Source organism: Callithrix jacchus, chromosome 2 (assembly GCF_049354715.1).
Source record: "Callithrix jacchus isolate 240 chromosome 2, calJac240_pri, whole genome shotgun sequence".
In the NCBI taxonomy this organism is placed as follows: domain Eukaryota; kingdom Metazoa; phylum Chordata; class Mammalia; order Primates; family Cebidae; genus Callithrix; species Callithrix jacchus.
Genome location: NC_133503.1, coordinates 47,667,399 through 47,811,577, shown reverse-complemented (window position 1 = coordinate 47,811,577; position 144,179 = coordinate 47,667,399). Strand labels below are relative to the sequence as shown.

The 144,179-nt window shown below is 41.4% G+C and overlaps 1 protein-coding gene, 1 non-coding gene and 1 pseudogene across 3 annotated transcripts; 2 read left to right on the top strand and 1 right to left on the bottom strand.

The window, feature by feature from the left end:
• Positions 1 to 39,732: 39,732 nt before the first annotated feature.
• On the bottom strand, positions 39,733 to 40,253 carry LOC100414832 (translationally-controlled tumor protein-like; annotated as a pseudogene).
• Positions 40,254 to 63,558: 23,305 nt separating this feature from the next.
• SH3TC2 (SH3 domain and tetratricopeptide repeats 2) lies at positions 63,559 to 134,977 on the top strand. 2 transcript variants are annotated; one of them, XM_002744351.6, is made up of 17 exons: positions 63,559 to 63,651; positions 73,768 to 73,866; positions 77,939 to 78,066; positions 87,300 to 87,405; positions 89,126 to 89,269; positions 90,287 to 90,488; positions 91,224 to 91,297; positions 93,712 to 93,907; positions 100,830 to 100,963; positions 103,778 to 103,819; positions 103,933 to 105,627; positions 105,735 to 105,915; positions 119,760 to 119,910; positions 123,020 to 123,142; positions 124,736 to 124,886; positions 126,339 to 126,535; positions 128,022 to 134,977. In XM_002744351.6, the coding sequence occupies exons 1-17, from the start codon at positions 63,600 to 63,602 to the stop codon at positions 128,211 to 128,213; spliced, it is 3,867 nt and encodes a 1,288-aa protein (XP_002744397.3). In that variant the 5' UTR covers positions 63,559 to 63,599; the 3' UTR covers positions 128,214 to 134,977. The 2 variants fall into 2 exon arrangements, with proteins under 2 accessions (XP_002744397.3, XP_035144056.3); XM_035288165.3 differs by lacking the exon at positions 128,022 to 134,977 and having other exon boundaries at positions 126,228 to 126,356.
• Positions 68,853 to 68,959, top strand: LOC118151817 (U6 spliceosomal RNA). The gene has a single exon (XR_004740224.3). It is a non-coding gene; the product is annotated as a U6 spliceosomal RNA (small nuclear RNA).
• Positions 134,978 to 144,179: the final 9,202 nt, after the last annotated feature.

Here is a 144,179-nt window from a genome sequence, read left to right as displayed (position 1 = left end):
ATGTATGACTCCTTACTTATCTTCTTGCTGTTAGCTTGAGAGTCACTTCCATAGGAAGCTTTTGCACCAAGGTGAAACTCCCATTTTATAAGCTCTAATGACACTGCCTTCCTCTTTGTCAGAGCCTGAATGACACAATCATTTATATGACCATTTGATTAACCTCTAAGTCTCCCATGAATGTAGATTTTGTGGGGGCAGAGGCTCTGTTTCCACTCCAGAGTCATTAGTGCCCAGTACAGAGGCGGCGACACTCATTCAATAACATTTAAAAGAGTGCATTTGTGCCTTCTTCCAAGATTTATGATGTTTTGTCTTGTAATGGAATGAGAACTGAAACTTAAGAACTTGCTCAAAAAATAGCATCCACGGAAGCATTAAGTAATTTATTAGTGATCTTTAAATCAGTCATCAATCTGTCTTACCTTATGTGCATGAGGCCCATGGTTCTTTCCATCTCATTTGCAAGATCTCATGGGAGGTTTTTCTAAGGTTCAGCTCACTCAGTTAACTGCTTTTCCCTGCTCTGCTGCCTACCCAAAAAGTAAATGAGGTTAGTTTTGTGTGAGTAAATTTTGTACATTCTTGTAGCCTTAATATTTTGGTCCTCTGACCCCTCACCTTTAAAATGCTGGGCTATATCAGGTGATGTCTTGGATTCCTTCCCATCAGTGTGGGATTTCACTTGTTCACCAGTGAGAGGCTAGCTCATTGATGCTGCTGGGATGAGGTGAGATGCTGCACCCACAGCTCCAGCTTTATCAGGGGGCCAAGGGAGGTGTTTTCAGAGAGAGGCTGGGTAGAGATCACTTTCCAAGGGGTGGCAGGCCAGTCAGTGTGGGCCAAGCCAGTCAGGGAGGGAGCAAGAACAGCAGTCTTGATCTCTGGGATGTTCTCTGCCCCTCCTTCCCCATCCTAGGAAACCAAACTGTGTATCTCAGTCCTAGAACATGAGGAATGTGCTGCGGTCTCATAGTCATGAAGTGATCTGCTGAGAGGCAGAGAGGAGTCCTGCTCCCCAGGCCTGACAGTGCAAGAGCTATGGGTCTGCAGTCTGCGTTGTCCCTCCTACCTTCCCTGGGCCTCCTGCTGTAGCCAGGATATCAAAGGCTGCATCGTGCATTGAGTGGGCCTTGGGTCCCTCATATCTAGCAGGAAGTGGGAGGAGGGACACTGTTAGAAAGGTGCCCCCACCCAGCACTATGCTGGCCTATGTTCCTTTCTTTCTAGGCCTGGAAAGAAGATGCTGATATAGGTGGTTTCTGCATCCTGGGGGGCAGAGTCTACTCTGGGTCCAGATGAGTTTTACTGGGCCAAAAAGACAGCTCTTTGGTTTCACTGATGTTCTGTATTTTTTTTTTTCAGTTTCTATTTGTTTTTGCTCTTATTACGATTTTTTTTTTCTTTCTTTTCCTTACTTTGGGTTTAATTTGCTTTTCTTAAATCATTGATTTGAGACTTTCTTCTTTTCTGATATAAGTATTTAATGCTAGTTACCTTTAACCACCACGTTTGTTGCATCCCTCAAATTTCAATGTTACTTTTTGATTTCATTGCATTTTAACTATTTTCTTATTTCCCTTGGGATTTCTCCCTTGTTCCCTGAGTTATTTAGAAATGTTATATTTAATTTGCACATATTTGGTGATTTTCCAGATATATCTTTTATTAAATTAAATTTTTAATTTAGTTCTTTTGTAGTCAGAGAGCATACTTTGTATGGTTTCAGTCCTTATACATTTCTTTACATTTCCTTTTTGTCCCAGAATATGTTGTATCTTGGTTAATGTTCCATATGCACTTGAAAAGCATGCATAGTCTGCTGTGCTTCAGTGAAGTATTATGTAAATATTAATTAGGTTAAAGTGACTAAAAGAGTTGTTCCTGTCTTCCAAACTTTTACTGTTTTTTTCTTCCATATGTTCTCCCAATTACTGAGAGAGAAGTGTTGAAATATTCAACTTAAAAGGTAGATTTTTTTTTCAGTTCTATTACTTATTGTTTCATTTATTTTAAGCTTTTTTTAGATGCATACACTTTTAAGATTTGTTGGCTTTTAAATGAATTAACTCTGTTACTATTAATGTCCCTATTTATCCCTCATCATATTCCTTGTTCTAAAGTTTATTGATTTTTATCTTTATAGATTTATGGGGTACAAGTACAGTTTTGTTACATGGATATATTGTGTAGTGGTGAAGTCTGGGCTTCTAGCGTAATCATCACCTGAGTAGTGTACATTGTACCCAATAGGTAATTTCTCATTCCTCGCCCCCTTCCCACCTTTCTGAGTCTTCAGTGACTATTACTCTACTCTTTATGTCTATGTGGACACGTTGTTTAGCTCCCTATAATAAGCAAGAACAAGTGGTATATGACTTAGTTTCTGTATTACTTCACTTAAGATAATGGCTTCCAGTTCCACCTATGTTGTTGTGAAAGATATGATTTAATTCTAATTTTTGGCTAATTCTCCACACATCTGCACCAACTTCCCAAGAGAGCAGTCACGGCTGTTCCCACCGCAGTGGGAGTTAGCGGGAGGAGAAGTTCTCCTCTTCACATCCATGCCAGAGGGCTGCAACCACCTGGCTGCTAGAACAGAACCACACTCCTCCTTTGCAAAACTTCTTTCTGTGGAGAACTGGTATCCAATATCTCTAGTGAGCCCCTTTCCTGCCTCTCTGCTGGAGGTAGTGCAGTCGCTCTCAGCCTAAGGGAGCTCTTGGGCACAGAAAAGTGCATGCTCTGGTTTTCTGGACTCCCTAGCGGTGCCCTCTTGGTGTGCCACACTTACACCAAGGAGCAGCATTTCTCAAGGGCTAGACCACTGGGGACCCTGAAGCTCCCCTGGCCCAGGCAGCCCTGTGTGGCTGCCACAATCCAAGTAGGTGCCAAGGAATGTCTGTAGGGGCTCCAGTGATGTGGAAAAACAGGGGCTGATGTTCTCTCAGAAGGACACAGTCTTCCAGTGGGTGGTACTCAAGTATGGCACCTGCTGTTGCTGCTCAGGTCCACGGGAAGGGCTGGCAACTCAGTATGAGCTGGTAGTCTAGTGTGATGCCCTTTAGAAGTCCCCAAATCACTGCCCATACCAGTGTTTGGGTCATGAGGGCAGAAGAGCTCTCCAACAGTTCAGATACCAGAGGTCTCCTGCAGGGGTAAGGGGAGCCAAAACCACTTCCACCTACCCTTTATGTATTTAATACCAAATCCCTTGGGATTCCTAGCTGATCTCGGCCTGCTTCTTGATTTCTTCTTTTTCTGTCCCCTAGCTTCTTCCCATGAGTTATCTGCTAGGCTCCAGCACTTTCCACTTGATACTTCATTCAAGTTACGATTATTCACCTTTAACTTTGGTTTTTCTTTCTGCAGAGAACTGGTGTCTAAGATCTCTAGTCATTTATCTTGAAAAAAAAGAAAATAAGAACCCCCAAACACCCTGAAGTTTACTCTAATTGATGGTAATATAGCCATGCCACCTTTCCTTTTATTGGCATTTGAATGGCATTCCTTTTTTCATTCTTTTAATTTTAACCTAGTTATATTTATCTTTATATTTATATATTTGGGCTGGGGACGGTGGCTCATGCCTGTAATCCCAGCACTTTGGGAGGCTGAGGCAGATGGATCATGAGCTTAGGAGTTTAAGACCAACCTGGCTAAGTTGGTGAAACCCCATCTCTACTAAAAATATGAAAATTAGTGGGGTGTGGCGTCACATGCCTGTAACCCCAGCTACTCAGGAGGCTGAGGCAGGAGAATCGCTTGAACCTAGGAGGTGGAGGTTGCAGTGAGCCAAGATCACACTGCTGCACTCCAGTCTGGGCGACAGAGCAAGACCTCGTTTCAAAAAAATAATTAAATATTTGGATTATTTTATTCAATTTGGAAATCCCCACATTTTAAACGGAGCATTTAGGCCTACTTATTTAAACTTTTATTTTAAGTTGATGGTACAAATGCCAGTTTGTTACGTAGGAAAATGTGTCATGTGGGTTTGTTGTTCAGATTATTTCATCACCCAGGTATTAAGCCTAGTATCCATTAGTTATATTTCCTAATCATCTCCCTCCTCCCACCCTCCAACTTCTGATATGACCCAATATGTGTTGTTCTCCTCTATGTGTTCATGTGTTCTCATCATTTAGCTCCCACTTACAAGAGAAAATGTGTGATATTTGGTTTTCTGTTACTGCATTAGTTTGCAGGAGAATGTGGGCCATTTTTGTTTAATGTAATTTATAATTGGTTGGGTTTAAATCTGCCATCTTGTCACTATTTCCTTGTTCTATTTGTTCTTTGTTTTTTTCCCCTGTTTTCCTGTCTTCTTTTCCTTTGAGTGTTTTTTGATGATTGTATTTAATTTTAGATGTACTTTTCAGTTTATGGTATTTTCAGTTGTTGCCATAGAGTTTAAAATTTAACTTATCAGAGGCTACCTTTACATATAGTACAGGCACCTTGTAAGAGCAATTTCCATTTTGTCTCTTCGTCTTTTATGCTGTTGTTGTAATACATTTTAGTGGTAAGTCTGTATTAAACCCACTTTGTTTTTGGCCTTAGAAAGACAATTTGTAAAAGTAGCTTTCTTGCATTATAATTCTTATACCATACAATTCACCCTTTTAAAGTGTATAATTAAATGAATTTTAGTATATTCACAGAGTTGGGTATCCATTACCACAATCAATGTTAGAGTATTTTCATTACTACAGAAGGAAACCTTTCACTTATTAGCTGTCACTCCCCAAATCCCTCATCCCCTCCAGCCCTAGGCAATACTAATGTACTTTCTGTCTCTATGGATTTGACTATGTTGGACATTTCCTATAAATAGAATCACACAATATGTGTTGTTTGTGTCTGGCTTCTCTTATTTTGCACAATGTTTTCCAGGTTCATCCATGTTGCAGCAGGTGCCAGTACTTTATTTTTATTGGTGAATAATATTCCATTCCCATGCTGTATCACATTTTGTTTATCCGTTTGTTGGTTGATGAACATTTAGGGCTTATCGGTTTTGGGTTATTATGAATAATGCTGCTATGAACATTTATGTACAGGTTTTTATGTGGCCATAGTGCTTTTATTTCTCTTGGATACACACACCTAGGAGTATAAACACACCTAGGTCAATACCTACGTTTGGAGCTAGAGATGGTATTAGCCCTACATGAATCACATACACTGAGAAGGGTTAAGGATTGGTTTCTACAGGGAAGCTGAGATATTGTTTTTATAGGAAAAAGAATACTGAAAAAAGGAAAAGATCCAATAGATGTTGACTATGAATAACTAACATTTATTCAACATTTCATATGGGCTGCAAACAGTGCTGCTTTACCTATAATAGCTCACTTCGTTCTCAGAACAACCCTGTAGTATGTTCTCTCATGATTTTTACCTTTTCTGCTCATGGAATCCTATGGTAGGATCCTAAACTCGAAGTCTGCAGGGGGCATATGCAAATAAGTGCTATGAACAGGGTGGGGACTTGGAAACATAGAGAGTAATCATCCTGTGTGAAGTGTAGCAAACACTTAGTGCCATCTGCTATTGCCACATGGGAATGAAGGTTCAGAGCTACAGATACTCAGGAAATCACTGTGTGGGAAAAAAGTCATCGTTTTGGAAAGATATGGTTTACCGTTTACCTATTTTCAACCATTGTTCTAGGATATAAGAGTTCAGTAGTGTCTTGCTACTCAGAATGTGTCCTTCAGGCAAGAAGCTGTCCATTTCTAACTAGGTCCCAAGTGATAATAATGTCACTTGCCTGAGGACACATTCTGAGCAGCAAGATGCTACTGAACTCTTATATCCTGGAGCAATGGTTGAAAATAGGTAAACAGTGGCACAGTGGCTCCCACCTGTAATCCCAGCACTTTGAGAGGCTGAGGTGGGCAGACCACGAGGTCAAGAGATCGAGATCATCCTGGCCAACATGGTGAAACCCCGTCTCTACTAAAAATACAAAAATTAGCTGCGTGTGGTGGCACGTGCCTGTAGTCCTAGCTACTTGGGAGGCTGAGGCAGGAGAATCGCTTGAACCCAGGAGGCGGAGGTTGCAGTGAGCTGAGATCGTGACACAGGACTCCAGCCTGGTGACAGAGCGAGACTCCATCTAAAAAAAAAAAAAAAAAAAATGGACAGCTTCAGGCCTCCTCAGGACTGTGAGTCACAGAATCAGTGTATAACAAAATCCCCAGGTGATTTTTGTGCCCAACAAAGTTTGTGTGCCCACAAAAAAGTGCCTGTCATCAAGAGTGGGTATGGAGTCAGATTGCATATTAAAATAATTAGAAAAAAAATCAAACTCCTGCCCAAACCCCATTCTGGAAACTTAAATCAGAACTTCAGGGTTGGGGTATATGTAGCATTCATAAAAGGTACTAGGTCATTGAACTATAAAGCCAGGGTCAAGAATTGGTCTTTTAGAGCAATCCTTCATTTAAGGAAGAAAAAATAAAAACCTCAACAGGTGAAAAGGCGAGGATTTCTGGTTTTGGTAATGCCCAAGTAAGTTCCTATTGGTTAAAAGAAAACCAAACTAAAACAAAACAATGATCTGTAGGTGTTAGATAAATAACAGAAGCAGACAGATTGCAGAGGGGAGTTGAAACTTGAAAGAAGGGGAGGTGAGAGGTATGTTTCATTTTTTTGGAAGTTTGACTATCAAACTCATTGCCTCACGTCGGGTGACCAAAATTCTGACAGAACAGCTGCAGTGATTATGACCTAGAATATCAGAGGAGAGAGTTTGGAGTAATCAGGTATTAGAAAGTGAGGAGTAAACTGTAAGAAGGAGAGACCCAGAGAAGGACAGCTCCAAATTCTGTGTATAAATTCTTCTTGTCTCTGGTTGACCCCCCTCTGCACATATGGAGGGATACTCCTAGTGCCTTACCCATGGTAAAAGAACCCTGAAGTTAAACTTGAATGAACACTCATGAGCAGTGCTTACAGTTTGAGTCTAAAGAAGTTAATTCGCTAGCAAAAGAAAAACACAATTTTTCAGAGGCATATAACAGAATCATCAGTCTTTACAACCTAATATCCACAGTATCCAGAAAACAGTCCAAAATTATTTGACATATGAAGGTCAGGAAAATCTCAAGAGAAGAAGAAATCAACTGAGACAAATCCTGATGTGATCCATAAGCTACAATTAGAAGACAGGAATTTGAAAAACAGCTATTATAATTATTCTGGTTGAAGTGAAGAAAAGTATACTTTCAACAAATAAAAAATATATTCAAAATAATAGTGAGCAAAAGTAAACTAAAAAGCTATAAAAATAAACCAAGTGGAGGCTTTAGAATGCGAAATACAATCTCTAAAATAAAAATTAGCCAGATAATTTATGAGCAGAATAGAAATAATAGGGGATTCAGTGAAATTGAAGATGGATTAATAGAAATTATCCAATCTGAAGAGGAAAAGAAAAATTTTTAAACAATGAATAGAGCCTCAGGGATATGTGAGAAAATAATGAAAGATCTAACATTGTGTAATTGGAACCCCAAGATGAGAGGAGAGACAGAATTGAGTAGAGATTTTTTTTTTTTTTTTGAGATGGATTTTCACTCTTGTTGCCTAGGTTGGAGTGCAATGGCATGATGTTGGCTCACTGCAAACTCTGACTGTGGGCGTCAGGCGATTCTCTTGCCTCAGCCTCCCAAGTAGCTGGGATAACAGGCACTCATCTTGACGCCAAGCTAATTTTTGTATTTTTGGTAGAGACAGGGTTTCAACAAATCCTAAAGTGCTGAGATTACAGGTGTGAGCTACTGTGCCCAGCAGATATTTTTTTCAAAGGTACAAATTCAAGAAACTCAGTAAACCCTAGCTTAGGATAAATAAGAATGAAAGTGACCCTAGTCACATCATAGTCAAAGTGTTGAAAACTAAAGGTAAAGAGAAAATATTGAAAGAGCCAGAGAAAAAGACACATTACATAAACTAGAATATCAATTCCAAGCATCTCTGACTTCTAATCAGAAATCATGGAGTTCAGAAGAGTGTGAGACAGCACTCTAATTAAAATGGACAGGCTAGCAGAATTTAGTTTTTAAAAGTAAGATTTAATGATAGGCTATTTAGAAGAGTTATAATTTAAGTATAAAGACAGATTAAAAGCAAATGGATTGAAAAAGATATATCATGTAAACTGTAGAGCACAAGAAGGTTAAAGTGGCTATATTAATACCCCAAAAGACATATAATTATGAAGGTATGTGCTGAATAATAGATGTTCAAAATATACCAAGAGGATGTGGGGGCAATCTGGCTGTGACATCTGTCACCCCACTGATCGCCACGGTTAATTTGGCTGATCTGGCTGGCTAGGCGGGTGTCCCTTTCCTCCCTCACTGCTCCATGCATGTGCCTCCCAGAGCTGTGTGCTTGGTAGAAGAGGACCTTCTTTGATAGAGGAGGACCAGCCTCGGGTCAAGGGTATATGAGTAGCAGTGCTGATAGAACCTCCAAATAAGCTCTTAAAATATACAAAGAAGAAATGGAGAAAATTAAAGGAAGAAATAAAATTTTCACAATCAGAGGCTCTCATCTAACTGGTCTGTGAGGTCAGGACAGCAATAATGATAAAAGCTCCCTAGTGGGGCTGGTGGGCAGCCAGGGTGAGAGCATTGCTCTGAACCCCCACTCATATTACTGCAGGAGAAGTGAAGACCCCAGGGGTGAAGGAGCTGAACCCAAGGCCTTCCCTCTGGAACCTCAGAATCCTGACATCAAATCCAGTGAGCTCTGGTTAAATGCCCTGGTAATTTTAAATCCTGACATTAAATCCAATGAGTTATAGTGTGAGGTCCCAGTGAAAGGGAGAGAGAATAAAGAGAATGAAAAACAGGAATGGGAGTGGGGGAAGAACCCTGGAGGATGCCTTCATTTACAGAGCAGTGGAAGAGAGAATGCAGAGGGAGACAGAGGAGCCATGGAGAGGAAGACACAAGCTGCAGGGGAGGTGGGGCTGACACCTGTGCTGTCCTGAGATGCACAGCAGAGCCAACAGAGGAAAGGCCTTTGGGCCCACCATTGGAAGCTCATCCAGAGACACGGTAGCTAAATGGCTTACAGAGTTCCAGAGTCAGGCTGTCTAAAAGGCATTCGTGACCATGTGAGTGCAGCTTGTGCCTCCATTGGCTTACCAGCTCTGCGACTGGACACATTCATCTATTTCTCCATGCCTCAGTTTTCTCATCTGTACAACGTGTAGAATGTTAGCACTTGCCTAGGATTGCCATGACTTTAAATGAGTTAATAATATACACAAAGCCTTTAGAATGGTGCCTGACACAGTGTGTGTGTGTGTGTGTGTGTGTGTGTGTATGATCCACAGGCACTAGCACTTATTTTTGTTGTTTGTGTTGTTGCTATTGTTGTGGGTGATGATCTTGAGAGGCAGTTTTAATAGGATACTGGGGACAGGTGTCATTTTCATAACTTATATTTGGACTTATGCACCTCACACTAATTTACCTCAAATGAGAGTAAACCAGCACTACTGAATGAATTCAGTCATCACATTTTCTCTGACTTAGTTATAAGGGGTCCTCTCACACTGAAGAGCAGCATCCCCCATGCTGTGTGAGGTGGACTACTATGTTTCCTGTGCCTGGTCAGCTGTGGGACCCAATTCACCAGAGATTGCACAGTTGGTACAGAAGGGGAAAATGAGCCAGAAAGCAGGGAGGGGTGGTGCAAGAAGAGAGGAACTGGCTCCTTGTATATCCCCCAAAGCAATCTCCAGATATCAGAGTTCCTTGAATCACAGCAATCAAGGGATGGATTTTGAACTCAGAGGAATGACCCAACTCCACACGAGCAAGCAACCAGGGAACTGAAGTCTCTGAACTCTGTCTTTGGTCTGGCCACTGGGTGTCACTCTTCGTCTTCTATATTTCTTTGGGGGGGTCAAGGTTCTGAGAAATTCAGCCTTGCTGAAGTCTCCATCCTCTCCCATGTAGGTTCTTTCCTTGTGCTGGTATATTACCGCTAGAACCTTCTGCTGGCCACAGAGGCGGTATATTGAGAGTGAAATTGCCTTTAGGAAGCTGACTCCTGATCCACACATGGGAAACCAGGCTGCTTGTCATGAAAATAAGGAGATTCCAGCTTCAGTAACGAATTCTATGGCAATAGCAGTTGAAAACTAGCGCTTAAAAGCATTGAGCAGACATTCCAATGAAGTAGATATATTATTGAGCTTGGCCAAGGTGGCTATGGGGATCTTACATCTTTGAAGATGACAGGACTTGCTTTTTCATATTGACATTTAAGAATATTTTGCATTCAAATGTGTTTGTGTATCCTTGTGTATGTGCGTGTGAATGTGTGTACTTATATAAAGGAAATAGCAGGTTTCAGATATAGTTGAGGTCTTCTTTTACTGGTCACATCCTCCTTCTTGGTCATATTCCCCATCCTTCCGCCCTAGAGGCATTCTCTCATCTGATGTAAGTGGTCTCTCTCCTGTTGATATTCTGATGCTTTTATTAAATCTATATAAATTTGGCTTATTGTAACTTCTTAACTTTATAATCTTTCATTGTTTTAACTTCTTGATTCTTTCATAATAACACCTAGCTTAACATACAAACACATTGTAAGCCATACAAAAATATTTTCTTTCCTTATATCCTTATTGATACGGTTTGGCTCTGTGTCCCAAATCTCATGTTGAATTGTAATCCCCAGTGTTGGGGGAGGCACCTGGTGGGAAGTAATTAGATCATGGGGGTGGATTTCCCCTTAACGTTCTAACGATAATAGTGAGTTCTCACAAGATCTGATGGTTTAAAACTGCAGCATTTCTCCCTCTTGCTCTTTCTCTTCTGCTCTGCCATGTGAAGAAGGTGTTTTCTTGCCCCTTGCCTTCTGCCATGATTGTAAGTTTCCTGAGGCCTCCCAGTCATGCTTCCTGTTAAGCCTGTGGAACTATGAGTCAAAACTTTTTTCTTCATAAATTACCCAGTCTTAGGTAGTTCTTTACAGCAATGTGGAAACAGACTAATGTATTTATTCTATAAGACTTTTTTTTCCTATTTTTAAAATTATTTACTATTTTTTAACTTTTGAAAATTTTGTTAAAAATGAAGATACAAACACACACATTAGCCTAGGCCTACACAGGGTCAGGATCATCAAGATGTCACTCGGTGATAGGAATTTTTCAGGTCCATTGTAACCTTGTGGGATCACTGTCATACTGTGGCCTGTCATTGGCAAAAATGTCATCATGAAGTGCATGGCTGTACTCTTCAATGTTTTAAGAAAATGGGCTTCCTGTGAATCCTACACTGTGAAAATATCCTTAAAAAGTTGTTTTTGCCACCTAGCAGAAGACAAGAGATAACTAAGATCAGAGCAGAACTGAAGGAGATAGAGACACAAAAAACCCTTCAAAAATCAATAAATCCAAGAGCTGGTTTTTTTGAAAAGATCAACAAAATAGACAAACCACTAGCCAGATTGATAAAAAAGAAAAGAGAGAACAACCAAATAGATGCAATAAAAATGATAAAGGGGAAATCACCAAAGATTCCACAGAAATTCAAACCATCATCAGAGAATATTACAAACAACTCTATGCACATAAACTAGTAAACCTGGAAGAAATGGATAAATTCCTGGACTCCTGTGTCCTCCAAAGCCTAAACCAGGAGGAAGCTGAAACTATGAATAGACCAATAACAAGGTCAGAAGTCGAGGTAGCAATTAAGAGCCTACCACACAAAAAAAGCCCAGGTCCAGATGGGTTCACAGCCGAATTCTACCAGACACACAAAGAGGAGCTGGTACTATTCCTTCTGAAACTATTCCAAATAATCCAAAAAGAGGGAATCCTTCCCAAATCATTTTATGAGACCAACATCATCCTGATACCAAAACCCAGCAGAGACCCAACAAGAAAAGAAAACTTCAGGCCAATATCCATGATGAACATAGATGCAAAAATCTTCAATAAAATATTGGCAAGCCGATTGCAACAGCAAATCAAAAAACTTATCCATCATGATCAAGTAGGATTCATCCCGGGGATGCAAGGCTGGTTCAACATACGCAAGTCTATAAACGTAATTCACCACATAAACAGAACCAAAAACAAAAACCACATGATTATCTCAATTGACGCAGAGAAGGCATTCAACAAAATTCAACAGCCCTTTATGCTAAAAACCCTCAATAAACTCGGTATTGATGGAACGTATCTCAAAGTAATAAAAGCTATTTACAACAAACCAACAGCCAATATCATACTGAAGTCACAAGCACTCCTCTACACCAATAACAGACTTAAAGAAAACCAAATCAAGAATGAACTGCCATTCACAATTGCTACAAAAAGAATAAAATACCTAGGAATACAACTCACAAGGAATGTAAAGGACCTCTTCAAGGAAAACTACAAACCACTGCCCAACGAAATAAGAGAGGACACAAACAGATGGAGAAACATTCCATGTTCATGGTTAGGAAGAATCAATATAGTGAAAATGGCTATACTGCCCAAAGTAATTTACAGAATCAATGCTATCCCCATCAAACTACCATTGACTTTCTTCACAGAACTAGAAAAAACCACCATGAACTTCATATGGAACCAAAAGAGAGCCTGCATAGCCAAGTGAATTCTAAGCAAAAAGAACACAGTGGGGAGCATCACACTACCGGATTTCAAACTATACTACAAGGCTACAGTAATCAAAACAGTATGGTACTGGTACCAAAACAGAGATAAAGACCAATGGAACAGAACAGAGGCATCGGAGGCAACACAACATATCTACAACTATACAATCTTTGATAAACCTGACAAAAACAAGCAATGGGGAAAGGATTCCTTGTTTAATAAATGGTGTTGGGAAAACTGGCTAGCCATGTGCAGAAAGCAGAAACTGGACCCCTTCTTGACACCTTACACTAAAATTAACTCCAGATAGATTAAAGACTTAAACATAAGACCTGGCACCATAAAAACCCTAGAAGGAAATCTAGACAAAGCCATCCAGGACATAGGAGTAGGCAAAAACTTCATGACCAAAACACCAAAAGCATTGGCAACAAAAGCCAAAATAGACAAATGGGACCTAATGAAACTCCACAGCTTCTGCATGGCAAAAGAAACAGTCACTAGAGTGAATCGGCAACCAACAGAATGGGAAAAAATTTTTGCAGTTTACCCATCTGACAAAGGGATGATATCCAGAATTTACAAAGAACTAAAACAGATTTACGGGAAAAAAACAAACAAGCTCATTCAAAAATGGGCAAAGGATATGAACAGACACTTTACAAAAGAAGACATATATGAGGCCAACAAACATGAAAAAATGCTCATCATCACTGGTCATCAGAGAGATGCAAATCAAAACCACATTGAGATACCATCTCATGCCAGTTAGAATGGCTATCATTAAAAAATCTGGAAACAACAGATGCTGGAGAGGATGTGGAGAAATAGGAACACTTTTACACTGTTGGTGGGAGTGTAAATTAGTTCAACCATTGTGGAAGACAGTGTGGTGAGTCCTCAAGGCCTTAGAAATAGAAATTCCATTTGACCCAGCAATCCCATTACTGGGTATATATCCAAAGGACTATAAATCGTTCTCTTATAGGACACATGCACACAAATGTTCATTGCAGCACTGTTTACAATAGCAAAGACCTGAAACCAAACCAAATGCCCATCGATGATAGACTGGATTGGGAAAATATGGCACATATACACCATGGAATATTATGCAGCAATCAAAAATGATGAGTTCGTGTTGTTTGTAGGGACATGGATGAATCTGGAGAACATCATTCTCAGCAAACTGACACAAGAACAGAAAATGAAATATCGCATATTCTCACTCATAGGTGGGTGATGAAAAATGAGAACACATGGATACAGGGAGGGGAGTACTGGAGTCTACTGGGGGGAAAAGGGGAGGGTCAGTGTGGGGGGGGAGCTGGGGAGGGATAGCCTGGGGAGAAATGCCAAATGTGGGTGAAGGGGAGAAAGGAAGCAAAACACACTGCCATGTGTGTACCTATGCAACTATCTTGCATGTTCTGCACATGTACCCCAAAACCTAAAATGTAATAAAAAATTTAAAAAAAAAAGAAAAAAAAAGTTGTTTTTGCCATTGTTTTGATTGTATTCTTAGAGAATTTACATCCAGAAACCTGTTTTTGTCACTAATACCTCTGAATGGGGTTTCTGCACAGTGCATGGTAAATTCAGGTTCTATACTTTTTCAAGATACAGGCCTGGATCTTTGATTTTTCCTTATAAAGCCTCTATAAGTTTTCCTTATAATGCAAAACTTCTTCAGCGTGTTCTCAGACTGTCAAAGGAAATTTCCCAATTCCTTTTCGGTGGAACATCAATCCTTCCAGCCTGCAGGCTTTCTGCAGGGAGCAAAAATCCCACTTCCTGGCTTCAGACAGGTCATTGTTTACAGGTGCGGGCCACAGAAGGCCAGCCTCCAGCTTTGTGGACCAATGTAGGCTGAGAAACTCCAGGATCTCCATGGCATCTACTTTCGCCTCCTGACCTACCAAGATCTGATTTCTGCTTTTGTTTCTGGCTCCTAGGGTTTTTCTTTTCTCTCTCCCCTCCGTCCCCCCATCCCTCTGTCCACCCCGCCCATCCCTCCGTCCCTCTCTTCCTTCCTTCCTTCCTTCCTTCCTTCCTTCCTTCCTTCCTTCCTTCCTTCCTTCCTTCCTTCCTTCCCTCCCTCCCTCCCTCGCTTCCCTTCCTTCCTTCCCTCCCTCCCTCCCTCCCTCCGTCCCTCCTTCCTCCTTCCTTCCTTCCTTCCTTCCTTCCTTCCTTCCTTCCTTCCTTCCTTCCTTCCTTCCTTCCTTCCTTCCTTCCTTCCTTCCCTCTTTCTTCTCAGAATCTTGCAATGGCATGATTACGGCTCATTACAGCCTTCACTTCCTGGGCTTAAGCAATTTTTCCACCTCAGCCTCTTGAGAACCTGGGACTACAGGTGCACATTGTCATGCCCAGCTAAGTTTTTGATTTTATGTAGAGGTGGGGTCTCCCTATGTTGCCTAGGCTGGTCTCAAACTCCTGGGCTCAAGCAATTCTCTCTGCCTCAGCCTCCTAAAGTGCTGGGATTACAGCGATGAGCCATTGTGCCCAACGAATCTTTTTTTCTTTAAAGATAAATGTGAATTAAAATACTTATGTTTGTCACACTTTATTGTGCTTTGACCTTAAGCTATTCTATTTATTTTCTTTTTTTCTTATCAGTGGTTTTCAAGAAGGGTCATCTGTGCCATGGGAAGGATCAGTGGTAGGACTGCAGACTCCTGACCTCTCCTCTGCTTTAAACAGGGCAGCTCTTCCTGTATTCTGCGCCATGACAGACCAGCTGTGTTACCCTGACAAGTACTTCATCTCTTTATGCCTGTTTCTCCACCTGTAAAAAGGGGACAATGGTAGTGCCTGCTTTGTAGGAATGTTATGAGGATTACCTGAGTTAACACATACTCAGATTAGTGCCTGGTTCAAAGTAATCACTCATTAGGTGATCCTTGTGGTTAGTTACTGAGCTCCAAGTTTTAGTATTTTTAAATTATTGTTCTGAATGAAAAAATGTGTTTTTAGATCTAGAAATGGCTTTAAGGCACTACACTTTCTAGACTGGCTATTATATTTCCTAAAGGACCTTCTGGATTGAACATTCTTTATTTCTATGTCAACTCTATAGTAGCAAAGTAGTTTTAGCCAAGTTTGAAGCCTACTAGAGTGGGTATAAAGATCTCTATTGTGTATAATTATTTTTTCCAGCCCCCTAACATTCTTTCAACCCCACTTTCCAACCTTTAGCAATTATACTTTTTCTTAAGGATTCACAATGAGTTTGTTGTAAGTCATGGAATCAAGGCTTAATGGTTATGTAAGCTTCTACCTGACTGAAGTCAGACTTGCTTCCTGGTTCTCCAGCTTTGTCTCACCTGTCTTTAGAGTTTATGCTGAAATCACCTAATCATAAAGGAAACTTATTTGATAGTCTCTTTCTAACCTTTACATTTATGGCAACATCTTCTATATTTCTTATGCAAGTGGGGTCCATGTAGTCTTACTAAAATGATAAAAGTTAAGGGAAAGGCTTTGCTTTGTTTCATGAGAGAAGGTGCTATTGAAAGAGGCATTTTTGGCTGGGTGTGGTGGCTCAGGCCTGTAATCCCAGCACTTTGGGAGGCCAAGGCGGGTGGATCACCTGAGGTCAGGAGTTCTAGACCAACCTGGCCAACGTGGTGAAACCTTGTCTCTACTAAAAATACAAAAATTAGCTGCATGTGGGGGTAGGCACCTGTAATTCCAGCTACTAGGGAGGCTGAGGCAGGAGAATCACTTGAACCCGGGAAGCAGAGGTTGCAGTGAGCCGAGATCACGCCACTGCACTCCAGCCTGAGCACCAAGAGTGAAACTCTGTCTCAAAAAAAAAAAAAAAAAGAAAGAAAGAGGCATTTTTATTCCCATGCAGCAATTATGCAGCACAATTTTCTATTGATGATCTGGTGGTAGCTCTTCTTATTTCAAAGTGTGACTGCATTATGAACCAGTGAGAGAATAAGTCGGGGTTTGACGGTGATCAATGAGGGTTGAGGATCTCCCCAGGATTTTCACCACATCACAGTGTGATGTACAAATGATGGAAGGTGTCAGGCCTTGCACCTTTATTTTCCCCCTTCAACTTTATTCTCCCTACTTCAACTGGGCATAAGACATGCTTTATGTAATCCTGGATTTTTTATACCAATCAAATACTATGAAAGTCATCAATCTGAATCGGGACCATAACCCCAAATTCATGAATGCCCTGAACCACCCTATTCCCAGTTAGAGAAACTCTATTAATCTTGATGAGCTTGGATCTCCAGAAGATATTAGGTCTTAATTCTGGTGCAGAAACTCTGTATTTTCAGTGGCAAGATAAGATGCTCTCTTTGGATCATGGAAGTGACAAGAATTCAGAGTGTGCCACCTACCTGGCACGATGCTCATGTACTGACATAACATCTGCCTACCAGCTGACTATATATTCCTAATATCTTCTGGAGATTCAAGCTCATCAAGATTAATAGAGTTTCTCTAACTGGGAATAGGGTGGTTCAGGGCATTCATGAATTTGGGGTTATGGTCCCGATTCAGATTGATGACTTTCGTAGTATTTGATTGGCATAAAAAATCCAGGATTACATAAAGCATGTCTTATGCCCAGTTGAAGTAGGGAGAATAATAGGCCAGGCCTGCCTACTCTCTTAACTCTATTTAAGATTTGAGGATACAAAGTGGCTGAGAGTAGGACAGGGGTCACTAAGAAAAAGAAGCCTGTGATTATTTTAGCTCAGGGAGGCTGGTGATCACTTCAGCTTACTATAAAGCTTTTCTCTGCAGCCATCTTGACATTCGGTCATTTGGCAAGGGATGGTCAGGGCCAGTCCTGGGATGTTATAAATATGTCAAGGGCAGTGCAACAGGGAAAATGTGTGCTCTTTCTTCCCCATCCTTGTAAGGGCCAAATGCCTGACACTTTTTTCAGAAGGTTGACATCTATTGCCTTGTCAAAATGAATCAGAGCCTTGTTAGTCAGATGATGTTATGCTTCCATCACTGTGCACCAGGTAGCATGGGAGCTGGGTTGCCCATGCTGAGATGATAACCACATTAGGTAAGGTCCTCCTATTTGTTCATAGAATCAACTCATGACTACCTGGGGTGCCTATGAGACTGCTGCAAAATTATCACAAAAAGCCAGACCCATGTTCCTAAACCCCTTGGAATCTCCAGAGTAATAAAACTGTCTTAAGTCCCTAGATAGTTTCAGGGTGGGGGGTGGTTGGCAAAAGGACATGAAGGAATGACTAGAGGGTTGGGACTTTCAGCTCCAGCTCCCCACCTATAGGGAGAAGAGAGGGGGCAAAGGGCTGAGGGTTGAGTTGATCACCAATGGTGATTTAATAAATTATGCCTATGTAATGAAGCTTTCTTAAAAACCTAAAAAGATTGGGCTCAGGAGCTGCTGGGTAGCTGAACATGTGGAGGTTCCTAGAGCGTGGTATACCTGGAGAGGACATGAAGGCTCCATGCCCTTTTCTGCATGCCTTGCCCTATCCATCTTTTCATGTCCATTTATCTTTATCACTTATTATATGCTTTATTAATAAATTGGTAAACATAAGAAAACTGTTTCCCTGAGTTTTGTGAGCCACTCTAACAAATTGATGAAACCCAAGCAGGAGGTCCTAGGAACAATGACTGGTGTCTGAAGTCGACAGTCTTGTGAAACTGAGCTCTTACCCTATGGAATCTGACATAATTTATGAGTAGATAGTGTCAGAATTGAATAAGGGGACACCTAGCTGAATAATCTTCTGGATAACTGCCTGGCTGTTGGTGGGGAGAAATCCCCATACATTTTGGTGAGCAGAGATGTCTGAGTGACTGTGTGAGAATAGGATATAATATTTTGGTCTGATTTTTTTTCCTATATCACAAGAGAGGCAAAGAGACTCCAGTCACACTCCCTAATATTTCTTGGGTTTGTGATACACACACACAAAATATTATTTTCCATCTCTGTGACTTTTGCTTCACTTTTCTGCCCTTCATGTTGATAGCTTAGAATTGAGCATGGGGAAATAGTGGGTTTTGTCTGAACACAGCCTTATAAAGTACTCATTTTTCTAGGATTGCTGCTCAGTCCTAGCAATTTTTTTCAAGGAACCTGCAGCTTCTTTGAAATGTAAGGGCCCCCAAAAGTATTCAGCCCCTCTCATCTTACAGATTAGCAGTCCAAGAACCAAGATCCAGAGAGGGACTGATAGCAAAATCATAGACCTAGGAAAGTGAATGTGTTACTCCATTTGGGATAAAACAGAATACCATAGATTGGGTGGATTCAATGCAGAAATTTATTTCTTATACCTCTGGCGGCTTGGAAGTCCACAGCAAGATCCTGGCAGATTTGGTGTCTGGTGAGGGCCCACTTCCTACTTTGCAGATGGCCCTCCTTTTGCTGTATCTTCACTCAGCAGAGCGCAGAGAGGGAGAATTCTCACCAGTCTGCTGTTGTGTTGCCTTTTTAGTAATAGCCATTCTAACAGGGGTGAGATGATAGTTCATTGTGGTTTTGATTTGCGTTTCCCAGGTGATTAGTGATACTGAATGTTTCTTCATATACCTGTTGACCCTTTGTGTGTCTTCTTTTGAGAAATGTCTATTCATGCCTTTTACCCACATTGTAATGAGATTATTATTATTTTTAAACGATTGAGCTGAGTTCTTTGCATATGCTGGACAGTAGTCCCTAGTTAGATGAATAGTTTGCAAATATTTTCTCCCATTAACAGGTTGTCTCTTCATTCTGTTGATTGTTTTCTTTGCTGTGCAGAAACTTTTTAGTTTAATATAGTCCCATTTGATACATTTTGAGACGTCTCAAAATGTGGGTCTCAAATGTCTTGCTCTGTCACCCAGGCTGGAGTTCCACGGTGCTATCATAGCTTGCTGCAGCCTTGACCTCCTAGGCTCAAGCGATACTCCCACCTCAGCCCCCTGAGTAGCTAGGACTGCAAGTTCATGATGCCAGCATACCTGGCTAATTAATTTTTTTTTGTAGAAATGGCACTTCTCTATGTTGCCCAGCGGGTCTTGAACTTCCGCCCACAAGCAATCCTTCTACCTTGGCTTCCCAACGTGCTGGAATTACAAGTGTGAACCACCACGCTGGCTTTTATTTTTTGTGTAGCCATTGTAAGTGGAATTGCCTTCTTGATTTTATTCTCAAGTACTTTACTATTGGTGTGTAGAAATGCCACTGGTTTTTGTATGTTAACTTTGTATTCTGTAACTACTAGATTTATTTATGTCTAAGAGTTTTTTGGTGGAGTCTTTAGGATTTTCTAGACATAAGATTGTATCATCTGCAAAGAGGAACAATTTGACTTCCTTTTTTGCGATTTGGATGCTTTTTCTTTCCTTGTCTGATTGTTCTGGGCAGGACTTGTGGTACTGTGTTGAATAGGAGTGGTGAAAGTGGGCATTCTTGTCTTGTTCCTGTTCTTAGAGGAAAGGATTTCAGCTTTTTCCCACTTAGTATAATGTTAGCTGTGGGTTTGTTATATATGCCCTTTATTATGTTGAGGAATGTTCCTTTAATGCTTGGTTTATTAAGAGTTTTTATAAAAAAAAAGTCATGTTGAATTTTGTCAGGTGATTTTTCTGCCTCTATTAAGATAATCACATGAGTTCTGTTCTTCATTCTGCTAATGTGATGTACTACGTTTATTGATTTATATATATTCAACCATCCTTGCATCGTTGAGATGAATCCCACTTGATCGTGGTGTTTATCTTTTGATGCGTTGTTGGATTCAATTTCCTAGTATTTTGCTGAGGATTTTGCATCTGTGTTAATCAAGGGTATTGACTTGTAGTTTTTGTTGTTGTTGCATCCTTATCTGTTTTCGATAATAGGATAATGATGATCTCACAGAATGACTTAGAAAGAATTCTCTCCTCTTCAAGTTTTTGGAAAGTTTGAGGAGAACTGGTGTGAGTTCTCCTTTGAAAGTTTGGTAGTATTTGGCAATGAAGCCATCATTCCTGAATTTTTCTTTGTTGGGAGATTTTTATCACCAATTCAATGACATCAATTGCTATTTGTCTGTTCAAGTTTTTATTTTTTTTCTAATTTAATATTGGTAGGTTGTATGTGTCCAGAGTTTAATCATTTCTTATGGGTTTTCCAGTTTGTCAGCTTATAGTTGTTCATAATAGTCTCCAATGATCTTTTGTATTTCTTTGATATCAGTTGTAATGTCACCTTTTCATTTCTGATTTTATTTGGGACTTCTGCCTTTTTTTCTTGGTTAGTCAAGCTAGTGGTTTATTGATTTTATCTTTCCTAAAAAGTAACTTTTTTTTTTTTTTTTTTTTAGATGGAGTTTTGCTCGTGTTACCCAGGCTGGAGTGCAATGGCTCCATCTCCGCTCACCGCAACCTCCGCCTCCTGAGTTCAGGCAATTCTCCTGCCTCAGCCTCCTGAGTAGCTGGGATTACAGGCACGCGCCACCATGCTCGGCTAATTTTTTGTATTTTTAGTAGAGACGGGGTTTCACTATGTTGACCAGGATGGTCTTGATCTCTTGACCTCGTGATCCACCCGTCTCGGCCTCCCAAAGTGCTGGGATTACAGGTGTGAGCCACCGCGCCCGGCCCAAAAAATAACTTTTGATTTCGTTGATTCTTTGTAGCTTTTTCTCCTGTGTTTCATTTACTTCTGCTCTTATCTTTATTTTTTTTTCTTCTACTAATTTTTGGTTGGTTTATTCTTGCTTTTCTAGTTCCTTGAGGTGCATCATTTGGATTGTTTATTTGGAATCTTTCTACTTTTTTTTTTGTCAGGGGATGGAGTCTCTGTCGCCATGCTGGAGTGCAGTGGCATGATCTTGACTCACTGCAACCTCTGTCTTCTAGGTTCAGGCGATTCTCCTGCCTCAGCTTCCCAAGTAGTTGGGACTACAGGTGTGTGACACCAGGCACGGCTAATTTTTGTGTTTTTAGTAGAGACGGGGTTTCACCATGTTGGCCAGGCTAGTCTTGATTTCTTGACCTCGTGATCTGCCCAACTTGGTCTCCCAAAGTGCTGGGATTACAGGCATGTGCCACCATGCCCAGTCTCTACTTTTTTTTATATAGGCATTTATTGCTAGCAGCTTCCCTCTTAGCACCACTTCTGCTGTGTCTCATAGGTTTTGGTATGTTGTTTTTTGCTTTTCATTTGTTTCAAGAAATTTTCTTACTTCCTCATTAACTTTTTTCTTGACCCAGTGGTTATTCAGGAGCATGTTGTTTAATTTTTATATATTTGTAGCTTCCCAAGTTTCTTCTATTACTGATTTCTAGTTTTATTTCACTGTGGTCTTATCAGATAGTTGATATAATTTTTATTAAAAAAATTTGTTGAGACTTGTTTTGTGTCCGAATATATGGTCTATCCTAGAGGATGTTGTGTGTGCTAATGAGAAGAATGTGTATTTTGTAGCTATTGGGTGAAACATTCTGTAAATGTCTGTTACGAAAATTTGGTCTAATGTACAGTTTAAGTCCGGTGTTTCTCTGTTAATTTCAATCTGTACGTTCTATCTAATACTGATAGTTGGGAGTTGAGGTCCCCAAATACTGTTGTATTGGAGCCTGACTCTCCTTTTAGATCTCATAGCATTTACCTTATATATCTTGGTGCTCTGGTGTTGGGTGCATATATGTTTAGAATTGTCATATCCTCTTGCTGGATTGATTCCTTCATCATTACATAATGACCTTCTTTGTTGCTTTCTACTGTTTTTGATTTAAACTCTGTTTTATCTAAGTATAGCTATTACTGCTCACTTTTGGTTTCCATTTGCATGGAATATCATTTTCTGTCCTTTCACTTTCAGTCTGTATGTCTTTACAAGTGAGATGATTTTCTTTTAGGCGGCCAATAGTTGGGTAATGATTTTTTAAAATCCATTCAACCAGGCTATATATTTTAAGTGAAAAGTTTAATCTGTTTACATTCAAGGTTATTATTGATATCTTAGGGCTTATTTCTGTCAGTTTATTAATTTATTTCTCATTGTTTTGTGTATGTTTTGTTCCTTTCTTTCACTCTTATTATCATTGTGTTTTTGTGGTTTTCTATAGTGGTAACATTTGAGTCCTTCTTTTTTCTTATTTGTGTTTTCATTCTACTAGTTTTCATAGCTTAGCTCCCACTTATAAGTGAGAACATATGCTGTTTGGTTTTCCATTCCTGAGTTACTTCACTTAGAATAATGGTCTCTAATTCCATTCAGGTTGTGAAAAATGCCATTATTTTTTTCCTTATGACTTAGTAGTATTCCGTGATGTATCTGTGTGTATATATATATATATGTATATGTATATATATATAACATTTTCTTTATCCATTAATTGATTGCTGGGTATTTGGGCTGGTCCCATGTTTTTGTGTACAGTGACAGTTTTACTTCCTCTTTAACATTTTGGATGCTCTTTATTTCTTTCTCTTGTCTGATTGCTCTGGCTAGGACTTCCAGTACTGTGTTGAATAAAAGTGGTAAGAGTGGGCATCCTTGACTTGTTTCAGTTCTCAGGGGGAATGCTTTCAACTTTTCCCCAGTGAGTATAATGTTGACTGTGGATTTGTCATAGATGGCTTTTATTACCTCAGGATATGGCCCTTCTATACCAATTTTGCTGAGGGTTTTATTTTTATTTTTATTGCATTTTAGGTTTTGAGGTACATGTGCAGAACATGCAAGATAGTTGCATAGGTACACACATGGCAGTGTGTTTTGCTGCCTTCTTCCCCTTCACCCACATTTGGCATAAAGGAATGCTGGATTTTGTCAAATGCTTTTTCTGCATCTATTGATATAATTATATGATTTTGTTTTTGATTCTTTTTATGTGGTAAATTGCATTTATTGACTTGTTAAACCATTCCTGCATCCTTGGTATGAAACCCACTTAATGATGGTGAATTATCTTTTTGATATGCTGTTGGATTTGGCTGGCTAGTATTTTGTAGAGAATTTTTGCATCTATGTTCATCAGCGATATGGTCTGCAGTTTTTTTTTTTTTTTTGTCATGTCCTTTTCTATTTTTAGTATTAAGATGATACTGGCTTCATAGAATGCTTTAGGGAGGAGTCCATCTTTCTTTATCTTTTGGAATAGTTTCAGTAGAATTGGTAGCAATTCTTCTTTGAAAGTCTGATAGAATTCAGCTATGAATTACCTGGTCCAGGACTATTTTTTGTTGGCAATTAAAAAAATTACCATTTCAATCTCACTGCTTGTTATTGGTCTGTTCAGAGTTTCTATCTCTTCTTGGTTTTATCTAGGAGGGTTCTATATATCCTGGAGTTTATACACCTCCTCTAGATTTTCTAGTTTTTGTGCATAAAGGTGTTCATAGTAGCCTTGAGTGATCTTTTGTATTTCTGCTGTATCAGTTGTAATAGCTCACATTTCAATTGTAATTTAGCTTATTTTGATCTTTTCTTAGTTAATCTTGCTACTGATCTATCAATTTTCTTTATCTTTTCCAAGAACCAGCTTTTTGTTTCATTTATCTTTTGTAATTTTTTGTTTCAATTTTATTTAGTCTGCTCCAATCTTTGTTATTTCTTTTCTTTTGCTGGGTTTGGGTTTGTTTTGTTTTGTTTCTTTAGTTCCTTGAGATGTAACCTAGGTTACCTATTCATGCTCTTTCAGACTTTTTGATATAGGCATTTAATGCTATGAACTTTCTTCTCAGCACCACTTTTGCTATATCCCAGAGGTTTTAATATGTTGTGTCACTGATATCATTCAGTTCAAATAATTTTTAAATTTCTATCTTGATTTCATTTTGACCCAGCAATCATGCAGGAGAAAGTTATTACATTTCTATGTATTTGTATGGTTTTGAGAGTTTCTTTTGGAGTTGATTTCCAATTTTATTCCACTGTGGTCTGAGAGAGTGGAATAAAACATTGATATAATTTCAATATTTTAAAATGTATTGAGACTTGCTTTGTGGCCAATCATATGGTCTGTTTTGGAGAACGTTCCATGAAGTGATGAATAAAATGCATATTCTGCAGTTGTTGGGTAGAATGCTCTGTAAATATCTGCTATGTCCATTTCTTCTAGGATGTGGTTTAAGTTCATTGTTTCTTTGTTGACTTTCTGTCTTAATGACCTGTCTAGTGCAGTCAGCAGAGTATTGAATTCTCTCCTCATTGTTTTGTGGCCAACTGTCTCATTTCTTAGGTCTAATAGTAATTTTTTATAAATTTGGGAGCTCTAGTGTTAGGTGAATATATATTTAGGGACTGTGTTTTTTTGTTGTTATTAAACTAGCCCTTTTTATCACAACTTAATGCTTCTCTCTCTCTCTTTTAACTGTTGTTGCTTTAAAGTCTCTTTTGTCTGATATAAAAAATAGTGACTCCTACTAGCTTTTGGTGTCCATTTGCATGGAGTATCTTTTTCCACCCCTTTACCTTAAGTTTATGTGAGTCCTTGGTGTTGGATAAGTCTCTTGAAGACAGAAGAGAGGTGGTTGGTGAATTCTTATCAATTCCACCATTTTTTATATTTTAAATGAAGGCCATTTAATTTTTAGGCCATTTACATTTAGTGTTAGTATTGAGATGTGAGGAACTATTCTATTCATAGTGCTAGTTATGGCCTGAATACCTTTTTTCTCATTGTGTTATTGTTTTATAAGCCCTGTAATATTTATGCTTTAAGGAGGTTCTATTTTGGTGTATTTTGAGGTTTCATTTTAAGATTTAAAACTCTTTTTTGGCAGTTCTTGTAGTGCTGGCTTGGTAGTGGTGACTTGCCTCAGGATTTGTTTGTCTGAAAAAGATTTTATCTTTCCTTCATTTACACAGCTGAGTTTCACTGGATACAAAGTTCTTGGCTGATAATTATTTGTTTGAAGAGGCTAAAGATAGGACCCCAGTGTCTTCTAGCTTGTAGGGTGTCTGCTGATAAATCTGCTGTTTATCTGATAGGTTTTCTTTAATAGGTTACATAATGCTTTTGCCTCACAGCTCTTAAGATTGGTTTTTTTTTTTGTCTTGACTTTAGATAATCCAATGACTATGCGTTTAGGTGATGATTTTTATTATTACTATTATTATTATTTTTGAAGACAGAGTCTTGCTCTGTAACCCTAAGCTGGAGTACAGTGGAACATTCTTGGCCCACTGCAAACTCTGCCTGCTAGGTTCAAGGAATTCTCATGCCTCAGCCTCCCTAGTAGCCAGGATTACAAATGTGCACCACCACGCCCAGCTGACTTTTGTATTTTTAATAGAGTTTCACCATGTTAGCCAGGCTAGTCTTGAACTCCTGAGCTCAGGTGATCTGTCTGCCTTGGCCTCCCAAAGTGCTGGGATTACAAGCATGAGGCATCATGCCTGGCCTAGGTGATGATCTTTTTGTGATGATTTTTTTTGGGTGTTCTTTGATCTTCTTTTATTTAAATGTCTAGGTCTCTAGCAAGGCCAGGGAAATTTTCTTCAATTATTACCTCAAATAAGTTTTCCAAACTTTTAGATTTCTCTTCTTCCTTAGGGAAACCAATTATTCTTAAATTTGGTCATTTCACGTAATCTCAACCTTCTAGGAGGCTTTATTAATTTTTACTTATTCTTTTATTTGTCTTTGTTGGATTGGGTTAATTTGAAATCCTTGTCTTTGTATTTGGAAGTCTTTTCTTCTACTTGTTCTAGTGTACTGTTGAAACTTTACAATGTATTTTGTATCTTTCTAAGTGTGTCTTTCATTTCCAGAAGCTGTGATTGCTTTTTGTTTATGATGTCTATTTCTCTGGAGACACTGTGGTTCATATCCTGTATTATTTTAAAAATTTATATAAGTTGGTTTTCACCTTTCTCCGGTGCCTACTTGAGTAACTTAATGATCAACCATCTAAATTCTTTTTCTGGCAATTCAAAGATTTATTCTTTGTTTGGATCCATTGCTGGTGAGCTAGTGTGATATTTTTGGGGGTGTTAAAGAAACTTGTTATGTCATATTATCAGAATTGTTTTTCTGGTTCCTTCTCATTTGGGTGGACTATGTCAGAGAAAACATCTGGGGCTTAAGGGCTGCTGTTCAGATTCTTTTGTCCTAGGGGGTGATGCCTTAATGTAGTGCTCTCCCTCTTCCCTTAGGGATGGAGCTTCTTGAGAGCTGGACTGCAGTGGCTGTTATTGCTCTTCGGGGTCTAGCCACCCAGTGTAGTTACCAGGCTCTAGGCAGGTACTGGGGTATTTCTGCAAAGAGTCCTGTGATGTGATCTATCTTCACGTCTCCCAGCCATGGTGACTAGCACCTGCTCTGGTGGAGGCAGTAGGAGAGTGAAGTGGATTCTGTGAGAGTCCTTGATTGTAGTTTTGTTTAGTGCACTGCTTTTCTTGAATCCTGGTTATGCTAGCAGTAAAGCTGTCATGTGGACAGACCCAGGACCTCTGGTTAGCCAGGATGTTTTAGGTGGTGGAATTGGCTATTGTCTTCTCCTTCCTTGGAGTAGGGTTGTTCTGTTACGGGTTGCTGTAATGGCTTGAGTTGATTGGCTTCCAGCCGGGAGGTGGCACTTTCAATAGAGTACCAGCTGTGCTAGTAGAAGGGGGATACAAACTTGCCCTAAGGTCACCTGGATAAGTATTTGGGTTTCTCTGGTGATAGTTGGGGCCATAGAGCTTCCACAAGCTTATGACTTTTGTCTTTGGCTACCAGGGTGGGTAGAGAAAGACCATGAGGTAGGGGCAGGGTTAGGTGTGTCTGAGCTCAGATTCTCTTTGGGTAGAGCTTGCCATGCCACTGTGGGGGATGGGAGTGTGGTTTTTCAGGGCAATGGAGTTACGCTCCAAGGGGGATTATGGCTGCCTCTGTTGCTCTGTACAGTTTGCCAAGGAAGTGAGGGAAAGCTGGCAGTGACAGGCCTCACTCATCTCTCATGCAATTAGCAAGGCCAGTTTTACTCCTACCATGATCCCCACAGAGCTGAATTTTTATCCAGGCCTCCAGTGTGCAGGGCTGAGATCTTACCTCAGGCTACAAGCCTCCGTGCCGAGAGGTAGGGCCTTCAGGCCTTGCCCGTCCCTGCCCGCCATGGCTTCTGTGCTCACAGCTACTTTCTGTTCACCACCCAGCCCACAAATTCTGCAGAGGAAGATTCGCGGTTGGTCAAAATTATTATAGAGTTCAGCTGGAAGCCTCCTTTACCCTGTGGCCCTTCCCTAATTCCACTGGCTGCCTTCCCCAAGGATCCCTGTGAGATAAAGTCAGAAATGGCTTCCCTGGGGACTGAGAGTGCCTACAGGTTCTTCTGCTGCTGCTTCTTTTAAATTTCACTTGACTCTCTAAATTTGCTTCAGCTCTAGGTAAGGTTAAATCCTTAGTCCATGATCTGCATTTTCAGGTTTCCAAGTGAGGATGTGTGTTTGGAGGCAGACTTTCCCCGTCTCACAGAGTTTGCAGCAGCGAGCTGCTTCTTTCAAAAGGTCTGTGAATTCTTTCGGGTTTCCTGGTATGTTCCTGTGGTGGTTCTTGGAGTAAACATTCATGGTGTGATCTCCACAAGCTGCTCTGTCCATCTAAGTAGGAGCTGCAGGTTAGTCCTGCCTCTGACCTGCCATTTTTCCTCCTACTCTGACATCATTACTTTGAATCTCTTACTTGGGATTTCATAGATTTTTGATTGAACTCTATGGCTGGAGAATTACTGTTTTCCTCTTGGAGGTGTCATTTTTTTTTTGCTTTTTCATGTTTCTTATGTTTTTACATTGATGTCTGTGCAACTGGTGTAACAGTTGTTTCTTTCCATTTTTGGAATTTGCTTTCATAGGGAAGGCTACTTTTTTGAAGATGTGCGTATAGTACTGGTTGGGTAGGACACTTTGCCTTTGATTTTGGGTGTGTGCGGTAGTGTGGTCTCCATATGATTTCTTCAGCTGTAAGCATTGTCAGTGGTGTCTGTGATTTCATGAGTGGCTTAGGGTGCCATTGTTAGTGGCATAGAGATGGTGGCAAAATTTTGCTGGATACAGCAATGCCAGGTGGTCCTATCTTATGCCCCTGTGTTGGCAGCAGTGGGTTGAGCATGCCTGCTTTTGGGCTCCAGGGTGGCATATATTGGCACTGGTTCTAATGGTTCCAGATAGGCCAGTTCTTGGGCCCCCAGGTGGCTTTTTCAGGTGCTGGTAGTAGCAGATGTGGGCCAGGCAGATGGGTTGGTTTTCAGGTCCCTGGGCAATGGTCATGGCATGGGTGATTGTAGTAGCAGTAGATGGACTAATTTCTGGGTCCTAAGTGGTCTGTATTGTGCTGACAGTGGCTGTGATGGGCTGGGTGGGCCAGTCACTAGGCCTATAGGTGTGTGCCCACTGTGGTGGTAATGGCAGGTTGGGTGGGCTGGACCTCAAGCTTCCAAAAGAAGGGCTTAGGTGCCAACAATGATGGACTGGGCTCGGTGGACCCTGGGTCCCTGGAGCACATGCTCTGGTACTGGGGGTGGGGAGAAGAGCAAGGCTGGGCAGACTGGTCCTCAGTCCTCCTAGGGGTACTTGCAGGTACTAGCTATGGTAGGCAAGGGCAGGGTGAGTCTTAGGCCCACGAGTAGCATGTATGGGCAAATACCAACTGCAGTGGCAGTGGCAGGCCAAATGAGCCTCACTTCAGGCCCCTGGGGGAAGTGCTCAAGTGCCAATGGTGATGGACTGGACTAGGCAGTCTCCAGGTCCCTTGACTGTGTGCTCTGGCACTAGGAGTTTTGGGTGGTGGAGTGGGCAATGCAGTTCTGTCCTTTAGATCCCCAGGTGGTGCTTGCAAGTGCTGGCTGTGGTCGGCAGGGGTGGGGTGATCTCCAGGCTCAAGACAGAATGTTCAAGTGGGTCTGCAGTAGCTGCACTGCAGCCCTGCTCAGCAGGGTATGGTTGTGGGAGGGGCAGGGTTGCTCTAAGTGGCAGGAGCCATGTGCAGGTGGCTGGGGAGTATGCATTTTGCTTATGCTTCAATCCTGGCAGTGGCAGCCTTAAATAGCTGATAAGGGTAGGGAGAGTTTGTCATTGCAATGCATGAAAATGTGTAGTGGCTTCATTGTGAGGGGGAGAGGGTTTTGCTAATGGCTTACTCTTTGTCCTGGAGTCTGTGGTCTGCTGGAGGTTGGGCTCTCAATACATTTTGCTGCAGCTGCTTAGGGCTTCGGGTGTTTGGGGCCCAGCCTGAGCTCCCTTTCTGGAGCAATGCCTTTTTGTGGTCTTCAGGCATCTTTTGATATTGCAGTCTTGAAGACTGCAAGGGTCTAGGGCTTTCCCTTGCAGAGGATGCAGGAGTCTACAGTGGAAATGTTGACTTCTGAGAGTCATTCACTGATCTTTTCCCTGTATTGTGAAGCCTCCCCAGGCCCTCAGCCAATCCTGGCCAAGCAGGCTGCCTGACTTACCCCTCCTTCCTTTCTTTGGGTGTCTCCTGTCATTTCACTGTTGAATTCCAGTGTTGTTTCTTAGATGATATATTCAAAGTATTCTACTCTATTTTGGTTCTTCTTTCTGGAGGAGGCAAGTACCAGATGCCTTTAGTCAGCCATCTTGAAGCCTCTCAGTTCACCTATTTAAAGTGTACAGCTCAATGACTTTGAGTATAATCACACTATTGTGAAACCACCACCATAGTCAATTTTAGAACATTTGTGACATGTCATGAAGAAACCCTGTGCCCTTTAGATATCACTCTTCAATTCCCCCATCCCCCCCTGCCCCAAGCAACTACTGTCTGTGTGTATAGATCTGCCTATTCTGAACATTTCAAAGAAATAGAATCATACATACAACACATGGTCTTTTGTAATTGTCTTCTTTCATTTAGCGTAATGTTTTTAAGGTTCATCCATGTTGTACCATGTATTGGTATTTCATTTATTTTTATTGGGGAATAATATTCTATTGTATGCATATACCACATTCGTATTCATTTATCCATTGCCAGGCATTTGGATTGTTTCTATCTTTTGGCTATTATGAATAATATTACTATAAACATTCATGTGCAAATTTCTGTGTGAACATAAGTTTTCATTTCTCTTGGGGATACAAAACTAACAGTAGAGTTTTTGGATCAAATAGTAAGTCTATGTTTAATATGATTGTATTAGACCATTTTTCTGCTGCTGATGAAGATATACTTGAGATTGGGAAGAAAAAGAGGTTTAATTAGACTTACAGTTTCATATGGCTGAGAAGGCCTCAGAATCATGGCAGGAAGCAAAACATACTTTTTATACATGGTGGCGGCAAGAGAAAACAAGGAAGATGCAAAAGTGGAAACCCTTAACAAAACCATCAGATCTCATGAGATTTATTCACTACCACGAGAACAGTATGGGGGACTCCACTACCATGATTCAAATTATCTCCCTCTGGGTCCCTCCCATAATAATGGGAATTATGGTAGTACAATTCAAGATGAGATTCGGTTAGGAACACAGAGCCAAACCATGTCATGCCACCCCTGGCCCCTCCAAATCTCATGTCTTCACATTTCAAAACTAATCATGCCTTCCCAACAGTTCCCCCAAGTCTTAACTCATTTCAGCATTAACCCAAAAGTCCACAGTTCAAAGTCTCATCTGAGACAAGTCAAGTCCCTCCCATCCATGAGCCTGTAAAATCAAAAGCAAGCTAGTTACTTCCCAAATATAATGCAGGTACAGGTATTGGGTAAATACAACCCTTCCAAAGGGATAAATGAGCCAAAACAAAGGGGCTACAGGGCCTATGCAAGTTTGAAGTCCAGCAGGGCAGTCACATTTTAAAGCTTCAAAATGATTTCCTTTGAATCCAGGTCTCACATCCAGGTCATGCTGATGCAAGAGGTGGGTTTCCACGGTCTTCGGCAACCCTGCCCCTGTGGCTTTGCAGGGTACAGCCTCCCTCTCAGCCGCTTTTACAGACTGGAGTTGAGTGTCTGTGGCTTTTCCAGGCACAGGGTGCAAGCTATAGGTTGTTCTACCATTCTGGAGTCTGGAGGATGGTTGCCCTCTTCTCACAGCTCCACTAGGCAGAGCCCAAGTAGGGACTCTGTGTGTGGGGTCCAACCCCACATTTCCCTTCTGCACAGCCCTAGCAAAAGTTCTCCATGAGAGCCCCAATTCTGCAGCAAACTTCTGCCTGGGCATCCAGGAATTTCCATACATCTTCTGAAATGTAGGTGGAGGTTCCCAAATCACAATTCTTGACTTCCATGTACCCGCAGGCTCAACTACATGGCAGCTGCCAAGACTTGGGGCTTGCACCCTCTGAAGCCATGGCCTGAGCTCTATCTTGGCACCTTTCAGACATGTTTGGAATGGCTGGAACATAAGGCACCAAGTCCCTAGGCTGCACACAGCATGGGGACCCTGGGCCTGGCTCACAAAACCATTTTTTCTTCCAAGACCTCTGGGTCTGTGATGGGAGAGGCTGTCACAAAAGTCTCTGACATGCCCTGGAGACATTTGTCTTGAGGATTAATGTTCAGCTCCTTGTTACTTAGACAAATATCTGCAGGCAGCTTGACTATCTCCTCAGAAAAAGGGGTTTTACTTTTCTATTGCCCTGCTAGGATACTAAAACTGAATGTTTTTAACAGCACCCAAGTCACTTCTTGAAGGCTTTGCTGCTTAGAAATTTCTTCTGCCAGATACCCTAAATCATCTCTCTCAAGTTTAAAGTTCCACAGATCTCTAGGGCAGGAACAAAATGCTGCCACTCTTTTTGCTAAAACATAACAAGAGTCAGCTTTGCCCCAGTTCCCAACAAGTTCCTCATCTCCATCTGAGACCACCTCAGCCTGGATTTATTGTCCATATCTTCAACAAGTCTCGAGGAGGTTCCAAATGTTCCCACATTTTTCTGTTTTCTTCTGAGCCCTCCAAACTGTTCCAACCTCTGCTCGTTACCCAGTTCTAAAGTTGCTTCCACATTTTCAGGTGTCTTTTCAGCAATGCCTCATTCTACTAGTACCAATTTTCTGTATTACTCCATTTCATGCTGCTGATAAAGACATACCCGAGACTGGGAAGAAAAAGAGGTTTACTTGAACTTACAGTTCCACATGGATGGGGAGGCCTCAGAATTATGGCAGGAGGTGAAAGGCACATTTTACATGGTGGTGGCAAAAAAAAATGAGGAAGATGCAAAAGCAGAAACCCCTGACAAAATTATCAGATCTCATGAGACTTATTCAATACTGTAAGAACAGTATGGGGGAATCCACCACCATGATTCAAATTATATCCATTGGGTCCCTCCTACAATACGTGGGAATTATGGGAGTACAATTCAAGATGAGATTTGGGTGGGGACACAGCCAAACAATATCAATGATGAAGACTGGGTTTTAAAAGTGACTGCACAATTATACATCCCCATCACCATTGTATGAAGGTTCTGGTTGCTCCACATCCTTGCCAATGCTTGTTATTACCTGGCTTTTGATTGTAGCCATCTTAGTGGGTATAAAGTGGTATTTCATTGTGGTTTGGATTTGGCTTTCCCTGAGGATTCATGATATCAATCATGTTTCTATGAGCTTATTGGCCGTTTATATATCTTCTTTAAAGAAACATTATTCAGATATTTTAAAATTGGTTATTTTTACTTTGATTTTTAAGTTATAAGAATTCTTTATATTATATATATATGTTCCATATTGTATCAGATATAAGATTTGTAAATATTGTCTCCCTGGGTTTTCTTTTCAATTTCTTGATTTCTTGATGGTGTTCTTTGAGGCACAAAAGTTTTTCATTTTGAGGATGTACCCAGCATCTCAAAATTAGCAAAATGCTTCCAAGGATACTTCTGAATTTTCTCTCACAGCCATTCTGTAAAGCACATAGGGCAGAGGTTATGTTTCAATTTCGTAGTTGATGAATGCACCCTTTGACAAGCTGCTCAGCCTCTCAGCCTCATGATGAGGCAGAGTGGTAGAATCAGGACTTAAATATGGGCCCCTCACCATCCTTTGTCTAGGATTCATTTTATCTCATCCAGCTGAATGGTGATCAATTCTGGTCTTAGGCGAGACCATGGAACCTCAGGTCATCAAAAATTCCCCCCAAATAACTTCTATTAGGAAAACAAGATTTTTTTCCCTGCATAATTATGAGAACATAAATAGAGGGGTGTGAAATGTTACACCCATAAGGATATTCATAACAATTGGTGGCCACTGGCAAGGTGCAAGAGGAAGGCCTGGGGTGGGATTCTCTGTGGGGCTGGCCTGGAAAGGTAATCAGGAGAGTAGAATCTTGGCTCATGCCTCTCAAGGGAATGGCGTTAAGAAACATGGAGCAGAGATTCCCTTTGTTTAGGAGTTTGTTTTGAACTTGTTTAGATTCCAGGAAGGGAGATTCAACTCCCACTGGAAGGAGGAAAATATTCCTAGATGTTGGGGAAACACTGATACAACTTTTCTGCTTCTAGCAAAAGGAAAGAGAAAACCTTTCTGGGCCAGCTTTACCCATGGAAAAGCTCACCCTTCACAGGCTGCTATCTAGGCTACCGTCAGGAAAGTTCTCTTTTCTACAAAGAGCTCCCATCTTTCTTAATTGAAAGACCCAGTGACAAGTCAAGTTAAACAGGCAAAGTCAGAGTTGACATTTTTACAATGTGAGGCAATTCCAGTGAAGTCAAGCATGAAGCCATGAGCAAATTAATATACATTATATGATAATATACTATCATCTAATTATATAATATATTTGTGATTATATAATACTGTATATAGTATGAATATATATGGATATGTTTGATTATTATATGATTAATATTATCTTAAGGGTGCGTGTATATGTATATTGTACATATATGTAATATATATAATCTTTCTTCTAAAAATTGGATCACATATTCATGTGTCTAGAATGCAGAGCCAAAGATCTGGAAGGTCACTCCAAAATACCAGTGGTTGCCTTTAGAGACGGGGCTGAGCTTGGGTTAGGGCTGAAGTTGTTTGAGAGGGAACTGGCTTTTTTATTCACTACATAGTTTTAACTTTTTAATGCACATGTGCCTACTGTAATAACATCATTTAAAGCAGAATACATTTGGTGGTTTTGGGACTTGACTTCCCTGCAGGATGGCACTTCCTTCATTACCCTCATTAGGGAGCAGGGCTCCTTCTTACTCTACAGCATTACAAACATGATCTCTGATGTTCCCCTCTGCACCATCCACTTTGCTCTCCCACTCTGTGTTAGGTTGTTCTTGTATTGCTGTACAAAATACTTAAGACTGGGTAATTTATAAAGAAAAGAAGTTTAATTGACTCACAGTTCTGCAGGCTGTACAACATCTGCTCAGGTTCTGGGAAGGCCTCAGGAAGCTTTTACTTATAGAAGAAATTCCAGTGCAAGCAGGCACATCATCTGGTGAAAGCAGGAATGAAAGAGAGAAAGGAGAGGTGCCACAGAGCTTTTTTTTTTTTTTTTTTTTTAAAATAAAGGCAGAGTCTCATTCTGTGCCCAGGCTGGAGTGCAGTGACTCAATCTTGGCTCACTGCCAATCTCCACTGTCCAGGTTCAAATGATTATTGTGCCTCAGCCTCCCAAGTAGCTGGGCCTACAGGCACATGCCACCATGTCTGGCTAATTTTTTTTGGTATTATATTTAGTAGAGACAGGGTTTCACCATGTTGGCCAGGCTGTTCTCAAACTCCTGACCTCAGGTGATCCACCAGCCTCAGCCTCCCAAAGTGTTGGGATTACAGGCATGAGCCACTGTACCTGGCCTGCCACACACTTTTAAATGACCAGATCGCATGAGAATTTACTCACTGTAACAAGGACAGCACCAAGGGGATGATACTACACAATTCATGAGAAATCCACCCCCATGACCCAATCACTTCCCACTAGGCTCCCCCTCCAACACTGGGGATTAAATTTCAACATGAGATTTGGATGGGGAATATGTACAAACTGATTCCTGAATCTGCTGGACAGTCTTCTTATGACCTTATGTCATGGATCATTCTTGCTTTCATTTCCCTTACCACCCACTTGGGCCTCCTCAACAAGTTTGACTCCAAGGTCACCTATTTCAGTGACTCTATCACCAGCTTTCTGGATTCTGTTACCCCATTGTCCCCTGGCCGCCCCTACATTGCCAGTTCAGAACCTTCTTCTCTCCCTGCTGTGTTTCAAGACTGCTGGAGGAGAGCCATAAACGTCAATGACTGGGTCCCCTGAAAACTCCTAACAACCAGCCTGGCTTGCCCCTCACTGCTCCAAGCAATCATCTTATTCCTTTCTGTTGATTTCTTATTACACTGCCCTCCCATGTACACCTTTTCCCTTCTCCTGGTTTATATTGAGAACACTGAGACTTCCACCCATGAACTGCTCCAAATGCTCCCCTCCTTCCCTCAAACTCTTAACAGTTTTATGTATCACATTCTCCTTGTGGTCCATCTCAGAAGAGCTCTGTCTCTGAGACAGGCTGTTTGTATGTATCCTCAAGTCCATCCTAGTTTTCTTTTGGTGCTGTCCTCATTATAGTGAGTGAATTCTTGTGAAATCTGGTCATTTAAAAGTGTGGTACAAGAACCTCCCTTCAGAAAAACAAACAAATAACAACAACAACAACAACAACAACAAAAATCCGGTGTTTTTCTTCTCCTTTGCATCATTGGTCTATTTCTCTTTTGTTCATATTAGTGTGGCACACATCTCTATTCTGGACTTCGTTCATTTAATAGTTCCCTTCACAAAATGGTTGAAAAAACAGGCATGCATACAGAATGTTGTGGAGGCTGCCTACATTCCCCCTGCATCAGGACTGACTCACTTATCCCCTAGTTGCTGGAAGCTTTCAAGGTTGACAGCTCTCAGCATAGTCCCTCTCTAGAGCTTGTCTAGAATTGAAGAAAACAATCTCCTGGGCATGGCCCCTTCTGAAGCAGCACGACTCCAATGACTGGTTGTTATAGGGGTGAAAAGGTCGGGCTCCCTTACCTCAATTCAGGAACTCTGAAGGTAGTACCCACTCTAGAGCTCTCCGTAGGAAGCAGCTGAGGCGTCTGTTGGATCTGTATTCCTGCCCAGCAACTCCTCCTGCTCGATCTTGCTTCTCTCACTCCACTCACTGGTGTAGATCCCAAGAGCACATCCCCATAAATTGCCTGCCTGCCACTCTTCTTCTCAGAGTCTACTTCTAGGAAACTGAGCGATTACAGCAGGCTTTTCAAATCTGGAAAGAAATCTTGAACATGGATGGGAAGAATCAATTCAAACGAAAATTGATTTCATCTTCTTGGAACATAGAGCCCAGTCTAAGAAGATAAACCTCCTTGGATGGATGTAAACTTTTGAATGATGTAGCTTAAAGAAAAATCCAGTTGTACAAATATAAGATGTAGACTGGGAGTGGTGGCTCATGCCTCTAATCCAAGCACTTTGGGAAGCTGACGAGGTGGGTCACTTGAGTTCAGGAGTTTGAGGCCAGACTGGGCAACATAGAGACATCCTATCTCTATAAAGAATGTAAAAAGTGTGGTGATGTGCACCTGTGATTCTAGCTACTCTGGAGACTGAGGCAGGAGGATTGCTTGAGCCTGGGAGGCTGAGGCTGCAATGAAGTGTGATGATCATGCCACTGTACTCCAATCTGGGCAACAGAGTAAGAACCTGTCTCAAAACAAAAACAAAACAAAAAACCAAATATAAGTTGTGAGAGATTTTGGCTCACATTTATGTGAAAAAAAAAAAAAAACTAAGGGATCGCTTCATTCTTTCATCTATGTATTTATTTATTTACATAGAAGTACATATTCTGTGTTAGGCACTTTCTGCACAGAAGGGGTGGGGGAGCTGAAATATGAGGAGGTAGAAAATAAACAAAAACCCAGATTTATGATTATACTCCATGTAAATAAACAGAGGGCAACAAAAGGGAATAAAAGGAATGTCTCTCAGGTGAGGTGACATTGAAAGCCTGGTGAGAGATCCATGCCAGCTTCAATGGGACAGATGCCCAGGCCGTCAAAGGTAAGGAACTGGGCTCTGCAGGGTTCTCGCTCCCATGCCATGCTAACTGGAGGCTCCAGTCATTGAAGGAAGGGCTGCAGGTGGAGTAACCTATGGTCTTGATGCTCAAAGCTTGGTCTGCAGACTAGTGGAACAGGTACGACAGGCAAGCTCCCATTAGGAATGCTGATCTTCTGGCCCCTTCCCACCCCTCAGGATCAGAATCTGCACCTTACTGGTTTCCAGGTATAGTAATTTCCCATGGCTGCTGTAATGAATTACCACAAACTTAGTGCTTAAAACAATACAAATTTATTTTCTTACAGTTACAGATGTTAGGAATTTCAAAGGAATCTTTCTGATTATCTTTGAGGACAGGTGGATCTAGTTTTGCTTACTGGCATTTCTGGATATGCCCTCTGATTGAAACTGAGATTTTGTTTCTGTCACGACTGCTTGGATCTCCTTCCTCCCTGTAGCCCTACATGTTCCAGATGCTTGAAGAACACACCCAAGACAAGTAGAACAGTGATTGCACGTGTCAACCCATGCACACGAGCTTTGCATAAGTAAAAAAAAAAACCTTTTCAAATCGCCACCATTATTTAGTGAGGTATCAACTTTTTTGTTATCTTTATTTAATTATTATTATTATTTACAAAGGGGGAAATATGCCAAACAACATGCAACTCAAAACCGGTAGAGCCAGGATTTAATTCAAGTCTTCTGACCACAAATCGAATGCCCAAACTGACCACTGAGAGGTAGGAACACATCCAAGTATTGGTAGGATTTCTGTTACCCTCTTGGGTAGTAGCTTGTCTGGCTGATTTCTGCACCCAGAGAAAACAAGCCCAAGGATGGGGAAGTGCTATGGGGGAAGGGTATATTATTCTGTGTAATCTATGTAACTCTTTAGTCTGCTCTCTGTTAGACTGGATGAGCAGTCTGTGTCATTTTCAAGAAGAGAAGAGGCTTCCTCTGCTCTTACCCAAGGCTTCCAGCAAGAGTGGGGGCACTGTGAATAGATTTCTGGTTGAATGGAGGTTACTTTATCAGGCAAGGGAGAGTGCAGAGGTCATACTTGCAGAGTGGCCACATTCATACAAGATGGTGCAACTCCTGCATGACATCTTTCCCAGAAGAAGGTCCTGGTATTATAAAGTTGCTTCCCCAGGATGCTGTAATCAGCTACAGGCAGTGCTCTATGAAGGCCATCAAGAAACTGGGGAGTTGAGGGACCTTCAGTTACTGGAATATGCCTCTTACAGAAAATGCTTCTTGATTTTGCTTCTTGTTCTTCCGAGTTGCAGTGGAGATTGTGTTTGGGACTGAGATCTGGTATCTTTCGTGATGCTCAGTATGAGGGACCATCTCTCAAGTCAGGTCAAGAGTATAATAGCCTGGGAGACCTTTCTTCCCAGAGCACCCCTGATACAACATGATTACATTAGAATTTCTCCTCCTCGTTTTCTTTCCCCTTCCTCATCTCCTTTTTCATATTTTTTAAACAATACATTTTATTGCATATATTTGATGTTTACAGCATGGTGTTATGAGATATATACAGATAGTAAAATGGTTTCTATAGTGAGGCAGCTTAACATACCTATAATTTCATATAGTTAGTTTTTGGGTATGTGTGACAAGAGCAGCAGTCCTAATACAAAACAATATTACTTTTATTTACTTTTATTTTATTTATCTATTTATTTATTTTTGAGCATGGTCTTTCCCTATATTGCAACTCAGAATCAAAACCTTTGATTCTTCTTTATATTCCAGTCCCAGAAGTGGTTTCCACTGTAGAAGTTAATTGATGAGTCTTATTCTTTCTAGTAATAGCTTACAACCAGGCTCTAGCTTCTCCAGGAACACTGTAGGATGAATCTAGTTTAAATATGTATTAAACTAAAAGGCATTCTCTCAAATGAGTTTAAATGCATTTTATTTTCAGACAACCTACATGGCATGTTTTTCTTAAAAACAATGCTTCCACTTCAGACAAATCACGGACAAAATAAATGAAGAGCTCAAGATGACATCAGTCCCATTTGTCTTAAGTCCTGGTGTGTGGATGACAAGCAGAAGCCAGTTATGATGACAGGTGATTGATCCAAAGTAATTGTGAAATTTGTTAACATTTTCCCATTTCTAAACCATCCTTAAAGAAAATTATATAGGTTGTTCAACATCCTCACGGTAGTCCAATAGAGCAACCATGCCATCTGGATTCATCTTTTCACCAACACAGAACTAATAGATTTTGAAATGAACAAGAATGTGCTTGATTTATTCTGCAGCCCCTGTCATAAAAGGTTGTACTCTTTCTGGTCTCTGTTCTTCAAGTTTGCATTTGATTCATTTCACATAATGTTTGATGTACTTCTTGCAGGCTTCTTTTGTGAAACTTGTTTCCTGCAGGTAGGTGATTGTTCACGACAATATGGACACCAGTGATTACCGTGCTTTTGGTACCTTCACCCTGGGGGCCTTCAGCAGAGGCATTTCCATCGATGAGTGAGTCATCAATGTTACCTTCTGTCCTATTGACCGTCTTCCCCTCCAACTCCAGGCACAGACTTCTGCCATCTCCTGGATCTTGTAGATGTCGGAGAGCATCTCATCGTGGCTGATGAGGTCCCAGTAGATAATCATGATGGCGGCTGAAGGGAGATGATGGCAGCGCTAGCTTAGCAGGAGCCTGTAGCTCTGAGAGAGCTCGGTGCAGCCTGAGCAGCGCTAGCAGGCAGGAGGGAGTGGGTGGAAAGGCACTTTTATTTTATTAGTATAGTCATGTTGCACATTAACTCTTTAGAGTTGTTCATTCTACATATCTGCTACTTTGACATCTCCCCATACCCCTCACCTTAGTAACCACTGTTGATTCTTTAGCTCTGTATATTTCTTTCTTTCTTTTTTTTTTTTCAGTTTCCACTTATTAGTAAGATCACGCAATTTTTTTTCTTTCTGTGTCTGGTTTATTTCACTTACCAAAAAGTCCTCCTGATCCAACTATGTTATGGCAAATAGCAGCATAATCCCTCAGACTGAATAATATTCATATATATATATTTACATTTTCTGTATCCATTCGTCCATTGGTGGACACTTAGTTTGCTTATCTTAGCTGCTGTGAATAAGGCTGCAATGAACATGTGGGTGCCAATATTTTTATGAGATGGCGATTTCTTTTCCTTTTTTCTTTCTTTTTTTTTCAGACAGGGTCTTGCTCTGTTGTCCAGGCTGGAAGGCAGTGCTGTGATCATAGCTCACTGCAGCCTCAGACTCCTGGATTCAAGTTGATCCTGCTGTCTCAGCCTCCAAAATAGTTGGGATTGCAGGCAGGCACCACCACACCTGGATAATTTTTTATTTTTTGTAGAGAAAGGGTCTTGTTATGTTGCCCAGGCTGGTTTTGAACTTCTGGGCTCAAGTGACCCTCCTGCCTCAGCCTCCCAAAGTGCTAGGATTGAAGGCATGAGCTAACACACTCAGCAGTGGAGGTGGTCATTTCGTTTTCTTTGGATATATACCCAGAAGAAGGGTTGCTGAGTTATATGGAAGTTTTGTTTTTATTTTCTTTGGAAATCTCCACATTGCTTTCCATAATGGCTTTACCAAACTGCATTGCCGACAGTATACTAGGCTTCTCTTTTCATGACACTCTTACCAACATTTATTATCTCTTATCTTTTTGGTAGTAGCCATCCGAACAGATGTGAGCTAATATCTCTTAGTGGTTTTAATATGCATTTCCCTTATGATTGGTGATGTTGAGTACCTCTTAATATATATTTTAGCCATTTTTACATCTTCTTTAGAGAAATGTCTGTTCATATCCTTTGCCTATTTTTTAAGCAAGTTATTTTTTCTTTTTTTGCTGTTTAGTTATAAGAGTTCTTTATAAATTTTGGATATTAACCCCTTATGAGACATACAGTTTGCAAATATTTTTTCCCAGTCCATATGTTGCCTTTTCATTATGTTGATTGTTTCCTTTACTGTAATGAAGATTTTCAGTTTGACGTAGTAACATGTATTTATTGTTTTTGTAGCCTGAGATTTTGGTGTGATATTAAAAAATTCATTGCCAAGACCATGTCAAGGAGCTTTCCCCTGTGTTCTCTTCTAATATTTTATGGTTTCAAATCTTACACTTTGGCCTTTTATTCATTTTCAGTTGATTTTTACATATGGTGTGAAGGGTCCAATTCAATTTTTTTTGCATGTTAAAATTGGTTTTCCCAGCACCATTGGTTAAAAAGACTATCCTTCCCCCTTGTGTCCTCTTGGTGCCTTTGTTAAAAATTAGTTGAAAGAGTTTCAGAGGTATCAACATGAATTCTTCCTTGACTGTGTGGTAGAATTCAACTGCGAAGCCATTGGAAGGTTTTTAAATTGCTTCTTCAATCAATTTATTTATTTTTGGCCTGTTCAACCTCTCTATTTCTTCCTAATTCAATCTTGGTAGTTTATTTATTTCTAGGAATTTATTGATTTCTTTAAGGTTAACCAATTTGTTGGCATAACTGTTCATAATAGGCTCTATGATCTTTTTAATTCCTGGGGCATTTGTTGTAATATCTTCCCTTTTCTTTTTTTTTTTTTAAGTCTTTTTTTTTCCTAGTCTAGCTTAGGGTTTGTCAGTTTTATCTATTTTTTTGAAGAACAAACTCTTAGTTTTATGGAACTTTTTCCTATAGTTTTTCTGTTCTTTATTTGACTTATTTCTATTCTGAATTTTATTATTATTTTTCCTTCTGCTAACTTTGAATTTAGTTTATTTTTCTTTTTCTAGATAATTGAGGTATAATGTTAGGCCATTTATTTGGAATCCTTCTTCTTTTTTAATGTAAACATTTATTGCTAAACTTCCCTCTTAGAACTTCATTTGCTACATTCCATAAGTTTTGGTATGTTGTGTTTCCATTGTCAGTTGCCTCAAGACATTTTTGAATTTCCCTTTTGATTTTTTTCTATGAACCATTGGTTGTTCAGGAGCATGCTGTTTAGTTTCTGTTTAGCTTCCACATATTTGTGAATGTTCAAGGTTCTTCCTGTTATTGTTTCTAGTTTCATACCATTTTGATCAGAAGCAGTACTAGATATAATATTAATCATCTGAAATTTGTTAAGATTGATTTTGTGGCCTAGCATGTGGTCTATCCTGGAGAACATTCCATGTGCACTAGAGAAGAATGTATATTCCGCTGCTGTTAGGATGGAAAGTTTTATATACATCTATTGGGTCCATTTTGGACTCATGAACTCATGCACATGAACATGAGTTCCATGTGCAGTTCAAGTTCAGTATTTTCTTGTTAATTTTCTGTCTGGTTGATTATCCGTTACTGAAAGTGAGGTATTGAAGTTTTCTACTTTTATTGTATTGTTATCTATTTCTTCCTTCATGCCCATTAATATTTGCTTTATATATTTCGGTGCTCCAATGATAGGTGCATATATATTTATAATTGTTATGCCCTCTCGATGAATTGACTCCTTTCTCATTTAATAATGATCTTTGTTTTTTGTAACAGGTTTTGACTTACAGTCTACTTCATTGGACATTAGCATAGCAACCTCTTTCTCTTTTGGTTGCTATTTGCATGAAATATCTTCTTTCATTCCTTTACTTTCAGCTTATGTATGTCTCTACAGCTAAAATAGGTCTCTTGCAGGCAGCATATAGTTCGATCTTATTATTATTATTTTTAACCCACTCAGTATCAGCCACTCAGTGTCTTATTTTTTCTTGCGATGGGGTCTCACTAAGTTGTCTAGGCTGGCCTCAAACTTTTGTGCTTAAGGAATCTTCTCATCTCAGTCTTCTGAGTAGTTGGAATTATGGGTTTGTGTCACCACATCCAGTTTGTCTCTTTTGACTGCAATGTTTGATCCATTTACATTCAAAGTTATTATTGATAAATAAGGACTTAGTCATTTTTTAAATTGTTTTCCAGTTGTTTTGTAGATCCTTTGGTTTCTTTCTTCCTCTCTTGTTTTCTATCTTAGTGATTTGGTAATTTTCTGTAGTGTTAAGCTTTGTTTTCTTTCTCATTCTCATTTTTGTATGAGTTTTGTGGTTACTGTAAAGCTTACCTAAAACATCTTATAGTTATAATAGACTATGTTAAACAGATAGGAGAAGATCCAAGATGGCCAAATAAGAACAACTCTAGAGTGCAGTTCCCAGCAAGAACACAGAGGGTGAGTGATCACAGCATTTCCAAACTAGTTTTTACTGGCCACAGACCAGGAGATTCCTGGGCAGAAAAGTGCCACGAGCTTTCAGTACAGCTATTTTAGCCAGCGCAGCAGATCTCCGCACAAAAACTAACACAAATCTGGGCAACCATTTCAACTGATACCTGGAATGCCTGTGAGACAGAGTCACCCATTCAACTGAAAAAGGGGGCAGAAACAGGGAGCCAGGTGATCTGGCTCAGCAGGTCCCACCCCCACAAAGATCAGCAATCTGAAATGTTCTGGATTGAGAGTTTCACAGCAAGCACAACTGGACTCAGGACAGTCCAGCTCTCTGGGGGAAAGGGCATCCGCCATTACTGAGGCAGTCCACCACTACTGAGGCACCGTTACAGAGGCAGTCCACCATTACTGAGGCAGTCCACCATTACTGATGTGGGCTGCTATTACTGAGGCAGTTCTAACTATACCTCTATAAACAAAACCACAAGGAAATTCACACAGCAGCTGGGCAGAGCCCATGGCAGCTCAACAATGCCTCTGCTGGCAAACTGTGATTAGGCTACCTCCTCGCTGGCAGGGCATCTCTGATAAAAGGTAGCAGCATGTCAGGAAATTATAAATAAAGTTCCACCTTCCTTGGACAGAGCATCTGGGAAAAAAAGGCAGTTATGAGTTCCGCTGCAGCAGACATAAACGTACATGCCCAGCAGCTCTGAATGGAACAATGGAGCTCACAGCTAAGCACCTGAACTCCTATAAGGGACAGACTGTCTCCTCAAGCAGCTCCCTGACCCCCATATATCCAAAGAGACACCTCATAAAGGAGAGCTCAGGCTGACATCTGGAGGGTATCCTTTTGGGAATAGGATAAGAGAAGAAGAAACTGCAGCAACCCTTACTGTTCTTCAGCCACTGCAGGTGATCCCCAGGCAAGCAGGGTCTAGAGTGGACTTCCAGTAGTCCTATGACAGAGGGGCCTGACTGTTAAGAAGGAAAACTAGAAAACAGAAAGAAATAACTTCATCATCAATAAAAAAGATGTCTATTCAGAGACCCCATCCAAAAGCCACCAACTACAAAGACCACAGGTAGATAAATTCACAAAGATGGGAAGAACCCAGTGCAAAAAGGATGAAAACACCCAAAACCAGAATGCCTCTTTTGCTTCAGTGGATCACAACTCCTCACCAGCAAGGGAACAAAACTGGATGGAGAATGAGTCTGATGAATTGACAGAAACAGGCTTCAGAAAGTGAAGCCTGTTAGTAACAAACTTCTCTGAGCTAAAAGAACATGTTCTAACCCAATGCAAAGAAAGAACCTTGAAAAAATTTGGAGAAATGCTAACAAGAATAAACAGCTTAGAGAAGGATACAAATGAATTGATGGAGTTGAAAAACACAACATGAGAACTTCGTGAAGCGTATACAGTTTCAATAACCAAATAAACCAAGCAGAAGAAAGGATATTAGAGATTGAAGATCCACTCAATGAAATAAAATGAGAAGGCAATATCAGAGAAAGAAGAGTAAAAAGAAACAAACAAAGCCTCCAAGAAATATGTGATTATGTGAAAAGACCTAATCTACGTTAGATAGGTGTACCTGAATGTGACAGAGAGAATGAATTGAAGCTGGAAAACACTCTTCAGGATATTCTCCAGGAGAACTTCCACAACCTAGCAAGGCAGGCCAATATTCAAGTCTGGGAAATACAGAGAACACCACAAAGATATTTCTCAAGAAGAGTAACCCCAAGGCACATAATTGTCAGATTCACCAGGGTTGAAATGAAGGAAACAATGCTACGGGCAGCCAGAGAGAAAGGTCAGGTTACCCACAAGGGAAGCCCATCAGACTCACAGTGGATCTCTTGGCAGAAACCCTACAAGCCAGAAGAGAGTGGGGGGCCAATATTCAACATCCTTAAAGAAAAGAACTTTCAACCTAAAATTGCATACCCAGCCAAACTAAGCTTCATAAGTGAAGGAGAAATAAAACCCTTTACCAATAAGCAATTGCTCAGAGATTTCATCACCACCAGGCTTGCCTTATAAGAGCTCCTGAAAGAAGCACTAAATATAGAAAGGAACAACCAGTACCAGCCACTCCAAAAACTTACCAAATGGTAAAGAGTGTTGACAAAATGAAGAAACTGTGTCAACTAATGGGCAAAACAAGCAGCTAGCATCAAAATGGCAGGATCAAATTCACACATAGCCATATTAACCTTAAATGTATATGGGCTAAACGCCCCAATAAAAAGACACAGACTGGCAAATTGGATAAAAAGTCAAAACCCTTTGGTGTGCTGTATCCAGGAAACCCATCTCACATGCAAGGATACATATAGGCTCAAAATAAAGAAATGGAAAAAGATTTACCAAGCAAACAGAGTGCAAACCAAAGTAGGAGTTGCAATCCTTGTCTCTGATAAAATAGACTTTAAACCAACAAAGATCAAAAGAGACAAAGAAGGGCATTACATAATGGTAAAAGGATCAACGCAACGAGAAGAACTAATGATCCTAAATATATATGCACCCAACACAGGAGCACCCAGATACATAAAGCAAGTTCTTAACAACCTACAAAGAGACTTAGACTCCCACACAGTTATAGTGGGAGACTTTAACCCTCCACTGTCAATATTAGACAGATCAATGAGACAGAAAATTAATAAGGATATCCAGGACCTGAACTCAGATCTGGACCAAGCAAACCTAATAGACATCTACAGAATTCTCCACCCCAAACCCACCCTAATAGACATCTACAGAATTCTCCACCCCAAACCCACAGAGTACACATTCTTCTCAGCACCACATCACACCTACTCTAAAATTGACCATATAATTGAAAGTAAATCACTCCTCAGCAAATGCAAAAGAACAGAAATCATAGCAAACAGTCTCAGAACACAGTGCAATCAAATTAGAACTCAGGATGAAGAAACTAACTCAGAACTGCACAACTTCATGGAAACTAAACAACTGGTTCTTGAATGTTGACTGGATGAACAATGAAATGAAGGCAAAAATAAGGATGTTCTTCGAAACCAATGAGAATGAAGACACAATGTACAAGAATCTCTGTGATGCATTCAGAGCAGTGTCTAGAGGAACATTTATAGCAATAAATGCCCACATAGGAAGTTAGGAAAGATCTAAAATCGACACCCTATCATCAAAATTGAAAAAGTTAGAGGAGCAATATAAAAAAAACCTCAAAATCTAGCAGAATACAAGAAATAACTAAGATCAGAGCAGAACTGAAGGAGGTAGAGACATAAAAACCCTTCAAAAAATTAATAAATCCAGGAGCTGGTTTTGTGAAAAGATCAACAAAATAGACAGCCCACTAGTCAGATTAATAAAAAAGAAAAGAGAAAAGAATCAAATAGATGCAATAAAAAATAATAAAGGGGATATCACCACAGATTCCACAGAAATACAAAGTACCATCAGAGATTACTACAAACAACTCTATGCACATAAACCAGTAAACCTGGAAGAAATGGATAAATTCCTGGACACTTGCACCCTCCCAAGCCTAAATCAGGAAGAAGACAAAACCATGAATAGACCAATAAGAAGGGCTGAATTTGAGGCAGCAATTAATAGCCTAACAACCAAAAACAAGCCCAAGTCCAGATGTGTTCATAGCTGAATTCTACCAGACATGCAAAGAGGAGCCGGCACCACTCTTTCAGAAACTATTCCAAACAATTCAAAAAGAGGGAATCCTTCCCAAATCATTTTATGACCCAACATTATCCTGATACCAAAACCCAGCAGAGACTCAACAAGAACAGAAAACTTTGGCCAATATCCATGATGGACATAGATGCAAAAATCTTCAATAAAATACTGGCAAACCAATTGCAACAGCACATCAAAAAGCTTATCCCTCACGATCAAGTAGGCTTCATCCCAGGGATGCAAGGCTGGTTCAACATATGCAAGTCTATAAACATAATCCACCACATAAACAGAACCAAAGATGAAAACTATGTTATTATCTCAATAGATGCAGAGAAAGCCTTTGATAAAATTCAACAGCCCTTTATGCTAAAAGCTCTCAATAAACTAGGTATTGATGGAATGTATCTCAAAATAATCAAAGCTATTTACAACAAACCCACAGCCAATATCATACTGAATGGGCAAAAACTGGAAGCATTCCCTTTGAAATCTGGCACTAGACAAGAATACCCTCTCTCATCACTCCTATTCAATATAGTATTGAAAGTTCTAGCCAGAGCAATCAGGCAAGAAAAAGAAATAAAGGGTATCCAGTTAGGAAAGGAGGAAGTCAAATGGTCTCTATTTGCAGATGACATGATTGTATATTACAAGACCCCATCATTTCAACCCAAAGTCTCCTGAAACTGAGAAGCAACTTCAGCAAAGTCTCAGGATACAAAATCAATGTGCAGAAATCACAAGCATTCCTATACACCAATAACAGACTCAATGAGAGCCAAATCAAGAACTAACTGCCATTCACAATTGCTACAAAGAGAATAAATTACTTAGGAATACAACTAGCAAAGGATATAAAGGACCTCTTCAAGGAGAATTACAAACCACTGCTCAAGGAAATAAGAGAGGACACAAACAGATGGAAAAACATTCTATGTTCATGGTTAGGAAGAATCAATATTGTGAAAATGGCCATACTGCCCAAAGTAATTTATAGATTCAGTGCTATCCCCATCAAGTTACCTATGACCCTCTTCACAGAACTGGAAAAAAACCACCTTAAACTTCATATGGAACCAAAAGAGAGACTGCATAGCCAAGTCAATTCTAAGCAAAAAGAACAAAGCTGGAGGCATCATGCTACCTGACTTCAAACTATACTTCAAGGCTGCAGTAATCAAAACAGCATAGTAGTGGTACTAAAACAGAGATATAGACCAATGGAACAGAACAGAGGCCTTGGAGGCAATGCCACACGTCTACAACCATCTGATTTTTGACAAACCTGACAAAAACAAGCAATGTGGAAAGGAGTCCCTGTTTAATAAATGGTGTTGGGAAAACTAGCTATCCATGAGCAGAAAGCAGAAACTGGACCTCTTCCTGACACCTTACACTAAAATTAACTCCAGATGGATTAAAGACTTAAACAGAAGACCTAACACCATAAAAATGCTAGAAGAAAACCTAGGCAAAACCATTCAGGACATAGGCATCAGCAAGGACTTCATGACTAAAACACCAAAAGCATTGCTAATAAAAGCCAAAATAGACAAATGGGATCTGATTAAACTCCACAGCTTCTGCACAGCAAAAGAAACAATCATTAGAGTGAACTGGCAATCAACAAAATGGGAAAATTTTTTTTCGATCTACCCATCTGTCAGAGGGCTAATATCCAAAATCTACAAAGAACTGAAACAGATTTATAAGAAACAAAACACCCATTCAAAAGTGGGTGAAGGACATGAGCAGACGCTTTTCAAAAGAAGACATATATGAGGCCAACAAACATATGAAAAAATGTTCATCATCACTGGTCATTAGAGAAATGCAAATCAAAACCACATTGAGATACCATCTTACACCAGTTAGAATGGCGATCATTAAAAAATCTGGAGACAGCAGATGCTGGAGAGGATGTGGAGAAATAGGAACACTTTTACATTGTTGGTGGGAGTGTAAATTAGTTCAACCATTGTGGAAGACAGTGTGGCTATTCCTCAAGGACCTAGAAATAGAAATTCCATTTGACCCAGCAATCCCATTACTGGGCATATATCCAAAGGACTATAAATTGTTCTATTATAAAGACACATACACATGTATGTTCACTGTGGCACTGTTTACAATAGCAAAGACAGAACCAGCCCAAATGCCCATTGATGATAGACTGGACAGGGAAAATGTGGCACATATACGCCATGGAATACTATGCAGCCATAAAAAGCAGTGAGTTAGTGTCCTTTGTAGGGACATGGATGAATCTGGAAACCATCATTCTCAGTAAACTGACATAAGAACAGAAAAGTCAAACACCACATGTTCTCACTTATAGGACGATGTTGAACAATGAGAACACATGGACACAGAGAGGGGAGCATCACACACTGGGGTCTGTTGGTGAGGACTAGGGGAGGGACAGAGGGGGTTAGGGAGTTGGGGAGGGATACTATGGGGAGAAATGCCAGATATAGGTGATGCTGGGATGTAGGCAGCAAACCACGTTGCTATGTATGTACCTACTCAACAATCCTGCATGTTCTGCACATATTCCCCAGAACCTAAAGTGCAATAAAATATTAAAAAAGATAACTTTAGTTGCATATGAATACTCTAGACTTTTATATTCCCCATTTATATTTTTACTGTCACAATTTACATTTTTTAATATTGTACTTTATTGTAGCTATAGTTATTTTGACCATCTTAACTTTGAATCTTCATACTAGCAATTTGAAAGATTTATATACCACCATTATAGTAATGAAGTGGGGATTACTTTATTATTATTTTTTATTTCTGAGGGATAACTTTGTGGGTATAGTATTCCAGACTGGTATTTTTTTCTTTCAGTACTTTGAATGTTACCTCATTTTCTCCTGACTTTCAAGGTTCCTGCTAAGATATTCACTGGCAGTTTAATGGGGATTCCTTTTACGTCACTTGCTGCTTTTCTCTTGGTGCTTTTAAGATTCTGCCTTTGTATTTTGACATTTTGATAGAAATGTGCCTTTGGAATGAATTTGTTTGGTGACTTTTGAGCTTCATGGATCTGAAAGTTCATTCTCTTCTAAGACTTAAGCTTTCAGCAGTTATTTCATTAAATAAACTTTGTATGTCTTTTTCTTTTTTCTTTCTTTGAAGTCCACAATGTGAGCATTTGTTCATTTAATGGTGTCCCATAAGTCCTGCAGGTTTTCTTCACTCTTTAAAAAATTTTCCCTATTTTCTTCTAAGTAGGTTATATCAAGAGGCCTATCTTCAAGTTCAGAGACTTTTTCTTCTGCTTTATATATTCTTCTGTCGAAGCTCTCAATTGTATATTTTTCAAAAATTTAATTCATTGAATTCTTCAGCTCCAAGATTTCTGTTTGGTTCTTTTTAAATGATATCTATATTTTTGTTGAATTTTTCATTCGGATCATGAGTTGTTCTGATTTCATTGACTTTTCTGTCTGTGGTCTATTGTATGTCACAGAGTTTCTTTAGGATCATTATTTTGATTATTTTTCGGGAAATTTGTGAAATTTAATTTCTCTGTGGACAATTACTGGAGATTATATCCCTTTGATGATGTCATATTTTCTTGGTTTTTCATGTGTCTTATGTCCCTCTGTTGATGTCTGTGCCTCTGATGAAACAGTCATCTCCTCCAATTTTAGAGTAGCTTTCATAGGGAAAGATTTTCACTGGCATATGAGTCCTAGGTTGATCAGAGTATGTTGCCTCTGGTTGCGGGTGGGGACAGTAGAGCAGTCTCCATGTAGTTTTTTCAGCTGAGATTGACATGCTTGATAAATGCAGCTGATTCAGTGGCTGAGACTCAAGAGTTTGTAGCAGCAGTGGTGGCAGGGTAGGTTTTTAGAAATCTCAGTGGCAAAGTCTTTAGGGAGGGTCCTCTTGTTTTTGTTTTCCCCACAAAACAAAAAAAGTAGAAGAAGTAGCTGAGGGGATTCCTCTTGGTGTTGGGTCTGACACAGGCCACAGGCAGCCATAGTGGTGCTGTGTTCCAGAGTACAGCTGCTTGGAGTAGCTGTGGAGTTTGGGTCCTGGATTCAATGTCTTGTTTTACTATTGTAGAACCTGTAATGTGGGTGCAGGTTCACTCTCTGTGACACATGAATGAAGCTCTCCCACTAAACTGAGGACTGTTACTCTGAGGTACTCCCCAGCAGCTTGGGCTCAGAGGTCAGGTACGTAGTTGTGACTCTGATGCTGGGGGTCAGAGCACGACACTGGTATGGCTCTGGAGAGAAAGGAGTGTTCCGGAAATGTTGGCCTGGAGCCAACAGGGTGCAGTGGCAACTTAGGCATCAGGAGAGGAAGTGGCAGATCACGGTGACTCTGACCCTGGAGAGTTGGAACACAACAGTGGCCCAGGGTGTGTGAGTCCAGGTGTAGTGGCAGAGAATTCCTCAGAATGGAGGGGCACAGCTGTGGCTTGGGCTCTAGGAGGTGGGGAACACTGCAATGACAGCTCAACACCTTGGGGAGGTGGAACACCTCAGCAGCTCAGACTCGAGAGGGCTGGTTCAGATCCAACTTTGCGGTTGCTTAGCCCAAAGAGTAGGGTGAAATAGCACAGCCAAGACTCTGTTTCCCTGGATGGTAGGGCATCATATCAGCTCAGGCACCAGGGGTGCAGCTGCTCTGGTGAGACAGTCTGGGGATCCCCAGTGGGCTTGGTGACAAATAGGCTTGAATGCTGGGGCTGTGGCTACTCCCCTCGGTTGACACTCTGACTCTGAGGGGTGAGGTACAAGGTTGTAAGGCTCTGGGGAGTCAAACATGCTCTGCTGGCTCAGGCATGATTTATCCCTCCCTTATCCAGCTATCAGAGGGCAGGCATGTTGCCTGCTCTGCTCCTTGTGAGATGATTCCCTTATGGAGCCTAAGGCCGGCACAAAGAGGGTACTCAGTGCATAATTGTGGAGTTAATAAATGCATTGAAATCATCAGGCAAGAGGATCTTCCTTTTACATACACATGCAGACACACACATATGATTGGGATGTTTTTTCTTTTCCGGAAATGGGATCATATTATAATCATTGTATTGCTTTCTTTTCTTCTCCTTCTTCCTTGTGTAATATCTTAGGGATCTTTCCTTGACTCTGTGAAGACCCACTCATTCATTTTAACTGCCGGATAATCACTCCTGTATTGATAAACATTTGAGTTCCTTCAGTGTCTCATGGTTTCTAGCCTCTTGCAAAGGCCTCTTGCTACACAGGTATGAGTGCTTCTTCAGGAAAGACACCTGAGCAGGACTCCTATTTACTGGGTCAGTTGCCTAAAATCTAAATTTTCCTGAAAGACAAGCTGAACTGAGGAGAAATTCCTTTCCCCGGGAGTGGTAGGGAGTGTCAGTCCTGGGCTTGTACCATGAACTTGGCAAGCACACACACACACACACACACACACACACACACACACACACACGTTTCTGTTCCAGCCTGCTCACCAGGAAACCAAACCTATTTTTAAAACAGGAACTAATTCATGTTAGCATCTTTTGTGGAAGCACACTCAACATGAACGTCCTCAAATTTGAGTTCTAGTATCTGATTTGCCACAAACTTCCAAGAAAATGTAGGACAAGGCACGTAGCCTCTATGGTCTTAAATGGGATTGGAGGAGATAAGGACTAGAGGAATAGACACATTACTGTTCAAGGGCACTTTCAGTGCAAACCTTCCAGGGTGAGGCTTTGGTTTTCTGCCCTTGACCCCAGGTTTGCCCATAGGAGACACAAAACAGGGAGCAGATGCTTTAAAAGGCAGTCAGCTTTCCCAGGTGAATCAGTCAGCAGCTTGGTAACCTAAGCCCTGGTCAGCAGCCCCACCTTCTTTTTGGAGCCTCAGCTGATCCGTGAAGAGGGCATATTTTACATCTCATGCAGAAGGAAGTCTGGAGAAAGCCTTGCCCGAGACTTAGTCTGCATTTCTGACGACTGCTGGGCTCTACCACCGCAGATGCCTGGTTTGGTGTTTCTGACAAAGAAGTAGAGCAGAGTGGTGAGGATAAAGGACCTGGGGTCACACTGCCTTGGTTTCAATCCTGCTGGCAGACAGGGCTGGAGCAAATCACTCAGACTCTTAGTTGCCTTATCTTTAGGAGGGGGGTGAATATTAAGTGAGGGGTTTTCACATGAGCACACAGGTGCTCAATAAGCATTGATTATCATTGTTAATGTCCACAACAAACAGAGCTTTTAAGGTAACCAATGGTGTCTGATGAATTAGTATATAGATCCATAGTGTATAGGAAGCTACAAGGCTAACATTCTGATCATATTTCTGCCACTGGCTCCCTCCAAAATCAGTCCTCTGCTTATTCAAACTGAAAAAAAGTGTTCCCTAAACTGGCCTAGATGGTAATCCTAGCATTTTTTGATAATGGCTCTTTCTTAGTCTGGGATTGTCTTCCTACCTATTTTCTGCTTATCAAAATCCCATCATTCAAGGCCCCCAATCACACGACACCTCCTCCATAAAACTTTGTTTTTCCCATTGAGAAGTGCTAACTTTGTTTTCATATTGAATGTATATCTATTTACCGATGATTCCCAAGTCTGTATTTTCCATAGAGACCTTTCTTCTAAATACCACACTTATGAACAGTTCTACCCACCGCCCCACTCAGCCAGGCCTGCTCCCCTGGCAGGCCTCCTCCTGACCTTCATGTGAGATAGATCAAGCGCCAATTGTAACAATAGAAAAAACAAGCTGTTATTCCTACTGTCACACACAATACAGCATCCAACACAGCATATACTTTCCTGAAAAAAGCATTTTCTCACCAAAATGTATCTGTTAGTTTTCCTCACATACCAAGCAATTCTCCAGCAGACACCAACTGGGTGTCCTATAATTCAGTTCAGTTATGACACTATCTACCTGAAGATAGTGTCAGATCCCACAGTTTAAGAGCCCAGCCTCACAAAATTGCCCTCCACTTTGGATGTTAGTCACACGTCCCTGGCTGTGAGCTGTGCTTCTGACTAGCTAGCTGTAAGTTAGGGGTTCCCATGACTCCTTCTTTGTGTTTGATTAATTTGCTAGAGCAGCTCACAGAACTTGGACACACTTTACTTACATTTATCCATTTATCATAAAGGCTATCATAAAAGATAAGGATGAACAGCCAGATGGAACAGATGCATAGTTTAAGGTATGTGCGAAGGGGCACAGAGTGTGCCACCCTCCCAGCACCTCTACTGATTGATCAACCAGGAAGCTCTCTGAACCCTGTCCTTTTGGGGTTTTATAGATGCTTCATTATGTAGCATGACTGATTAAATCATTGACCATTGGTGTGATTAGCTCATCTTTAGCTCCCCTCTCTTCCTCAGAGGTCAGGAGAGTAGGGATTGAAAGTTCTAATCTAATCAGATAGTTGATTTTCCCCTGGCTAAGGAGTCCACCTTTAGAACCTTTAGGACAAAAGATGTTCCTATCCTCCAGGAAATTCCAAGGGATTTAGGAGCTCTGTGTCAGATGATCATGTCACTTAGGAAATCATAAAAGTTTTAAGGGCTCTGTCTCAAGAACCAGGGGCAGAGACCAAATATGTATTTCCTCTTTTTTTTTTTTTGAGTTGAGGTCTTACTATATTTCCCAGGTTGGTCTCAAACTCCTGAGTTCAAGCAATGCTCCTGCTTTGGTGGTCAAGGTGCTGGGATTACAGGCATGAGCCGCCATGCCTACCATGTGTTTTTTATTGTCACACTTTTACACAACCTCCATCAGTTCATGGCTCCTTTAATCCTAGGTGCTCAAGCCTTCTCTCATACCCCACATCTCATGCAACAGTCAATTCTGCCTCAACCTACAAAATAAACCAGACTGTTATCTCTTCTCATCACCTCCACTGCTACTCCTGTTGAAAGAAAAAACTTTTGAAAAATTAACACCATTTAATTGAGCAAAGAATGATCCACAAACTGGGAACCCCGACTCTTGCCCCACTCCCACCAGAACAGGAACAATTTCAGATAGCTCCAGGCTGCAACTTGAGCAGGCAGCATTTATGGACGGAAAACAGAAATGAGCTACAGAGGCTGCTTGACTGGTTACAGTTCAACATTTGCCTTATTTGATCATGGTTTGATCAGTTGGCTACCTCTAACTGACTGCAGCTCCGCTGCTGTGATTGGCTGAGACTCAGCTTTTTGTTACAAAAGTATACACCCAAGTTATTTTAAGTCAGTTTATGTACTAAGTTAGGTTACAGTTTGTAACATAAGAAATCAAGTATGTAGGCATCCTGAGGCCAAATCTACTTTAATATTATTCTTAAGAAAAGAAAAATGCTCAAAACATTCTGAGCTGTGTGAGATATGCAAAATGTTTAAGGCTCAGAGACATGAGCATGGGACTTTCAGTAGTGTCTCCTGCACCCATGCCCTGGCTCCATTTTTAAAGACATTTTGTTCCCGACTAGTTGCCTCACCCATTCTCTTCATCTTCCTGGAATCTGTGAAAGAAATAACAATGCATAGCCAATCAATAGCTTGTGCAATTTTAATGTAAATTATTGGTAAGTAACTTAGGAACTGCTGCTTTTTCCTTTAAAAACCCACCTGTAATTGCTGCTAATTCCAGAGCGTATTCAGGGCAACTTGAATCTGTACTTCTGGGTTGCAGTCCTCAAACTTGACTCAAATAACCTCTCTACTTACATTAAGTTTGCCTCAGTTTTGTTTTCCTTGGGGGTGACCCCCTGGCCCAGCCACACTCTTGCTCTCATTACTGCAATAGCTTCCTTCCAGTCTCCTTGCTTCACCCTTGTCCTTTTCCACTCAGTCTATTTTCAATACAGCAGCTGGAGTGATTCTTTCAAATCGTAAGTCATATCACACAAAAATTCTCCAATGGCTGCCATTTCACTCAGATGAAAGCCACCATCCTTAAAATGATCTTGCAAGCTCTATATACCCAGGTCCCTGTTACCGCTCTGATTTCATTTCCTGTAAATCTCCCCGTGCTGGCCAATCTTCCTATGGCACTTATTCTGCACTCTTTTCTACCCTGTGCTGTGCCCCCAGGAGGCTGGCCTCTATGGGCTTCCTCCACAAAGCTCTCTTACTCTTTGGCTTCCAGTTATATTCAGTCAGGGGGTGATGGAAGGTGAGAGGATGGAGAATTTATTCTGCTGGCCTCTTTCTATTCATGATCTTGGCTAGGTCATGGCTATGCTCCTCTATCAAAGACATAGCTCCTGGCCCTGTGCCCTGGCTGCAGCCAGCTCTTGCTAGATTCCACCAGCTACCCCTCCTCTTGTGCCTTCAGGCCTAAGGATATTATGACTTCTTTTTATTTCTAGTCGTGGAGGGTCTCATCATCTTTGCTGGTTTACCTTAACCCTGCCCACACTTTTGTAATGAAGCTCCTTCTTCATTCTTTCTTTAATTATGCCCTTGAGGGTGCCTACTTCCTTTACCTTTCTCACTATGTTCAAGTCACACTTTCTTCTGCTCTTCCTCTATCATGCTGGTCACCCTCCTGCCCCCAGGCCTTTGCTTTGGCTCTTCCTTTTCCCCTGGCATGTTCTTCCCCTGGCTGCCCCTGGATCCTTTCCTCATGTCCTTTCAGTCTTTGCTCAGTTGTCATTTTCTCAGTGATGACTTCTGTCTCTCTGCCCTTCTGAAAACTGCAGCCCCTCTACTCTGGCAGACCCTCCTTTTTCCTCATAAGACTTTCCACCTGTAACAAACTATACAATTTACTTATTTATGACGTTTCTTGCCTTTCTCCTTTCGCTAGCATGTGAAAGCTACATGAGGGAGATATGTTGTCATTTTTTCTTGCTGATGTATCCTCTAGACTTAGATCAATGGCTGGGTGTAGAAGGTGATCAATAAATATTTGTTCACTGAATAATTTGTGGAATAAATGACATATCCTTATCTCTTATTGGATCTCTATTAGTTTCCTAGAACTATTCTAACAAAATACCACAAACTGGGTTGAAATAATAGAAATCAATTGTCTTATAGTTCTGGAAGCTAGAAGTCGAAAATCAAGGCATTAGCATGGCCATGCTCTCTCTGAACCTGTAGGGAGAATCGTTTCTTGTCTTTTTCTAGTTTCTGGTGGTTTGCGGGCAATGCTTGCTAGCTTGTGGCTATGTAACTCCAATCTCTGCTTTTGTTGTCACATGGAGTGTTCCTTGTGTGTCCTTGTCTATTCAGAGATTTTTGAGACAGAGTGTCACTCTGTTGTCACCAGGCTGGAGGTCAGTGGCGCAATCTCTGCTCACTGCAAGCTCTGCCTCCCAGGGTCAAGCAATTTTCCTGCCTCAGCCTCCCAAGTAGCTGGGATTACAGGCACGTGACACCACACCAAGCTAATTTTTGTATTTTTAGCAGAGTTGGGGTTTCACCATGTTGGCCAGGATGGTCTCGATCTCTTGACCTCGTGATCTACCAGCCTCTGCCTCCCAAAGTGCTGCAATTATAGGCGTGAGCCACTGCGCCCAGCCCAGGTTGTTTTTTCGAGGACAGTTTTATAAGGTCATATTGTATTAGGGAACTACCCTACTCTAGTATAACGTCATCTTAAATAATTATATCTACAACAAATGTGTTTCTGAGTAAAGTCAGATTCTGAGGGTTAGGAATTCAATGTGTCCTTTTCTGGGGGACACAATTCAACTGACAATGGGATCTTTTCAGTTTTTTCCTGGAAGTATAGTACCTAAGTTACTATTGCTTCAACTAGATTACAAATTTTCTAAGAAAAAAATTCAGTTTTATATCTGTAATGGCAAACTGGTGGTTCTCGGGTTGAATTTAGTCTGCAGGCAAGTTTGTCTTGAAGTATATAGCACTTTGAAAGATTTTTTTGAGATAATTTATAAACATTTATTTATTTATTTTTAACATTTTCTTACAGAAAGGGCATTTATATGTTGCCCAGGCTGGTCTTGGACTCCTGCCTTAGCCTCCCATAGCTTATGAACATTAAACGTTAGGAAGCTTCAGCTACAAATCTGGATTTCTGGTTTTCATGACAAATAAGAATGTCTGGTTACACAGCCTGTCTTGCACCATGTTCCTCATTGCCCAAAGCCTAGCAGGGGCTTCTTCTTAGAGCAGCGCCCTCCATGCCCCACAGGTACACACTCCCTGTTGTTGCCCCAACCTTGACACCAGTGAAACTGTCTTTGCAAAGATTATGGCAGTGAGAGAAGTTTAATATGACTGATTTCACCTTGCTTCTAGCCTCACAGGCTGGCTGTCTTTCCACATCCCTAGGTATAGGTCAAGCTAACCATAGGAGAAATTTAGTTTATAGTTTAACTTTGAAGCAAGGATGAATTCCCTCATTGTTTGGGGGCTGAAACTGCTTTGGAAGAACTAATGAAAAACCATAAGATTAAGATTATGGGAGGGACCTGAAATTTGCTAAAATGTAGATATAGTTTCTATGATCCCTTATTGCTCAGGAGTCACGTGGTCAGAAGTCACAAGATTTGTGACTCTCCCAGCTGCTTCTGTAGGTAAAACACTATTGTAGAACCTAAAATTGGTCTTTTGAGATATCTTTCAGTCTCTTACATTCTGACAACTGAGTGACCCCATCCGGATTCACAACTCATGACTTCACTTGTCCTGTGTTTCCCATCTAGAAATGAACTCAGTGCATGAGGATCATTTTCCACATTCCTATGATTGCATCTCCAACCAATCAGCAGCACCCACTCCCTAGCCCCCTGCCCACCAAAGTATCTTTGAAAAACTCTTAACCCTAAACTCTGAGTCTTCGGGGAGATTGACTGAAGTGATAACCCTGGTTCTTCTGCATGGCTGGCCTCATGTTAATCAAAGGTTTTCTTTGCTGCAATACCCCAGTCTCAGTGAACTGGTTTTGTTTTTGCAGCAGGCAGAAATAATCCATCAGGCAGTTCCAGTGGGATCAGCTGCCACTTGTCTCCTGGACAGCTTTCTCATTTCTATCAGCTGCCTGGCCCTTACAGACATATAAGTTTGTAACCCCTGAACACCAAGCAAATATCAAGGAGACAAAAGGTATTCCATAATGATGGCAATGACAGTGATGGTGGTGAGTTGAGGGTGGGTTGGAGCTCCACTTTTTTTTTAACCATATACTTTTGAGGCTTTCCCAATCTAGCCTTATATCCACTGCTCCAAGATGTTTGGTGGTAAGTTCTCTGTCTTCATCTTACTTATTAGCAGCATTTGACATAGTTACCTTCTGCTCTTGAAATACTTTCTTCACTTGAATTCTGTAGCATCTTAGCCTTTGGTGCACATCCTCTCACTGGCTGGTCTCTCTCTCTCTCTTTTGCTGGTTTTGTACCCCTTTCTTATTCATCTAAAAATTGGTATGCTTGCAGGGCTCATTCTTGATATATCCTCTCTGTATTCTATCCTCCACTTTCTCTCTTAGGAGATATTATTTGGTCTTCTAACTTTACATACCCTCTACACAGTGACAACTCCCAAATACTTACCTTCAGCTTTTAACTTCCCCCTGAACTCCAGATTGCTTTGCCCATATTTGCTTGGATGTACTAAAGGACTATTAAATATCACATATTTATTACATATACAAAGCCAAACTTCTGGTTTCAATTCACAAAGCTTCTTTTATCCTAGAATTTAACATTTCAATAAATATTAAATTATTTCAGTTTTTCAGGTAAAAATGTTATAACTACTCTAGAGTAGCTTTTTTCCTCTCTCATACATTCAATGTATCAACACATGAAGATTCCTGAAAAAGATGAAATTCTTCTCAAGAATTCTTGACTGCAACGTGGGAAACTTGTGTGAGTTTCTAGTCTGCTGCTCTGTGGAATTTGGACTAAAGACTACAATAGCAACTCTTACTTGAGTTTCTAGTCTGCTGGCCTGCCCTATGGATTTCAGATTTGCCAACCCTCACAGTTATAGAATCCCATTAGTTAATTTTTTTTCTCTCCCTTTCTCTATCTGTATCAACTTTTATCGGTCCTGTTTCTCTGGAGTACCTTGACTAATACACCATTATTTCAAAATATAATACCTAAGCCCTTTTTATCGCCTCTACCAATATCACTTTGGTTCAAGACATCATCATCTCCCTGCTGGATGTTACAATTGCTGCATATCTGGAGTTCCATCTATAGCCTATTTTCCGTGGGGCAGCCAGACTGACCCTTTAAAACCATAAATCAGGGATGTTACTTTTCTCTTTAGTGTCCTTCATTGGCTCTTACCTTATTCAGAATAAAAGCTGAAGTCCTTAGATGACCTCCAAGGCCCTACACTGTATCATCTCTGGTGGCAACATGATCAGAGAGACTCATCCCTCCTGCACCCCACTCCCTGCCTCAGCTCTCATCTCCTGGGCTTTGCATAAATGGTTAGCTGGCTCCAGAGATTTCAGTCCTTCCTAGGCCTTTTTCATTGTATGTCCTAGTAGTCATGGGAGAATACACAATGTGTCCCATGTATCAGTGCTTTCTTCTGCTGCTTTCTCTGACTTCATCTCTGTGCCCTCCCCACCTCACTAGCCTTCAGCCACACTTCCTTTAACATGCCAAGCAAGTTCCTACTTCAGGGCCTTTGCCCCTGCCTGGACATCTCTTTGCTCTAATAAATTCATCAGGCTACCCAGGAGCAGAACAGCACTAGTTTCTTGCATCTCAAGGGAAGCAATGACTTCATCCAGAATGGACCATTCATTTATGACTTGCTGCAGTGTGTGTCTCAGCCAACTGTCTATGGTGCCATCTATGACTGATGGCCTGGGATCCGTCCAATGGTTGGTTTTGATCATTTATAGTCTGATTGTTGTAGCTGTGTAAGAGTGATGTGCAGACCAGTCAAGGAGCAATGATAAGTCTGCACGTTTGGCAGCATGTGTAAGTTAGAGCCTGGGGCTTCTCATCACTGTCTGATTTTCATGTATATCCCAGTTTTAAGTGACTGCTTTCTAAAGAAACCCTTCTCCTTTCATTGGGGGCCCAAGAAAACATTGCAATTCGTACTCAAAAACACTGTGCTTCGGTAAGGGAAACACATGAGAAATCATATGGGAAGTAGGTACTTTAAATAAATCTGCACAGGGAAAACATCCTCTTTGGTGACAATGTGATCAGAGAGGCCCCATCCCTCCTGCACTCTACTCCCCGCCTCAGCTGTCATCTCCTGGGCTTTGCATAAATGGTCAGCTGGCTCCAGCGATTTTAGTCCTACCTAGGCCTTCCTCACTGTGTGTCCTAGTAGTCATGGGAAAACATGCAATATATCCCATGTATCAGAAACATGATCCTTCTGGGCTGTGGAATCACCTAGACCTGGCTCAGTCTTGAACATTCATAAATGTTGGGAGAAGGGAGGGAGTTGGACAAGTTATATACTCCTCTTTAACCATTTCCTTACTTACAAAGTAGAAATGATGCCTACATAATGAGGCTGTTATGAGATTTAAATGAAATAATGTATAGTGAGAGCCTGACCCATAGTAAACATTCAGTAACCATACATACCAGTTTTAAGTGGCTGCTTTCTGAAGACTCAGGATGAATCAGCATGGAGATGGTGAGCAAAGTTTCAGAGACAGGCTTGAGACCCTTTCCTCTGGGTCTGGGCTGGTGTGTGCAGTGGATACTCCTGACTTCTTCAGTGGTACTGACCCCTAGGCCATTCTTCGCCTGATCATACAAGTGTTTCTCTCAGAATATAAACTTGATCAGGCCACTGCTCTCCTTAAAATGCTGGTGATACTGACCTCAAGTTCAGCCTCTAAATAGCTTGCAACACAGGCCCAGCAGGACCCCACCTGCTCTTGGCTCACACCTCCTCTTCTTTGGGCCTCTCACCAGGATCCTCTCACCACTGTGCTCTAGGCATGAAGCAAACATTGGGGAGCAGTGCTCCTTGAGCTTGGTGGTGAGAGCGGTCCTGCTTTCATCCATCCTTGCTGGCATTCAACCATATTTTCTCCATTGCCTTTGCAAGGTCTCATGAGAGGTTTTCTGAAATTTAGCCACACTGTGTCAACTGCATTCTCCTGCTCCACTGCTTATGTGAAACAGGAATGAGGTTAGTCTGGTGAGACAAGTTTTGCATGCATATCTGTAGTTTTGCTGTATTTTTTTTCTAGTTCTTTTTTTAATTGACACATAGTAATTGTACACATTTATGGGCTAGAGTGTGTTGTTTCAATATATCTATATATCTTGTAATGATTAAATAAAAGTACTTAGCATATCCATCATCTCAAACATCATTTCTTTTTTTGTGGTGAGAACATTCAAAATCCTCTCTTCTATGTTGAAATATATGACACATTGTAAACTATAGTCCCCTTCCCGTGTAATAGAATACCAGAACTTATTCCTCCTGTGTAACCCTAACTTTGTACCTGTTGACCGATCTCTCCCGGTTCTGTCATGTATTTGGGTTTTCATCCCCTCACCTGTAAAATGCTGGGCGTAATCAGGTGATTTCCTGGATTCTCTTCCTGCACACCAGAAGTTGGGGCTTTGCGTGTTCACTAGTGAGGAGCTGGCTCATTGATGCTGCTAGGTTGTGGTGAAATGCTGCACCCACAGCTCTAACTTTATCAGAGAGCCAAGGGAGGCCTTTGCAGAGAGAGGCTGGGTGGAGATCACTTTAAAGGGGTGGCAGGCCAGTCCTGTGGGCCAAGTCAGTCACGGAGGGAGCAAGAACAGCAGTCTTGATCTGTGAGATGTTCTCTGCCCTCCTCCCCCACTCTGGCTGCCCCTACAAGAACCAAACTGTGTATCTCAATCCTAGAATGTGAGGAATGTGCTGCAGGCCCATAGGCAAGAAGCGATCTGCTGAGAGGCAGGGAGGAGCCCTGTTCCCCAGGCCTGACAGTGCAAGAGCTGTGGGCCTGCAGGCTGGGCTGGGCCGCCCCTCCCACCCTCCCTGGGCCTCCTGCTGTAGCCGGGATATCAAAGGCTGCATTGTGCATTGAGCAAGCCTCGGTCCCTCGTGTGCCAGGGAGGAGGCGGGAGGAGGGACACCGTTGGGAGGCTGTCCCTTGCAGCACTTTTCTGGCTGGTGTTCCCAAGGGCCTCGGCCAGGGTAGGATGGTACACACATGGGTGGCTGCTTCTGCATCCCCGGGGAGCGGAGTCTGACCTGGGGCCCAGGTGAGTTTCCCAGGGGGCCCTTGGCCTGTGGCTTGGCTAAGGTGGATGGTCCAGTGGAGGCTCAGGGATCTGCTGGGTTGGGGAAACTTTTCTCCCAAAGATGGGGAGATGACTGTGCTTTCTCGCTGCCTTTCCTTCCTCCCTGGTTAAGTGTTTGTCATGCTGGCTTTGTAAAAAGGGAGTAAAGCCTGGAAACATCTATTTTTTCCTGAAGAAAGAGGCTTTGAGCTCATTCTGTCAGGAGCTGAGCAGCACTGCTCCTGGCTGCCACTCCCAGGGTGTGACTAAGCCCTTCCTTCCTTTTTTCCTGAGATTCGCCAGGACAGGAAGAAAGTTCAGGCTGTGAGTTCCTCTGTGGCCTATGGGTGGTCATAAACTTGGCCTTAGTCACTGAAGCCTATTTTTGTCAGGGTTGCTGTTACAGGAGAAAAACAGGCAGTTTCCTGCCTCCATCTCTTACAGTGTGATTTGTGTGTGTTCATGTGTGTGAATGTGCATCAAGTTGAGGCAATGGAGAGTTGTTGCTCTAAGAAATTGTCCAGTCATGGGAGAGTGACTTAGGGTGACCAGCCATTCTGGTTTGTGTGGGACTGAGGAATTTGCTGGGATATGTCAGTTCCAGGCCAACCAGGCTGGTTGGTCTCCCTGAAACAACCTTCTTGCTTTTTTTAGGAAGAGAATCAAGGTAGGGCCTTGTGTTCTCTTGTGTGGTGTTTATCAAGAAGAGTGGTGGCTTTGGGGAAATGTGGGGATAAATTGGGGAGGGAGTCTTGCTTGGGAGGTAGGGGAACATTGCTCCAAGGAATCATTCCTAACCCTTGTTAGAAATCTGTGTCTTCCTGGAGTGCTGCCATAGTTCCTGAGAGGAGGAGCCAAGGAGCATCCCCTAGTAAAGGGCTTTCTACTCTCTGACAGACAACTTTCTTCTGTAGTCTTATGATTTGGGCTTGTAGAAGGCACTCGAGGTCCTTAAAGTGAACCAAGCAACCATATTCTGCTTCCTCTGCTTGAAGTCTTGGCCTAGGCACCTTGGCACCTATAGCAGGGAATGCCTTCCGGAAAAAGGCAGCCTCTGGGCCTAAAACTATAAGCAAAACAAACCCCAAACGATGCCCTTGGCACAAAAGGCATGGCTTTAGCTGTGAACCATTGTGCATTGCCAGATTTCTCAGATGTAAACATTTTTCAGTCCCTCCCACTAAATCCTATTGTCATTGTGCCCCATAGCAGCAGAAACAGCATGAAGGGAGACATACAGGACCACTGGTCCGGAAGTCAGGGATCAGGGTTCTAGATCTGACTCCATCTAGCTGTAGTTAGGCAGGTATCATCTTGGCTACTCACCCGGTCTTTGAGGCCAAAGTGTCTGGATTTGATCTTGGTTCTTATACTTGCCTTGACAATGTATTTAACTTCTCTGTGTTTTAGTTTCCTTATCTGCAGCTTTTATGAAATGATTATGCCTTCTTCACAGAGTTGTGGTGGGGATTAAATCGACATGTAAAACAGCCTGGTGCACAGTTAAGCACAGTAAAATTAACCATTGTTAATTCCATTTTGACGACCCTAGTATATCTCACTCTCTCTCTAAACCTCCATTTGGTCATCTATACAATTTTAGGGTTGTAAACTGCTGTGTAGAGGTGTCTCAGGGAGCTCTGCTCCTGTTCCCTCTCATCCCTACCTGGAGTGGCTCTACTTTTTCTGTCCTTCAACCAAAGATTTCCTGTAGAACAATTACGCAGCTCAAAACAAACAAACAAAATATTGATAAAGGTCAAAATCTTAATAACACTATTATTCAATTACTTTATTTTTTCACCTTCTTTTTGCCATTAATTACTGGCTGGCACTCCAGATTCTTCTTTTCACCAAGAGTCAGCCTGCTATGTATCTCCCTTAAGACTTTTCATGCCATTTCTCTGTATTCTTCCCCGGATGTGCCAGGCCCTTTTCCTAGTGAGGTTGATATGGGTGTTGTAGGCCCAAGTCCAGTTGATCTGGATATTCCCATTCCAGATTCCCCCATTTACCCTAGAATATTTCATTCCATTTTTAGGAACAAAGTATGAGATCCATCCTGGAGCAACTTAATAGTTATATGACCCTGAGTAAGTCTCTCATGTTTTTAGAACCTCGGTTTTCCTGGCTGCAAACTGCATCTAATGGTGGTACTTATTCCATGGAACTTTTGTGAGCATTAAATTGAATAATTCGTCTCATGGACATCTCACAGGGTCTGGCTTTTGATTACCCTTCAGTAACTACGGGCTGTTTTATCGTTAGTTAATATGGACCACTCCCACATCACCTCCTCCTAATTCCTTACTGGCTTGGAGAAGTCCATGCTCATGTTTCCCGGGCTGCTTCTGCTTTGTGTCTATGTAAGTGGGAGTCAGCAGCGGAGAAGAAACAGTGAGTCCTCAGGGCTAAGGAATGCAGGACAAGAGAAGGCTCTTGAACTGGCAGGCTGGTTTGCATGGAGTAATGCAATAATGAACGTTGACTCTTGACTACTCCAGGCAGCTGCATTCTTACATGTGGACTCTGCCTGCAGCATCTGTTCCCTGGGATGGCTCTCCATTGCTCACAGAAGTCTCCTGATTGCACATGGTGGGAGGATAGGTTCTGATAAGTTCCTATCATCTCTGACCTCCCCGCCCTCTCTATGAGTTTTTTCTTGCCATTGTTTAATAAGCTGTAGTTGCTCACTTTGGATCACAGAGAAAGTCATGTCACAGTTTGTTGACTGAAAAGCTTCTAGTACTTTCCCCTTATTTTCAATACTTGTTTGAAGAAATTTGGTTGATTTACGCCCTTAAAACAGTAGATGTGGAAGAGATACATTTGCCTCTGTTGATCACTGGTGCTTGTAACTTTCCTTTTAACCTTTTGGATAAGTGTGAATCATCAGGATAATACCAGGAGATCAAGGGTGAATGCTGACAATAGTAAACGATGCTTCACTTTTGAATTTTAAAAGAGGTGTAAAGCATTTGAAACATACTGATAACAGAGAATATTAGAATAACTATACCTCCATCTAGCTGTAACAAATTTTATGCCATGTTATTTTTTTAACTTTACTTTTTCCTTTCTCTTACTTTTTGAAGAAATAAAACATCACAAACCTACTTAGGGGCCCCTGGATATCTCTTCCCAATCTCATTCCCCTACTATCTTCACGTGATTACTTTCATGAATTCAGTAGTTATGTGCTTTTACTACATATTCATGAACTCACAATCATTACAAAGAATTGTTTTGCAGACTTTAAAACTTAAACAAAATATCATAATGCAACTTTTTTTTTGCTAAATATTATGATTATGTAGTTCTGACTTGCTATTCCTCCCGACAAGGAGAAAGTGGGTTTACATCATTAAAAACTGCTGATGGCAGGATTGATGGGTCAAAAAAGAAAAAGAAATGTGAGTAGAGGAAAAAAATGCAGAGAAATGTTTACTGTTTAGTCTTCTGTTTAAAGTTGAGCACGGTGGTGGGTTTGTAGGAGCAAAGAGAGTGAAAGGGGAGAAATGAAGGTGAATTCTCATTTTCAGCAAGTTGTTGTAAGATGTTTCCCTGATCAGAGGCCCGAGACTTTAGACTTCTGAAGTCAGGTTAATGTAGTGAAAATGGTAAGGTCTGTATCCATTGATTTGGATGGCCTCTGGCTCTTTTGCTAACTTGCATGTGATCTCAGTAAAATCCTGACTCCTCTCTGGGCCTTAGTTTCTCAACAGTAAAATTGGGAGTGGAACTAGGTGATCTTTTAAATCCCTTCCTTCATTCACTTTCTGCAATTCTTGCCTCTTTCCCACCTTTATCCCTCATATTTAATATGCAAAAATTCCTTCTCTTTTCTTGTTTTAAAATATAGCCTCATTCACTATATGCCCCCACTTCTCATTGCCAGGATCACAGCCCACATTCTGGCACTCACATCCCTGGATTTTCATAGCACCTTTTCAACTGGTCTCCCTGCCTATTGTGTTTTTTTCTCTTGATCCTTTCCATGTTATCCCAAGTAGAACTTTTTTACTTTTGTTATACCATTCCCATACTCAAGAACATTTCACATCTCCCCATTGCTTACCGTATCCATTCTAAATGTCCCTGCCTGCCTTAAAGTACTCTCCCATCTTGACCCTACCATACTTATCCATTTTGGTCCCACAACCACCCATCTCCTTGGCATGTGCAGGGTGGCTTCTACCATCCCATGTGTGTACAAAGCTCATTCACACCCTATCTTGTTTTCCTCCCACTTAAATACATCTGCCAAGAACATAAAAACAAGCCATCAACTGGGGAATAATATTCAGAACAAGCATATTAGTAAAAAAGCTCTTACAACTCAATAATGATAAGATAAATAACCTGATAACATTTGCAAAATGTTGGAATGGACACTTTCATATAAAAATATATGGATGACTAATAAGCAGGTGAAAAATGATTCATGTCATAAGTCATTAAGGAATGCAAATGGGAACAATCTGATAAAATGGCATATCTACTTAGAATGGCTCAAATTAAAAAGACTGATAATATCAAGTGTTAGTGAGCATGTGGAGCAACTAGAACTCTCACACACTACTGGTAGGAATACAAAATGTTATAACCTCTTTGGAAACCCGTTTGACAGTTTACAAATAAATCTCAATGTTTTTCTGAATTGTTAGTAACTTTTTCTGATCAATAATAATAAAAATAAAACTAGCTTATATTAAAAGCAATTTATTGCTAAATCAAGGTGTTCAGATGATATTATCAGAAAGTTATCTTTCCTAAGCTCTTTTTATGTGAGTTGGACTCAATGTCAAATGGGCTTTCTCTTTGTGGTGAGCACCACAGCTCCAGGCTATTGTATTCATAGCTTCTGGTGCAGTGAAAAGAAATCTCTTTGCTAAGTGTACTGATGAGGGTCCTAGAACTAATTCCCATTGGCTTAACTTTGATCATGTGGCCATGGCACTACATAACCCATTTGGATTATGCCTGAATCATGTGCTTACATTTGGAGCTAGGGAGAGAGTCACCTCCACATAGACTGGGTTCACATGGGTCACATGGCTAATGATGAAGCCAGGGTTTGAGTCCAGGACTGTCTGATTGCTGCATATCCTTAGCCACTTCTCTACCTGCCTTCAGTGTTAGAAAACAAATGCATGCTGATTACAGAATATGTGAAACATAGAGCGCTTGCTTTGGCAGCACATATGCTAAAATTGGAAAGACACAGAGAAGATTAGCATGACCCCTGTGCAAGGATGACATGCAAATTTTTGAAGTGTTCCACTTTTTAAAATAGATAATAAATGGGTGCTGGGCTAAATTCCTAGGTGATGGGATGATCTGTGCAGCAAATCACCATGGCACACGTTTACCTGTGTAACAAAATTGCACCTCCTGCTCATGCACCCCTGAACTTATAAAAGTTGAAGAAAAACTAAAAGAAGGGTGGAGGAGGGACTTTATCATTTAAAAATGTCAATGTCATCAGAGAAAAAAATGTCATTAAAAAAAGCGTATGGAAATGTTCCAGATGAAAGGAGGCTAAAGATATTTAACAACTAAATGTAATACTTGACCCTAGATTGCATTCAATACTGAAGAAGAAAATATAATAAAAAGAATATTACTGATATTACTGGGCCAATTGTCAAAGCTGGAATTTAAATAGTAAAGTATTAATATTAAAACAATGATTAATCAGTCTTTATTGTTAGTAGATTGTGTTATCATCTTTAATATATAAAACCTTTATCTTTCAAAAATTGATATTTCAGTAAAATAATATTTAAATGTGACCACAAAAAAGAAAAAATAGACCATTTAGAAAGTAGATGAAAACTAGCAAAAAAGATTGTTAAAATGACTCAGCAATAACTACCATAGACATTTTGGGTTATTTTTTTTCAGTTATTAAAAAAAATCATGTATTTTTTTCTAGGGTAATTTATTCTATATGACAATTTTTTGTTGCCTTGAATCATCTCTGATTCTTTATCATGGCCCAGCTTAAGTTTTCAAACTTCTTCATGTTTGAAACATATATAACTTTACATGTAAAAGAATTATGTGAATGGTGAAACCATGTGTAACTATTCGCTGTTTTTCCTATTATAGAATACACTCTAATTTTCCAACTTCCTTATTGTTTCTCCAAGAGCTGCCCTTCTGGCTCATGGGATCCAAGGCCTCTGGTGAATTGGCTTGAGAATTCTCACATTCTAGAAGACATCAGAAATATCCAAAGTGCTAATTAAAAATGCATACCTCAGGGCTCTATCCCTAGATATTCCAAGGTTGAGTAGATAGAGAGGGGCTCCAGGAATATTTTAAAAATTCAGCTTTTCATAAAATTTACCACTAACACATATATACCATAAAATACTATGCAGCTGTAAAAAGGAATAACAGCATGTCTTACACGGGACATAGATGGAGCTCAAGGCCATTATCCTTAGCAAACTAATTCAGGAACAGGAAACCAAATACCACATGTCCTCAATTATAGGTGGGAGCTAAATGATGAGAACTTATGAACAAAAAGAAGGAAACAACAAACACTAGGGTCTACTTGAGGGTGAAGTGTGGGAGGAGGGAGAGAAGCAGAAAAAATAACTATTATGTACTGAGCTTAATACCTGGGTGATTAAATAATCTGTATAACAAACCTCCACGATAGAGGCTTACCTAGGCACCAAACCTTCACATGTACCCAAAACCTAAAATAAAAGTTTAAAAAAGAATGTTGAGGTCAGTAAAGGCTTTAAGAGGATTTAACATTTTTTACCATTTATATAGAATTGTGCATGAAATGTGTACAGTGTGGTGCCTTTTCACAAGTGAATATACTTATCGATATTGTTTTTTGAAGTTGTAATTCATTCATTCTCATTGTTGTGTTGGATTTATTTATTTAATTAATTCTTTTGGGATGGGTCTTGCTACGTTGCCTGGGCTGGGCTTGAACTCCTGGGCTAAAATGATCCTCTAGCCTCAGCCTCCCAAGTAGCTGAGATGGTAGGCATGTGCCACCATGCCTGGCTTACTGTATTAGATTTAATTATATGTTATAGATACACAATTTATTTGTCCATTCTAGGTAGACTGACATTTGAATTGCAGCCAAGTTTGAGTTCTTATAGATAGTGCTGCTCCTAATATTTTAGTGGATGTCTTTTGGTCTTAGTGCATGCATATTTTAGCTTGAATTGACTCTGTCAGTTTTCCAAAGATAGAACTTCAGTTTATTCTCACACCTGCAGTATATGGGTATTCTAGTTGCTCTATATCCTCACAAACACTTGACTTTATCTGTGTTTTATTTTAGCCAGTCTGTGTAGTTGTGTTGCACTGTGGTTTTAATTTTCATTTCCCTAATGAGGTGAAACAAATTTTCATGTATTTATTACCTGTTTGAATATTGTCTTTGGTGAAAAGCCTATTCAAGCTTTTTGCCCATTTTCTGGTGGACTGGCTACCTGTTTCTCAAAGATTTTTGGCGTTCTTTATATGTTCTATGTTTTAGTTATTTGATGACTATACATATATATGGTCAATATTTTCTTGTACTCTGTCACTTGCTTTTCAGTCTCTTGATTGCATCTTTTGATTAAAAGGGCTTTAATGTATTACAATTTATCCATTATTCCTTTTGAGGGTAGCACTTTTTCCATCCTGTTTAGGAAATCACTGGCAACATCAAGTAGATATTTGTTGATATTTTCTATAAGTTTTTTTGTATAGACATCTTTTTAAAAACAATTATCTAAAAAATTCTGATACAGACACCCACAAGTCACATTTTGCAAAACCTTGCAATTTTCTACTCTAATCCTCACAAATCCTTAAAAAGCTTAAAACCCCTTTCTCCAAGCTAAGGTCTCCATCCTTGACTTCCCTTCTTCAAGGTGGGCTCACCTCACAAGCCCTTATTGTCAGGCTGTTGTATTTTCTCAGAGAAGTCTACAGCAGGGATACACTTGCAAACTTGCCAGGGCCAGGCATAAATGAGTGATGGAATAGGGTGGAAACCATGGTGGCTGGAGAACAAATGCCCTGTAGAGGAACAGCAACCACTTGGCCCCAGCTAGTTGTTGTCATATGACAATGAGGCTCCTGGGCTACAGATCTGCCACGTTTCCAAGCATCTGGGTTATGTGAAACATGTCAATTTCTAAATGATGTCAAGCAGTTCAAATTAAAAATTCACTGTGTGGGTCTGAAAAAAATAAAGAGGATATTTGTGGGTTTGCTGTAGTCTATGGTCAAACTTTGTCCCAGGGAAGCAGGCTTCCACTCCAAGTGTGGTCGTGGGAGCAGCAGGAGGAGACTCACCTGTGAACACATCAGAAATGCAGAACCTCAGCTTTCAAACACTGAAGGATAATCATTATTTATCAATATCCATAGGTGATTAATAGGTACAATAAAGTTTCAGCAGCATCAATGTAGACATATGGTTCTCAACACTGGCTTAAATTAGAATCTTTTGAAGAACTTATCAAAAAAAATCTATAAATCTGAACCTCTAGGGATGAAACAATATTTTTAAAAGGCAACCTAGATGATTCAAATAGGCAGCTTGGGTTCAAAAGCACTAATTTAGATCAGTCTCTCATTTATAAGTGGGGAAAGTTAAAACTCACAAAGTGGACAGGTGAAGTATCTTGCCCAAGCTCCCTGAAATCATGTATGGGAAGATTTCATTTGTGCTCATTCTCATTTCTCATTATTCCCAAGCCAGTGCCTTTTTTCTGCAGTTGCTTTTGGTTCCTCAGGGCAAAACTGAAAAATGATCCTGTTCGAATATAGCTCACTGCTGCCAGGTTTCCAGCTAAGCTGCTTAGCTTTCAGCATTGAACAGCTAACAAGATTTACTGGATGAAGAACTGCTGGGCCCCTGCTTCTGCCTTTTCAAGCTGAAATCCACTTCATTCTTCCTGTACATCTTCAAAAGCAGTGCTAATTGCTCACACTGTGAAGAAATGGAAGGTCCTCCACTTGGGTGTCAAAATCTCCCTCCATAGGCACTGAATGGAGACATAGGCTATTATCAGCAATATGAGCATTTAGGTTCAACATTAACCAGAAGTGAGTGTGACGGCTTCACCCATGTTACATTGTTGGGCTGTATCATTAGAAGCACAGATCCAGGATGCAAAATTTGGTAGGCATTTTTGGCTCTGATGCACAATTCTGTAAGCAAATTAAATGAGTGACACAGAAATAGTGGTTGAGCAAAGGTTCCCTAAATCTGCTTTTCAGGACCAGGTACAGTTCTGACTCCACGGTACAGTTCTTGAACAGGTTTGTGGAAAAAAAGACAGAATCAACAACCAAAATTAATGGGTGAAGGACTTGAGCTTCCTTGTTGTACTTTGGGGATGACATAAAGGAGACCCATGTTCTACAGCAAATGTTTCTGACATTTCCCTCTGTCTCTACCTAATTATGCTTTATAGCTGTACCATCTTCTTTCTTTGCAACTCTCTGCCATCCAAGTTTTCTCCTTCCCAGCCCTAGCCTGTGTCTTGATCTTCTTTCTTCTCCTTTTCACTCCACTTCTATGGTTGCAAAGACAGTAGCTTTTCAGAGAGCTGGAAAGAAAGAGATGCCTGACAGGATCCTAATTAATGGGCAGACAGAATGACAGCTGGGGACAATCATACATTTCAGGGCCATTACAACTACACCCCAGTTATCTCCCTAATGATGCCCTTCCCTCCCTTGACCTCCAAAACTGCTGGGATTATCTACCCCCATTGAACCTTAAGCCTTGCTGTAGTCAGACCTGGGTAGGCTCAATGTATATTGAGCACCTTCAGTGTTCTAAGTCATGAGACTTAGTTTGATGTGTGAATGGAGATCTGCTTTTCTAATAAGATAGGCATACCCAGACTGCTGTTGGATTGAGATAGCATGCATGACAGTTCTTTGATAATAGTTTAGATAATTATAAGGCAATGGTGATAACAATTAGAATTCTTCTATGCCACCAATCCTGGAAAAAAGTTGTCACTTGACAAAAACTACAGCCTTGCTTATAACTTGTTTTCAACTTCCTTACACTCTACAAATGACATTATATTTCATCTTTTCCAGGTAAAGAAACTCCTTTCAAGGATCCAACTGTTTCGAGTGAGTGTATAGCCTCACCTGAATACAAGGAAAAATGTTTTCTGCCACAGAACATGAATCCAGGTATCCAAATCCCAAAGACAAGCCCTATTCTTCCATGTCGAATATTGCAATAACCTCTTTATCTCTGCCATCTGAAGAACCCCTTCCATCTTGATGAAAAGATTTTGACTATGCTATTTGCTTGTTCACAAATCTTCTGTTGCACTCTATTGCGTACAAGATTAATTTTAACTTTCTCAAGCTGTCACTCAAAGCTCGTCACAATCTGGTTCTTATTAGGAACTCCATACTTATTTGCTTTGTTAAAGAAAGTATGTCACAAATTAGATTTGAAGGTGTTGAGACACAGGGGTAATTAAAAATATTTTTATTCAACATGGTACCTCAAAGAGTTGTTCTTACATTATTGGTGCTCAGAATATGTTTGATAAATAAATACATGGGCTGCATGGGGTGGCTCACATCTATAATCCCTGAACTTTGGGGGTTGAGAAGGGAGATCACTTGAGCCCAGGAGTAGGGGCCCAGCCTGGACAACGTAAAGAGACCTCGTCTCTAAAATATTCAAAAAATTAACCAGACGTAGTGGCATATGCCTGCAGTCCCAGCTACTTGAGAGGGTGAGGTGGGAGGACTGCCTGAGCCTGGGAGGTTGAGGCTGCCTTAGAATAAGTAAACAAATGAATACATGAATGATCAAATGAATACGTGGAAGTCACTGTTACATGCTGTATGATACCTAACACAGTACTTTATATATAGTAGATTCTGAGTGAATATTTATTAAGTAAATAAATAACTAAATGAATATGTGAAGTGAGATTCACTTGAGCAGAAGGGCATCTGCGTAAATCTTGCAGAAACAGAAAATGTTTTGAAATTAATGTGAAAAAAGATCTTATTCTTAATACACATCTCTCACAAAATCCCCTTTAAAAGACATTAATGATGCCTGCAAAGAGAAAATTGTCATCAGCGGAAAGGCACCTGTGCGGAACCCTGTACCAGAAACTCTGAGGACAAACCTGTAGACAACTTGATTTCTGTTATACAGCAGATGGGGCCATTTTAGAGAGCAATTCACATGCCAAGTGATCCTCACATGTTTTTCCCATTTTTGCATGCTCATTGCTAGGTGGAAGTGCCCAAATCTCCATTTAGCTGATGGGAAACAGTCTCAGAGAGGAAACTGACTTGATCATGACACCGTTGACATATGATCAGGAAGGGCCTTGTTCAAAACCATGATGTTCCTTCACCCTCCACAAATATAGCTCTCCCTGTAATACAAAATATAGACTTGTGAAAAAGGTTAGAAATATGTAAAGGATCTGGACCATGTAAATAGATATTGCATACATGTCATACGGGGTTCTTTCTTTTCCCAATTTCAGACGAGATCAAGCATGTTCAGGGTGGTATGGCCATGGGCCCAATTTCAAATTCTGTCAAACTTCTTGGTTGATGATGAGAAAAACTTTTTGCCCTTTGTTTCTTGATATTGTGTCAATCTGCTTATCTGTCCGTCAGCTTGGACCACCCTTGAAAAAACCTGAATTACCATCTGTTGTTTCATGAATGCTGTACGGTCAGCATTTTGCCTTCTCAGTGCATGAAGGCCAGTGAACAAAGGGCATCTGTAGGTGAAACTGAACTGACCTCAGGCTGAACTTGTCCATCTTTCAGCATTTTCCACCCTGATGCTGTTTCCAGGAAGGTCATGGAGTGAGAAGGGGAGATGGCTATAGCTGCCAACCTCTCCTTAATGCGGTACAGTTGCAGACAGAATCAGTCAGACATATTATCACAATTACAGAACTGACTTTGAGAAGGATTCATCTGTGATACAATACATTTCCTGAAAACTATATTGGGCTTGACTTCCTCCCTGCTTTAGTGATGTAGAGGGCACTGTAGGATCCCACTGTGGACACAGAGTTTTTGCTTTAAGTATCAGTTCTCATGGTTGAGATCTTGAGAGCAGTCTGCTTCTTCAAGTCCAGTCTTTTGAGTTCCATACACATGGATTCATGGGCAGTGCAAGGAGATTCATACTAAAGGCCCTGTTTGTTAGGCAGCAGGGGCTACTCTAAGAGATTTGAACAGGGATTTTGGATAAGGTTTTGGAAGGATGGATGAGATGGGTTTGGTAGAAAGAAATCACTGAATCAGTTATTGCCAAGGTTAATAAGTATGATAACCTGAAGGCAGCCAGCCATGAGCAGTACTTGCTGGTGGGGGGAGGTTAGCAGGGGCAACAGCTAATGCTTAATGTGTTTACTGAATATTTAATATGTACCAGGCACAGAGCAAAAGGACTTATATGCATGATCTTATTAGGAGGCATTTTGTTTTTGAGGCAGGGACTTGCTCCATTTCCCAGACTGTAGTGCAGTGGTGTGATGTTGACTCACTGTGATCTCAGCCTCCTGTGCTCAAGCCATCATATCTCAGCCTCCAAGTAACTGGGCTACAGGTGTGCACCACCATGCCCAGGCCACCATATCTGGCTACTATGTGTGTGTGTGTGTGTGTGTATTTTTTTGGGGGGGTCAGAAGACAGGATTTTGCCATGTTGCCCAGGCTGGTCTTGAACTTCTGAGCTCAAGCTCTCCTACTCCCTTGACCTCCCAATCTGCCAGGATTACAGGCATGAGCCACTGTGCCCAGCCTAATAAGCATCTTAAAACCCCTGTGGAACAGGTACTATAAAAGCCATTTTGCTAATGGAAAAAGTCATGCATAGAGAGGCGATTAATTGTTTAGGGTGGCACAGTTATCGAGGGGCATAGTCAAGCCTTGAGCTGGATCCTGCATGACCCCTCCTGGGACTTCATCTTTGCACTGTACCTCCTCCTAGAACTCAGCATGCCATGAGGTTACCAGATGGAAGGCTGGACTGATGCAGGGTGCTGAAGAAGAAGGAGTTGCAAGAGATTGGAGCACAAGCCTAGGAGGAACTGACTAGAACAAACACCCACATGAAGTTATATCAAAGTCAGGTCATTTGGGAATGTCATAGAAGAGCCTGTTTGCAGCCACAGCATTTTCAGGACTTCTAGATTGAAGACAGGCCTTTTAAAGGTAGAAGTCCACAGCTGCCTTGTAGACTCAGGTCAGCATAATAGGGGTCATCTCTGATGCGTGCTGAGGAATTTGCAAAGGTCCTGACAAGTTGGTGCTGGAAGTGAGACCTTTGTGATAATCTATTCAAATGCCTTCTTGGTTTTATGTGTTGGATAATTATTAACAGGATTGCTAATTACTGTCTAAAGAAGACACATTGCAAGTGCAATTATATGATGAACCTCCTCAGTGTGGCCTTTCTCGACAATACTATCCAAAGGCATCCCCTGCCTTCAAGCACTCCATCTCTCTGTCTCCAGACCCCTCTAATTTTTTTTCATAGCACTCTTCTCCATCTGAAACTATTGTGTTTGTAGGATTACTTGTCTAGTTACTCACTTGCCAAGAAGAATACAAGCTCCATCAGAACAGGACTGTTTTGTTCTCTGCTAAGGAGCCCATAAACAGCTTCTAGCTTCTAGGAGGCTCTCAATCAGTATCTGTTAAATGAATGTGGATTTTGGAGAAATTAAAGGTAGAATTTAATACATTAACTAATTATCCTGACAAACATTAATAATTGCAGTATCAGAAAAAACAGCTTAGAGAAAATGTATGCATTTTTGTGTAATGTGCACAATGTCTATTACATATGATAACTTTGACATATAAGTACATTCCCTTAAATATGAATAAAGTCCTATTGATTATAAACTTTCATACATCATTCACAGGGAGCAATGTATGTCCTAGCTGGTCGTATGTCAACACCATTACATCAGTGCCAGGCAGTGTAGGAATAAACCCGGTGCAAAGCAGAAATAACCAATGTGAGTGCATCAACTCCTATGATTCCAGAGCCCTCCTGGGTTCAGTATGTGTTTTTCCTCTAGGAAGGACAATTTAAAGGGGTGCTCTGAGGAGTGTTAAGACCACTTTAATCTGTAACTAATGAGGATACCCATTGAGGGTTCAGATAAACATGTAGGGGAAACACTGTTGGTTTATCTAACTCACTTTTTCATTCCATTTCCAGCCTGATCCTTCTCTCTCTGTTCTCTTTAAGACCTGACACTCTCCTTCTGTGTAAAGAGCCGCTCGAGGAGGTGTGTAAATGGACCCCTGCAGGAAGCTGCTCGGAGGCAGCTCTGGGCATTGGAGAATGAGGACCAGGAGGTACGCATGTTGTTTAAGGTGAGTGTGGGGAAGCAGGTGAATGCTGAGAGCTGACTTGTGTCAGTCTGCTACAGGATCCCTAGCAGCTAAGACAGCATCTGGAGCAAAGTAGGCCCTCGGAGAAAACATCTAATAGGTAGGCTGAATGAATGAAAGATTGCATACACATTCTCTGCACAGGAGTGGAGAGGAATGGGCAGGAACTCTGAATGGGCAACTTGGAGTTGCTGAGTCAGAGAAAAGTTGGTTTCAAATCTTCTATTAGTTGTGTAATCTTTGACAAATTACTTAATCTGTATAGAATGGGAATTGTTAAAATACCTACCTCATTAAGTATGCTTCTTTTCTAATGTGGTAATTTTGAATTCTTTTTTATATGTGATACAATATACATAACATAAAATTTTCCATTTAAATAATTTTTAAGTGTACAATTCACTATGGCACTAAGTACATTCACAACCTATCCACCTTCAGAACTTTTTCATCATTTCAAACTGAAATTCCATATCTATCAAACAATAACTCCCCACTATCCCCATCTCTCACCTCCTGGTAACCACTAAGGATATATTTTTAAAGTACCAAGGTTGCCAATAAAAAAACAAAACCTTAGAAGTATTTGGATTAGAGGAGGAAAAAACAATCAAGTAAATAAACCAATTTCTCATGTTTCATAGTAGGTGGGTAATATCTTCATTTGTTAAAACCAAGGAAGAAGAATATGATCAAATTATTTACAGTTTAGGACATACTATGTAGAAGAATGAAAGTCAGAAATGGAAAAAAGTTGTTTCAACTAGAGGTAGGGAAAGCATAATATTACTTTAAATAATAAACTAATATGTTCCAGTTATTTTTTATAGTTTCTGCATGAATCTGGTAAAAATTGAAGGAGAAAAGTGGTCTAAATGTCATGCAGCAAAAAAAGATAGTGTCTGGTTTTTCAGGGGGAAAAGTGAGACTGTATCTGTAGAGAGCTTGGCATTGTTTTTGGCAGTGATATTGTTCCATAAGTAGTAGCTACAGTTTTTTGAATTTTATTTTATTTTTTAAATACCTGGAATTCAGGAACTTGGAGATACTGGCTGCTGTTAGAACTGTAGTTTTCCTTTATTTTGAGTCTCATTTGGAATGGCAGGAACGGGGTTGATTGAGAGAACTGGTCTGCTGGGCTGAAGCTTGAGTCAGACAAACTCGTGGGCTAAAGTTGAGGGCTGAAGTCAGCTAGATCGGAAATCTATTCAAGGCGCCACAACTTACTCCCTGAAGGTGGTGCTGGACAATTTACTTAACCTTTCTGTGCCTTGTCCTCCTTGAATATACAACAGGGAGAATGATGCTGTTGATAGATCTAGGATGCCATTGATTATAAAATGCACTGTTATTTTATGTACCTCCAAGAAAGAAAACAAATGCTGCCAATTAAGGTTGATGACATACTTCCTAATCTTTTAGTTTAGAAGTGGTTAAATGTGACAAAAGCACATTTTGGAATGGACTAAATCCTATCATTGTATTCTCTTCGTAGGGCTTTTGTGGGAGTTAAGGGACATATTGGTCATAAAGCTCTAGGTGAAGTGCCAGGCATGTAGTAAATTCTCTGTAAGTCGATTTTTACCTATCACCCCTTCCCTAATTATGGGCTCGACATCCTCCAAGCATCTGGGGCCTCCTGGGGTCTGGTATGGCAGAAGGAACCCCAGAGTTCTGACTTTACTGAACTGGGGCTTTTCTTCTGGATTCTTCCATCTTCTTCTTCCTCTAAGTTTCCCTCATGATAGGACTCCAGGAGCTGGTACTGATGACAGGACCTGGCCTGGTAGAGGGATGTTCTGACGATCACTAGTTATAGTAAACTCTGGAGGCTTGGACAAACAACAGAGATTTAAGGGAAAACTAAGTCTGGGCAGTGATTCAGACCTGTTTTTTTTTTTAGGTATTAAAATAAAAACCCAAGAGACTTATAGGCCTCCTCTCACTCTCCTTGTGAGCATGTAAATTGGAAGGCCTTTCTGGGGGACAGTTGGGTGACTGCATTTTATAATTAAAAATATGCATATCCTTGCATTTCCAATTGTACTTCTTAGAATTACTTGTGTTAAAAATATTAAGAATGTGCACAAAGATTTAGCCATAAGGATTTTGGTTACAGTACCATTTAGTATATTAAAAAATGTAAAACAGAGAGAGGGATCCAAGATGGCCAAATAGGAACAGCTCTGGAGTGCAGTTTCCAACGAAAATGCAGAGGATGAGTGATCACCACATTTCCAAACAAGTTTTTACTGCCTGCAGACCAGGAGACTCCTGGGTGGAAAAGTGCTACAAGTGTCCAGCATGGCTGTTTCAGCTGGTGCAGCAGGTTACTGCACAAAAACCCACACATATCTGGGCGGCTATTTCAACTGGTGCCTGGAATGCCTGGGAGACAGAATTGCCCATTCAACTGAAAAAAAGGGGGCTGAAACAGGGAGCCAGGTGATCTGGTTCAGCGGGTCCCAACCCCACAAAGACCAGCAATCTGAAATTCTCTGGACTGAGAGATTCACAGCAAGTACAGCTGGACCCAGGATGGTCCAGCTCTGTGGAGCTGGTAAATGGTGTATGCCCTTACAGAGGTAGCCCACCACTACCGAGGCAGTCCATCATTACTGAGGCAGTCCACCATTACCAAGGCAGTTCGCCATTACTGAGGCAATCCACCATGACCAAAGCAGTTCACCATTATAGAGACAGTCTGCCATTACTAAGGGAGTCCACCATTACAGAGGCAGTTCTAACTATACCCCTATAAACAAAACTGCAAGGAAGTTCACATGGCAGCTAGGCAGAGCCCATGGCAGCTCAGCAATGCCTCTGCTGGCAGACTGTGAGTAGGCTACCTCCTCGCTGGGCAGGGCATCTCTGAGAAAAGGCAGCAGCATGTCAGGAACTTATAAATAAAGCCCCACCTTCCCAGGGCAGAGCACCTGGGAAAAAAAGGTAGTTATGAGTTCCACTGCAGCAGACTTAAATGTACTTGCCCATCAGCTCTGAATGGAAGAATGGAGCTCACAGCTCAGCACTTGAGCTCCCATAAGGGACAGACTGTCTCCTTAAGCAGCTCCCCAAACCCCGTATATCCAAAGAGACACCTCATAAATGAGAGCTCAGGCTGACATCTGGCGGATATCCTTCTGGGACAAAGACAACAGAAGAAGAAACTGGCAGCAACCCTTACTGTTCTGCAGCCACTGCAGATGATCCCCAGGCAAGCAAGGTCTGGAGTGGACCTCTAGCAGTCCTACAGCAGAGAGGCCTGACTCTTAGAAGGAAAACTAAAAAAACAGAAGGACATAACTTCATCATCAACAAAAAGGATGTCCACTAAGAGACCCCATATGAAAGTCACCAACTACAAAGACCACAGGTAGATAAATTCACAAAGATGGGAAGAAACCAGCACAAAAAGGACCGAAACACCGAAAACCAGAACACGTCTCCTCCTCCAAGGGATCACAACTCCTCACCAGCAAAGGAACAAGGCTGAATGGAGAATGAGTCTGATGAATTGACAGAAACAGGCTTCAGAAAGTGGGTAATAACAAACTTCTATAAGCTAAAAGAATATGTTCTAACCCAATGCAAAGAAACTAAGAACCTTGAAAAAAGGTTTGATGAAATGCTAATGGGAATAAACAGCTTAGAGAAGAATAAAAATGAATTGATGGAGCTGAAAAACACAACATGAGAACTTCGCAAAGCTTACACAAGCTGAAACTTACACAATAGCTGAAACAACTAAGCAGAAGAAAGGATATCAGAGACTGAAATCAACTCAATTAAATAAAAAGAGAAGGCAAGATTAGAGAAAAAAGAGTAAAAAGGAACAAAGCCTCTAAGAAATAGGGGACTATGTGAAAAGACCTAATCTACATTTGATAGGTGTACCTGAATGTGATGGAGAGAATGAATTGAAGCTGGAAAATACTCTTCAGGATATTATCCAGGAGGACTTCCCCAACCTAGCAAGGCAGGCCAATATTCAAGTCTAAGAAATACAGAGAACACCACAAAGATATTCCTCAAGATGAGCAACCCCAAGGCACATAATCGTCACAGTCAACAGGATTGAAATTAAGAAAAAAATGCTAAGGGCAGCCAGAGAGAAAGGTCAGGTTACCCACAAAGGGAAGCCCATCAGACTCACAGTGGATCTCTTGGCAGAAACCCTACAAGCCAGAAGAGAGTGGGGGCCAATATTCAACATCCTTAAAGAAAAGAACTTTCAACCTAGAATTGCATATCCAGCCAAACTAAGGTTCATAAGTGAAGAAGAAATAAAATCCTTTACAAACAAGCAGTTGTTCAGAGATTTCATCACCAGGCCTGCCTTACAAGAGCTCCTGAAAGAAGCACTAAACATAGAAAGGAACAACCAGTACCAGCCACTCCAAAAATGTACTAAATGGTAAAGAGCATCAAAACAATGAAGAAACTGTGTTAACTAATGGGCAAAACAACCAGCTAGCATCAAAATGCCAGGATCAAATTCACACATACCAATATTAACCTTAAATGCAAATGGGCTAAATGCCCCAATCAAAAGACACAGACAGGCAAATTGGATAAAAGGTCAGAACCCATCGGTGTGCTGTATCCAGGAAACCCATCTCATGTGCAAGGATACACATAGGCCCAAAATAAGGGATGGAGGAAGATTTACTAAGCAAATGGAGAGAAAAAAAAATCAGGAGTTGCAATCCTAGTCCCTGATAAAATAGACTTTAAACCAACAAAGATCAAAAGAGACAAAGAAGGGCATTACATAGTGGTAAAAGGATCAATGCAACAAGAAGAGCTAACAATCCTAAATATATACACACCCAATACAGGAGCACTCAGATACATAAAGCAAGTTCCTAACAACCTACAAAGAGACTTAGACTCCCACACAGTAATAGTGGGAGACTTTAAGACTCCACTGTCAATATTTGACAGATAAATGAGACAGAAAATTAACAGGGTCAGATCTGGACTAAGAAAACCTAATAGACATCTACAGAACTCTCCATCTCAAATCCACAGAATATATATTTTTCTCAGCACCACATCACACCTACTCTAAAATTGACCACATAATTGGAAGTAAATCACTCCTCAGCAAATGCAAAAGAATGGAAATCATAACAAACAGTCTCTCAGACCACAGTGCAATCAAATTAGAACTCAGGATGAAGAAACTAACTCCAAACCGCACAACTTCATGGAAACTGAACAACTGGCTCTTGAATGTTGACTGGATAAATAATGAAATGAAGGCAGAAATAAAGGTGTTCTTCAAAACCAACAGGAATGAAGACACAATGTACCAGAATCTCTGGGACACATTTAAGGCAGTGTCTAGAGGAAAATTTATAGCAATAAATGCCCAAATGAAAAGAAAGGAAAGATCTAAAATTAACACCCTATCATCAAAATTGAAAGAGCTAGAGGAGCAAGATCAAAAAAACTCAAAAGCTAGCAGAAGACAAGAATAATTAAGATCAGAGCAGAACCGAAGCAGACAGAGACACAAAAAACCCTTCAAAAAAATGAAGAAATCCAGGAGATGTTTTTTTGGAAAGATCAACAAAATAGACAGACTACTAGCCATATTAATAAAAAAGAAAAGAGAAGAATCAAATAGATGCAATAAAAACAGATAAAGGGGATATCACCACAGATTCCACAGAAATACAAAGTACCATCAGAGATTACTGCAACCAACTCTATGCACATAAACCGGTAAACCTGGAAGAAATGGATAAATTCCTGGACACTTGCATCCTCCCAAGCCTAAACCAGGAAGAAGTTAAAACCCTGAATAGACCAATAACAAAGGCTGAAGTTGAGGTAGCAATTAATAGCCTACCAAACAACAAAAGCCCAGGTCCAGGTGAGTTCACAGCTGAATCTACCAGACATACAAAGAGGAGCTGGCACCACTCCTTCTGAAACTATTCCAAATAATCCAAAAGGAGGGAGTCCTTCCCAAATCATTTTATGAGACCAACATCATCCTCATATGAAAACCCGGGAGAGACTCAACAAGAAAAGAAAACTTCAGGCCAATATCCATGATGAACATAGATGCAAAAATCTTCAATAAAATACTGGCAAACTGATTGCAACAGCACATCAAAAAGCTTATCTACCATGGTCAAGTAGGCTTCATCTTAGGGAGGCAAGGCTGGTTCAACATAAGCAAGTCTATACATGTAATTCAGCACATAAACAGAACCAAAGACAAAAACCACACGATTATCTCAATAGATGCAGAGAAGGCCTTTGAAAAAATTCAACAGCTCTTTATGCTAAAAACTCTCAGTAAACTAGGTATTGACATATCTCAAAATAATAAAACCTATTTATAACAAACCCACAGCCAATATAATACAGAATGGGCAAAAACTGGAAGCATTCCCTTTGAAATCTGGCACTAGACAAGGATGCCCTCTCTCGCTACTCCTGTTCAATATAGTATTGGAAGTTCTAGACAGAGCAATCAGGCAAGAAAGAGAAATAAAGGGTATTCAATTAGGAAAAAAGGAAGTCAAATGGTCTCTATTTACAGACGACCTGATAGTATATCTGGAAGACCCCATTATCTCAGCCCCAAATCTCCTGAAACTGAGAAGCAACTTAGCAAAGTCTCAGGATACAAAATCAATGTGCAGAAAATCACAAGCATTTCTATACACCAATAACAGACTTAAAGAGAGCCAAATCAAGAATGAACTGCCATTCACAATTGCTACAAAGAGAATAAAATACCTAGGAATACAACTAACAAATGATGCAAAGGACCTCTTCAAGGAGAACTACAAACCACTGCTCAAGGAAATAAGAGAGGACACAAACAGATGGAAAAACATTGTATGTTCATGGTTAGGAAGAATCAATTTTGTGAAAATGGCCATACTGCCCAAAGTAATTTATAGATTCAATGCTATCCTCATCAAGGTACCTATGACCCTCTTCACAGAACTGGAAAAAACCACCTTAAACTTCATATGGAACCAAAAGAGAGCCTGCATAGCCAAGTACATTCTAAGCAAAAAGAATAAAGCTGGAGGCATCATGCTACCTGACTTCAAACTATACTGCAAGGCTACAGTAATCAAAACAGCATAGTACTGGTACCAAAACAGAGATATAGACCAATGGAACAGGGCAGGGGCCTCAGAGGCAACACCACACATCTACAACCATCTGATCTTTGACAAACCTGACAAAAACAGGCAATGGTGAAAGGATTCCCTATTTAAAAAGTGGTGTTGGAAAAACTGGCTTGCCATGTGTGGAAAGCAGAAACTGGACCCCTTCCTGACACCTTACACTAAAATTAACTCCGGATGGATTAAAGACTTAAACATAAGACCTGACACCATAAAAACCCTAGAAGAGAACCTAGGCAAAACCATTCAGGACATAGGCATAGGCAACCACTTCATGGTTGAAACCACCAAAAGCATTGGCAACAAAAGCCAAAATAGACAAATGAGATCTAATTAAACCGCATAGCTTCTGTACAGCCAAAGAAACAGTCATTAGAGTGAATTGGCAACCAACAGAATGGGAAAAGATTTTGCAATTTACCCATCTGGCAAAAGGCTAATATCCAGAATCTACAAAGAACTAAAACAGATTTACAAGAAAAAAACAAAAAACTCTTTCAAAAATGGGTGAAGGATATGAACAGATACTTTTCAAAAGAAGACATACATGAGGCCAACAAACATATGAAAAAATGCTCATCATCACTGGTCATTAGAGAAATGCAAATCAAAAGCACATGGAGATACCATCTCATGCCAGTTAGAATGGCGATCATTAAAAAATCAGGAGACAACAGATACTGGAGAGGATGTGGAGAAACAGGATCACTTTTACACTGTTGGTGGGAGTATAAATTAGTTCAACCATTGTGGAAGACAGTGTGGCAATTCCTCAAGGACCTAGAAATAGAAATTCCATTTGACCCAGCAATCCCATTACTGGGTATATATCCAAGTATATAGACACATGCACATGTATGTTCACTGTGGCACTGTTTACGATAGCAAAGACCTGGAACCAACCCAAATGCCCATTGATGATAGACTGGACAAGGAAAATGTGGCGCGTATACACCATGAATCTGGAAATCATCATTCTCAGCAAACTGACACAAGAATAGAAAATCAAACACTGCATGTTCTCACTCATAGATGGATGTTGGAACACATAGATACAGGGAGGGGAGCATCACACACTGGGGTCTGTTGGTGGGGACTAGGGGAGGGACAGCATTGGGTAGGGATTTCAGGAGAGAGAACATGGGGAGAAATGCCAGATACAGGTGACAGGGATGGAGGCAGCAAACCACACGTTGCCATGTATGTACCTACTCAACAATCCTGCATGTTCTTCACATGTAACCCAGAACTTAAAGTGCAATAAAAAAAGATAATGTAAAACAATCCAAACATGAAACCATAGAGAAATAATTCATTATGTTAATGCAACAATGCCATATGTAACCATTAAGAATGGAATAAACTACATGATGATATAAAAGATGCTTTGTGAAATACTGCTTAGCAGCAAAAGAAGATTGCAAAAATAATTTATGGAATGTGATTCTATGTATGTGACATAGTTACATGGAAAATTGTGTAGGAAAAAAGATTCAATGTTATTACATGAAGGTGTTAACATTGATGATCTTTAGGAGTAGGGACTAGGGATGAATTTTATTTTTGCACATTTTGGTTTTTTGTTTTTCAGCTTTATATTAATAAAAATAATCATTAGGCATAGACTCACAATCAAATTTGCTTTTAAGATGTCTTCTATGAATCATCGTCCTCTATCCTCCCACATACACTTTTTTTTTTTTAACACAAAAAGTAGCATTCTCTGCACATAGTTCTATTCCCAGGCTTCTTTTTGCTGCTGCAGCTGTAAGCAGTGTTATATCTGGAGCCTATATCAGTACACAATGAGCTTCTTTCTTCTTTTCTGTGACTGCATAATACAATATTTCACTTTGTGGATAAATTGTACTCCATTTTAAGCAATCTCTTTTTAATAAATATTTAAGTTGTTTCTATTTTTTTTGGTGATGCAAAAATCAATGCCTTAATCAAGAAGTTTATACAGAACATTTGGTCTATGTATGAGCTTGCTAATGGGACACTTCTGTCATTCCAGGCTGACTCATTGTTTTTTTTTTTTTTACATAGGATCTCTCAGCAAGGTTGGTCAGCATCCAGTCTCAGAGGGCCCAGTTTCTCATCACCTTCAAAACCATGGAGGAAATCTGGAAGTTCTCCACCTACCTTAATTTAGGTATGATACAAAGCAAGCAGGTGGAGGATGACCTCCTCCACAGTTCAGCCAATTTGTAGGGCTTGACATTAAGGAATTGGGCTGGCTTTGATAATTAAGAAAAATAGAGCCTTAAAAGGGATGGTTAACTTTTGAAATATCACAGACTGCCTCAAACTAAATCTAAAGCAAATATTAAGTAGTATTCTAAAATGCCATATAAAGAAGTGTGCTGCTTTGTATCCAGGGAGATCCTTTTTTTTTTTTTTTTTATTAGATAACCAATCAATTAGAAAACAGTTACTGGTCATCTACTAAGTTCATAGTACTGAAATAGATGTGAAGCTGGTGCTAGCGTGTGTGTGTTTTAGACTATAGGGAACTAATCTTGAGTAAGATCAAAGTAGCTGCTCAACATAGTAAAGTTCCAGATTTTTTATCGCATGTATTGGAAGAGTTAAAGAAAGAAAGAGAGGAATTATCTACTTAAAGCAGCCTCAAGCTGCAGGGTTTTCTAGAATGTAAACAAGGATATTGGGATGCAGCATCAGTTCCATTGTGGAGGTAAATTCTTCACCTGCATTCTCCAGGGAGAATAACTTATAATGGGGAAGTTATGGTTGCAAAATGAAGCCAAACAAAGCAAGAGGCCACCTAATTTGATGTATGGTTTATATCTCCCAGAAAATGCTGGGCTCCATGCCGACATGCACAGGGACAGATGTTGTGTAGGGGTGGAGGGTCAACATGACTCATGACTGGAAGGTATAACTTCTCCTCTTATGGTCTGGAGATCTGCTCTCCACACTACACATTTCCTTCTGGACCATCTGGACCATCAGGCATCATCACTATTCAAACTGTGCTTCATGGACCTGCAGCATTGACAGCACATAGAATCTGTTAAAAAAAGGAGAAGCTCAGCACTATCTCAGACCTTCACTAGACATCTGTAGTTTAATAAAATCCCCAAGTGATTTGTGTGCACATTAAAGTTCAAAATCTGCACACAGAAAATGGATGCGATGTAATTATAGAAGATACATAAGGCCTAGATCAGCACAATGGACAGTCAGGGTGGAAACAGGCAGGCTTTTGCATCTTAGAAAAAAGAAGACGCCTCAAGAGAATCATAGGAGTAATTCATATTTATGGCCATGTTTAAAATACTATGTATAATTATTAGAGTTTTACAATTTACATAGTTTTTAGTCTGCTTTTACTGGAGAGATCTTCTGGGCATTGGAGGTGGAGCAGGGTCAGAGCTTGTGGGTGGAAGCAAATCCTGATTCTTAAAATTCACTGAGGGGGAACCACGCAGAAACTCCATAGCCACTGCATCATCCGGGCACAATAGTTTGAACTTCAGGTCAGGAGAAATTTAAGGAGGCACTAGGAACCCGCAAAGCCAACACTGTAAACTTGGAGACCTCCATGGATGTATTCGAAAAAGACAGTTGGTTTTGGTCATCTCATTATGCATTTATGGAAACCCACAATATGTTGAAATAATAAGTAACATTTAGAAATGACTTGTATTTCCCAACAGATGTTAAGAAGACTCAATTAATTCTAGAAAATGTCTAGCTTTTTCTCTTATGCTGTTTTAATTCCAGTTAAATGACAGGTTGGGGCTCGTGGTCTGAGAATCAAGCTCAGGAGGGAACTTTCTCACTCTCTTCTGTGCTCAGCTACGTCAGAAATCATTTTGTTCAGGAATCTTGTTGGCTTGACTTCTTAGGCTATGTATCCATGTGTCTGGAGCATCTCCTCTTTGACCACAAGTACTGGCTCAACTGCATATTGGTGGAGGATACAGAGATCCAAGTGGCTGTAGATGATAAACACCTGGAAACAATATACCTGGGACTCCTGATACAGGAAGGTGAGTGCGGCTTAGGGGTAGTGATGCGATCTTATTCAGATATTTGCTCTCAGAGGCCCTGAAATAAGCAGGATACAAAGGGAGGGAAAAATCATTCGAACATGGCATATTCACAAATGAACGCACCTGTTATGATAGCACTTCGAACATTCCTCTCAGTTCGACACCAACATCACATGAACAGCTGAGCTGGTCAGTCTCACTGACTGATGTTAGAACTGCTTGGAAAGTTTTCCTAAGAACTCATGCCAGGGCTCCACTTAGGCCCATGAAATCTCTGAAGGTGAGGGCCCAGGTATTGGCATATTTTGGAAAGTTTTCCAAATAATTGTAATGTCTACCCAAAATTGAGAAACACTTTTCCAAACATGATATAATTTGATTGTAAAATAAAGATGCAAATGTTGCAAAACCCGAAGTTTTTCACGAAATTGAGGAAAGTGAGTGAGCGTCCAATCAAGGTTACCATCCACCAATTAACAACTAATGAGGTGGATGTGCCTGATGACATCACAGGCACATGGAAAGAGCCAGATTCGCACATGATATTTTAGCAAAAAGGATTTTATGATTGCATTGCATGAAGGAAAGAATTTCATATCATGCTATTATAAAACTTATTGGAGTAATTATATTCACTCTAATTCTTTTTTGGTTCTAACTTTAATCACGATGTTTCAATGATAAATAAAATTCTCTTAAATATTAATATATTTTTACAAGTTTTCATCTCTTTTTCAAGATAAAGTCCCAATTAAGTCTTTTTCTCATAGATTATTAGAAATGTTGGTGTCTAATAATCTAAAATATTGGTGTTCCCTCTCAATGGCTTTTTTCTTCTTGGTGCCAGTTTTCCTGGGATCACAAGGCCTGTTTTAATGTCTCCTTGTGAAATGCCTACTTTACATCCAGGAAGAAAAGTGCTCCAGCTCTGGATAGAAATATTACTTTATGTGATAATCCCTTTTCACTTCCTGCTACTCTTTGGAAAGCTATTGCTTTTCTCATTATCCACAGGCCACTTCTTCTGTAGAGCCCTGCGCTCTGTGACTCCACCAGCCGAGAAGGAAGGGGAGTGGTTGACACTTTGCAAGAATGAGTTAATCTCAGTGAAGATGGCAGAAGCAGGGTCCGAGTGGGAAGGCGTGTCCTTGGTGACAGGTCAGCGGGGCCTGGTACTGGTGTCAGCCTTGGAGCCTCTGCCTCTCCCTTTCCACCAGTGAGTAGCCATCTGCTTCCTGGGAGTGAGTCCCAGAGCAGATTGAAATCTGCACAGAACAGAGTAGGCATGCTTTCAGATATGGGCATCCACAGTGTGGAGGAGAAAACAGAATCTTGGTGGCTCTTTATCTTTCTGTCTCTTTCTTTCCTTTTTTTAACAGTCAAGGTTTGTGCAATCTGATGACATTAGAGACAGCTCTAAGTTTTAGATGGGCATTGTATCTAGGAGCAAATATACCACATGACCACCAATGTAGGTTTCTCCATGTATGGGCTGGGAACCATTTGTCTGGGCCTCCTCAGGCTCTCTTGGGGTTGATTCTAGGAATCTGCATTTTTAAATAAACTTCCCAGAAGATGTTTTTCACACTAAAGTTTAAGAATTCCTGCTGGAAGATATGATAAACTTAAATATACAGATTGACAGTAAACATTAACCCAGGCCATGGACCTGTTTGTGGCTTTGGCAGAGATCTGACAAAATGTAAAGGGATTGTTTGTTAGTTATTTAACTGGCAAATATTTTTGAAGCCACAAAATATCCCAGATCTGTTACTGCCTCACCTCTTCACAGGTCCTGGTAGAAAGTAAGATCTCAATAAATCTTTGCCATCGTTTAAATAAGAGGAAAAACAATACTTACCATTTATCATCATTGTTCTGATAGAGTGTTCTGTTCATTGTTGCAAGTTTTTGAAATCCATGTTTGCAAACCCCATGTTTTCATTGGCAGATGGTTCCTAAAGAATTATCCAGGAAGCTGCAGCCTTTCCAGGAACAAGGATTGGACAGGTTCCTATCAGATTGGTATGGCTGAGTCAAAAACATGGTATTGTTGGGGAGATAATGTTGTCTGCCTCTCAATTTTATCTGCAGGTTTGGAGTCAGTTGATATAAATTTCTGTTTCGTCGCTGCTAGGGACTGGATTTAGGGAAGTCAGTTTCTCTCTGTGCACATGGTTTTCCCTGCCTGTGAAACGAGAGGTCTCAATCCAGGGGGCAGCTACACATGCCTGCAGGTGTGGGCAGGACACACAGATGCTAGAGGGCCTGGATGGAAGGAGTTAGGGAATGGCAGGAAAAATTAGCGATTTTAAGATACATGGGTGAAAAAAGAGCCTGGTGTGGGCCAAATTAAATGTTTTGTGAGCCAAATGTGGCCTGTGGGCTGCCTGTTTCAATCTCTGGTCAAAACATTTTCTAATTTCCCTTAGACTTTTATAAAATTAACTTTGAATTTAGGAAAAGTAGACATGCCTGGCATATAAGGGTACTCTGTAAAAAATGTTGAATAAATGAATTACACACACACACATGCACACACACGCAATTTAAGTAATCTCTATATGTGTGTATACACACATATCTGTAAGTATTGTATATACATATCTACTGGATAATTAAGTCTGACACTTTTTAGACATCTAGAATATACCTTCTATTTATCTTCATTCTTAGAGAACTCCCCTTTACCCTCCTGCCACACACTCCTACCACAAAGCACAATTTTACAAGTGCTAAGCCCAAATAACACACACACAAAAGAAACAGAAGGATTATGGAACCCAGACATCAGATCTAATCAATTATCAATGACAAGATTTTTAGCTTCCTAAAGCAGTATAGCCTTGTAGTTACAATGCAAGGCTTTGAAGTCTGTTCTGGGTTCAAATTCTGGCTCCCCACCAGTGTGGTCTTGGCCAGTCCACATGTCCTATGTTACAACTTCCTCATTAGTAAAATGATACAATAAAACTAACTTTAATGTCGTTATGAGAACCAAACAAAATGACATCCATAAATCACTTCATTCTGTTTCTGGTACAATGTAGATACTTAACACATGGTAGATCCCATCAACCCACAAAACAGTAAGAATTTCTGATCTTGAAATTGACTACAGATGTCAGAAAAAAATGCCAGTAGCTTTAGCAGAGAAGCTAAAGCAAATATGGAAACTGAGGCACATAAAAGCCATTATCTCCACCAGGCAGGATTAACAGAGAGGCTAACCAGCAGTTGGAAGATTTAAGTTCTAGACCCAGTTTTGCCACACATAAGATCCTTAGACAAATCATGTACCCTCTCTCTACCTCTATAATCTGGGAAAAGGTGATTCTGATAGTTTCCCTGCCCTTTGAGGCTCTTGGGAAGACTTGAGAAAACGAATGCAAATTGTACTTTGTAAACTGGACAGCAAAACATTCATCAAAAAGTCATTGCTAGATCCTAGTCAGGCAATTTATCAGACTGAGTCATTACCATATTCAGAAAGTGAGTCTTTTAGATTTTTTTTTTTTTTTTTGAGACTGAGTCTAGCTCTGTCGCCAGGCTGGAGTGCAGTGGTGCAATCTCAGCTCACTGCAACCTCCTCCTCCCTGGTTCCAGTGATTCTCTTGCCTCAGCCTCCTGAGCAGCTGGGTTATGCCCAGATAATTTTTTAATATTTTTAGTAGTGATGGAGTTTCACCATGTTGGCCAGGATGGGTTCAATCTCCTGACCCCCATGATCCACCAGCCTCGGCCTCCCAAAGTGCTGGGATTGCAGGGATGAGCCACTGTGTCCAGCCGGGAGTCTTGTAGATCCTTCTGAGTCATTAGCAGATTTCTATTCTGCCACTGGTAATGAGGCCAATGTTTACTGAGGGCTGACCAGGTACCAGGCATTGTGCACTGTATCTCTTTGATTCTTTTGAATATTTATAAGCAGCAGGGATTCTTATTATCTACATTTTACAGTTGGGGAGACTGAGGTCCATAGAGGCCAAAGGAGCTGGAAGGACATGGAGAGCTCCTCTGGTTTAATGGTTCTCACACACTGGTCTGTGGATTTGTGCCAACCATGACAAAGCATTTATATGACAGTGGCAAAATTGGACAAAGCAGGACAATGCAGTTAGCCTCCCTTTTTCCCATAAGCTACGTTTATTCATTTTTAAGGCATATCCAGTATCTGAGAATATCTTTGTTTTATGTTTGTTAAAACATCTTTTCTTTGGTGAAAGTGGATTGTAGTTCTTTTAAAAATATGTTCTAGTTTGGCAAAATGAAAAGCCAAATGAGTCATTTCTGCCAATTTTTGGATGGGGAAGGTAGTGGAATGTTACTGGTCCTTGACATTCTAAAGTCTGGGAACCCTTCATTTTCTATTGCATTGGAAGGTGGTGGGAGGCTTAGCTGTTCACGCCTTCTGTAGCTGATCTGTGTGCTATTTTCCACAGGCAGAGGACGCTGTAAGGCCTTGAAGGATTATGAGCCAGAAGAAAAGGATGAACTGAGTTTCTACCAGGGAGAAAGCATTGAGATCATTGGCTTTGTCATACCTGGGCTTCAGTGGTTCATTGGAAAGTCGACGAGTTCAGGGCAAGTGGGCTTTGTCCCCACCAGGAACATAGATCCTGATTCTTATTCCCCAATGTGAGTATGACAGTGAGCATGTCCTGGAGCTGGGCTGCCTTTCCCAGGGGTCTCTCCCCTCTTTGAGCAGATTTGTAGTTGAGCTTCAAGGGTGCCCTGGTAACATGGAGCCAGAAAAGCACATTCTGACACCAAGGTTGATATAGAAAGGAGAGAATGCATCAGTTCAGTTTATTTTAGCAGGTGATCACTGAGGACTTCCTCTGTGCAAGGAAAGAAGCAAAACTCCAAGACAAAGGGCATGCTGTTAGGCACTGAGGGTGCAGCTTTGGTACTTGGATCCTGCTACCCACCCTGTCTAACCACAGGGCCCTTTCAGAGGAAGGGCACACATAGGGAGCGATAGATTGGCAGCATGCTGATCCCACTTAGGGCTAGGAGGTAGGTCCCATGTAGGTCTTCACTCATTCAGCTTTCAAGCCGAATGCCAATGTGTGATGTCAGCATTGGCTAGGAAGGCAGAGTGCTTCTCTTACTCTTTTCTGCCTTGAATCCAGAAAGGCTGCTTCTAAGGAGCAGACTCATCTGCTTGGTCAATCAGGAGAAGGTGACCAGCCTGCTGCATCCACCCTGCCAATGAAGGGCAGAGGTATTGGCCCCTCTTTTTGGAGTGGGCTTCCTGCATGGGGATAGGAAACAGCAGAGCCTGGGTGCAGGAAGTAGATGGGGAAAGGGAGAGTTGGCTCCTCACACTGAGACAACATAGCTCCCCACACTGGGAAAATGTGGCCAAGAAATGTCTAAGGATCTGAACAGAGACTGAAATTCTTTCTCTTGTGGGAATTAGCCAATGAAGAGAGCAGACCAAGGAGCAGAAGCTCCCTGTAAGTCCTGTCTTTCATGGGGAGAGGAGACAGAAGACTATTTTCCCTATGTGGAAATGTGGGAGTCCAGATAATTATAAACAAGGAAGATTACTCACTGAGCTCCTGGAGAGGTATGGAGAATGACGGGGATTTGTAAGGAAGAAAAGGATATCAAGATAACTTCATGAAGAAGGTGACATGTGAATTAAGCTTTGCACAATGTAAAATATTTCAACAGATATTGATAGGAAAAGAGGTCATAGGTAGCAGAGTGAGTCAATGCTTGAAGAATGACCCATGTAGTTGGGAGGGAAGTTGCCAGAAGGGCACTGGTGCAGCAAAGGTGGGTCCATGATACGGAAACCTGGGAATGCCTGTGTCAAGGCCCTGTCCCTTAACTTGGTAGAGAATAGGGAGCCACTACATGTCTCTGAGCAAGCGTGACATATTATATGACTGGCCCTTTTCTCTAGAAAATGAAACCTGGCTTTGGGGAAGGCATGCATCATCAGGGGGAATCTGAAGACAGGAGAACAGAGTGGCACTTAGAAAAGGGTGAGAATGGAGAGGAGAAGCCACTGCTGAGGACCAATTGACAGGAAGTCAAAGATCCCAGGAGCTTTCCAAATAAAGATACCTCTGTTCTGCCTCCAGAGGCTCACATGTAACTGGTCTGGGTTGGGGCTGGACAATTATATTGATAAAAGCTCTCCAGGTGTAGCTGCTGGTCAGTCAAGGTGAGAACATTGCTCTGAACCACCCCTCATGTTACCACATGGGAAATGAGGACCCCAGGGGTGAAGGGGCTAAACCCAAGGCCTTTCTTCTGGAACCTTAGAATCCCGACATCAAATCCAATGAGCTCTGGTTAACTGTCCTGGTGATTTTAAATCCTGACGTTAAATCTAATGCATTCTGGTGAGAAGTTGCAGTGAAAGGGAGAAAGAATAAACAGAATGGAATACAGGAATGGGGGAAGAACCCTGGATGATGCCTCCACTTCCAGAGCAGGGTAAGTGAGAATGCAGAGAAGAGACAGAGGAGCCACAGAGAGGAAGAAACAACCTGTGGGAGAGGTGGGGCTGACACCTGTGCTGTCCTCAGAGATGCACAGCAGGGCCAACTGAGGAAAGGCCTTGGGCCCAGCCATTGGAAGGTTATCCAGAGACACGGTAGCTAAATGGCTTACAGAGTTCCAGAGTCAGGCTGTCCAAAAGGCATTCGTGACCATGTGAGTGCAGCTTGTGCCTCCATTGGCTTACCAGCTCTGCGACTGGACACATTCATCTATTTCTCCATGCCTCAGTTTTCTCATCTGTACAACGTGTAGAATGTTAGCACTTGCCTAGGATTGCCATGACTTTAAATGAGTTAATAATACACACAAAGCTGTTAGAATGGTGCCTGGCACAGTGTGTGTGTGTATTGTGTGTGTGTGTGTGTGTGTGTGTGTGAGATCCACAGGCACTAGCACTTATTATTGTTGTTTGTGTTGTTGCTATTGTTGTGGGTAGTGATCTTGAGAGGCAGTTTTAATAGGATATTGGGGCAGGTGTCATTTTCATGACTTATATTTGGACTTCTGCACCTCATGCTAATTTACCTCAAATGACTAACTCAGCACTACTGAATTAATTCAGTAATCACATTTTCACTGGCTTAGTAGTAAGGGGTCCTCTCGTATTGAAGAGCAGCATCCCCTGTGCTGTTGCCTACGACGTTTTTCTGTGCCTGGTCCGCTGTGGAACCCAATGAACCAGCGATTGCACATTTGGTACAGAAGAGGAAAATGAGCCAGAAAACAGGGAGGGATGCCGCAAGGAGAAGAAAGGAACCTGCTCCTTGCATATCTCCCGAAGCACTCTCCAGATATCAGAGTTCCTTGAATCACAGCAATTGAGGGATGGGTTTTGAATTCGGAGGAATGACCCAGCTCCACACAAGGAGCAGCCGGGAAGTTGAAGTCTTGGCACTCTGCCTTTGGTCTGGCCACTGGGTGTCGCTATTCAGCTATGTTCGTTGGGTGTCAGAGTCTGAGAAGACTGTTTCAGCCTTTGCTGACGTCTCCACCTTCTCTGAGCAGGTTCTCTTTTTGTGCTTGTATTATTATTACTCCCTAAAGTATACGTGTATATTTAAGTGCCTAAATTAAAAAAATAAGTAAGATTGATAAATTAATGTACTCAAAACCAGAAAAAGGAACAGGAAAAAAGCCAGTATTTTCTAGTATTACAGTTAGAAAACATTCTTTTGTCACATCCCTCTTTTATTCTTCATATTGCTTGTGTCTTTATGATTCAATTTATTGTGGCAACTATTTTTGCAACTAATAATTTTTCCATTGGTCTCATAGCCATTTCTTTGCGTGACGTGTCTACATGTAATATATTTTATAACATATTGATAGCAAGTTGTTCACTTCCTTCTTTGTAGAGTATCTATTTTAGTAGCTATTTCAGTGAAGATCTGTGGGTTATAAATACTCTCAGTCCTGAGTCTTGGTCTGTCTTAAATATATAATACTTAAAATATACTCTTGAATGATAATTTAGCTGGTTATAGCATAACACCTTCAAAGTTTGCAGGAAAAAAATAACTCAATATAAAATTGCAAATCCATGTTGCCAGGGACTTGTCCATTTTGTTAGTCTTTTTAGAGAATGGATTTTTCTTCTGTTGACCATCTTTATTGATTTGTTTTTTAAATAATGATATTTCATTAATGACAGCATTTGCCTTGATTATTTGCTTCTACTTTCCTTGTTTTAATTTCATTATGTTCTTATCTTTTAAATTTAATTCTTTTATTCCATGAAATTGAATGGTCAATAGTAATTGAACCAAGAATGGAGGAGCAGGAGAAGTAGACAACTTAAAAAGAACTGTAACCATAAAGAAATGGACATCATGGTAAAAATGATATTATTTTTATTTATTTTGCTCAGGACTTGGTGTGCTTCTTCAATATGAAGACTTATGTCTTTCTTCAATTCTGGAAAATTCTGTCCTTCTTCCTTTGAATATTACCTCTCTTTCTTTTTATCCTCTCTTCTGGAATTCCTATCAGAGGTACGTTGGACTTATTCTATCCTCCTTCTTGCTTAATCAGTTCTTTTATATTTTTTTGTCTTTTTGTCACAGCAGGCTACATTCTGATTGATTTTCTTAACGTAATCTTCAGTTTCGCCTCTGAATGCTCACCTCTGCTATGACTAAACTTACTGTTTAATCCACCCTTGTAGTTCTTCATTTCTGTGTCTTTATTTTCCATTTTCTAGGATTTGTATTTTGCTATTTTTCACATAGAGCTGTTTCTTCTCACAGTGCTCAATCTTTTCATTGCAGCTTCTATTTTTTCTTATTTCACCTTTTAAATTATTCTTATAAATTACTCTTCAGATTATTGTTATTTCTCATTTTTTGTAGCGTTAATAGAGTTATTTATGCATCTGCTGCTCTCTTTGTGAATAGTTCATTTTCTTGCATGGTTTGTATTTTTTTGTTGTATGAACTAATTTTCAACCTTTTAAAAGATGGGCTTTGTATCGATCCTGGACTGAAGAAAACCTCCTTGCTGACTAGATTTTGCATTTGCTTCTGGAATCTTAGGGAGTAATGATCCAGGACTGTTTTTAAAAATCTTAATTCTTAGAACACGGTATCAATACCAGGTAGTGTAAATTCAGATTCCACATGTCCTAATGGTATAAGCCTAGGTGTTGGATGTTTTCCAGGAACTCAAATAGATGAAAAGCGTGTTCTCGCAGGTAGGAAGACATTTTCCAATCTGCTCTTTACAGCAGTTGAATCCTTTCAGACTCTAGGATTTATGTAGGGAGTTTAATTTGGCTCCCTGCTTCAGGCAAGTCTAAAATGACATCTTTGTCCTTGGGGTGGTTATTAGAAATTCAGTTCCAGTTCTGAGGGCCAAAGTCCCAGATGAAACCGCCAGGGGCTCTGGGCCATCTGCTGTCACCTGCCAATCTGGGTTTGGTTTTTGGTTTTGTTACTTGCTTCCGGTGATGTCCCTTTCTTTCGTTAAAGAAGGTACTAATATATTAATCTTTGTTACATTTTATCCAGGGTTTTTCTGTAAATATGGGGGAGAGCGGCCCTTTTGGAGTCCTTCAACCTGCCATATTGCCAGAAGCTTTGCCATGCTCTTCTAACCCAATTTTCATGTTTGGAAATTTCTAATGCAATTGTCAAGCTTCTTGGCCTTTCTCTAAATTCCAAGTTCTCTAAGTCCTCCTGGAACTCAGGGCGTTAGCAGATGCCGTGACGCAGTGCACACAGAGGTAGAATACCTCCGTTTTGGTTTCAGCTTTACCACCTTCTAGCTGTGCAATTCTGAGCGTGTCACTGAATCTTTCTGAACCCCTTTCTTAATATACAAACATGGATTAAAAACATCTGCATCGTAAAGTTGTCATAAACAGCAAATGAAATAGTAAATTTAGGAATACACTATAAAATTTAAGAGGTCTATAAAACTTTGGAATCATATGTCATATACATATATTTTAGCCCAACTGAATTTAGTCATAAATTTCAATTACGTGCCGTTTTAAGATTAGAAGCTTCCGTGGTGCTGGAGGGAATCTGCAGACAAGCCCAGGGAAATGAGGGCCCAGTAAGTGTGGTGCTATGAGTAGTTTTCTCATCACTGGCTTTCAAACTGCATTTGCCTGAGTTATGGGGACAAATGATAATGGCTGATTATAGCACCTCATCCTGTCCCCTCCCTGAACACTGCTTTAACTAGAGAAGTTCTTACATCCTGTCCTACCACTTCCTAACCACCAACTTCACTTTGCTGTGCCTTAGTTTATTCATCTGTAAAAAGGGTAAGAGTAGTACCTGCCTCATATGGCAAATGTGTGGATTAAATAAAATAACGGTGTCTGGTTCGTCATACCACTTTCTCCCAAGTATTAGCCATTATTATTATTATTATTATTTGAGACGGAGTTTCGCTGTTGTTACCCAGGCTGGAGTGCAATGGCACGATCTTGGCTCACCGCAACCTCCGCCTCTTGGGTTCAAGCAATTCTCCTGCCTCAGCCTCCCGAGTAGCTGGGATTACAGGCACGTGCCACCATGCCCAGCTAATTTTTGTATTTTTAGTAGAGACAGGGTTTCACCTTGTTGACCAGGATGGTCTCGATCTCTTGACCTCGTGATCCACCCGCCTCGGCCTCCCAAAGTGTTGGGATTATAGATGTGAGCCACTGTGCCTGGCTCAGTATTAGCTATTATTAACTCTTGGGCTTCCAAGTTAATTTTGTTTTAAAAATGGTTCTGACATTAAGACATTCTCTATTGAGAACTAAAAGTGGCCTAAAGAATTGTTCAGATAGATATAATCCAGTAGCTTCTAAGGCACTTCTAGTTTTAAAATTCTTTAATTCTGTGGCATATCTCTAGTAAGAAAATTAGGCTTAACAATTAGTTTATACAACAGCATGAGCATCAAGATCTCTGTTGTTTACGATTATTTATTTGAGCTCCTCTGATCTTCCTTTTACCCACTTCTTTCCCTTAGCGATTCCAATCGTCTTCATGTTGCCTAAGTCTTGTTCTATGCCATGGAATCAGATTTTAACAACGGTGAAAGGTTCCGCTGACCATGGTCAGACTTTCCTCATTGTTCCTCTAGATAGTCTCTCTTGTCCTTCACTTTTTCTTGAAATACCCTAAGGACAAATAAACCCCTTTTAAAGGTCCCTTTTCAACCCTTGCATTTAGGGCAATCAACTCCTCTTTCTTCCATTAAAAATGGGTACCATGTGGTCTCAAAGAATGAGTAGAGGTTGAGAGAAGGGCTTTGTTTTCCTTGGGAGATGGGGTTTTAAGAGGAGGGGTGTTTTCATTCCCACTTTGACCTACTGGACAACCACACCCCTCAGTTCTCCCAGCACGATGTGCTAATAGCTCTTCTTTCTTGGTGGCAGAAATATAGTATGCAATGGTGAGAGGAGGAATTCAATTTCATCTATGGGCAGATGGGTTGATGGCTTTTCTCCATCCTCTACCACATCCTAGTGTGGAGAGAAGAGGAGATAGAGTCTGAAGCCTTGCACTGATCTGTCTCTATGTCTTTTGCCCCGATGCAGGAGCAGGAACTCTGCCTTTCTCAGTGATGAGGAGAGATGCTCCCTGTTGGCCCTGGGAAGTGATAAGCAGGCTGAGTGTTCAAGCTTCATCCACACTCTTGCTCGCACTGACATCACATCTGTCTACCGGCTCAGTGAGTGTTGGTCCTCAGACCCCTTTAAAAGCCTGGGGTCCTTAAGAATAAGATAGTGTCCCTAACCAGGAATAGAGTACCCCTAAATTCTAATCCCATTCATAAATCTGGGTGGGCATGGCCACTATTCTGTTGATGACCTGAATCATATTTAATTAGCAGCATTTCACTTTAGATTTCAGGTAATTCTGGGGTTGCAGGGGAACTCTGAGACATGATGAAACCAACTCACCTATACTATGGGTGGTTGGCTATGTTGGGCCCTCCCTCCTATCTTAGGGAAGGAGAACTTCCTGAGTCCTGGCTGAGGTCACTTCTAGGGCTGAAGAAGGCCCTCAATGACATGGGTGGGGCTATAACTATTACAGCTGAAAAGGCCTTAAGAGATGATTCCTCATCTCACATTACAGATTGAGAAATAAGGCCCAAAGGAGTTAGCCAGGATAAGAACTGCTAGCCAGAGCAATCCACTTTACCACACTGCTCCCGACACAAAATGATATTGAGTTGTTGAGTGTGTTAGTCTTGGGTGTTTTCTGTGTCATGGAATCAGATCTCAACAGTTGTGAAAGATTCCTCTGACAAACTGACTAGTTTTCAGCAGTGTCTGAGGGACTGACTGACTGAATGAATGATACTCATTTCCCTTATTTTGAGAAAGGCCCATTGCTCTGTGTCAGAGAGTACATTTTCTCATTGATGGTGACGTGAGGAAGAATTTTTGTTTCTTCCATCTCTGTATTGATGGCGATGTGTCAGCTCCTGTGTAGCCAGATTAGATGATCCATGTTTTATGGATACAGCCAGAGATTCTGCAGAAGGGGCCCTCTGGCCATCTCCCAGGAGCAGAGTTGGGAGTTGAGAGCTTTGTCCATGCATAAAGAGCATTTGTGAAAGCACCTGCCTCAGGCCTCAGCACGCTGCCCTGGCAGAGCTTTCTTGGCACAAGCCACAAGCAGATCACACTGCCTTATGAGGTTGAGCAGGAAGCTGGAACAGTAGGCACTGCCCAGTAGGTGGGAGCCTGATGTCTGAAAACTGAGGTGCACTAGCAGTGTTCCTTGAGGAGAAGGCCTGGGGGACAGACTTGGATCACGATTTCCACCAGCTATTGATCCAGTGGTGGGGAGGATGCAAGAGGAGGCCCCAGACAGCACTTGCCTCTCACTCAAAAGATCAGGAGTGCATCCCTGCGGGGTGCAGTCTGTGCCTTATGGTTGCACAGGCTGCCCCAGCACCAAGGCAAGCAGCAGGGGGACAGCTTGTTGGTCAATTTTAGTGCTCCCAAGGCCTATACGCTAGGGAAGGATGCCCCTCTATAATTCTCCCTGCCAGAAAGGATACCATGTTGTAACTTGTGTGCCATTTGTGCTCTTGGTGTCGTGGCTGGGAGAGAAGAGGTGGCCTAAGATGGGTACGGGCCGCTCCACATCAGAGAGGCCAGGGCATATGAACAGCTGTCCTTAGCCAAGCTCTGTAGCTCTCCCATCTTTAGCTGCAGGGCTTTCTACCCTCTGGAGGGTGTAGATATGGAGTATCTGCAATGAAAATCTCCGGAGAAGCCCTCCCTGGAGAACAGCAGGAAAAGGTTTGACTTGGCAAGGGGCTTGCTGGCTCTCAAAGTTCACTGGAGAACTCAGAGTGGTGGCACAGACAGTTGCTTCTCTGCTGAGAAGGGGTAGAATCTTCTCTCTAGCGGCTGCTATCCTGTGGCGTGTGAATCTAACCTTCACATCTACAGTTCCACTGTGGCTCCTTTAGCCAACAGTGGTCACTTTTTCACTGCCAAACCCCAGGTGTATTCTTGGTTCTTACCTAGTCTGGTGGCACTTTGGTGGGATTAGGTGGCTATGTTTTAAGTCACCTTGGCCTCTGTAACTCCGTTTTCTCTCTGACTGTGCCTTTTCAGTCTCCCTCAATGGCTACTGCTTGCCAGTGAGTTGCTCAGGCTTCTTAACAAACTCCCCCTGCCGTTGCTCTCCTACTATTTTTATTTTCCCCCTAATGCCTCACCTGTGTGACTACATTTAGTTCTGGGTCTCTGGTCAGCAATTAGTGACCTGCTGTGGGTCACAAATCTGTGTTTGCAAAGTCTCAGTTTTTTTCCTGGGCTCCAGACCTACTTCATTCTCTGCCCAGAGCTCCTGCAGCTGCCTCCAACCCCAAATGTCTCAAACTGCCCTCTAGATTCTCCCATCCTCTACTTCATCCTCAGACGCATCTTTGCTCCTTTTTATTCACCCTTTGCTTCTGGCCTTTTGCCCCTGCCACTTTTACAAACACAGTGTCCAGCCCAGTGGACACATGGAACCAATGCCTGCCGAGTGGATAAATGATGAATGAATGGAGGAGGGAAGAAGGAAGGATGTGATACATTTGGAAGTGGGAGGCAGCACTATGTCCTCCCATGTGCCCTGTGCTGGGAGTTGTGTCCTGGCTCCCACTGAGAAATTTGGGAGCCACATCTCTCTGGTCTTCAGATTCTATCACAACCCCCACTGTTCCCTGCTGCTCTACCTGAAGTACCCACACCTCTTGGCATAGAGCCTGTGTTTCCAGCTTTTCTTCTCTGACCCTGAGTTTCACATGTACCTCAGTTCCCAGCTGTAAAGTGCATGGATTAAACAAGATGATTAGGCCCCTTCAGCTCTTAAGATGATGGTGAAAGGAGAATTCTGCCCTGTTCCTTAATGATGACTGATGTTCTTCAGCACCAAGTCTCCTAAGGGGCCACTGGTCTGGGCTACACCTGGAGGCATGGGCATGGTGGCCCATCTTGATCTAACACCAGGTTTGTTCTTCATCTCTACTTAGGTGGGTTTGAATCCATCCGGAATCCTCCAAATGATCTGAGTGGTGAGTAGCAATCATGTTGAACCTGACCTTCACCGTTGAGGACAGCACTCCTGTCCTCTTGCCAAGAGTGGGCACCTGCACCTAAGGTTGCTCAACTTTGCCTGTCTTTACAGCATCCCAGCTCGAAGGCTTCAAGGGGGCCAGGCCTGGCAGAGCCTGGGAGGACCGTCAGGCTGTGGGCTTCCAACAGTCCAGCAGCTCTGAAGACTCCAGTCTGGAGGGGGAGCTCCTCTCGGCAGCCTCAGATAGCTATCGACTGCCAGAACCTGATGACCTTGATGACCCAGAACTGCTCATGGACCTAAGCACTGGTCAGGAAGAGGAAGCTGAGAACTTCGCCCCCATATTGGCTTTTCTGGATCATGAAGGTTACGCCGACCACTTTAAGAGTCTCTATGACTTCTCCTTCTCTTTCCTCACTTCTTCCTTTTATAGCTTCTCTGAGGAGGATGAGTTTGTGGCCTACCTGGAGGCATCGAGAAAGTGGGCCAAAAAGAGCCACAGGACCTGGGCCCATGCCCGGCTCTGCTTCCTCCTGGGCCGGGTGAGCATCGGGAAGGTCAAACTCTCTCAGGCCAGGGTGTACTTTGAGGAGGCCATTCACATTCTCAATGGGGCATTTGAGGACCTATCCTTGGTGGCCGCTCTGTACATCAATTTGGCTGCCATCTACCTGAAGCAGAGGTTGAGACATAAAGGCTCCACCCTGTTGGAAAAGGCAGGAGCCCTGCTGGCCTGCCTGCCTGATCGTGAGTCTAGTGCCAAGAATGAACTTGATGTGGTGGCCTACGTGCTGCGCCAGGGGATTGTGGTGGGCAGTAACCCGCTGGAGGCCAGGGCTTGCTTTCTGGCCATCCGCTTGCTCCTGAGCCTAGGCCGGCATGAGGAGGTCCTGCCCTTTGCTGAGCGCCTGCAGCTCCTCTCTGGACACCCTCCTGCCTCTGAGGCTGTGACCAGTGTTTTGAGTTTTCTGTATGACAAGAAATATCTTCCACACCTTGCAGTGGCATCTGTCCAGCAACATGGTATCCAGAGTGCTCAAGGGATGTCTCTTCCAATTTGGCAGGTCCACCTGGTCCTCCAGAACACAACCAAGCTCCTTGGCGTTCCCTCCCCAGGCTGGGGTGGAGTTTCCACCTTGGCCTGCCCCATGCTCAGACAGGCCCTGGCTGCCTGTGAGGAACTAGCAGACTGGAGCACCCAGAGGGCCCTGTGTCTCATCCTGTCAAAAGTGTACCTCCAGCACAGGTCTCCTGATGGTGCCATCCACTACCTGAACCAGGCAGTGGTGCTAGGGCAGCTGCTGGGTGAGCAGGAATCCTTTGAATCTTCCCTCTGCCTGGCATGGGCCTATCTCTTAGCCAGCCAGGCCAAGAAGGCTTTGGACGTGCTTGAGCCACTGCTATGCTTCCTGAAGGAGACGGAGAGTGTCACTCAAAAGGGAGTTGTCCATAACCTCCTGGGACTTGCACTCCAAGGTGAAGGCCGGGTGAACAGGGCAGCCAAGAGCTATCTTCGGGCTTTGAACAGAGCTCAGGAGGTGGGAGATGTGCGTAACCAGGCAGTGGCTATGGCCAATCTTGGCCACCTGAGCCTGAAGTGCTGGGCTCAGCATCCAGCCAGAAACTATCTCCGGCAGGCTGTACGACTCTATTGTGAACTCCAAGGCAGCAAGGAGACAGACATGGAATTAGTACAGGTGTTTCTCTGGTTGGCTGAAGTTCTGGTCTCTGGACGCCAGCTGACGCATGGCCTCCTTTGCTATGAAGTGGCATTGCTGTTTGGCTTAAGGCATCGACACCTAAAGAGTGAGTATGTCCTGTGCTGCTGGGAAGCTATAGAGAAAAGGGGTGGAGCAAACTTTGTCCATGTCCTATCTCAAGTCATCTCATTCATGTCCCTGCTTTATGTTCAGGTCAGCTTCAGGTCACCAAGTCCCTCTGCCATTTCTACAGCTCCGTGTCCCCAAGTCCTGAAGCATGCATTACCTACCATGAGCATTGGCTGGCCCTGGCTCAGCAACTCAGGGACCGGGAAATGGAAGGGAGGCTGCTGGAGTCCCTGGGGCAGCTCTATCGGAACCTAAACACTGTGAGGTGAGTCAGGCTCAGGAACTGTCTTAGAAGCAGCTTTCCTTCCTTAAGGAGAAACAATGTTCTTTCCCACAGGAAGCCAAGTCCAAATGTACATGGTACAGGCAGGGCATTGTGCAAAAGAGCAAGGGCTCTGCAGCCACCATAGTGCATTCATCACTTATGAGTGGTGTGGCCTTGGGCAAACTATTTAATTTCTCCATGCCCCAGTTTCCTCCTCAGCCAAAGGAGGAGAGTAATGGCATCTATCTTATCGTGTTATTGTGATGAATAAATAAGTTAATGTTCATAAAACACTTGGAACTGTGCTTGAAATGTAGATAAGGCTCAGTAATGTTAACTGTGTCACTATTACCTGTGTGTTTCCATAACCACCTATCATGGGATCATGACTGAGGGTGCATGATTCAGAGAAGCAGCAATTATACCAAGGACAGAGCAACCTGTAGGAGGTCTTCATTACCTGAGGGGAATTGGTTGTAAAGAAAGGACACCCCACCCCTGAAAGCAGGGGTGTAAAATTTCACGGTTAAAAAAAGTTTGGTTGGGAACTTTCCTTTAAAATGAAATTGTAGATTATGAAATAAAGTGTATTTTTACCTTTTAGTTAAGAATATTTACATTATAATTTCAACTATGCATTAAGTCTTAGAATAAACATGGAATAATAGGAGTGTTGACTTTTTGGCTTAATTATTCTGACAAAAATTATATAACAGAGCAATGGGGCCTTCCTTCATTTTGTGATTGACTTTTCAGCACTACCTTAAAAGTCCTCAATTTTGTAAAAATAAATCAAAACTTAACCATTTAACCCAAATGCCTCCTTTAACGCTTTGGTATTCCCATTATTCCCACTTGGAGATTTTGTCATCTTCTGCTGATTTTCTCTTTTTTGTTTCTTCACTGGTCTAATGCAGCTTCACCCTCTTTTGCCACTGGGCAGACTGAAGTTCTGCTCTGTACCAATTCTTAAATGGATTCCATTAAATCCTGCACAGGTTGCAAGATCTTCACTTTCACTTTGCAACAGATTCGCCTTGCAGTATTGCATTCATAATTATAAATGGCTTCTAAAATAGCATTCAGAATAGCTTCTAAAATTGCTACTGTTAAGCAGAGAGAGAGGTGATTGAGGAGAGGCTAATTAAATGACATTTTTTTTTGGCTTTGCTAAGGAACGTGGTAACTGTGTGCACCTGGACAATCAGATAAGGAATAATCAGATAATGAATTCCACCCCGCCTTCTCTTTCTCCTCCAGTCTATCTCTCCCTCTCCCTCATTCATTCCCTCTCTTACAAGAATCAGGTATCCTCCTAACCTCCTGCTGTCATTGCCTTCACTCCCGGGGAGGGATTTTTGGATCCACGCAGCAGGTAAGGAGTCAGGATGCTTCTGGAGAAGATCCGGAAGGCAGCTTGAATTAACTATTGAAATGACATAGTCATATGCTCATAGTGAAGTATCGTAGGACTGGGATCTGGAAAAGTTGGATTCTAGGGGACAGGAGCAAGAGTGCCAAATATGTGTCAGGCTATTGGCACCTCTGAATACTGGGCAAGCTCAGTCTTAAATACTCCCAGACGTCACCTACCCCACCGCCATCCTTTACTCACCAGCTCCCCATTCCAGATGGCTAAACCCACTGAAATATTAAGGGGAAAGCCAGAGAGAAGGCCCTGGATGCTGTCAGCATGAACCACAGAGGCTTTAGTTAAGATGGGATGCATAATCACTGTCCTGCTGTAATAGGGGATGATGGAGAGGAGGTCAAGGGTGGGTCTACAGATGGTCCAAGAAGTTACTGGAGGGAGTCAGAAGCCACAGAGCTGGAAGAAGAGCAACCAAAATGGGATTAGGAGTCAGATAACTTGATCCTGCCCTGACCTAATAACGTGTCCTTAAATCAGTCACTTTTCCTCTTGGTCGCCTTCCATCTGTAAAGATAAGTTGAATCAGGTACCTTCTAGCTGTAAAATGTTGAGTCTGGGACCAGCTAGCTATGCTATTCTATCACTGGATATTCACACTAGAATTCCTGCTGCCTCCAAAGTGTATTGAATTTTTGGTGCAGATTCCTAAATCAGAGACATAAGCTTTTAGGGTTTGAAAGACTCTGTAGTATGTTCAGAAGGTCTTGTGGGCAGACATTGTGTCTAGCCCAGAGCTGGGCACAGAGGAGACATACAATGCGTGTGTGCTTGGGGAAGCCAAGCTGTTAGTGAGTAACTCAGTCTACTAGCTCCCAGTCCTCCAGCTGAAGCTGTATGCTGACGTGGCCACTGATGATTATGATGGAGAATGGAGGAGCTTTGTGTGGAGGACTCCATGGCTTCTTTGCTTATGGCTCAGGTAAGGAAAGGTATTTGCAGCTTGGAGGCAGGCTCTTCGGTCTTTAGTGACAAGCACAGCAGTCAGAGTGCCATGAGTAGAACCCCAGATGTCCATTTCAATAGTCTTTTGAGAACACTGGCCTGCATAGTATTAGCCACAGAACACAATGCATCCTTTCTAAGGATTCTCCATTGTTAAAAAATCAAATCACATATAGTGAAGTAGAGTATCAGAGTTTTGCACCCAAATGAGGAACCCAGTTTTTTTCTAAAATTATGGAGTTGCTTAAAGTTAAAGAGCATTACACCTTTTCAACTAGGCAGAGGCGGATGAATCTTAAGTTAAGGAGTTTAAAACCAGCCTAGCCAACATGGTGAAATCCTGTCTCTACTAAAAATATATAAAAAAAAAAAATTAGCCAGGCATGGTGGTGGGTGCCTATAATCCCAGCTACTTGGGAGGCTGAGGCAGGAGAATCACTTGAACCTGGGAGGTGGAGGTTGCAGCAAGCCGAGGTCGTGCCACTGCACTCCAGCCTGGGTGACAGAGCAAGACTCTGTCTTTAAAAATAAAAAAAGAAAGAAAGAAAGGAAAGAAAAGAGAAGAAAAGAAAAGAAAAGGATTACACCAGTACTGAAGGTGATAGGGTGAAAAATAAAGGTCTCCTTCTAACTTCCCTTTCCTTGATACTTTCCTGAAGTAACTGCTTAGAGATTTTGAAATATCCATCAAGGAATAGTTCATGCATATTAAAGGTTATATATGATACATATTTTCTATCTTAAATATTAGATATATTAAATATAATATACACGTTTTAGTTACATAATCGAAATAAAATTTCCATTACATAATATACTGTTCTGTTACTTGCTTTTTTCCATTAAAAATATCGCTATGAAATGTCAATCCAACATTTTATCACACTACGGGAGCCCTTCCAATGTGTCAGGCATGGTGGAAGGTATTGGGGAATTCAGTGGTTAGAGACAAATAATCCAAACAGCCACAAACAGAATAGTCTGCTCTATGTAAGAGCGAGCATGTTGACTTTACAAGTATTCAAACAGAGGCTGACTATTCAAACATTTTATTGAAAAGTTTCCTGAATTGAATTGGATCTGGAACTACTTCCTAACAGCTTTATTGAGGTATAATCACACCCCATAGAATCCAGCCTTTGAAGTGTGCAATTTAGTTTTCAGTATATTCATACAGTTGCATAACCATCCCCTCTATCTAATTCAGAACATTTTCATGGCCCCTAAAAGAAAGCCTGTACCCATCAGCAGTCAATCCTCATTACCCAACCTCACCCCAACCCTGGAAACCACTAATCTGTTTTCTGTCTCTATGGATTTGCCTATTCTGGATATTTGATGTAAATGGATCATGCAGTGTTTGTCCTTTTGTGTCTGCATTCTTTCACTGAGCATCATGTTTTCGAGGTTCATCCATGTTGTCACATGTATCAGTACTTCATTACTTTTATGGCTGAATAATATTTTGGTCTACTGATATGTCACATTTGTTTATTCATTCATCAGTTGATGGACATTTCAATTGTTTCCACTTTATGGCTATTGTGAATAATGCTGCTATGAACATTCATGAACAAATTTTTATGTGAAGAAGTGTTTTCAGTTCTCTTGGGTAGCCCTAGGAGCAAAATTACAGTCATACCATAAATCTATGTTTAAACTTTTGGGGAACTGCTAGGCTGTTTTTCAAAGTTACTACACTATTTTTCATTCCCATTAGCAATGCATAAGGGTTCCGGTGTCTCCCATCTTCACCAGCACTTGTTAGTGTCTTTCTTTTTATTTCAGCCACCCTAGTGGGAATGAAACTGTACCTCACTGTGGTTTTGATTTGCATTTTCCCAATGACTACAGATATGAGCACCATTTCATGTGCTCTGGCCCTTTGTGTATCTTTGGAGAAATATCTATTCACTTGTCTATTTTTTAAATTGGGTTGTTTGTCTTTTGAATTTTGAGTTGTAAAAATTCTTTGTATATTCTGGATACAAGTTCCTTATCAGATGTATGATTTGCAAATATTTTCTCCCAGCCCATGGGTTGTCTTTTCACTTCTTGATCCCCCACAGGGTGAGTTGGGAACTATTTCTTCCTCTTCTATTTCTTGAAAGAGTTTGTGAAGGATTACTCTTAATTTTTTTAAACATTTGATGAAATTCACAGGTGAAGATTGCTAAATCTAGACCTTCCTCTGTAAGAAAGTTTTTTTTTTAATTGCTAATTCAATATGGTTAGTTGTTATAGGTTTATTTAGATTTTTTATTTCTTCTTGGGCAGTTTTGGTAGTTTTTGTCTTTCTTGGAATTTTCCATTTCATCTAAATTAACTAATTTGTTGGTATGCAATTGTTCATAGTAATCTTTTATAATCCCTTTTATAATTTCTATAAAGTTGGTAGTAGTGTTCACTTTAATTCCTGAAATTTTTTTTATTATCGATCAGTCTAGTCAAAGATCTGTCATTAACAAAAAATTTTAAACAAATTAACTTTTGGTTTTAGTGATTCTTTTCTATTCCTTATTTATTTTGCTCTCGTCTTTATTATTTCCTTTCCTCTGTTCACTTTGGGTTTCCTTTGATCTTTTTGTCTAGTGTCTTAGGTGGACTATTACATTATTGAGATTTTTTTTTTCTTTTTTAATATAAGCATTTACAGCCATATATTTTCCTCTGAGTATTGTGCCTGCTCCATTTTATATATTTTGGCATGCTGTGTTTATTTTCATGCATCTCAAAGTATTTTCTAATATCCTTTGTGATTCTTCTTCAGTCTATTGGTTATTTAGGAGTATGTTAATTTCCACATATTTGTAAATTTTTCAAATTTCCTTCTGTTACTGATTTCTAATTTCATGTTGTGGTGGGAAAATGTACTTTGTATGACTTTATTCTTTTTACATTTGCTGAGATTTGTTTGGTGCCCCAGTATATGGTCTAGTCTGAAGGCTCTTCCATGTACACTTGAGAAGAATGTGGTCGGGTGCGGTGGCTCAAGCCTGTAATCCCAGCACTTTGGGAGGCTGAGGCGGGTGGATCACGAGGTCAAGAGATCGAGACCATCCTGGTCAACATGGTGAAACCCCGTCTCTACTAAAAATACAAAAAATTAGCTGGGCATGGTGGCGCGTGCCTGTAATCCCAGCTACTCAGGAGGCTGAGGCAGGAGAATTGCCTGAACCCAGGAGGTGGAGGTTGCGGAGAGCCGAGATCGCGCTACTGCACTCCAGCCTGGGTAACGAGCAAAACTGTCTCAAAAAAAAAAAAAAAAAAAAAAAAAAAAGAGAAGAATGTGTATTCTGTTGTCATTTGGTGGAGTTTATGAATATCTGTTAGGTTTAATTATAATTTTTTATTTGCTTGCTCTTATGTCTAGTTCTTCTATCCATTATTGAAAGTGTGTTATTAAAATCTCTAATTATTGTTGAGTTGTCTATTTCTTCCTTCCATTATGTCACCTTTTTCTACATGTATTTGGGGGCTTTATTAGGTGTTGCATGTATGTTTATAATTATGCCGAGTTACGGCACCAAGAAAAAAAGAATAATAATAACTATGCCTTTCTGATGGATTGAGTCTACTATCATTATAAAATGTTCTTCATTTTGATTTTTTTATCTGATATTGGTATAGCCACTCTAGCTCTTTTTGGTTACTGTCAACATGGTGTATATTTTTAGTCTACTTGTGTCTCTGAATCTAAAGTATGTCTCTTGTAGACAGCATGTAGTATAAACATTTTCTTTCCTCTCCATTCGTCAATGTTTGTCTTGTAACTAGAGTGTTTAATACATTTACATTTAATTACAGGTAAGGTAGGATTTATATCTGCAATTTTGTGATTTTTTTCTCTATATTAATAGCTTGATCTTTTAATTTCTCCATTACTGCATTAGTGTTAGATATTTTCTTGTATACTATTTTAATTTCCTTGTTATTTCTTGTCCTGCATGTCTTCCTGTTTCTTTCAGTTATTTACTTTTTATTTTTTTTTTCTGAGACAGAGTCTCACTTTGTCACCCAGGCTGGAGTGCAGTGGTGCGATCTCAGCTCACTGCAACCTCTGCTTCAAGTGATTCTACTGCTTCAGCCTCCCCAGTAGCTAGGATTACAGGCATGTGCCACCACACCTAGCTAATTTTTGTATTTTTAGTGAAGATGGGGTTTCACCATGTTGGCCAGGCTGGTCTCAAACTCTTGACCTCAAGTGATCCACCTGCCCCAGCCTTCCAAAGTGCTCACAGGCGTGAGCCATCGCTCCCGACCTCAGTTATTTTCTCAATAGTTACCGTAGGGTAATAATTGGAATCTTAAAAAAATATCTTCGGAGTTTCCTGGTCATGCCTACAGCCCGGCACATGCATATGGTCTTCTAGATTCATTCCCAGGAATATGTCAGAGCTTTTAAAGCTTTTTATGGACATCTCATTTCCCATCTTTTCCTCTCATGTGTATGTTTTTGTGACCTTTCCTTGTTTGCTCCAAATATTTTCACCACCTAAGGCAGTAACCATATTAAACAATTGTTGCTGATTATTTTTGACGTATGCCTCAGGGAAAAGGCTGTTTTGCACTGAGTGAGCTCTGAGTGAGGTTAAATGAAAGCAAGCCCTGTGAATGGAGGCTTTCAGGGAACTTTTAAACAGATCAAACAGAAACAGTTCTCTGGGGATGGAACTCTGGAGGATTTCAAGCTCATTGCTCCTTGCTTGAGGATTTCAAGCTCATTGCTAGGTTGGTGGTTTTTCCAGCTACCATGATTGTGAGGCTGTTGGTTTTTAAGTGTACCACAGAGCTAGGGACAAGCAAGATGTCTCTAAGGCAAGTTGAAAATCAATGAAGCTCATTTTCATAACAAGATTCAGTCGTTTTCCTGAATAAACACTCCTTGCAAACCTTTGGTTAATGTCCAGAGTTCTGAAAGATTTTATTTAGATAATTTTTGCCTGTTCTCATTGCTTTTATGGAGGAGTAAATTTTTAGAAATCTTTATTCCATTGTTCTGTAAATTGATCCTGATTAGGATTTTTAATTTGAATAGTTTATAGTTTTAAACTCCGAGATTCTTATTTATATAATTGGGAGGAAATAAATATCCACTTTTGCTTTACCACTAATATGAGTGATACTGAGTGGAATATTGGGAAATACTTTAGGTGTCAGAGGAAACCCCTGTACACATAAGGTCATTGTCCCTTTGCAGATTGGCCAGTTCAACAAAGAGAGCATGCTGTAATGCTGTATTTATTTAGCATGTATAAATCACCTCCTACAAAACACTTAAAAAAATAAAACAACAAAGACCAATTACAGAAACTGATAAATGGGTATTTCTATGCACCTGGGGGTGGTTACTGTAATTTAGTACTAAGCTTCCTGGTAGCTGAGTTAAAAAGGGGGAAGCTGTATGAGGTTCTCACTGTGTGACAAAGGAACATAAACACATGTATCTGTTGGAGCAAATATTTTCCTGGCACAGATTGCTTAGGAGGAATTTATTAAGTGGGTCTTGATGTAATGGACAGATTTCTTCAACTAAATTTTCCTCAAGGGATTTGCATTCTCAGAAAGCTCAAAGCCACAGCAAGCAGAGGCAGGAAGTGTTCATGGAAGAAGCAGCAGGCTTCTGTACGGGCAGGTTTGGAGGTAAAGGAGACAGTGCTTTCTGCAAAGGATGGGGGTGATCTGTCGGGGAGACTTTATCAAGGTGGTAGTGTTTGAGGAGGCCCTTGAAGGCTAAGTAATGTTTTGAAAAGAGGAGAAGGGTAGGTTTTAAGTGCAGGAAATAGCAGTAGCCATGGAGAGGTCAGGACACATTTGAAAGACATTTTGTAGATTTAACAGACAGGTTTTGGTGATCAACTGGCTATGGGTCATGACATGGTTTGGCTGTGTCCCCACTCAAATCTTATCTTGACTTGTTGCTCTCATAATTCCCATGTGTTGTGGGAGGGCCCTGGTGGAAGGTAATTGAATCATGGGGCAGTTTCCCCCATATTCTTCTTGTGGTAGTGAATAAGTCTCACAAGATCTGATGTTTTATGACAGGAAATTCCTTTCACTTGGCTCTCATTCTCTCTCTTGCCTGCTGCCATGTAAGACATGTCTTTCACCTTCCCCCATGATTGTGAGGCCTTCCCAGTCACATGGAACTGAATTTGTTAAACCTCTTTTTCTTTATAACTTACCCAGTCCTGAGTATGTCTTTATCATCAGTGGGAAAACAGACTAATACAGGTGCAAAGAAGACTCAACTTCTGCCCCAGAAGGAGATATGGAGCTTGGTGGGCATGGGAGGGGTTGTAATGAATATCCAGACCTGTACAGTGAACATCCATAGTGAAAATGATTGCCGTAATAGAAAGCCTTCAGTAAGCCTGGATTGTTTACGAAGCCATATGTAAGTCTCCGGACAACCTTATGAGGTAGAAAGAACTATGGAAATGGAGAACTAAAGAAGCCAAACAACTTGCATGAGGTTTCCAGCAGGGATTTATATCCAAACTGTGTGAATTTAGAACAGGGTTAGCAAACTTTTTAAATAAAGAATCATATAGTGTTTTAGGCCTTGTGGGCCATATGAGCTCTGCCACAAGTATTCCACTTTCAGTTGTAGTATGAAAATAGATAAGTAACTTTATTTACAAAAGCAGATTGAAGACTGTCTTTGGCTCACAGGCCATAGTTTAACAACCCCGATCTAAAAGGCGTAGTCTTATGCACTCTATGTATTCTGTCTGCCCAGCCAATAATTCTTGCCCTAGACAAAAGAAATAGGTATGAACACTAGAGAGTGAAACCTTGTGGAACTGTATGGTCGAGAGGGGCCTCGTTTTCATCAGTCCGACCCCTGCCTGCTATAGAGAGTCCAGACAATTCCACCACTTGGTTTCACTGGTACCAGCTCAGATCCTTGACTGCTCAATTTAAGATGGTTTTTATGATCTCATGCTACCTTTTTACTGATTTTAATTTCTCTTATTTGAAAGATTTTCTCTAGGGTTTAGAATTGGGTTATGGGGTATGTGTGTGTTGGGGTGGTGGGGGGCACAGGTAGATATTGAAAACTTTGTCCCAGCCTTCAGGCTTTTACCTTGGGACACTTTTCTGTCCCTTTGTCTAATATCTTCAGAATCATGCCTTCTCTGCCTCCCAGGGACAACTACAGAATTTAGTTTGATAAAGGTTTGCAATCTCTCAATGGGAGGGATCTTAGGGAATCTTGTCTTCTGTCTTGAGGTGACACAACACAGACTGGCCATAGAACTGACCCAGATAAGGTCCATGAGAACTCTGTGGCTCTATTGAATCAATTCGATGAATATTTACTGAGCATTTACTATGGCCCAGGAACTGTGCTAAAAACTGAACAAGGGTGATAATAGTCCCTGAGCTCACAATGATGACAGAATAGTACAAAAAGTAAATGTATCAATGGCCATCAAAGGTATCATATAAATTGTGATAAGTGCCACAAAGGATGTGCATATTATTTTTAGAAAGAGGGGATGCCTGGCATGTAATAGGTCCTCTCAAAATAATGATTAATTCTTTGCATATGAATACATCAGTGCCTAGCAGCCATTGCTCCTGTCTTTTTTTCTTATATTTATGTGTCTTATTCCTCTGGAACTGAAAAAGTGAGACTTTTAAAAAAATATAATTAATATGTTAATCCCTAACACAAAAGTAATTATTTCTTTATTTTCATTGTAAAGAAAGAATCGTTTTTGCTGAAATGTCCTCATCTGATCACAAAGCTATAATGTACACTACCACCCCAGTTTTGCACATGAGGAAACTTGGTTCAAGGTTTAAAATAGCTTACGTCTTTTAAAACTTTAGGGTTTTTAAAGTGGTAATTAAAACAAAAGTCTTCCCAAGTGCAAATATCTGAGCCAGAAAGTAGGCACTGCTTGAAGGGATAAGTGTAAGGGTTCTGGGTCAGACTCTGAGAGTTAGATCCTGGTTTAAACAGGGCTTCTTACTTGGTACAGGTTAGTTACCCTTACCAAGGCTTACTTTTTTCTATTTGTAAAATGAATATAATAATAATACTGATCTCTTGGGGCTGTTGTGATGATTAAATGAGATTTTTCATGTAAAGCACCTAGTACACACTAAGTGTTCAATAGATGTCAGGTAATAACACTGCCAATGTTACTATTATAAGACAAAGCAGTTGAGAGCTCAAAATAAGGCTTTAGAAATGTGCAGGAAAACTTGGATATGCTTCAGAAAGCAAAACAAAACAACAACATTCCACTGGATTTCCTTATTTGCAAAACGGGCAAAGAATTCTAATGGCTTGGGGTTTCTATGGGGATTAAATTGCCGAAAGTGTACACCCAACACCTCACATAGGTCAGCCCTCAGGTTTTGGCCATCTTTATCATCAAAACAGGATAAGACCAGTAGTGGAGGCTGGGCTTTAGGAAGAGCTCAGACGGACTCATCTAGGCAGGTCAGGGAACTGGGAAGCCCCAGCAGGCAGTGATAAGAGGAAATCTAGAAATGCAGGTGTATTGGGATCACTTGGCCATGAACTCATGGCTGATGTTCAGGCAGGAAAGAAGATACAAAGACTTAGCCCCAGAGAATGAACTTGAGGACAACGAGAGAAAGAGAAGAATCAAGATGGGAAAGGAGAGGAGATAACATGCCAGGACACAGGCGAGACCCAGAAGTACACAAGGCTGACTCAGTGCTGGCCCACTAGCAGTGCTCCTTGCTTCTCTGGCTTTGGAAGCCAGACCAAACCTAGAGCCTGTGGGGGCAGCTGGAGGAATTGGCATGCTGGGCCATCTGGTGCTCAACTGATAGGTGACACTGTAGGCCATTGGCAGATATAAAGTAATGGGGGTGAGTGGTGACAGGAAGAACCAAAGAAGCTGGACTACCGCCCAGTTTTAGACCACAAAAGCACTTGTTTTTTACTGGAGTTCATAGACCATGTGCAAGTCTTGGTGACGGCAATTGTCTTTTGCAAGGAGTCTTAATGGTGCTGCGTGAGCAGCCAGGTCTCTGTAAGTCTTGCCTTCCCCTGATGGGGTGTTTCTTGGAGAGAAACAGAGATCTCCTCTCTTCCTCAGTCATAATGAACTCAGAGGGAGAAAGTATAAGAAGCAAATGCTGGCTCTGTCAGTCGGCCTGTCTGTAATAACCTAAATCTTGTTCCCTGAAAGTCTGGAGAAAACAATTATAGTAGCCCAAGGGCATCTCAGGACAGTAAATGGTCATGTAAAAAAACAGAGCAGGAAATAGGATGAGGGTGAGATTTATGGGTCTTGTCTTCACCAGCAGTTTCAGTGAGAGTGAGGAGAGTTGTGGAGTCCAGGCCTGCTGAATCTCAACCCAGCTTGAGTTTGTGGGGAGAGAGAAAGTGAGGAGAGAAAGACAGGGCTTCTTATAATGAAAGATGCCTGCGGTTACTGTAGCTGAGCCGAGAAGGTTGGTGATCACTGCAGCATGGTGTGGAGTTCTTTAGCTCATTACATTCTCAGAGGAAGTTTCACACTTTAAAACTTGAGAAAAGGGTGGCCAAGGCCCATCCTGGATGTCAATATATCTCATGTTAAGAGCAGGGCAGAAGAGAAAGCTTGAGGTTTTTCTTTCTATTTCTTATAAGGGCCACATGCCTGGCACTCTCTCCAGAAGGCCAGCAACTGACCCATTCCCAATAAGGATCAGGGCCTTAGGAGTTGAGAGCAATGCTCGTTTCCCTCACGGCACATAAAGGGGCCTGCCAGCTGAGAGGTCCATGATTAAGTGGTAACCACATTTGTTGAGGACTTTCCACTTAAGTGTCCACAGATGCGGTTGATGAAGATCAGTGTTTCTGGAAGGAGTTGCATGGTTTGCTGTGGTGGTTCTTAAACTTTGGTGTGCCTGGAGTGTAACCTGGAGTGTCTTAGGAATTCAGGTCCCTGAATTGCAACTGTAACAGATCGTTTTCAGTGAGTCTGAGGTAGCTCTGGGGGTTCTGTGCTTTTAATAAGCTCCCTAGGAAATGCTGATGCAGGTGGGCTACAAATCATGCTTTGGGAAAGATGAGTCTTATGGGACGAATCCTAGGCTGCTACTCAGAAGAAGCGAGTTCTGTCCTTGGATCTCCCCCTAATGTGCTGTGCAAACATATGTAAGTTATTTCCAATTTCTGGGCTTATTTCCTCTATAAAATAAGAAGATTGGACTAGATCAGCAAGTCAATCCAAGCTGCACAACAGTGGAGAACTTAGACACAATGCTTGTGCCTGAGCCATATTCCGAGAGCCCAGTGCTCAGGCTCTCATGTTGCCACACACTGGGAAAGAGTGTGGCAGTGTATACGCTTAAAATACTTCCAGGTGACTCTAGTTGTTGCTGGCATTGAGAACTACCATCTAGATATGCACAGTGCTCCTTCTCTGTGTTTGAATACCGAATCGTGAGAAAATATATTACCTATGTCTCATTTCTTCATTGGTCCCTCCATGAGTTTTCTACAAAATACAATTTTCCAGATAATTAGAGGGTACCCCATTAAGCACCAACCTGTTAAAGCTTTCACTCTACTTTTTTTTTCTTTATAAACAAAACATCACAATCTTTTCGATGATTTAAAGTTACTATTACTGTCACTCATTTATGCATTCACTCAGTAAGTATGCATTTGGTGTCTACTTTGTGTTAGTAACCGTATTAGTTTGTTCTCATGCTGCTAATAAAGACATACCCGAGACTGGGTAATTTATAAAGAAAAGGAGGTTTAATGGACTCACGGTTCCATTAAACCCACATTTCTTACTTCAGAATAAGGCCTGGGGAGGCCTCACAATCATGGCTGAAGCTGAAGGAAGAGCAAAGGTAGTCTTAAAAGGTGGCAGGCAAGAGAACGTGTGGAGGGGAACTGCCCTTTATTAAACCATCAGATCTCCTGAGACTTATTCACTATCACGAGAACAGCAGTGTGGTGGTAACCCCGTGATTCAATTACCTTCCACCAGCTCCCTCCCACAACATGTGGGGATTGTGGGAGCTACAATTCAAGATGAGATTTGGGTGGGGACACAGCCAAATCATATCAGTAACATAACACCAAAAAAGGTTATAGGGTAGTCAAAAGATTGATGGACCATGCATCGGTAATAATAATAATTATAAGTAATCTTTAAACATTCATCAGATGCCAAAGACGTAATAGGCACCATTGTAAGCACTCTAGTTTTATCTCATTTAATCCTCACAACAATCCACTCAGGTGGGCACAATTATAGGCTGTTTTACAGATGAGAAAACCAAGGCACAGAAGAATCCTGTACTTTCTCAAGGTCACACAGCTGATTGGGGTAGAGCTGGGATTTAATCAAGCCCACCTCCCTGTATGATGTGGGACATGGCTGTTCCGGCTCAGAGTTTCTGTTTCATTCTCTCCTGAGTGGACCCTGAGGCCCCTTTGAGCCCTCACACCTCACAAGTTCATGTGTATCCCCAGGTCACTCAGGAGGTCCCTCACGTGCATCAAGGAGAGCCTGCGTATCTTCATTGACCTGGGGGAGAGAGACAAGGCTGCTGAGGCCTGGCTTGGGGCAGGGCGACTCCACTACCTCATGCAAGAAGACGAGCTGGTGGAGCTGTACCTTCAGGTAGGCCTCCTGCAGAGCTCTCTGGGAGTTGTTGACTTGGGTTATTTGGGGAGGCAGCTGTACCTTCCAAATCAACCAGCTGGAACCAGAGAGGGATGATGTTTACCCTAAGGCTGTGGAGAGAGGGTCAACACTGGGCTGCTCCCTGAACACATGGTGGAAACCAGGGTGGTCTGGCAAGCTGAGTACAGGCAGCAAAGGGCCAGTTGCTGAGTCCCATATGCACCCTGGGAGGATGTGAGGCAAGACTTGCATAGCACCTGTAATGTCACTTGTCCCATTAAGTATACCCATCTTTCCAAAGCTCAACATACACCCTGACTTCAGGGTTTTGCTGCAGTCTGAGGCAAGATTGGTGTGTATGTGGGGTATTAACAATATTATTCTCTTATTATTATTTTTTGTTTGCATACTTTTAATATCAGAGATGTGGTACAGTGTAGTGCTGAAATAAGAAATGTGGGTGCATATACTCCTTAGTGACATATAGTCTAATATTATTTGCAAAGCCATTAGCCTCTAAAGATGATAGTGACTATGATGCTGGACCTGAAGGGATGGCTGGTTAGTCAATGACGGATAAGATCCTCAGGGGAGGACAATCTAAGACAGGCACAGCCGCAGTAAGGCCAGCAAACACTGGGGATGTGCCTAGCCGGCAATCCCTCCTGAGGCTTTGAGCGTTACCCCACAATGCTGTAAATCTAGCTTGCCTTCGTGGTGAAGGTGACACCTGCTATTGAATGCTGCTTGGACATTGAATTCTTGTGTGGTCTGCTCCAACGTACTACACCCTTCATATTAATAGTAGCAATGCTTAATGTTAATTTTTGTAATGCTTGTACTTCAAACAAACAGTAAAGGGGAGGTGTGGGGAGCCAGACTAGCACACCCCCTCTGGGGGGGTCAGCAGCAAGGCTGCTGTGACCTTTGAACTTCAGAGAAGTAAAACCATATAGGAGGGTGTATATGTCTCAGAGTAGAACAGACAGGCTTAGAGAAAGAAACAGCTTTCACTGGCCTAGCTGCAAGATCATTTTTAGCTGAAGAATGTTAACTGAAGTGTGAAGATCATAACGAAAGGCTGTTCTAAGTAACTGCACCCTCCCTCTGCTATGTGCTTTGTGAACAAATAAAGTACACTGAGACAAGTCGGGGCCAGAGAGAGTGACATCCTGACTTTCTGGACCACCTGGCCCAGCTTTCTCTAACATAAATAAATAAATAAAATTCTGGGCTTTGAAGAGAGAAAAGCCTACAGTCAAATCACAGGACCATCACATTTGGACTGACTATGTGACACTTACTAAATGCTCAGAACTTAGTAAATGTTTAATACATGATATTTTACTGTTATTACTATTTGTACAATATTGACAATTAAATACTGTAATGATATGTAAGATGTTTAATTCTATAAAAATATGCCATTGTTTTCTTTCCCATGGTTTTTCTCTTTTTTTTATTGAGATGGAGTCTCACTCTGTCGCCAGGTTAGAGTTCAGTAGCGCGATCTCGGCTCACTGCAACCTCCACCTCCCGAGTTCAAGCAATTCTCCTGCCTCAGCCTCCCAAGTAGCTGGGACTACAGGCACGCACCACCATGCCCAGCTAATTTTTATATTTTTAGTAGAGATGGGGTTTCACCGTGTTGGCCAGGATGGTCTCGATCTCTTGACCTCTTGATCTGCCCGCCTCAGCCTCTCAAAGTGCTGGGATTACAGGCATGAGCCACCACGCCTGGCCTTTTTCTCTCTTTTTACTTACCCTTACGCTATCACATAAACTTGGACAAATTTACTTCTACTGAGACTTAATAATGGCTGCTTAACACTGATTGCATGCTTCCTGTGTACAGGAGACTTTGCTAAACACTTCACATGTGTGACGTAGTTTAACCCTCATTATAAATGCAGTAGGAGTTTCCATTACAATTTCCATTTTACAGATGAAGCTCAGAGAGGCTAATTTGCCCAGTGTGATACAACTGGTAAGTGATGGAGCCGAGAATTGCACACAGTGTGACTTAGAGCCTTCAGTCTCAGCCTCTGTGCCATCTGCCTTGTGATTGGGCTGAAAGGGTTTCAAGAGAGCAGACAACTCAGTCTTCTCGTTGCATGTTCTGGGAGACTGAAGTCCACAGGGCACTGTTCGGATTGTGCATTGTTTTGATGGCAAAGCCTCCTGACTCCAGGGTTCCATCTCACTGCCCCTCTCTCTGTAGTTGCCCATGCAATAACAGTAACTGCAGGGCCTTGCCCTAGTGATGAGATGTTCACTGGCCAGAACTGATCCCAGGCCCCACCCAACCCCAACTAACTGATGTTGTGCAGGGTCATTTCCATGGAATTGAGTCATTCTGGACCTGAGGCTGTCTGAGGTCCTGTAACTGTGCTGCAGAGGCAGCAGTTTATTCTTTACTCTTTAACTCCCTTAGCACATCTGGTGAACATGCAATACAAAAATAGCTTGCTAGGGATAAAGACGATGTGGAGGCTAGGGTATTGCGATGAAAGCACCAACATTTGTGTGCCACTGATTATTGGTGTGAACTTGGGGAAGTTCTGTTTTCTTTCTGAGCAACACTATCACCATCTGGAAAGTGTAAGGTGTTGACCTGGATCACTATTTTTCAATTTCAGTTATTTACATATTAAATTCATGGTTTTGCTATATACATGTACCTTCTATATCATTGTTTACTTCTTTTTCTTTGATTCAACATCAATCAACTTAGCTTTTTTTTTGCACTTAGCCTTCTCCTACACAAAAATATCTAAAATTGCAGGTTTTATGCATTGTTAACCTCTTTTTTCTAAAACACATTAAAATAAATACTTATTTAGTAAAACAAAATGTTTTTCTATGTACTATTAAAAATAATCTAGCACTGCCAAAAGTAATCTCTCACACCAGGATGGGGAAATGCCAGACAAGAGAATCTCTAAGCGCTTTTACTAGCCCTATGAGTGTGCAGACCAATTTAGGATTTGGGAGACTTTAGTAGAGGATTAACTGATTTAAGTGGTCTGCATCTTAGCTCTGCCAGTCCTGTGGCAGTCTGGAAGCCCTTCTCTCTGCTTTTAACCGCTGTCTCTGTCCCACCCAGGCAGCCATCCAGACAGCCCTGAAGTCAGAGGAGCCTTCGCTGGCTCTCAAACTTTATGAAGAAGCAGGTGATGTGTTCTTCAATGGGACCCGCCAGAGACATCACGCAGTGGAGTACTACCGAGTAAGTCCAAGCTGTGCAGTTTGATGAGCCAGGCCCTGGCACAGACGTGGGCACTGTCAGGCTGGACCCTAGCCTGGGTCCCTCTTTCCTCTCTTGCTGTTATTTCTTTTTTTCTCTCTTTCTTGTCCAGTACCCACCCACTCGCCCTCTCTTTAATCTAGCGGGAGCTCAGGGAAGGTTCTGAAAAACTTAGTCATTCTCGGGCTTGCTAAGTTATCCTTCTTGGGATAATACACCAAAATAATTGAGTCCAGGAGTTCAAGACCATCTCGAACTCTTGGGTGCATGGTACTTTACAGTTTGTAGCACACTTTCAAGTGTACCAGTGTTTCCCACTTACTACTGGTGGTGCAATGGGAGATTTAAAGGGTTACATATATGACTGTTTTTGTTTGATCATATTTTTAATGACATGCATTAAAATATGTTTTTCAGAAACTAAAAATGTGGCCGGGGGTGGTGGCTCATGCCTGTAATCCCAGCACTTTGTGAGGCTGAGGCAGGTGAATCACCTGAGGTCAAGAGTTTGAAACCAGCCTGGCCAACATGGGGGAACCCTGTCTCCACTAAAAACAAAACAAAACAAACAAACAAAAAAAAAACCACAAAAATTAGCCAGGTATAGTGGCACACACATGTAGTCCCAGCTACTTGGGAGGTTGAGGCAGGAGAATCGCTTGAGCCTGGGAGGTAGAGGTTGCAGTGAGCTGAGATTGCACCACTGCACTCCAGCCTGGGTGAGGGAGTGAGACCCCATCTCAAAAAAAAAAATTAAAAACATATTATACAAGCTCATCAAACATATGATTTCACAGATATTATTGCAAAGGATGAGGCAAGAAAAAAAGAGTTGATGTTAAGAATAATACAAATTAAATAAATGCCCAGATATTATGCAGATATATCAAAAATTGGGATTGTTATTCATCACTGACTGAAATTTGGGAAGCCTCATTATCTTATTTGATCCTAAAATTGTTTTCATTCAGCCATTCATTCATTCGTTTGTTCAGTTCTTTTTTCAGTGATCAAACATTAGCAAGCACCCAGTCTGTGCCAGGCACTGAGCTAGGGAAGAACAGGGAACCCATGTCTGAGTATTGAGGGGCTTATTTTCATATGCATTTCATTTTGTAGATGAGAAAACTAAGGTTCAGAAAGATGAAGTGATTTGCCTAAGACTCTATCATAATAAAGACATAGAAATGACCACTTATTGAGATATTAACACTCTATGGGCGTACTCATGTGAGTTTCGTAGATAGCACTGTGGATGCTACGGGAGCACATAGCTGACAGAGGAACAACTTCCCACATGACCTTGGGAAAAAGGTTCCTCTTGTTCCTCCAGGTTTCCCCAGTGTTAGGGGGCCCAATTCCCTCTACTTCTTCTACTTTAAGATATGGGCAAAGCACCATGAGCAAAGACCAGAGAGAGTAGAGTAAAGGCACGCAAGGAAACATGGGTGACCCCTATTTGTTTTAGTCCTCTGCCATCCCCCAATCCCCGCTTGGAGAAGATAAGCTTCCTAGCGTATGGTATGCGCTGGTAATTCCTAGCTAGACTAAGGTTGCTTGTGCCTCTGTTCTTAGGCTGGAGCTATTCCTTTAGCAAGGAGGACGAAGGCAGTGAGAACTGAGCTCCGGATTTTCAACAAGCTGACAGAGCTGCAGATCAGCCTTGAAGGCTATGAGAAGGCTTTGGAATTTGCCACCCTTGCTGCCAGGCTCAGCACAGTCACAGGTTGGTGGTCTTTACTGTCGGGAATGTTGAATGGGAGGGATGACTAGTCAAGGATAGAGAGCAAAATAATAACAACACAGGCTCTGGAATCAGACTGTGTGGGTTCAAATCCCAGGTCCAACTGTCAGGGAGTAAAACTGCAGTTAGTAAAAGGGCGTTTTCCCATGAAACTGAACTGTAAATGAAGGTCAGGTTCCTGTTACCCTAACTCACAACATAGCTGAATATCTTGTGTTTATGGCAAAAGCTAGTGGGAAACAATCAAAGTCACCGGAACAGATAAATGGCAAAATAAAAAAGATAAAAAAAACCCCCTCAACTTGAATGTTGGTGCTTGAAGAAAAGCAGCGTTGATTAGAGAAGTCTTGATTAGATGTAAGGGTAAATGGAATATTCTATGATGATTCCAGAAGGGACTTCTGGGCATTTTCAAAGTCATCTAATGTGAATGATACTGGACTTTATTGTGTCTAATTGTACTCTTGAGAGCTCTTTCTCTCTTTTCCATACCTTTTTCCTTATTGCCTAAGACCTCATCTGAGTGACTGTGTGCTAATCTTAGCGAAGGCCTTGAAGGCCCCAGGCAGCTCTTCTGAGCACTTTATCCCTCACTGGACAGGAGCTGAAGGGAGGTTGCATGCATCCTTTATACATGTACTTCTCCTGTGGCTGATTTTTTCCATATCAGAGAATTTTCTCTCTCTTAGACTTTCTCTTTTAATTTTGGCTTTTGGCTCTTTGAAGCTTAAAAGTGATGTTTTTAGATGATATCCAACAGCCACCTTGCAAATGTTTTAAAGATATGATTGTAAGCCTTTGTTCCCTGTAAAAGACCGATCTGTATTAAAACAACAAATCCAGCAAACAGTCATAGAACTGTTAGAAACCAACACTCTAAAGCATGGTTTAAGGGGGAACAGGTGTCTGTGCTTATCTGAGACTGAGAGCGGGTAAAGGGGCCAAGAAGAGACTGCTACATGGTGGTACCCAAGATAACTCTCTGAAAAGAGACTTTTGTGTGAGGAAGGCTACTCCATCAAGCGAATCTTGTCACTATGACCCATTACAAGGGTTTAAAAAGAATTATTTTCCAGAATCCTACATTACAGTAGCATCTGCAATAAGGAGAAAATTTTCTTCTAGGAATCACCCCAGGAAACCTTGACTGGCACCCATCCTCTACTTAGTTACTCTTATAGAGCCCTGCATTTTCTTTTGTAGCACATATGACAGGTGTAATGTTACGTTTGTTTGTGGGATTACTTAAGGGATGTCTGTCATGTGAGACACTAAGCTTTATGAGTACAGGCACATCTTCTGTCTTATTCCCTTATACCCCAGCACAGTCCCTGACATCGAGTAGACCTTCGAAAAGTTTTGTGGATTGAATGAGTGAACAAATGAAGGAAAGTGTTGGCTGCAGGATATCCCTCTCAGTCTTCTAATTCCTAGGAGATCGGAGGCAGGAGCTGGTGGCCTTTCACCGCCTGGCTACAGTGTACTACTCCCTACACATGTATGAGATGGCTGAGGACTGCTATCTGAAGACCCTGTCCCTCTGTCCACCCTGGCTGCAGAGTCCCAAGGAGGCTTTGTACTACGCCAAGGTGTATTATCGCCTGGGCCGACTCACCTTCTGCCAGCTGAAGGTAAGAGCCAGACTTCCCAGATTTCTTGACAGCCACCACCCAACCATTCTGCTTCCTGACCCAAAGACAGAGAGGAGCCTTTGGGGTGGAGTTGAGAAAACCAGAGTGCCAAGATGACGAGTCTTGTCTCATAGGGTGGGTAGTGGCTCTATAGGGGTCATGGAGGCTCTTCCCACTTAGTCCTGCTGAGGACCTCAAAGAATTGAGCCCCAGATGTGGAGGCTGTAGTGAGCTGAGACCTTAGCAGCTGGGACTACAGATATACACCACCATGTCTGGCTAATTTTTGTATTTTTTTGTAGAGATGGAGTTTTGCCATGTTGCCTAGGCTGGTCTCAAACTGTTGGACTCAAGCAATCCACCAGCCTCAACCTCCCAAAATGGTGGGATTACAGCTGTAGGCCACCATGCCTGGCCCAGAACTTCTTATTTTTTGGTGACTTCTAGAGTTGTGTTGGTTGCAAGTCTCTGTTACAACCCTGACCTTCATATGGTTTCCCTAGGTTTGGCTTCTGTTTACCAGAGGTCCCTGTCCCCTGAAGCACAACCCTTAATCTCTTAATATAGTGGTTTCTGAGTCACTCCTGTGTTTGGCCCCAGGGAACCCATAGGGCAGCTCTGCTGTCCTTTTCTTATTTGCCAGACTTTGCTTCTGGCCTGAATTAATTACTAACTTTTGAGGGGTAATGGAAACCAGGCAACTTTCTTGAGTCTCACCCAAAGAAGCATCTGCTTCTCATCTTTACTGTGTAGGGAGGGTGGAGGAGGTGGGGGGGAGGAGGGGGGTTTTGTGAAGGACCCTCTAGTCATCTTGCCTCTGCCCCACAGATCCCAGGGACAAAGTGTGTGATCTGATCACGCCAATCAAGAACTCTAGGAATTGTAAAGGGAAAAACTCAATTCAAACTTCCTTAGGAAAAAGGCAGCTTACTGGCTCAAAGGTGAAAGCTGAGTTACGGATTTAGCTGCAGATAGCTCTGGATCCTGTTTCTCAATCATCATCAGGGATTTCCCCAGGTTTTATCCCTTGACTCTGTATGTTTCTATTTTGCTTCATTTCTTGGCTTTTTCCCCTTCTAGCTACTGGCAGGTTCAAGTCCACCTCCGAACCTGCCAGTTCAGAGGGACCATTTTCCTTATTGAGTCACAGTGAAAAGTCCCAGGGAGTGGCAGACATAGGTCAGGTTTGGGTCATGTACACATCCCTGAAGCACTGTGTCCAGGGCAATGATGTTTCATGATTGGCCAAGCCTGAGTAAGGGGCCACCTCTGTGCCTGGGATGGAAGGCACTGTGATTAGCAATGCCCCAAGGACCGCAGTGGAGGGAGAGAGGAGCTCCCCTAAGGACTCAGGAGATGGGGATGGAATATGGGGCAAAAAAAAAAAAAAAAAAAAAAAAAGCTAGAGTGGCCAGCACAGCCTCCTAGCATGTCCTGGAAGTGTTGCTAATGCTGTCTCTTCTTTGCCCCCATACCACGGGGTTAGGATGCCCACGATGCCACTGAGTACTTCCTGCTGGCCCTGGCAGCAGCGGTCCTGCTGGGTGACGAGGAGCTTCAGGACACTATTAGGAGCAGGCTGGACAACATCTGCCAGAGCCCCATGTGGCACAGCAGCCCATCTGGGCGCTCCTCAGAGAGGGCGCGGTGGCTGAGTGGTGGTGGCCTGGCCCTCTGAGGAAAGTTGTCCTGTCTCTGGACATTTGGCAGGTCAGACACTGCCTCCTGCCCTAGACTCTTAGATACACATTGGGAGGGTCCAAGTCACTACTGGGCTCAGCCTCCTCATTTTACAATGAGAAGAATGAAGTCCAGAGGCAGAGGGGCTCATTGCAGGCCACAGAAAGATTTGATGGGACAGCGATGAGAATTCCTGGTTCTGGGCTTTGCATCTGGAGTCTTTACCAGTTGATTGTTGCCTTCCACACAAACAGCCTCTGAAAAGCACTTTCTCCGCATGTAATTCTAGAGAAGATGAGGAATCTTGCCCTCTGGGAACCTTCCTTCCTCCCCCGGTGAGGATATCAGTCACTGCACTGGTGCAAAGGCAAGCAGATTGGAGTTTTTGTTCTTCATTGATTTTCTCAGGGAAAGACCTCCTCCCCTTGCCAGTGAAAGAACCTGTAGTTTCTCAATTTCTTTCTTCAGAACCAAAGTAGGTATCACTCCTCGTGCTCACCAGGATTGGCAGAAGAGAATTCAGCAGGCTCTAAGCTCGAAAGGCACAGTCTCAGAATGGCCAAATGAATTGCATGAAACCTGACTTGGATTCACCATCTTCCTCTTTCTATAGGGCTGTGCTCCCACAGATAACCTCCCAGAAACTCCAGGGAAGCTTTCCAAGAGCCACGGTTGGAAATTGAGTGTTAAGAAAATTATGACACACATGACATATAAATAGTGTATATGATTAAATATTGCCAGTTACATTTACACACACATTTTATCTCATCCACAATGGGGACAGATGAGATGGAGGACTTGAAGGATGGGTGAGAATACCAAGGCCTATCAGTTTTGTTTTTTTTTGGACAGCATCTTATTCTGTTGCCCAGGCTGGAATTCAGTGGTACAGTCAGGGCTCACTACAATCTCAGACTTTAGAGCTCAAGCCATCCTCCTGTGTCAACCTCTTGAGTAGCTGGAATTACAGGCACATGCTGCCATGCCCAGCTACAAGGCATCTTACTGATCTCAGGGCAGCTCCTTTACAAAGCACCTCTATTGATGACCTATCACTACAGAGCACACTGAGTGGCCTGAAACAATGCTTATAATCTCATGGTTTCTGTAGCGCAGCAATCCAAGCATGACATAGCTGAGCCCTCTGGCTTCAGGTAGCTCACAGGCTGCTCAACTTCAACTAGAGAAGGATCGGCTTCCAGGCTCACCCACACAGTTGCTGTCAGGAGTCAGTTTTTTGCTAGCTGTTGGCCAGAGGCTTCCCACTGCCACTTGCCACGTGGGACTCTCTATGGGGCAATCATGACTTGGCACCATGCTTCCCCAGAGGGATCAAGCAGAAGGAGCAAGAACCAGAGTGAGCAGGAGAGAAGGAAGTCACTGTCTTTCCGTAACCTAATCACAGAAGTGACATCTCCTTAGTCTTGCCTATTCACTTCATAATAAGTGAGTCACTAGGTCCAGCTCCCACAAGAGGAGGGGTGTTTACCAACAGCTTGACTACCAGATGGTGAGGAATCATTGGGGATCATTTCAGAAGCGACCTACCACAGTATCTGAGTTCTTTGATAATGAAATTAGGAATTCTCTAAGACAGTGAACTGAAATTACGGTCCATTAGCCAGCAGCATCAGGATTACCTGTGAGATTGTTTGAAATGAAAATTCTGGGGCCCCACTTATGGTCTCTGAATCAGAATTTCTGGATGCCGGAACCCTGACTCATGCAAGCTCTCCTGGTGATTTTAATACACACTAAAGTATGGGAAGAACTGCTGCAGGATAAGAGCCCTCTGATAGTGTGCAGAACTGTTACCTGGTGAACTTGTTGAACACGAACTTCCTGGTTTCTCTCTCTAATAATTCTGATTCAGTAGATCTAGGATATAACCCAGGAACATGCATTTTTAGCAAGCAACTCAAGCAAACCTGATGCAGGTGGTTCCAACTTGCTCCTTGTGTGAACAAACAAGGAGACCAGCCATAATTCCCTCCATCTGATGCCAATCAGCTTAGCTTTTATTGTCAGACCATCTGCCTTTAATTTCCAGCTTCTTGGACTGACCAGATGGTTGTTTGTATCACAGGGTGAGATGGGAGCATTGAGTTGAGCTGCCATTGCATCTTCTAGTCACCAAAGTTGTCTATGCGTCGGCACGTATTTTCCCTTAGAGACATAGTTGGTTGTCAAAAGGCTGTCTACTCCAGAGAGTATTCTTCTCCAGGAAGGAAGTGAAATCATCTAATCCACGACCATGTAGAATAAATGTAGTTCTGCCCCCACCACAAGCTGTAAAAGCCCCAAGCTGGGAGGGATGTTGTGGTTGAGGCTATTAGGTCTAATCTCCCGTAAAGAGCCCTTTCAACAACATTCCTGGGAGACAGTCAGGGGCACATGCATTCCAGAACAGTTACACATCATATATTTAAAGAAGGCTCATGCAGCCCTGGAACCCATGCCACCGGCCATTCGCCATCTGACTCAGGTTACAGATCCCTTCCCTTTTCCCACTGACGACTGCTCACTCTTCTGGCCAGATTAGTTTCTGTTTCTCTGAAAGAGTGGTTCCCATAACTGCACCAGGCTTTTTGACATTGGCTGGTGGGTGAAGAGTACAGAGGGATGTTACTATACTTAATAAGATTCTTCCTCTCCCCAGCAGCCACATCTGTCCTTGGTTTCTACTGGGCTTTATAATCAACTGAAACTTCTGTGTCTTCTGACTTGAACTTCTGTTTGGACAGATCTTTCTCAATTGCTGCAAAGATACATATGCATTTCCATACGCAAACAAACACACATATGTGAAAGGCATCGTTTCTATCCATTTTACATTTCACTGGACATTTTGGCTAAAATGTTCTGATTCTGTGCACTTTGATATTCCTGTAAATCTGATGAATTTACCTGTAACCAGGTTAGTTATAAAAATGTTTAGCATGTTTCCAAAGACAAGGGTAAGAGTATTTTTTTAATGAGAAAAACATTGTGCTATATAATTGCAATTACTATGTTCTATATGTAAATCACTTGCTAAAACTCTTTTAAAAAGTGTTTAAAATTTTAATTTTTAAAATGTGGGCCAACTATTCCTTTTGGAAACATGTGGATGCTATTTTTTTTTCCACGATCCCTGGAGAGTAAAGTGGTGATTGGATCTGGTCTCTACTTAAACATTTTTAGAAAATAAGTGTATCATTGCCAAAGATGATCTAGTTACCCTCTTTAATCTAATTGTCCCCTCAAAACTTATGTGGGCTGCTGGCTGCTGGCTCCTTACATCTAATCTAAATAAAGAACAAGGAGGGCATTGCAACATTGTGGAAAACCCTGTAACATGTTTTCTCAGCTTTCAGGTATACTAGTTCCTTGTCCGACAGTATTAACATTCTGAAATCCACCACTGCTTTTGTCCTTTTCTCATTTGCTTTTCCATTATATTAAGATGCCTTTATATTGTTCCTCTGTATATATAGGTATGTGTGTGTGTTCATTTGCTTCCTCTTTGTCAATATAATGCAGCTCATTTGGCAGCAGTTTATTTGAGGATGGAAATATGCAGGAATGGAGGGTGTTAGGATGGGGAACGGGGGAGCCTATCACTAGAGGGAACCTGGATTTTGGTCTTGATTTTGACATTAAATCGCAGTGGGACTTTGGGCAAGTCACTTAACCTCTACACACCTCAGATATTTGTCCTCTGATATAAGAACCTCACCTTTGGGTTTCTTTTCAGCAATGTTATTTTTATACTGTTTGAACAGGATGAGAAAATGTATTGGAGAGATGAAATAATATATTTTTATAGTCCAATTTTATTTTCTTCTTTTTCAGGTGAGTAAACTGAGGAGCAGAAGGGTAACTTTCTCCCAGACACATTGGTAGTTAGTGTCAAAGACAGCAATACTTGGTGTTGGGGAGAGAGGCTGTGGTTTCATGACTCAAGGACTTAGTTGCACAAATGACAGGATTTGTGCTGTTTGGGGATACCTTCACAGTTGTATGTATATATGTACGCGTGTGTGTATGTATGCATGAGTTTATCACAATAGGTACCATTCAAAGAGCCATTTACAAAACGTTTCCTAAATTGACTGACTTCTTTTACTCATGTGAACATTTTTATAAAGGATGACTAGTCTATATAGAAGAAAAACTTACATTGTTTTCCACAAACAGAATTCCATAAATAACAGCAAAAACAATGAAAACAAAACAATGCATTAATTTCCAGTTAGGTCCTGTTGTTCATTGCAAGCACCCAGCCTAGGCCTTATCTGGCATTGTCTGAAAACAGAGAGATTAATAAGTGGCAGAGGGTATAGATGACAGACTATCACCAACCATTTTTTCCTTGTGCACTCAGAGAAATGGAGTAAGCAGGGAAGAGGACTGAGCTTTTTTCCATGAGCGTCAGTGTCATTTGGTGCCAGGTTTGGGCACACCCTTTGGGAATTGGGGATGCAGCTTGGTCACAAGAAAGGGGCAAATAATTTATCATGTAATATGATTCAGTATCAGAAGCACTGTGATTGAAGTTAATTACAGGATGTTATGGGCACTGAGGGGAGGGGATTTTACCAGGCAGAGTTATGGGTATCAGGAAGGGCTTTCTGGAGGACATGGCATTCAGACTGAGTTCTGAAAGGGAGATCTACTTAACTTTAACTGCAGACCAGCAGGTTGGTATTGACAGACAGTGTATGTGTCAAGCAAAGGTCCGGAGGGTGGGCAGGGCGTGATGATTTCTGAGAACAGCAGCAAGTTCAGTGAGGCTGGAACAGATTCAGGGAAGCAAAGAGGGTTTGGATTCTACCTGGAAGTTGAGGGGAAGCTATAGAAGGGTTATAAGCAGTTGAAAGAAACATAGTCAGATTTGTGCTTTTGAAAGATGATTCTGGAAGCAGCATGAGACTAGATTAGGGCAGCAGTGGGGAAGGTGGAAAACCCATTCGGACTTGGCTATTCCAACAGAACACTTCAGCCTTGATTCAGATATTGCACGTTTTCCCCACTAATGTTCTCCTTCTGACCCCTCCTTGCATTTAGTTGCCATATTTCCCTAGGCATCTCTGGTCTGGGACAGTTTCTGCCTTTCCTTGTTTTTCATGACCTTGACAATTTTTGTTTCTTTTCCTCTTGTTAATTGCTCCCACTGTGATGTGTGGACAAGGGGCAAAGAAGGAAGAAATTCAGGGGGATGGGCTCTGCACTCACTCAGGTGGTGGCTCAGGTGGGGGCAATGGAATGTGTTTTGGAGTTGAGCATACTTGGGTTAGAAACTGTTTCTTACTAGCTGTGTGACCTTCCACAAATTAATTCACTTCCCTGAGCCCAGTGCTGTCAGAATTATATCAGGCTTCTTTATGTCAAAGACAAGGAAATGGCTAAAGCAAATCCATCTTTGGAGGTATGCAAACCTTGACATTGAGAAGTGCAGCCGGACCTAGAGGTGTGGCCGTGCACCCTGGTCCTGCATTCAGGGATACTTGGGTCTGAAGTTACCCCTCTTCTTTATCACTGAGTGACCTGAGCAGCTTACTTTATCTCTTTAAGCTTTGGTGATTCCTCTGCTCAGAGTTTTCAGATGAGATGTATGGAAGGCTTGCTATGAACACTCAACTGGTGGTAGCTGTCACACTGAAGCAGCATTGAGTAGATTCTTAGTAAGCACATCTATTCCTGGGTCCCAAGTTGTAAGTGGGAGGGTGTGTATGTTAGAGGTGCTCTTTGCTACTGGGCCTTTCACTTGGCACTCTTCCCTCTTCGGTGGGACAGCATATATTTCCTGATGTGTACCGCCTCACTCTCCGAATTCTATTTGATTATTCCAGAACTCAGGGGACTGGAGGATGAAGGCTGCTGGAAGTGCTGGCTCTAGGAATGTGCACTTCATTCACCTTCCTTTAAGGGATGTCTTCTCCCCAGAGAAGTAGAGACAAGTGGCTGCTTAGAGGGTGGGGATTCTGCCCAGCTGCCATGGTGCAGGATCAAATATAACAGGTGTGGCCGGAACTGCACAATGGGGTTGTTTGGCTTGGCTTCCCAGTAGAGACTCTGGGAGGAAGGATGTTGTGCTTTCAAAACGATTTTAAGGGTGAGAACCGAGCTGCCACTTCTAGTGCTGCCTTTGACTTCTCCAGGGCATCACACAAGCTTGAGGGGTGAGGCTAGTTGAGGTGAGCTTCCAGACAGGGTAGGTGAGAGGATGGCTGAGGTCACATGGATAATGAGAAGACAGGCTAATCGATTGCTGTTCTTTTCTGTGAGAAATCCAAGAGTTCCAGTAGGGGGCAGTGATGTCTTTCCTAAATAGTGTTATCATTGCTAACGAATACATTTAATATTAATAGTTCTGAATCGGACTAGGGTAGTGGCTATCGAATCCTTTTTTGTTGCTATGTTGTTGTTGTGGCCCACAGCAAGAAATGAATTTTCTGTTGTATCCTCGTGTGCATAGGTTTGTGCATATGCAACAACATAGAGAAATGCACTCTGATACATTCTATTCCGTTCTATTCTATTCATTTAAAAAATATTTTATTCTAGTTAAAAAAGTCTCATTTATGACTCACCAGATGAATTTCTCATTCATTAACCTGTAGTTTGAAAAGTGCTGACCTGGAGGGAGGTCTCTAAAAAAGTGCAGGAGAGCTCTAGCCTTTGTTCTTTGCTATGTTTTATCTGATGAATATCTTACTTCTTTTTGAGACCAGAGAATGTGTATATCACAAAATAAAAATAATAGTTGAGGCTGAACGTGTGTTATGCATCAATTCCTCTGCAAAACCTTTGTGATGACCCTCGTGTAATCCAAAAATATTTTGGTATAGTTACTATTATTTTTATTTCCACTGAGGTTTAGAAAATTGATGCGGCTTGTCTAAGTCCAAAGTTAATGGTGATCGAGGTGAGATTTGAACTCATGTCTCTCTGATGCTGGAGCTAGAAAATGAAACCATTATATTATATTGTGTTTCTGGCAGATGACACATCTCTGAGAGAAATGCTATCACTAATAGGATAGCATTATGAATAGGAACTAGATTAAAACTTGTTTCAGCAGCCTGAAATACTGGGCTGAAATCAATACAATGATTATGTTGTAATTGAATCAATCAAAATTGGTTACTTTAGAACAGTATTGGAGATAACTGACTTTCCAGGAGGTCTTGGGAAAGAAAAACAACAACACTGGTGTTATTGTTGACACAGTCAGGTAACTAAGCCCAGAAAAAAAATAGACTGTTATTTCCCAAATGGAAAATAGAAGGAGGAAAAGAAAGCTTTGACCTATATTAGTGATTTATCAAACAAATTATAAGATCTAGAAGTTATGTTTTGAAGAATATTCCAGGTGGGGAGTGAAATGAATGAAGGAAACTTGCAATCGACTTCAGAGCCAATAATAGATGATTATGCACATCTGAGGAAGGGAAGCAGCCAGGTAGAGTTTTGTGGGTCTCACTCATCATGGTACCTATAGCTTCAATGGTGGTAGCAGAAAGAAGGTCATGAACATGGGAGAATAACCTATTTTCGACACCATGGAAAAAGTTATTAGGGACATCCTTCTCCTCCAAATATGTGTTGTGAAACAAGTAGCCTGGGAAGAGCCCATGTTCACGTAGAGATGTTTTACTTCTTATGCATAAATATTGGTGTAACACTTTTTTACTCAATATTTAGGAATGCTTAATTATCTACTTCCATAACCTTCCAGTTTACTGTGTGTGTGTGTTTTTTTTTAAATTTAGCGTTGCATGCTTTACCATTATCTATGAAAAGGATTTTGAAAATAGATGCCTCATTCTGTCTTTTATTTGAACCTTTCAAATCTAGCAGACCATATTTAAACATGATCTGTATGACTCTCAACTCCTTTGTCTTCCTTGTGTGGGCCAAATAAGTGTGAAGATGACTTTTTATGTTATTGAACTGTATCGCACGTAGAGAACTTCTGATGTTTGTTCATTTGGTGATATATCGGATGTCTACTTCATAGAGACATTCATAGGAATGCCCCTGATTCTTTGAACATTGTACCAGACAGCAAGAAGTGAAAATGGCTACATCTGCTTTCCTCCTCAGGGGAGCTGCCAGGGGCTAGGCTGAAATAACAGCTGCATGGTAATCCTGCTGACCAAAACTACTTGTTCATAAAACAAAACAAAACTAACTTTTGTCTGTCCTAGAACACATAGATTTGGGACTCTAGTGGGTGGAGGGAAAGGATAGCAAACAGAAAGATTACTTGGATTTTCATTTCTGGTTGTTTTAAAGGCCTAAGAGCTTGGATAAACTGATACTCAGATTCTCTTCCAAGTCCTGTGGCATTCTTTTCTTTCTTTCCAAGTTGTGTAAAGTCCATCTGTCTGCTTCTCTCTCTCTCTCTCTCTCTCTCTCTCTCTCTCTCTCTCTCTCTCTCTCTCTCTTTCTGGCAAGGTATCACACTGTTGCCCAGGCTGGAGTGCAGTGGTGTGACCATAGCTCACTGCAGCCTCGACCTCCTAGGCAGTGCTCAGGTGATCCTCCCACTTCAGATCCGAGTAGCTGGGACTATGGGCATGCACCACCATGTCCAGCTAATTTTTTTTTTTTTGGTAGAGATGGGTTTTCACCATGTTGCCCATGCTAGTCGCAAACTCCTGGGCTCAAATGATCCACCTGCCTAAGCCTCCCAAAGTGCTGGGATAACAGGTGTGAGCCATGGCACCAGGCCACTTTGTCTCTTTTTTCTTTTTACTCATGTCCTTAGCATTTCTCTTTTGCTTGTGCTCATTGGTCCCTGCACTTTTCCTTCAAAATACTTATAGTTTAAAAGTATACTTTATTGTAAGTTTTTTTTTTTTTAATGTAAATAATCCATGTGCACCACCCAGATGGAAGTTCCATGAAAGCAGGAATCTTGTTTGGGTCACTCAGCTCTGTATTTCCAGAGTGCATCCCAGTGTCTGATGCATGGCAGGCTCTCAATAAAGATTTTTTTTTTTTTTTTGAGGCAGAGTCTTGCTCTGTCACCAGGTGCCAGGTAGAGTGTAGTGGCGCGATCTCGGCTCACTGCAACCTCTGCCTCCTGGGTTCAAGCAATTCTCCTGCCTCAGCCTCCCGAGTAGCTGGGACTGCAGGCACACACCACCATGCCCAGCTAATTTTTGTATTTTTTTTTTTAAGTAGAGATGGGGTTTCACCCATCTCTCAGGATGGTCTCAATCTCTTGACCTCGTGATCCGCCCGCCTTGGCCTCCCAAAGTGCTGGGATTACAGGTGTGAGCCACTGCACCCGGCCTTTAAAGATTTGTTAAATGAGTGAATAAAAAAATAAAGAAATGAAATATTGGGCTCAGGCTTTGACCTCTTCTTGTCACTTATAAGAGGAAGAAAGTCTTAAAACCATATTATAACTACTTATTGCTCTGAGTGATGGAGAAATCAGGCGATAGGGCCGCTCACATACATAGCAGGTATTCAGCAAAAGTTTATTGAGAATAATAATGATAATTTTCATTTGTTTAGAATAAGTTGCTATAGATGTGGTGTGTCTTTTCTTAATTTTCAAAAAGGTAGTAGTTTGACCAGGGATGATCATGCTGTTTTACTGAAGCCGTAATAGTCATTGTGCTAAGTAATTTACCTACAGTATAGGATTTGATCCTCCAAATAATCCTCCAAAGAAGGTGACATTATCTTCCCTTTTCAGATGAAGGAATCAAGGTTTAAAGTACTTCAAATATTTGCAGAGATTCAAAACCAGTTTTGTCTAACCTGAAAAATCAGTGCTTTACATAATTATGTAACTCTGGTTACACATTTTCTCTTTCAGAACTTAGGATCTTCAAGATAAATATTTCTCTTTTGAACATTTGAATGTTTCCCTTTGTCTTAAAGAGGAGGGATGATAGAAAATCTAGGGGCAGGGACCTTGGCTTATATAAGCATTATTGCAGCAAACACCACAGGACATCCCTTCAGTGATGAATGTTGTATGGAATAAAGAGCCAGGGGATAGGTGGCACCTTTAAGGTATTTTGAGGCCTGAGTGGTTCAGAGTATTGTTTCAGAATCTCAAGTCTCTTTCCTTGGGAAATCGTAAGTTCAGAGCATGGTGGGATGCAGGATGAAAAGCTCATCCTTGCCCTTGAATATCTGTTAGTCTGTTTGGGGGAGATTGGATGCATGTGTGCAAAGCACTAGGAGGAAAATTCTGAGTTTAGCTGCTTTGGGACAGAGGAGTCAAATGGTCACCCATCTATTCATCTATCTACTCACCCATCCATCCATCCATCCATCCATCCATCCATCCATCCATCCATCCACCCATCCTTCTGTCCATCCATTCATTTATCCAACCAGCCAATTAACCAACCAACCATCTCACCACCCAACCACCCACCTACCCAACAAAGCAAGCAAGCAAGTAACCAATAATATTGAACACCTCTTATGAGCTAAACTCACAATTCAGTGAGAAAGATCATGACAGTCCCTGACTTCATGAGTCATATGGGCTCCAAGGCAAGTCAGAATCCTCTGATGAACTAACCTATTATTCTTATCATCACAGTTTAGATTTGAGCACTTATGCCCCAAACACTGTTCCAAAGGTTACTCTTATTATATAATTGACTTCCCTTAATTTCTCTGACCTACAAGAAATAATTGCATTGTATGATTATTCATATAACACATATAAAGAAATGAGTTCAAAGACATTAAGAGATTAATTCCTACTCAAAGTTCTGTAGATAGAGAGTGGCAGCGTCAGTACACTAATCCAAACCTTATCTATATTGCAAGTATTGCATAAAACCTTAGCTGAAATTCTGATCAATTTTATAGAACTTCAGCTAGCTAGCTCTTGTTCACCTGAACTTCCTGTCTAGGATGCATGGTGGCACCACTGAACAACTCCACTGCTTAGCAAATGTGTGACTTTAGGCGAGTTGTTAAGCTCTTGGTGCTTCATGTTTGTCATTGGCAAAATGGAGATGATAATAGTACTTATCTCACGGGATTGTGGTGTGAATCAAATGTGTTAATATATGTCAAGTGCCTGGTTCATGTTATATAAGTGTTGGCTATTATTGTTATTGTGTTGACAGACGTTTCAGAAGAGTACTTGTTTGGGCAAAGAAGATAATGAACACTTCTTTGTTGAACTTGTGGGACTGAGACATGCTTAGAGGAATGTAATCTGGGCTAGATGCTTGGCTGTTTAGGTGAGCATAGAAGACAGGGATGGCCTCAGTCTGCCTCCCGTGTCCGCGCATCATCTGCAAATGTTTGCCTCCATTACTTACCGAGCACAGGTATAGGAAGTTGTAACCTCCCTTTATTGGTGCTGTCATTTTGAACGTATGTTTAGTCTGGCAGGCATTTTGATCTCCATGATTTATTGTTGTGGATGTTTTGACTCCATGCTTATAAGTACAACATAAAAAACACCAATAATAGCCACATATTTCTCAAGGTATTTTCTTAATTAATGCTTACTCAGTTTCACTCCAAGATAAGTGTTCAATACAGAGCAATTAAATAATTTCTACCTTTTTCCATCTTCTTTTTTATTTTATTGAAATCATTTTATGGAGAGTAATTCTTTTGCATGTGAAATTTCACAATGATAGCTTGTAATTTATTGACAGTAATTTATTTGGGTCAAATTTTAGCTTCTGCCACTGAATTTTCCATTGTAGTTTTATTTCTACTAAGTCAAATTTTCCTGTTCCAAATTTGATTGATCTGAATTTTATTGGGACAGTTTGATTCCTCTGTGAATGTTTACTCATTAACTCATTTTTTTGTGTAGGTTAACTGTGGTCAGTTTTATTTTGAACTGATTATTTCAACCAAAACAGTGAGGGACAAATGCCCAATCACCTTAAGCATCTATGGAAGCCTGGGGTGAGGCCAGATAAAGGCAGACTGGACCAGGTCTAAATGAAATGCTGTTGGATAAGTTTTTATTCACAGAAGATGGGCAGAGTGGCAGATCAGTGGTAACTATCAATGATACAAACTTCAAAGAAATAATGAGATACAGAGGTCCAAGGTTAAAGTCAATGATATATGTGGAGCATGATGATTTTCCAAACTATTCCCAAACACTCTGAGCTGTACCTGTTATACTCAGCAATTTCATCCTGGAAGATTCTTGGTGCATGTTGCAGGGATGAGTTAGCTCAGTGTGATGTAGTCAAAGAGCACTGGGACTGGGGTCAGGTGATCTTGGATCTGAACCCAGTTCTGTCACTCCTTGTATTTACTGGGATAAGTCCATTTCCCACCTGAGGTCTCAATTTTACCAACTGTCAAAAGACGACTCTAAAATTTCACAGACCCTTTTGAAAATCTGAAAAAAAAAAAACTATGAAATCTCTTCTTGGAATTATGTACACACACCCGTATTTACACATACTTTCAAAGGGCTCATAGACCCTTTAATGCACGCCCAAGGATGATGAGTTAAAAACCTCAGCCTCTGTAATCTGTCAGGACCTGTTCAGGGTTGACATGCTAGGGCTTAGGTAAGTGTTATATATGTGTCCTCCAGGTGATGCCTGAGAACTGACACACACACTCCTTATGGATGAAAATGGAGACATCCAGAAAAGTAGGATCTGGAACCCTTTGTATGCATCGTTGGTTTCTTAGTGCTTTCATTAACATTATGAATTGTTAAGAGCATAGACCTTGGGATTATGCTGCCTGGGTAAAAATCCTTGCTCTGCGCATGGTCTTGGGCAAGGCATTTAACCATTCTGGGCCTCCATTTCTGCTTCTGTAATATGGGGATATGAATGCTAACAACTTCGTAGGGCTTTTGGATGAAACAGCTAATGTTCATTTGTTACCTCTTATTACCTCATGATTGAACTCATGTTCAGATAACTTTATGTCATACAAAGTGGAAGCTGGTGAGCTTTGGAGACCCTCTAGCTCGGCTTTGTTATTGTATGAAAGATGAACCAGAAAAAGGAAAGTCTTACCCACAGTCACCCAGCACATCCATGTTAGGGTTGCTCTCTGACACTCCTCTTAGACACCATGAAAGTTGAGTGACCATGACCTCATCAGCATACCAGCTTCCAATGCAAGAGGATTCTCGCCTCCTTGGATAAAGGCCCATGTGATGATCTGCCATATTTGTAGAGTTCTCTGACACCAGCTGTTTCTGTTGTGAGTATAGAGTGATTCAGGGCAGGTTGGATGCCAGTGAGTATAATTTCTATGAAAGCAATTTGCAAGAACCTCTCATTCTAGAAATTAGTCACACTGATTCTAATTACAAGGCTTTTGTGACCCCAGCTGACTGGTCACCCCTCCCAGTGCAAGCATTTCAACCACTCTCCTGCAATGTCTGGAGACTACTTGATGTTACCACCACTAAAAAACTGGAACTCCTCAGGGAAACCCTTCAGACATAACCACTGTATTATCCAACAGAAAGCAAATGCTAAGGTAGAAGCCCACTCAAGAAACTTTCAAAGACTCCTGGGTCCTGGGAAATACAGGATAATCCCATATGGCTGAGGTTAGCTTTGCTGTCAAGGGACCTGTGGAGTTTATTGCCAGAGGAATGGTTTGTGTTGCTACTTCCACCAAAGAAATTGACCCTCCTCTTCAGAGCACAGCAAGGGTTACACATACCCTACTTAAAGCACCTCCTTTGCCCTGCTTGTTTCAGTAGTAGGAAGTACATTCCTGCAGTATATTCACTCACACCCAATGTGGTAGTATAGGTAAAAGCTTTTGTATGAACAAGAAAAAGTCCTCTGCATATGTTTATTTCTACTCCATGTGTAGTTATTGGGCTTTTGCCATGAATGCTCCTGGTGTTTTAAAGGGCCATATTAAAGGTTTTGGGGCTTCTGAGGGATTGGGGTTTTGAAAATTCCTTGGAAAGTGTCAACGGATGTTCAACAAGTGATCCAATTCTAGGTTTTAGGAAAAGAAGTTTGTAGTAGGACTTGGCTGGGACCTCAAGGCCTGGAGTCAATGCTGGACTCTGACATTTGACAGTGTTGGGACCTTGGAGACATGACTTAATCTCTCTGGGCCTCAGTTTCCTCACTTGTCAAATGGGTTATTCTAGAATTTGCCTCATAGAGTTTCTCAAAAGATTAAAAGAGATGATGTACTTAGAATACTTACCCTAGGGCCTTGTTTATTGCAAATATTTAATATATAGTTGCTATTATATTTTTTACCCTGTGTACTCTATAATAAATACTACAGCTAATGTTTACTGAGCATTTATGGTGTATCAGTACTGGATGAAATTCTTTGAATGCATGATTTCAATCAATGCCACAGCAACCTCAAGGGTGGTATGATTAACATGCCCATGTTATAGGTGGGGAAATTATGTCTTAGAGAAGTTCAGTCGTTTGTTTGAGGTTTGATAGCTTGTGAGTAGCAGGGGCAGAATTTGAATTCAGTTGATATGGTCTCAGGGCCCATGCTCTTTGCTGCCAAGCTGTTCTGATCTCCTTTTGCTCCTGACGTGGCTTCATCAGCACGCTTGTCTTTAGGTTAACCTGGTCTTCTCCTCAAATCCTCTCCTATGAACCACTTAGCAGCACAACATTGTGTGGGTATGTGTGTGTTGACAAGGGCCAGCTTGCTTATGATAGGAGGTATAAGCATTTATAGTTGAGGAAATGAAGGCTCAGAGAGCCATACATTTGTATTTCTAAAGAGGAACTGTTTGTCATCTTACCATGAACATATTTCAAATGACCAATGTTCTAGTAGGAGAAAGGTACTGCAAATGCGAGCAGAGACAGGAATAAATCAGAGAAAGAACAAAACATAGTAGCCCACCCCACCCCAGAGCACACCATCATGGAATCTACTTTGGGGTTATCCCAGTTTCCTCAGGATGGTTCACGTATGAGAGAAAGCAAGGAAAACTGGCTTAAGGGAGCTACATTTTGAGTGAGAGTAGAAGTTACTTGGAAATGACTCATAGAAAAGAAGCAGCCCCCACCCCATCAAACACACACATATACACACAAACGTGCACACACATGTGAATCCCCCACACCCACCCCAAGAAGTCATTATTTTCTGTTATGTATTTCATTTTTCCTCCAGTGCAGATGGATTGATTCACAGCGACATTTCCTAAATGCCTGGTTGCTACATAGCTCTTCTCTTTCAGTTCATCCCAGCTGCCTCTGAGTTCCAGATTGTTGAACCTCTTGGGTCTGTGTGACTCACTCTATTGCGGGTCACTCTCCAGATGCCCTTGAATGAGTGGCTCCAGTATTCATGTTCTGGAAGGATGGCATAAGATTTTATCAGACTGTCTTATAATCAGTGCAAACTGTACCACACAGAATTGTACCAACATCTACGGCAGTATACATAGGCAGTCTGAAAATGTCAGCACTTTGCAATCCCCAAAACTCACATGTAAGTTCTTCCTTCAGAGTGATTTTCAAGATTACACAGTTCTGCTGACCGAGGTATAGCTCCAGCCAAAGAATTCAACAACTACACTGTGATTTCTGGATGTGAATGAATTCAGATATTCCTCAGCCACATTTATGCTGCTTAAGGGAGACTTAGGTTCAAATCTTGCCTCAGAGTGCTTAGTATCAGCATTTACAAATCACCTTATGCTTCTGAGCCATGACTCTTTCAACTGCAAAATGGTAATAATAAATACCCATATTGCAAAGTTGTTGTAAAATTAATGAGTTAATATGGCTAAAGCATTTAGCATGGTGGCTGTAATGTAGCAGGTAGTTAATATATGATGGCTATTCTTAAAACCCATGACTTGAGCCTGTAATCTTGGAAAAAACACTCAAAAAGGGAACTCAATGACTCCAAAAGGAACTCAAAGAGATATAAAGAAAATAAGTTAAAAAACAATGACAATAGCAAATTCTTCCACAATGCAAGACATTATTTTATGTGTGTTATGTGTGTTATATGATTATGTGGTTGG

What these genes read in the sequence shown, in the direction of transcription:
- SH3TC2 (XM_002744351.6), top strand. Translation starts at nt 63,600, where the DNA reads ATGGGTGGCTGCTTCTGCATCCCCGGGGAGCGGAGTCTGACCTGGGGC. An exon ending in AGGTACGCATGTTGTTTAAG is followed by an intron (nt 78,067 to 87,299) that starts GTGAGTGTGGGG and finishes TTTTTTACATAG; the next exon opens with GATCTCTCAGCAAGGTTGGT. An exon ending in GGGACTCCTGATACAGGAAG is followed by an intron (nt 89,270 to 90,286) that starts GTGAGTGCGGCT and finishes CATTATCCACAG; the next exon opens with GCCACTTCTTCTGTAGAGCC.